Genomic DNA, 103717 nt, shown 5'->3' with positions numbered 1-103717 from the left:
CATGTGCGGCCGATACTACTTTAATTTATGCCAAGTCTGCATGTGTACCAAGATGAAGTTGCATGGGTTGTAACTTGAAGGGCATGATTTTGGCATATCATTTTATATTGACCCTCAAAGTAAATATCTAAGTAGTACCATAGCTGATCTTCTGAAAATGCTTGTGTTATACTAGCACGTTATGCGTTATACTAACAGATTGTACTAACGCAGTGGTTTCACAGACTTGAGACCATGATGCATGCGGATCAAGTTATTCAGAATTTCAAACCTGCATTCTTGTTACAGTGGAACTACGCTTGATCTGAGCACTACAAACCAAAAACGCTATCTACCATATTTATCGGCATATAACATGGACCCTTTTCCCCCTTAAAATCAGGGGAAAATCGTGAGTGCGTGTTCTACACCGATCCCTGCTGTCTAAGGGAAGAGGAGCGAGCGTCGCTGAATTATACAGAGCTGCAATCTCCTGTGTACCCAGCGCTCTATCACGGCCACACCTCCTGGCCCCGCATTGGGCTACTGTTCTGTCTATCATATGAGCAGGGCCAGGAGGCGTGGCTGTAAGTAACGGAGCGCCGGGTACACAGGAGATTGCGGCTCTGTGTAATTCAGCGGCGCTCGCTCCTCTTCTTCCCTCTGAGACAGCAGGAATAATCCAACACTGGCGAGGCTGCAATGATGGGCACTGAACAGGCTGCATTGTTGGTCAATTTAATGGCTGCAGATGGGCACTGAACAGGCTGCATTGATGAGCTGTGACCCTAATTTTGCTTCAAAGTTCTTTATTTAAAATGTAAGGTTTTTTTTTCCTTAAACTTCCCTCCTAAAATTAGGGTGCGTGTTATACACTGATAAATACGGTAATTAATTTTTAATACTTAAAGAAAACTCCCCCATCCATCCATGTCTCAATGGTTTATTTTGTTGAGAAATCACTTTCTCAGAAACAATCCCCTAGCATTTCTGGTCGTGGCCAAGTTAAGTAAGGGCAAATGATTCATGTAGCATTTACTTCCTGGTATCCATCTGCCCTTAGCTCAAGCTTGCAAGCAGCAGAGGGTGTGCTTAGCTTAGAAAGCCCCTACTGAAGAGTCCTGGGATGTATGACATCATTTGCCTAGGCATGGAAACCAGGAAGTAACTGAAAAAAATACAAAAAAGTTTAAAGCAAGTAAATATGATATACTTTACTATGTATTTACTAATGCTAGCAGCATGAGGATGGAAAATAGCCAATGTTGATTGGGAGTGTGAAGTTCCACTTTTAAGGATCACGGTTTCAAAGTAGTGAAGTAAGAGAATTATGCATGATAGCAAAGCAACTAATTTTTTCAGAGGAAAAGGTCGACAGCGGCAGCCTCTACGTTTCTCCTATTACAGGTTTTCTTTAACAGAGGACTGGGTTAAATCATAGAACATTGTGTGTGGGACCCTTAATCTAAGTAGCTGATGTAACTTTAATATTGGTGTCGGCCCTACAGGTAACAGATATAACTGTTGAGAAACCTTTGACGGAAGCCATTCCTGAGAGCCTTGGGGCTGCCATTGCTTGCTTACTTTTGCAATTGCTCGTTTTCAGTCAAGTTTACGCTGCTGCTTCATGTCTAACTTAAGTGCCCAGACTATGGACATTAACCTCCCTGGTGGTATGATTATTTCAGATTTTTGCGTCTCAAAGCGGTACAATTATTTTGCATAGAAATTTGGCGTTTTATATTGTAGGTCTATAATTCTTAGCAATAACACACTTAAATCTGTCCAAACAAGAGTCTAGTAGATATCCCGGGTATGATGAAGTTTGAAACACAAAATCATAAACTATAATATAATAAATAAATATAAATAATTAAAAAAAATAATAATATAATGATAATAAAATAAATTTCCCCACGATTCACTATCGCTCAATTCTGCAAGTGTTCTAATTTACTATCGCTGTTTTCTAGTTGGTCCAAAGCCACTTTTGACGTAAAAGGACGCTTTTTTGTTGCTATGGACAATCTCGAGTTTCCAGGCAGAAAGAACAGTATATATAATATAAAACTGCATGCAGGGCATTGGACAAAGCACTGGGGACAAAAGGGATTGAAATGATTTCATACAGTACTGTAATCTGTAAGATTACAGTACTGTATGTTATGATTTTTTGAATTTGCCGCCAGGCTCCGCCCTCGGGTGTCGCGACGCTCGCAGGGAACAGAGCCTGGCACAGAGAGGCTTCGGGCAGAGGACGGAGCCCGCAGACAGCGTGGGGGGACATCGCAGGATCCTGGGGACAAGGTATGTAACCTGCACCAGGATCCTGAGATGTAATCCAGAGTGTGGCTCGGGGGTTCCCGCTAATGGTGCTGAAATTTAACCCCGAGCCACACTCGGGAATACCGTCAGGGAGGTTAAGGTATATTCTTAAAGCAGAGTTCCAGCCTAAGTCGCAACTATGGCTTTATTAATAGATGTCCCCGCCCCCACTCTTTTTAGATCTATATTTTTTTGTCTTTTTCAGATGTCTTGAAGCTGTACTTCCGTCCTACCTCACCGCAGCGAGGTACGCCATTTCCCCTTTCCCACTGGCTCCTGGGATTGCTGTGTCATCAGTCCTAGGTGTCAGTGGGCATCCCCCACAGCTAGTATTACCTTATTTCAAAACCAGAAATGACACGATGCTTGGTGGTGATAGGTGCCATTTTTTCAAATGGGAATTTTGTATTTTGGCAGTCTATGGCAACCTGGCCGGAATACAGTGGGGCACGCTTCATTCCCACTGCACATGTGTGAGATCGGGAGGTGCATGCTGGATAGCCAGCATACACCTAATCCCGAAAGAGTCCCAGCGGGCTTTAGATGCCCACAGTCAGGATGGCCGTACTCTATATCAGGAGATCAAAGTCAGTCCACAATGCTGCAGAAATAACAAAAAGGCTCTCTATCTGTATGTACTGTGCAGTCATTTATCCTCGTAAAGACCCCGCTTGTCACAGGCGCTTCCATCCTTGCCCTGTCTTCCGGGTTCGCTTTCTCTGGACACATAAATGGGCGGGGGGGGGGCATTTATTACAGAAGAGACTGAAAAGAAAAACCCTGCCTGTCAGCAATTTTTTTTTTAATGTTTAAAGTCTTCTACCCCTGTAAAGATGCACTAGCTGATGTACTAGCCAGACAACTAGCATCAGGAGGCTTGGCAATGGTAGCATCCATGTCTCTTATGGATTGGTTTAAATAGAAATGTTTTTGTCATGTATTATTATGCTTACTAAATGGATAGGATTTTTTAAATATGTAATGTTCACTCTTTAAGCAGAGGGTTGTTTTTAAGGTATTCTTGTGTGCTGTGTCTTTCAGTTAACCTCTTGGGGGTGATTTACTAAAACTGGTGTAGCTGTGCGTAGAAACCAATCGGCTTCCAGGTATTATTGTCAAAGCTTAATTGAACTAACTGAAGTTAGAAGCTGATTGGCTACCATGCACAGCTGCACCAGATTTTGTGTGCACCAGGTATAGTAAATCTCCCCCATAGTGTATATGGCCGATTCACTAAGCCCGAGCAAACATGCAGCACGTGAATTAAGGATTCTAGAGTGTAAAGCCTAGTACACGTGGGCCGAATATTGGGCAGCATCAGCCGGTTCAATAGAAACCGGCCGACATTCGGCCTGTGTGTATGGCAGCCAGTCCAACAGACTGAACGGCTGGCTTCTGTCGAAGCGTCATGGCCGAAAAAGGTCTGCCAGCTCCCAGCTAATGGCTGAGAGTGCTCTGGCGGGGAGGGGTCTGTCCCCCTGTCAGAACAAAATAGCACAGGCAAATCACGACTGTTTCTGTAAAAGTCCAGCTTTGAGCAAAGCTCTAGCATGCGAAGCATTGTGGAGATGTCTAATCTCTATGGTGTTCATAGGCAGCTGTCTGGGGGAAGAATACTGGCGTGGATCTCCATTTCCACTGGAAAATATATATATGAACCATTGTACTTACCAAAATACTTGCAATTGTATAGTTGTAGTCAATATCCTGGGTCTCCTACCTGCTCATCGACAAGTGAATTCGCATTGTCACCCTGGTGGTTGTTCGGTGTCCGGGCAGATGATGCAGGAAGCTGTTGACCTGATCCCAGTAAAAAAAAAAAATCATCTTCCTGGTTATACAGAGGGTGCAGAAAAAAATAGTGAATTTTCAGTAAAATTGTAAAATGTGATTTATGCAGTGCATTTGCTTGGTGTCCCTTATATTTAATTTGTGATAGCTGTCCTTTAAAGTAAATTTGTGAAACCATTTTATGTTTTCGTATCCATCAAGGGACACAAATTCAGATGCAGTCGGTTATACTGCCATTTACAGGATGTTTGGACACTGGCAGGGCTGCGCATGTCAATATAATCCAGACACAGATTGCATGGTACTCATGTGCAGTGCATTTTGGAACAGTAGTGCATGCACTACCTCTTGGTGCAATTCAAATGAATGGGCTGAAAATTGCACTACACTGAGTCGCACAGGAACATGGTCCTGAACCACCCTACAAAGAGAAAACTTGTAAGCCAGCCCCTATATAACCCTTCCTCCCACCCAGCATGTGTCTCTAAGGCCTGCCCTACAGTGTGCATTTCTTTCCTGAAACCAAACAATTCCCCCATCAACACAGATAGTGTTGACGGTTATCCCCGCTGACAAGCAATTGTATTCTCCTGGCAGGGGAAGCTGTCCTTGCGATAGCAGCCTCTAGCAATAATCGCAAGAGAATCTGGGAAGCTGGTTCTACCCAAGCTGATCGATCAAATTGTTACATTCAGATTGCCCATCAACAGTTTGAATCTCAGCCGATTCCTTATGAACCAGCAGAGATTCGTACCATTTACAGCCGGCTTAATTTCATAGTCCTGCAGGACAAAGGATCATTAGTCTTTAATCCTGGGTTATACACAGCTACAGTACCTTCAGGTGACTGTAGGGTATCCCCTATATAACCATTCCCACTAAGGTTTTTTTTGCTATTGTCATTAGGTTGGGTCTACTGAGAGAAGATTACCTCTTTCTGTGAAGATATTTTCTCTAAGTTGATTTTTCGTTCAAGATTCCTGGCTGCATTATAGCCACCAATTTTCTGGATTAGTCAACTCAACTGAGCCTTCTGGGATCATGCCCAGACCCTGTTTGGATGAAGATGCGGGGACAGCCTGTATGTAACTTCAGGGGCTCTCACCTTGGCATATGGTGCATTGCGTTAACTGCAAGGTGCTAAACATGGCTGTGGTCTAACAGTTGTGTAGCCCTATCCTTGATTGGGGGGTGTGTGTTTACCTAATCCCTTCCTTCCTGGAGTGCAAAGATTTTTTGCCACAGTAAGTGCAGGGTTTGCTCCCTTTAATTCTGTCTGAAAGAAATGGGGGGGGAGGTGCGCCTTTAAGTGTAGTATTAAAACAATATTTATTGCACAAGATTAAAAACACAAGATATAAGTGGGAGTCATGGTCGTCATAAGTATGTAGTCCTGGCAGTTCTACTGCGTCCCACAGGCTCCTCGCACAATCCGGGTAGCTGGGAGAGGTTCTGGTGTGATGTTGTACTGAATAGCTGTACATTCAGGAAAACCAGGAAGTAATCAGCTCCATGCTGTCCAGCTTGAACCAGAAGAGGAAATGATGTCACCAGTGGGGGGCGGGAGGAAGGGGTCAGACTGTCTTTGTGGAATGAAAGGCTACGCACTCGGAGCTCACAGCTCCTTCTACTGGCCTGTTCTCTGGAGGAGAGCATCATTAAATACACCGTCCGCAGCCATATAAGTACATAGGGTCAGCAGACCAAAGGCAACGGGATGAAGGAATTTCGGAAAAAATATTAGATTATAATTCCTTCATACTGCTGCCTTTGATCCGCTGACCGTATGTAGTTCTACGGCTGCAGACGTCATGCCCAGGTGGGTGTAAAAGGAGCTGTGAGCTCCAAGCGCATAACCTTTCATTCCACAGAGATAGTCCTGACCCCTTCTGCCCGCCCCCCGCTGGTTACATCATTTCCTCTTCTGGTTCAAGCTGGACAGCATGGAGCTGACTACTTCCTGGTTTTCCTGAATATACAGCTTATTCAGCACAACATCACACCAGAACCTCTCCCAGCTACCCGGATCGTGCGAGGAACCTGTGGGACACAGTAGAACTGCCAAGACTACATACTTATGTAGAGCATGACTCCCACTTATATCTTGTAAGTGTTTTTAATCTTGGTCAATAAATAATATTGTTTTAATACTACACTTAAGTGTGTGTGTGTGTGTGTGCGCTCTGTTTCTTTTATATGTTTTGCAGAGTTGCTGGACACACTCTGAGGATGGCTGCCTCTTTTTAAATCACCCCCTTACCGTGGTTCAACTTTGTTTTTTCCTAAAGACTGACTAATATGTACATTATTACAAACTAAGGGCATTGCCTTCTGGAGCGCCAGATACCCAATTTGCCTCCATTTTTAATTCTGTCTGAGGTTGCTGGCTCTGCTATGTCTAGGCCACATACTAGTACAGGCTACAACAGTTTAGGGTACTTGTACATGGTACAGATGTTTGAACATCAATATTCCTGGATAAAATTACTTGCTATTTTGTGCGTATTTGCGTGCACGTGTATATAAGTAAAAAAAAATATCTAGCTCCCAGATTGGAATTGTAACCACTTTCAAAATAACATTTTATGCGTGTAAAACACTAACCAGCAACTCAGATTTTTGCAACCAACATTATTAGTAATTAGCTCCCAATGCTTGGCCTGTCCAGCCTACTCCCAATTGTCTTCAGAGATGAGGTTGATGCCATGAAAAGCACTCTGCTTACACTATTGTACAATACTAAGCCCAATGTTTGAAGTTCACATTTCAGGCTAACCCACGTAACATCCAGTCCAGTGGGGCCTGGCCTCCAAAACCAGGCTGATTCAGATAGCTGCATATAGAAACCATTTTAGGAGGTACAGCGAAGGAAAGTATTCAGACCCCCTTAAATTTTTCACTCAGTTATATTGCAGCCATTTGCTAAAATCATTTAAAGTGGGGTTCCACCCAAAAAAACAAAACTACATGAAAAATCCTAAAAAAAAAAAAAAAAATACAAAAAAACATTTGGATATATATATATTTTTTTTACTTACCTCTAAATGCCTGTTGCTAGGGGGTCCCTTGTAGTCTGCCTCTTCCAGTGCCTGGACTGGTGACATCACTTCACAGGAAGGGCTTGGCTCTGCTCCCTCCCTCCTGTCAATCATCTGGGACCCATTACAGGTCCCAGGTGACTGAGCGGCCAATCACGACGCCGCATGCGCAGTGGGTGCCAGGCTGTGAAGCCACAGCCTGGCGCCCACAGTTGCAATGCCTGCGCCGCTGAACGGAGGGGGAGACGAGTGGGGCTTCGATCCCCCGCATCACTGGACCCTGGGACAGGTAAGTGTCCAATTAAAAGTCAGCAGCTGCAGTATTTGTAGCTGCTGACTTTTTTTTTTTTGACTGAAACTCCTCTTTAAGTTCATTTTTTCCTCATTAATGTACACACAGCACCCCATATTGACAGTAAAAACACAGAATTGTTGACATTTTTTCAGATTTCTTAAAAAAAAAACAAAAAAAAAACCTGAAATATCACATGGTCCTAAGTATGCAGACCCTTTGCGGTGACACTCATATATTTAACTCAGGTGCTGTCCATTTCTTCTGATCATCCTTGAGATGGTTCTACACCTTCATTTGAGTCCAGCTGTGTTTGATTATACTGATTGGACTTGATTAGGAAAGCCACACACCTGTCTATATAGGACCTTACAGCTCACAGTGCATGTCAGAGCAAATGAGAATCATGAGGTCAAAGGAACTGCCTGAAGAGCTCAGAGACAGAATTGCGGCAAGGCGCAAATCTGGCCAAGGCTACAAAAAAATTCTGCTGCACTTAAGGTTCCTAAGAGCACAGTGGCCTCCATAATCCTTAAATGGAAGACGTTTGGGACGACCAGAACCCTTCTTAGAGCTGGCCGTCCAGCAAAACTGAGCTATCGGGGGAGAAGAGCCTTGGTGAGAGAGGTAAAGAAGAACCCAAAGATCACTGTGGCTGAGCTCCAGAGATGCAGTCGGGAGAAAGTTGTAGAAGGTCAACCATCACTGCAGCCCTCCACCAGTCGGGGCTTTATGGCAGAGTGGCCCAACGGAAGCCTCTCCTCAGTGCAAGACACATGAAAGCCTGCATGGAATTTGCTAAAAAAAAAAAACACCTGAAGGACTCCAAGATGGTGAGAAATAAGATTCTCTGGTCTGATGAGACCAAGATAAAACTTTTTGGCTTTAATTCTAAGCGGTATGTGTGGAGAAAACCCAGGCACCCAGGTGGTGGCAGCATCATGCTGTGGGGGTGTTTTTCAGCTGCAGGGACAGGACAACTGGTTGCAATCGAGGGAAAGATGAATACGGCCAAGAACAGGGATATCCTGGACGAAAACCTTCTCCAGAGTGCTCAGGACCTCAGACCTGGGCCGAAGGTTTAACTTCCAACAAGACAATGACCCTAAGCACACAGCTAAAATAAGGAAGGAGTGGCTTCACAACTCCGTGACTGTTCTTGAATGGCTCAGCCAGAGCCCTGACTTAAACCCAATTGTGCATCTGTGGAGAGACCTAAAAATGGCTGTCCACCAATGTTTACCATCCAACCTGACAGAACTGGAGAGGATCTGCAAGAAGGAATGGCAGAGGATCCCCAAATCCAGGTGTTAAAAACTTGTTGCATCTTTCCCAAAAAGACTCATGGCTGTATTAGATCAAAAGGGTGCTTCTACTAAATACTGAGCAAAGGGTCTGAATACTTAGGACCATGTGATATTTCAGTGCTGTATGTACATTAATGAGGAAAAAAATGAACTTAAATGATTTTAGCAAATGGCTGCAATATAACAAAGAGTGAAAAACTTAAGGGGGTCTGAATACTTTCCGTCCCCACTGTATCTTGAATTAAAAAGTAGTATAGAGGCATGGTGGGAGTAAGACCAGTTTCTACTGGGCTAGCCCACAATTTTTATTTTTTTGCTTTCCAGTGTCCAATCTGTAAATGCGCAGTATACCCAAACAGTCTCTGAATTCCTGTGTCCTTCAATGGCAAAGATAAAAAGAAAAAGCCAGTGATGTAATAAGTGCATGCTGGTATTGGGCACACAGCAAAATATTAAAAACAAAAATCAGCATGACATTTCAGTAACCACCATTTGCAGAAGAGGTCCATACACATATTTCTCTAAGTATAGGCTTAATTTAGACAACCTCTGCCTGTTAGGCAAGGCAAACATGACTCCTACAGCTGGTTATTAGTATGGGAAACTAAAGGAGTAAATTGATGCATGCAATAAGTTGTGCTATTATTAAACAAAAACACATTTTTATTTCCATCACTGCTGGCTGTAGCTCCACCCCCAGGCTGAAGCCTAAATTACAGGCGCTCCTACATGGGAGGTACAGCCAGCACCAAAGCTACCGCCTACTTTGTGTCCCACCCCCATTCCCTTCTATAGGGCATGTTGCTGACTGCAGCAGAACACACAGCTCCCTCGTAGGGGGGCTGATGAGGTACTGGGGAGAGAGACACGCATTTTCATGGATTATTACAGCAGCAGTGACTGACTGCACATGGCATGAAGAGAAGGAAATGAATGGAGCCCAGATCTAAGCAAAAGTCACTGTGATCCATTTGACTGCTTAGTGCACTCAGACAAAAAGACATGTCAGTGTTGGTTCAGCTATGTGATTTATCTGCTGTAAAAATAACATTTGCTCTAGTTCATAAGGGATACACGGGCCCAAGAGATAAAGTAGTTTACAAGGATTGCCATAAACAAACGCCCCCAGGATGCTATGGGTGCCAGTATATTTATTTCAGGGACTTTTATAGCGCAGTCAATTTACACAGCGCTTTACACATACATTGTACAATCACATCAGTCCCCACCCTCAAAGAACTTACACTAAGGTCCCTAACTCACATTCATACATATACTAACAAGGGACCATTTGGTGTGTGGGAGGAAACCGGAGTATCCAGAGGAAACCCGACAACAAATGTTCGATAGGAGCTTGTTGTCTGAAAGTCCGGCCGTGTGTAGGCTCCATCGGACATTTTCTGTCGGAATTTCTGACAAACAAAATTTGAGATCTGGATCTCAAATTTTCCGACAACAAAATCCTTTGTCGGAAATTCCGAGCGTGTGTACACAATTCCGATGCACAAAATTCCACGCATTCTCAGAATCAAGCAGAAGAACTGCACTGGCTATTGAACTTCATTTTTCTCGGCTCATCATACGTCACCGCGTTCTTGATGTTCAGAATTTCCAACAACATTTGTGTGACTGTGTGTATTCAAGACAAGTTTGAGCCAACATCTGTCAGAAAAAAAAATCCAGAATTTTGGTGTCGGAATGTGCGATCGTGTGTACGTGACATTAGGATCAAGTCACATCTATGCATGGTGTTCTTGCCTCAATTTGCGTGGGTTTTTTTTTGCTTTACATTCACTGTATATAGCCGGTTGCTGAGGAGTGGGTGGGGGAAGCCGGTCACCACTTCCTTAACTGATGAGTCATCAGCTGTCACCGGAGTTCCCTGCTGAATGTAAAAAAGATTGGCTGGCTAAAATAAAAAAAATTCAAAGAAAAAAAAATGATGTGGAGTCGTCCCCACGCCGTTTTTTTTTTCTTGAATTTTTTTTTTTTAGCCGGCATTGTCGTTTGTTAAGGACATAGCAACTGGCTATATACAATGAATCTAAAGCAAGAAAAAAAAAAAAAAACACAAATCGTGGCAAAACAGTACTTGCCTTTCGGATGTGGGTCCATCGCACTATATTGCATGCAAAATGCTGAAGGAAAAAAAAGTCCCCGACCCTTTCCAAAAAGGTAGAGGCACAAAACTGCATTTCATGTGAACCTGTTCCATAGAAACCCATGTAAAAAAATATGTCTTGCGTTTCTGCAAAAAGCATGAAAAAAAACGCATTGGTGTGAATAGAGCCTTACACACAGTTTTACCTGGAGTTGGGATTTAACCACCGGAAGATTTTACCCCCTTTATGACCAGGGCATTTATTTTGCTAATTCAGCACTGTGCTACTTCATATGGTACGGTCATGCAAACCCAATATGCAAATTTAATTTATATCATTTGTTTTCTTTTGGTGGTATTTATATAGCAAAAAAAAAAATCCAGTGGTGATTAAATGAAAAAAATACCAAAAATGTTGAAAAAGAAAAAAAATCCCACAACAAAGTTAAAGAAGAATTAACATACCAGTATATAGCTGCCACCAATTTGCAGTATAGTTATTGTGAGTGGGTCGGGCAAGTGGTAAAGAAGTACTAGCACAAATCCCTCAAGTCACTTCAAGCAGGATAATTCACCCAGTATAACATGAAGTGACTTGGATACAGCGATTCTTTGTCAATTAGGAGCTTTTGCATTCTAATGTGAAAGGAGGGCAAAACTTAACATTTAAAACAGCCAATCAGAAAATAATCACATTCATTAAACAGTATTAGATTAATTCAGGCACACAGAAGATAAAGAAGTTCAAGTATATTTTATTTGAGGTGGGAGATGTACCACAATACATTATTGCCAAAAGTTCATCAGTACAAAATGTTTTGCAGCTGGCAAAAAAAGCATAATGGATCTTCTTTTGATTTCACTATAAATTACTTGTACAGTACTCGGTAAATTCAGAACTTCAACTCATTTTTTTCTTGTAGCTAAAATTGAGCCAGTATTAGAAATTCCTGAAGAAGGTAAGGCATGGGTTGTAAGAGGAGGTAGCTGGTGAATCAAGGGATTTCCATTTCTCTCTCAATACCCACATATTTCAGAGCATCAGCTTGACTATATCTAAAACAAAAACAAAAGACAAATTGAATTTACAATTGTAAGAAAACAGACATGCCAAAACTCTGTGACTGAGACAAGAATAAAACTAATATCAAGGTAACTCCAGAATTCCCACCACACAAGTCGGTGCAGAACCTACCAGCCTGCATCCTGTTTTTGTCACCAAAGAGTCTGAATGAGAAGCAAAACAGACATGCTCAGTCTCGGCAAGGAAACCCTTCTCCTTGGGGTATTTACTAGGTTACTAGTCTAGTTAACAGTAAGAACAAAATGCAATAACTATAATAATCCAATTTTTACAACCACAATCTTAATAATGTTCTTCCTTCAGGGGTTCAAACATTCATGGACACAGTATGCTAGTTTTTTTTTCTACATAGCACCACAATGTGCATAAACAATGTCTGTAGTCTCAGATGATTAGGATATTCATGGGAGACCAACACAACAGCCCACCCAAGTACACCAGTTATGGGTGTTCACAATCCGAGTTTGGACCATGCTATCAATCAGAGGTGTACCCATGCAGTGCAAGAGTTAAGGAAAGGTAACTTTATGCATCTGTAGAGCTCTGGATTAGAGTAAACCTGATGCTTTCCCTGCATGGGCAAACCACAGACTCACTTTTAGGCCTCATGTACACTGGACGTTATAAAAACCCCATTAGCTTTGCAGTGAGTTTTTCAACTTTTTTGCAATAGCGTTTTACCGCATTAGCTTTTTTTTTTTTTTTTTTCAATAGATCAAAAACGTTAAACGCTGGTGAGTGAAGTTTTTGAGCGTTAGAGTTTTTACCGCTGAAAATCGTCTCTCAGAACCCACTCGTTTTTTTTTACTGCTCAAAAACGCTGATAACAGCCTATGTGTGCATGGACACATAGGATAACATGATGGAGAGTTTAATGACTGTAGAAAAAAAAAAAAAGTCTACAACCAAAAACATCCAGTGTACATGAGGCCTAAAGATTAGCAGGAGACAGGCGAGTCATCATCAATCATCACTGGTTGTTAGGTTTTGCATTAGCATAAGGCCCCTTTCACAATGGCAGAGTCTGCCAGCCGATCTGCCCGCTCAGCAGGGGATCTCTCCCCTGGACATGGGCACAGCCTGCATTCGGATAGAAACAGACTACCTGTCCATCTCCAACTGACTATCATCCGATCCGAATCTGTCTGTTTTAGCGGACAGGATTGGATCAGATGTCAACGGACACATATTCAATGACATCCGCTGCTCCATAGAAAGCAATGGGTGGTCTGATTGGGTCTGCATGAAAAACTGACAGGTGGACCTGATCGGTCTGTCAGGTGAAAGGGACCTAAAAGAGTACAGTGTTCCATTTACAGTAGTTTCAACGTGTCTGCAGTTACAAGACTGCTTTTTTTGCTTGCAAAAAGATAACCGTTTTAACTATTCTCCAAATGCCATACATACCTATAGTCAAAGAAGAGTTCTTCACCTGTCTGGATTGCTCTTTTTGCAAAAATTCCTATTCTGTGGTCACCGTTCACCATCATTACTGCAACAGAAATAAAAGACTTTCAAATCAGGTAAACCACTTGCACTTGTCAGTACACATTTCTATTCTTCTACAGTGTACCTGCGTTAACGTGTCACTATACCCACATCATAAAAAATATCAGTAAATGTTGAATTACATGCTGTTCATACTCAGTCATGAGATTAGTTCTCTGTATGCTGCAAATAACCTGGTTGATCATGCTGTTCTCTGTCTCCCCCTCCTGTCCATGTCTCCATTGCAGTTAGAAATTTTGCAGAGCAGTGTTGGTAGATAGTGCACATGCTCAGTTTTCAGTGTATTTTCTACCCTGAGTATTTCCTTCCTATCACATCTGAACAGATAATGTGACTATAGAGTCACATGTGGGTGTATACAAAGTGGTAAATGACATACCACTCCTACCCTCCTCCTCCTTCATGTCCACTAACCAGCTAAACACAATGGGGGACGAGAGATTACATCTTGATTGAGGGAGGCTTCACCTCCTTGTTATTCTAAGACACAGGCTGGAGAGTGGAACACAGCCTGTGACTGACAGAATCCACCCACACCATGTTATTGCCAAAAAATAATAAAGATTTTACAATGAAAAGGGAGACAGTACCGTTACAATACAAGAGGGTTAGGAGAGCCCTTGCTCACGAGAGCTTACAATCTAATAGGTGTACTTCTACAACTACAAACAAAATGCAGAAACTTTTCTAAAACATCAATACATATTATTAGGTTCATTTACATTATATGTTTTGTAGAAAAGTTTATTTTTTTTTAGTTTTGGAGTTTGGAATGGCTCAGACCTCTGTCACTTTATTTGTGTTTTCTTAGCCCTTCCTGTCCCAGAAAAGGGTTGTGAAATCTCTAGAAAACCATAGAAATTCTACTCTTGAATAGTTCTCATCAAAATAGGTGATCCCAATGGAAGATTTACCCTTGCTTTTTGTTCTGGTCACAACTATAAAATGTAATGCCCAGTACACACAGTCGGACTTTGTTCGGACATTCCGACATCAAAATCCTAGGATTTTTTCCGACGGATGTTGGCTCAAACTTGTCTTGCATACACACGGTCACACAAAGTTGTCGGAAAATTTCGATCGTTCTAAACGCGGTGACGTAAAACATGTACCTCGGGACTATAAACGGGGCAGTGGCCAATAGCTTTCATCTCTTTATTTATTCTGAGCATGAGTGGCACTTTGTCCGTCGGATTTGTGTACACACGATCGGAATTTCCGACAACGGATTTTGTTGTTGGAAAATTTTATCTCCTGCTCTCCAACTTTGTGTGTCAGAAAATCCGATGGAAAATGTCCGATGGAGCCTACACACAGCCGGAATTTCCGACAACACGCTCCGATCGGACATTTTCCATCGGAAAATCCGACCGTGTGTACGGGGCATAAGAGTTCCCACCACTCTTTCTTGATGACCATTATCACTGAGAATCAAACAGAGGGTGAATCTAGCTAACAGGACCCAGGTAGTAATAAAACTTAAAGGGGTTTTACCCCTCCCTGTTCCATATAAAGCAAATTTTTTGGTTATACATATACTTTAAGTTTGACACATTTAGGACTATAAAAGAATAAACAATTTCCATTTAACGCTGCGGACAATTTGCTTGTATATGGATTTGAGGGAAAACGAGTACGGAGGAGCCACACTCCTGCGTGGCCCTGGTATAGGAAACACATCTCAGCATTGTGCACATAACAGACCCTTCACGACCAACATAATTCACCACATACCTTTTGCATAGCAGTTTGGATTCACAGAATGGTTTGCAAAGCGAATTTTGTTTCCTTTGCGGGTTGCATCAACTACAAAATCTAAAAGAGAAATAAAATGAAGAAGATTGTACAGGTACGTTACTTACATTTCAACATACAGAACATGAAAACATACAAAACAGAAGTTGCTTTGTGACCCACTGGCCAATTTACAACAACACCTCCAAGAGGTTTGCTGAGGCCAAGAGAAGCATGCGAGTAGCTCATTTCTACATAATTATGGCACAACAATATACTGCATTTGGTGAAGATGTTGTGCAGACTCCTGTCACCTCCACCTGAGCAGAATTCAAGTTAACCACATCCCTAATATCACCTGTTCACCACCTATGAACCTGAATCATTTTTACAATTCTGCCATGGACTGGGTTTATTCAGCAATAACTTTGTCATTACCTAAAGTGGTTGGAAACCCTTACATACACCCAGTGAAATAGCAGACCTTAGGTGATACACAGATGAAAGAGGAAGTTACTTCTAAATGTTTTAAATGTAAAATGTGTAAATATAGGTTAAATGTATAAAAATGTTAACAAAAAAAAATAATATTATGGTTTTTTTAAAATAGAAACAAACCAAAAAAAATAGCGCTCGCTCGTCCACACCCTTTTTCCTGGCCTGCTGGGCAGCGTGATCGGATAAGAGTCTGGTATGGATTTTGGGAGAAACCCACGCCTTTTTTTGGTGTTGGGGGTTCCCCTTAAAACCCATGCTAGACCGAAGGATCTGGTATGGTCTTAGAGGGGGAACCCATGCCATTATTTTTTTTTTTTTAATTTCCCCTTTAAGATCATCAGAGCACAAGTCGCATGTCAAAGTCGGATCAGAGACCGCGATCCGACTTCAGTGATATTCAATGGGCTGAAGTAGGATCAATGTCGGACCAAAGTAGTGCAGGGAGCATTTTCAAAGTTGGACCGACTTGTGTCGGACTAGTTAAGAAAGCTCTCATAGGGAAACATTGATTTTCACACGTTATGCGACATGAGCTCCCAATGTTGGAGCGTTTGTCGTACCAGTGTGAACCCGGCCTAAAACTGTTTTGTTTTTTTTTTTAACCAACAGTAGCACTGTGTACACAGCAACTCCGGCTTTGATTAATTAGAGCTGAAAATTGCTGTGTAGTGGGAGAGACTCTCGGCAGCAGGACAAAAAGCCTGAACGTGCTTATACACGTCCTGTGTGATATAATGATGTTTTTTGGGGCGTCTGTAGCATGTCCAAAGTCTTTAATTAAAGGAAAGTGCAAGTCACACTTCTTTCTAAAGAGGAATTGACTATTCCAATTATTCCCTACTGTAGGCAGATCATTTCTAACAGTCTGCTGTCCTGGCAAGCTAAATGCACAGTTGATACCAGAATTAGCTTCTGATCGGCCTCTCCATTTTGTTAGACAAGGTTGGACATTTCCATTGTTATTCTCCATACTGCCATATTCTGAATCAGTCACACGTTTCCTAGTTAGGAGGGGAATAAAATCCAGGTACATCCTAATACAGTAGTAAGTGGCAAGCATTGTTCCACAACCTGGAGACTTAGAAGGTCTTGTCAAGCTTACCATTATTCAAGTTGAAGAGAAAGCTGCACATGTATTTGTCATACACTTTGCCTCTTCGGTCTGCTTCATCCTGAGATATGATCTGTGGAATACAGCATATAGACATGAACACCTAACTGAAAATATACAGTACAACTATATATAGACATTTCTAGTTTAATCCTGTCGGAGTGATGCGCTTCACTAACCTGAATGGTACTAAGACAACTTTTATTATACTGTTAAAAAATAGAATCTTCACATTTTTCAACTTTATTTGTACACCATTTGTGATATATAAAACATTAAAGTGATTGTAAAGTCATTTTTTTTTTTTGAATAACAAACATGTTATACTTACCTGCTCTGTACAGTGGTTTTGCACAGGGCAGCCTCAATCCTCCTCTTCTCAAGTCCATCTACGGCTCTCCTGGCTTCTCCCTCCTGTCGAGTGCCCCCACAACAAGCAGCTTGCTGTTGGGGCACCCAAATCAAGCTGCAGCCATTCAGCCATCCCACCCCCTCTCTCTTCTGATTGGCTAACTGACTTTGATTGACAGCCGCAGGAGCCAATGGTGCCGCTGCTGTGTCTCAACCAATTAGGAGGAAGTCTTGGATGGCCGAGGGACTCAGACATCATTGGACAGAGATGGAGCTCAAGTAAGTATTCGGGGGTGCTGCTACACTCAGAAGACTTTTTATCTTCATGCATAGAATGCATGAAGATAAAAAAAAAAAAACCTTCTGACTTTAAAACTCCTTTAATCCCTTGTCTCCTTGAAGATCAGAAAAGCCATACACTGCATTATCAATTATCACTAACCTGTGTTTGACAAGGTAATAGAGTAATTCACATAATACAAATAACCCGTGATCTCTTCCATATTTCTAGCTCCGTATTCTACTCACTTAGCTTTCGGGTCCTGGGAGAGCCCATCAGCACACATGCCATGAAAATGCTGCACACGGCAGAAGACTGGGTAATTCTCCAGCTTTCCTATTAGTGGTCTTTGCATGTGCTTGCCAAACCCTGCATGTGCACATATACTGGGAACCCCAGCACTTGCGCAGATGTGCCGCAGGGCTCTCAGGATCACAGCCCTGTGGCACATCACCTGCGCACATGCCGGGGGTGGTAAAGTCTCGCCTAGGTGAGCAGAGCACACATGCTGACTCGCAGCACAAGTAAATGCTTAAGGGAAGAAAAAAAAAAAAAAGACCTTCCATTGCTAAGGGGGGGGGGGGGGGGGCAAGCAGGGGAGGACAACTTCCCAACTAGGGCAAAGGTCAGCTTTAAGTATTGCATTCAGAAGCAAAGCTGAAGATTTCAATCTTACTCAGCTGGCTTTACATTTTTCACTTTGTCTACTTATATAATAGCATCAAGTCTGCACATTGCACTCACTAAGGGCCCAATACTGAGTAGCTTTACCTCCTAGCAACCAATGAGCTCTCGCTTTCATCTTTCTTAGTAGAAAATGTCAGAACAAGTGATTTGTTGCTAAGAACTATAAGCTCTTTTAGACCTTCATTTCACACAATATAGGAATCTAATATATGAATAAAGCAGTGTGAATGCACTCCACTAAGGGAAGCAAGCGCCTGACCCACAGCTATTGTGGAAATAGGTAGCTGTAGCAAAGAGAATATATAGCATTTGGTGTAGATTTTTTTCATTTATGCCTAAGACTAAAAAATATAAATCTGCTATTCAGCTCTATTCACAATGCACATAGCTGAAAAAGTCAGAGGTGGACGCACTTTCCTGTCTGCTCATACAAAGCTGTATGGGTTTTTTTGTTAAGACAGATGCTGCAGCTAAATGAAGAGGTAATGCTTGGCTTTAGTAGAGATCCTAACAAGAAGCCCTATTTGACCCCGTGTCCCCAAGTAGTTTTAGGTGAGATATCTGAAAAATACAGCAGCCTAAGTGTTCTTATTATTCATGTGTAAAATTAACATTTTATACAAGTTCTTAAAAAAAAAAAAAATCTTTATGTTTTTAAACATTAAAATAGTTTACAAAAACAATTATAGTTTTGGTTTTAGCTGCTTCACCTTGATGCCAAAAGGGGAGCTTAGCAGGCAAAGCAACCTCATAGTAGAAAAAGACTAGTTTATCTACGGACGTACAAAGGTGAATGGATTCTTTAGAATCTATACATTTTAATAAACAGGCTGTACTTTTAACTGTAAAAGTTTGGATCAACCGTGGCACCATAAAAGTCCTGCTTCTGCTGTAAACAAAGATTCTCTAGAAAGATTTATCCCAAATTAGGGTTGAGCCTCTATACCATACCTATTTAGGCCTGTCTCAGTATACCAGTTACTCATAAACTTCATTTACCTGAAGCTTTTCATTCATCCGATGATTATGCCATTGTGTAGCATACAAAGATCTGCCCTGCCCAGAGCAGCTGATCATCAATTAAACAGAAGGAATAATTAGCCAGTTTAGTTCCACACTATAGGCAAAAGTTGGCTAGAGAGTGGTGCTATATATCTGGGAGGGTGTCAACAGATGTTCTCCCAGAACCCCATCCCCTGGTGAGCACATCGGCATGCTCTGACTGCTGTGTCCTTCAGACACAGCTGATCACAGATTGGGGTAAAGGGCCAATCACAGAGGCCCTTTACCATGTGATCAGCTGTGTCCAATCACAGCGGATCACATATAAACAGATTTGCCAGTTATCGGCAGTCCTTTCCTCACGTGCAGTCTCTGTGTGAGCAAAGGAGTGCCAATAACCGACAAGGCTGTCAGCACTGTTTACACTGATCATTAGCGCAGACTCATCAGCGGCCATCAGCGCAGACTCATCAGCGGCCATCAGCGCAGACTCATCAGCGGCCATCAGCGCAGACTCATCAGCGGCCATCAGCGCAGACTCATCAGCGGCCATCAGCGCAGCCTCATCAGCGAAGAAAAAAATGACTTATTTGCAAAAAAATTTTTTTACAGAAACGAAGAAAAACTTTCTTTTTTGGTAACATTCTTGGTATTTTTTCATTTGTTTAGCAAGAAAAAAAAAAAAAAAAAAAAAAAAAAAACCCACTGGTAATAAATACCACCAAAAGAATTATAAAAAACATAATTTGGGTACAGTGTTGCATGACTGTGCAATTGGCAAGAGGAAAAACGGAGGGGACTTTGGACTTTTTAGGCACAGTGACACCAAGTATATAGCAAAAATAATCATTTCTTGAAAAAACACATAAATAGAACACCAGTTAAAAACCACAAATCATCTAAATACAAAAAGATATTCAATAGAGTTGTTGCTATACAAAAGCCATCTAGATACATGAATAATCGGACATGAGGATAACCATCCAGAGTAGATACAGGTCCGAGAAAGTGGTTGAATAGCAGATGATTAATTCATATCAAAGAGATGCTCAACATGTTGCGCGTGTCTTCACGCTTCTTCAGGAGCAGAAAATGAGTTGTGGCTACCAGGGTAAATAGAGTATAATTAATATATAATCGTCTAGCAGAACAATAAACAAAAATAAGCATAAAAAACAGTGCAGATGGTTTGAGAACCTGTGCTGGTCAGACTGCAGCGGCAAGGGCTAGGTCACCAGAGGGGGCAATGAAAAGTCACCACGGGGGCGTGCAGAACATAGTACTGTACTGTATATGGGAGGTAAATAATAGTAGAAAATTTAGAGCCCATGTAATAGCCGAGTAAAAAACAGAAACAGGACAGCGGAAAAGGGGGGAAGGGTATATATGGTCATATAACGGGACACGCAGTTGTAGGAAAAAGGACGGTACAAGTGAGCTGGGCAAAAAGCACCACACGTGTGGTCCAATAAGGGTATGTAGATTATTAACATAGCCTACAAAAAAATGTATAAATATATTAAATTGAATTAAATATAGGGAGATAGTAAGATAATAGAAAAGAGTAATGGCCTTAAAGCGGGGTTCCACCCAAATTTTGAACATTATCTCTATGCATTCTCTTCCTTGCCTAGATGCTGACATGCTGTGTAAAAAAATTTAAATCGCCGTAATTACCTTTTTTATCTTCTTAGCACTTCCTGGTTTTCCTCCCATGGGAGTAGGCGTGTTTCTAGCCTCTCCCAGACCTCCCACAGTCCCCTGGGAGCTAGTCTCAGGCCTCCCAGCATGCATTGTGCAACAGCGTCATCACAACATCTCGGTGAATGCTGGGAGCACAGCATTCACCGCATCCAGGAAATACATGCTTGTGGGCTTCAAATGCCCACAATGAAGATGGAAACCGCCTTCAGTGAATTTTATAAGTTATTCTTTACAACGAAATCGGACACAGGCGGACTTATTACACAGAACATGTGAGTAGATAATCATGAGAAGAAAAGTTTGTGAATGAACTCCAAAAAAAAAAAAAAACGATAGATAGGTGGACCCCCGCTTTAATATCTCAAATGTAGCATAAACAACTCGCCAATAGCTGGGTTGCTAAGAGAACTATATATAGTAGAAGCAGTTGATCCTAATAAGGCTAATGTTGATGGGCATAATGCGTCAATAACCAAATGGTCCAAAAGTAACTAGGTAGGTGCAAAGGCCAAAATATATAGGAAATAATTCTGGAAGAGAAGCTACATGCGCCTAAAATAAAACACAAAAAGGCGATTGAAGAGACAGTGTGAATAAGTGAAGTGGCCTCTGTACTGATGAGGCCAGTTCCTAAGAGTAGGTAAATCATACCTGGGTAGTGTGGGAGTAGGGCAAGCAGCATGTAGTGCTGTCCGTCTGCGATGTCAGCTAGTGCACAATAACAGGACGTGGTCCTATTTAAGTGCACGACCCGCCCGTAATCAACTAATCGGTGTCGCCGACGTGACGTCATCCGGTCCGGCCGAGAACTTCCATTGCGCATGCGCGCCGCTCAGCTAGGAGCGCCGTCAAAACACAGACGACACACCTGCTGGGAGGAAGGTCGTACACAGCAAGGGATAACACTGGCCAGCAGGGGGAGAGCATAAAGACTCCCACGCTGGCCAGTGTATGCGCCACAGCACCAGATGGAGAGATAGTGTGACGCTGGGCGGGCCGCGTGGTAACTAAGAACTTGCCACCAGATGGCGCCCGTCCAGGCCAAAGCAGATAGATCAGCAGAGGAAAACGAACATTGAAATAATCAGAATAAATTGCAGTTTAGCAGATATGTATAGACCAAATAGACAAACATCAACAGATATTCATGACAGTAGTGCTCGGTGCTTAAGGCTGAAAGCCAAGCTTTGACAGGTAAGTAGACCAGATATAATTATACAAATTCTATATACATATAGGTGGACTTAGATGGCACAGTAGAACTAGAAGAAAAAGAAGACAGGGTAAACATGTGTAAATGAAAATAGGACTGCAATATTTTCTGAGGCAAATCGCCTATACTAAACAGAGACAGACTGTTTCAGAAATAGATTGATTAAAGGAAAGGTTTATAGGACTGAGCCTCATTAATGCCGGGAGCACGGGTGGCATTCAGATGTTCTATCCAAAGTGTCTCGTTTTTAAGTATTTGTTTATCCCAATCGCCACCTCGGGGGTTCTTGGGAATCACTGCAAGAACAATGAAAGAGACCACCGAGGTGTCGAATTTATGGTAAAGGTCCAAATGCCTACTAACTGAAGTGACCATTTTGCCCGCTCCTGAATAATAGATATGATCTTTGATACGAGAACAAAGTTTCCTAATAGTTTTCCCAACATAAAATGCTCTGCATTTGCATGTCATTAAATAGACTACACCCTGGGTTTCGCAGTCAGCATGAAAAGTAGGGGTAAAAGCTTTCCCATTAGGTAGTGTAAAACAAGTGCCTGTGCGAATCCAGGGGCAAAAAGTGCATCTCCCACACCTGGTAATACCATTGGGGTGACGCTGAGCTATAGAGTTGTTAAGATAATGACTCGACGTGAGTTTGTCCAGTAGGGGTCTGGACCTACGGAAAGTGATAGCTGGAGTAGGGGGTGACATATTTAGCCAAAATGGGATCCTCCTGCAGCAAAGACCAGTGTGCTGTTAGGACATCCCGTAATTCAGCGTGATGTTGGGAGAATCTGGTAATATATCTTACAATTTGATTGGAGTTGGGGGTCTTGGTCTGGTATAACAGAGTTACGCGATTGGCGCAAAGCTTTGTTGTATGCGAAGGAGGTATTTACTATAACCCCTTGCCCTTAGCCGGTCAAGGAGTGAATTAGCCTGTAGTTTAAATTCCTCAGTGAAAGTACAGTTTCTACGAAGTCTTAAATATTGTGCATATGGTATGCTGCGGACGAGAGTATATGGGTGAGCACTCTCAGCATGTAAAAGAGTGTTGCCTGCCGTCTCTCTTTTCGGAAGAGCGTAGAGGCCAGGCAACCATTACTGTCTTTAAAAATAGTAAGATCAAGAAAAGTGATTTTAGACCTATCACTAGAGACTGTGAACTTAAGGTTGAAGGAGTTACGATTCAGGATCTCAGTAAAGGTGTTCAAGCTCTCCGCGGTGCCGGACCAAATGATGACTAGGTCATCAATATAACGTAGCCAGCATAATGCCTGGCTCGTATATTGCAATAGATTATCATCCGAGAAAATTATTATTCAGGAGGGGGCAAAATGGTCACTTCAGTTAGTAGGCATTTGGACCTTTACCATAAATTCAACACCTCGGTGGTCTCTTTCATTGCTCTTGCAGTGATTCCCAAGAACCCCCGAGGTGACGATTGGGATAAACAAATACTTAAAAAAGAGACACTTTGGATAGAACGTCTGGATGCCACCCGTGCTCCCGGCATTAATGAGGCTCAGTCCTATAAACCTTTCCTTTAATCAATCTATTTCTGAAACAGTCTGTCTCTGTTTAGTATAGGCGCTTTGCCTCATAAAATATTGCAGTCCTATTTTCATTTACACATGTTTACTCTATGTCTTCTTTTTCTTCTAGTTCTATTGTGCCATCTAAGTCCACCTATATGTATATAGAATTTGTACAATTATATCTGGTCTATTTACCTGTCAAAGCTTGGCTTTCAGCCTTAAGCACCGACCACTACTGTCATGGATATCGGTTGATGTTTATTTGTCTATTTGGTCTATACATATCTGCTAAACTGCAATTTATTCTGATTATTTCAATGTTCGTTTTCCTCTGCTGATCTATCTGCTTTGGCCTGGACGGGCGCCATCTGGTGGCAAGTTCTTAGTTACCATGCGGCCGCCCAGCGTCACACTATCTCTCCATCTGGTGCTGTGGCGCATACACTGGCCAGCGTGGGAGTCTTTATGCTCTCCCCCTGCTGGCCAGTGTTATTCTTTGCTGCGTACGCCCCTCCTCCCAGCAGGTGCGTCGTCTGTGTTTTGACGGAGCTCCTAGCTGAGCGGCGCGCATGCGCAATGGAAGTTCTCGGCCGGCCGGATGACGTCACGTCGGCGACGCCGATTCGTTGATTACGGGCGGGACGTGCACTCAAATAGGACCACGTCCTGTTATTGTGCACTAGCTGACATCACAGATGGACGGCACTACATGCTGCTTGCCCTACTGCCACGCTACCCCTACTCTTAGGAACTGGCCTCATCAGTACAGAGGCCACTTCACTTATTCACACCGCCTCTTCAATCGCCTTTTATTTTAGGTGCATGTAGCTTCCATTCCAGAATTATTTCCTAAATATTTTGGCCTTTGCACCTACCTAGTTACTTTTGGACCATTTGGTTATTGACGCATTATGCCCATCAACATTAGCCTTATTAGGATCAACTGCTTCTACTATATATTTTTCTCTTAGCAACCCAGCTATTGGTGAGTTGTTTATGCTACATTTGAGATATTAAGGCCATTACTCTTTTCTATTATCTTACTATCTCCCTATATTTAATTCAATTTAATATATTTATACATTTTTTTTGTAGGCTATGTTAATAATCTACATACCCTTATTGGACCACACGTGTGGTGCTTTTTGCCCAGCTCACTTGTACCGTCCTTTTTCCTACAACTGCGTGTTCCGTTATATGACCATATATACATTTACCGTAGTAAGTATTTATTTTGCCCTTTCCTACTCCCCCCCTCCCCCCCCCCCCCCCCCGTTTTTCCCTCCTTTCCCTTTGCCCCCCCCCCCCCCCGTCTTTCCACACACCCCTACCCCTTCCCCCCTTTTCCTCTGTCCTGTTTCTGTGTTTTACTCGGCCATTACATGGGCTCTAAATTTTCTACTATTATTTACCTCCCATATACAGTACAGTACTATGTTCTGCATGCCCCCGTGGTGACTTTTCATTGCCCCCTCTGGTGACCTAGCCCTTGCCGCTGCAGTCTGACCAGCACAGGTTCTCAAACCATCTGCACTGTTTTTTATGCTTATTTTTGTTTATTGTTCTGCTAGACGATTATATATTAATTACACTCTATTTACCTTGGTAGCCACAACACATTTTCTGCTCCTGCAGAAGCGTGAAGATACGCGCAACATGTTGAGCATCTCTTTGATATGAATTAATCATCTGCTATCCAGCCACTTTCTCAGACCTGTATCCACTCTAGATAGTTATCCTCATGTCCGAGTTCTCATGTATCTAGATGGCTTTGTATAGCAACAACTCTATTGAATATCTTTTTGTATTTAGATGATTTGTGGTTTTTAACTGGTGTTCTATTTATGTATTTTTTCAATAAATTATTATTTTTGCTATATACTTGGTGTCACTGTGCCTAAAAAGTCCAAAGTCCCCTCCGTTTTTCCTCTAGCCATTTTAGATATAGGACGCGGCACTTTTATATTGATCATGTATCCACAGTACCACTCTGTGCTAGGATACATTTCTATTTGAGGACTGTGCAATTCTCAAAGTGAAATGGAACTGAAAGCTGAAAAGTGGCCTGGGCAGGAAGGGGGTGAAAGTACCAGGCTATTGAAGTGGTTAAACTGACTGCTAAAGGGTAACACAGGCAGTTCTCATTCCAGAAACTTGCAACAAAATCTAAACAAATTACGTACATCCTTTATGTGTACAACTAGTACAATGCTGTGCATTTGTGGATATTTTCTTGGCTTACCTCTCCACAGTATTCAGAGATGAACTCGTTCTTCTGTACAGGGTCTTTGATGAAGATTCCCCAGCCAGCTACATCAGAGGGTGCCAGAAGCAAATGCTAAGAAAATAGAGAAGTCTCTAGTTTATACAGGTTAGTGTTTAAATTTTAATGGATGTATTTAGGTACACGAAAGAGGAGATTTGCTATGGGACATTACAGATGCTAATGCAACACAATACATTGCAGGTCACAGAGTCACCATCATATAAAGGAAAGCAGCTCGCAACAGCAAGACAGACAATCAAATATATGAAAATGGCAAGCATAAGCAGCAGAACCACAAAACTGCACCCGTTGCAAGGCACACATTCAATGGTATTATCATTCTTTGTAAGCCAGGAAAATAATGGAGTACATGAAAAAAGGTTAATGAGACTTGTTCTTACATGGTTATGTCCCAAGACAATTGAAAAAATAAAATGTTCTGAAATGGCCAGCTCACTTTCTGCAATGTTCCTAACGCCAAGGCAGCCATACCGCCCAATCACGTGCATCTATTGCAAGAATTCAAGTGGCCTTACCTAGCACTGGGTCCCTTTGCCAAATGCAGATGAAATAAGGCTTCAGGGCCAAGTGTTATTAGAAGAAGAGGGGAGGCAAACACAGACAGGGTATTTGTTACATTTCTCTAGCCCACAAGCAAGGCAAAATTACCATCAATCATTAGTGGAATCAAACCTTGACCAACTAATGGAGAATCAGGATCTAGTCAGCTCAATCCATGAGCTGCAGAAACATTTAATGGGAATCTGTCATGACAGAAATGTTTGTGTTGCAGCCACACAGTGTTGCAGAATTGGTTTTTAAAGGTTCAAACTCCCAGTCCACCATCCTTCTATTTGTTTTACTGTTTAGTAAGTGGCTGACCTGGAAAAGGACTGCAGGTCACATATCCCAACTTAACTAGGATGCATGTCCCAGGTCAGTAATGTACAAAGCAGTGTGGCAAGGATAACCATTTTAACCCCAGAATCTCAATTCTAAAACATGAAGTCAGCAGCGGCATTTCTATACTGATGGGTTCTCTTTGGGGGACACTATGTGTTGTGGTACTGCTTGTTATTCAAATGTTTTATAAGGTCATCTTATTATGAAACTATTTTCGAAAAAGTAAAAGTAAACGGTCAATGTGGAGCCAATATAATATGAGAGGGTTCATGAACTGCAGGGCAGATCAGATATGTACTTGTCCTCCACAAATCAGGAGAACAGAAGAGGAATTCTGACACTTTTACTCTTATTTACAGCATGTTTGTTCTGATTCAGAAGTAGTAAAGTCAGACGTAGTCAACCAGCTAGCATTCTCAGGAAGCAAGCCACAGCAGCCTCCATACCTCCCTCATGATGGTGTACTTTAACCTCTTCGTGCCGACCACCATACATCCCTATGAGTTCTAAAGGCTGGGAGGCAGGCATTCAGGTCATGTGACCGTTGTGATTGTCTGTCACATGATCGGAAAGTTTGCAAGTATGCATCGGGAGCTTACCGATCCCCCGCCGGCTACCGTGCTGGGAGCGCGCTCTCAGAACAGTAAGTAGTTTACACAGGTCCGCTCGGCCTTAAGGCCTACCCGCTGAGTAGCTGCATATGTGCATGCAGCTGGCATCAAGAGGTTAAGGGCTGCACTAATTTTCTAGGTTGATTTCTCACTTGAAGCATTATACTAGAAGAGATTAGTTACAGATGCCAAATACATTTTAGCTCATTTATTTCCCAGAAGATATGAAATAATTGTTAGCCACTCTAACTGGTGTTTGACTAGAATTAAGTTTGCCATTTTAAATCAGTGCTTGTTAAAATGCTACATCCCTGACTATCATGTAGAGCTTTAGTTATAGTATTTCCTGAATAACTGAGACCGCATACATTTAAATAAACATGCTCCTCCCTGTGGACTAGTAGTGACTTTGGAGCATGCACACCCAGAGCATCACATTCAGAGTCACCTACAAGTGACTATGACAGGCATTGGACTAGATTTGTAAACAAGCTGAACCAGCGAAGAATCAGTGGAACTCTCAGGGGACATCAGTAGCAAGGTAAAAAACATAGGTGTGCAAATTTGCTTGATTAGCTAGGACATACATTAAATGAGCATATGTATGTCCACTTATTCCTTAAATCACCATGAATAATAACGTGAAGCTTGCTTTAGATGAGTAGTAACTTATTGTTCTTCCACTTTAACATTACAGAAACTTAGAAAAACGACTGACCTTTTTGGATCCCCGTTGAATACTGCAGTTCTTGCATGAAACATTTTTGCTATCCCAGTGATCAGCAGCCCCACAGGTGAGACACAAGTCTGGGTCACACTCCCGCACAGCAAGATAACATGGACATTGCTTGGTGTTGCACTGGGCCTTACAGCGACATCCAGGGAACCTGTTTTGGCCTTAATAAATTTTGTACATTAGTGTGGTGAAAGGTGCAAAAAAGCCACAAAATTATAATACCATATACTTTCTATTTACTCTTCCTATATATTTTAGTAAAGAGCTATACAGTCATTGTGTCTATTCCATAGTTCCATTTACACCTCTATGTAAACTTACACTCAGAGCTGCACTGACAGAACTTCTCACAGAAATTCTGTGCAATCACACAGGGACAGGAACCATCACAGGGCTGGCGAGGGTGATCACAAGGCTGGTAATTGTAAACATGATTAGAGGAGCCATCTAAAAGAACATAAAACCAACAGAGAGCTGAAGCCAACACGACCTGAATTAAATCATAGCTATACCACTTTACATGTCATGATCAAGAGTATGTTTGATAAAAAAAAACAAAAAAAAAAAAAAAAACACACATAATGAAAAGGGGAGGAAATGGAACAGACATACTGTCACAATGAGTTGATTTACTAAAACTAGAGTGCGCAAAATATGGTGCAGATGTGCTTGGAAGTCAATCAGCTTCTAACTTCAGCTTATTCAATTAAGTTTTGACAAAAAAAAACAAAAAAAAAAAAAACTGGAAGCCGATTGGCTTCTATGCAGAGCTGCACCAGATTTTGCACTCTCCAGTTTTAGTAAACCAACCCCTGTGTCACTAATAGAACTGAACCCGAGGCAAATCCAAAAAAAAAAACACTAATAATAAACAAATCAAGAGAATGGCAGATCCCATACTCCTTATATGTCAGACTCACTTTTACTGCAGTTAAGATGAGTCAGGTCACCAACCTAGCTGTGATGTCTGGCAGGACAACGCTAAGCTTAATACTGGATGAAAAGTAATGTAAATCCTTAGGCAGGTAAAACAGATCCCATGTATATTCTTCAACTATGCAAGACGATATATACACACAATCAGTTTTTATAGACTACTTATATTTATTAGCCCAAAAGGTTATGAAAAAAGACTTTCGATTTCGCAAGTCAATCATCTCATGATGCAGAAGCTTGTTTAAATTTCATTATTAGTCAACTGAATGCAGAATTAATGTGATTCTGCATAGATTTCACAGATATCTTTAGGATTATATGATTGATCACATTATTAAAATCAGAAATACTATATACATACCTTTTTTTAGCTGTATTTTCCTGCAGTGTGCAGCCCACAGTCTATAAAATATAAAAAATAAAGTAAACTGGGCGCTGTTTTTCCCAACAACTGTAACCACAAAAGCCAGTGAATAAGGGATAAATACATGATAAAATATATACATACATCATAAAATAACATACAGAACAACAGTTCTGTTGAGGAAGAAACAAACTATGCCTGCCAAGTGAATACATTACAAGAATTTCTAGCAAACTGAAATGAAAGGTAATTATTGAAAAAAGTAAAATGTGGCTCGTGCAGTAATGATATACACTAAACTACATTTACCAAAACGTGGAGTTTACCTCTAAGCATTTTTAAATCCCTGGGAAATGTAAAGCTATTCATAGATAATCTGTGAGCTGTAAACCTCAAGCATGTAATCCATGATCATCTCTTCTCTGCCCTCCTCTTTCTGTTCCCCAATTGAAGATCAGCTCATAGTTTGCGAATCCCCCAACCCACTTTTGCTCACTTCCTCTTAGATTCCCCAGAACTTTTTTTGCTCTGCATTAATAGCTTCAGGTAATTTCTGTGGAATATTTAAGCAGGTTAATAAGGTTATCTTCCTGTTAGATGAGAGTGTTTGAGATTGGCAATAGGCCCAGCACTGCAACCAGGGAGATGTAACATGCTTACCCACACCCAGAAGTACTAAGTATTTGCAACAGTTGCTATAAAGGAATGGACTCCTTTTGAAAGGTGTAAGCTCTAAGACTGTAATTTTATTTATTATACTGTAATTCTATCCCAATTACTTAGCGATTCAAGGACTGGGAACATGCATGAAGCTGGGAAGTGAACCTACATACTTGTACCCTCAAAAACAAGCGGCAATAGTAGCTCTGATATTTCTGTCCCTTTGTCTTACAGGTATTAATTTGTTCAGAGGGCCTGGGGTGCCCAAACCAGGTCAGCGGGGATCGTTGGGAAAGTTGATGTCCTAGTTTTGGTATTGGAGGTTATAGCTGGCTAAATCCTTTTGTTGCAGAGCACAATGCAAAGGAAGCGCAGCCTCACTTTCAACATTTTTTACAATTATCTGGTGAAAAGCGCCAGTGAAAATTTAATAATTTAAACTGATTTTTTTTTTTTTTGCTCTTGTTCTAATTTTTTTTTTTTTTTTACATATTTCTGCTTTTTTTCATCTCTTCAATTAAACAAATGAAGCAGACAGAAAAGATACTAATCTAATCTACCCATTCCAAGACAGGTAGCATATCTTTCATTAGAGATCATTTTGAGAACGATGGAAAATTAATTTTAAATATTACACAAACTGCAAGGAGTTTATTAACTGCAAGCAATTTTCTTTTATGGAAAAAGGCGTAGAAGTCCTCTCCCAAGAGCAATCCTAACCCACCATCAATGGTGGGGTAAACTAACAAAAACATATTTTTATCACTGCTATTTCTTGCTCTACATCAATTTAGTTTATTAGCAATTATGGTTTGGCAGCATCTCACGGAACATGAACAGACCAAAACAGATCCCATCCATACATCACAAATTGTACCTGTGCTTCCGCTTCTTCTTCCTGGGTGGTGTGTCCACATCCTCAGCAAGGACCGGAGCTATGATACTTGACTCCTTTACTCTAAACTCGTATACCTGTAAAACATTAAAAGTAAACCACCGATGCCAATACAAAACTTTAATGCTTCCCTTAAGAGTGTTTTTCTAAGTAATAATAATTCACATGATTTTCTACACATGAAGAGTAGCAGTGGGGAACTTTGTGAGAAGTGTAACAGGGCTCCAGACTGAATGATAACTAGCAGGATCATTTTGTTTTAAATCCAACCTTAATTACCAAAGTCAAAGTTGAATGCGATTTTTGAGGGTCTCAGAAATAAAAGCAGCGCGTCATTTAGACCTTATCCTTAAACAAGCACATTTTCAATACAGTAAAAAAAGCTTATAGAGAATGCTTGGTGGTTTATATGTTTTTCTTTATTAGATTAAATACTTAAAAAAAAAAAATCTGTTTTTGTTTGGCAAACATTGAATATATTGCATTTACTATTCTCAGCCAACGTGTGGAGCTCTAGGCTCCAATTTATCAAACAACCCCTAACTATATTTCTGGAAAAGCCTGTTTACAAAGATCTATGGCTGATGTTCAAATTACACACAGAGCTGGGTCACTTTGGAGAGACCAACTCTATAGCATCCTGTTGTGTCTCCAATACTAGATGTCAAATGAAGTCTCTCCAAAGTAGACAGCAACGGCAAACCCCCCTCCCAATACTTACAAATCAAACTGTAAAATAATAATAATTAAAAAAAAACTTGGGTATGCCTTTTAATTTAAAAAAACTAAATTATAGTATACCTAAAGTAGTTGTAACCCTAAAAAATAGAATAAAAAAAAAAGGAAGATCATGTTCCATTAAGGCATAATCTATAGCACAGTGCTTTTGTTGTGTAATTTTTCCCTTCCTATTGTGTAATATACCTGGTTGATCCTGCCTGTCCCTGTGTCCGTGCTGACCACGGTAATTATGGCTGCTGAGCCACGATAACCCTGGTCAGGTTACTTGCCTCTGTCAGCCCGCCACTCTGCTGTGAGAGTCTTTCGTCTCTGCACGGCTCTGCTCCCTGCCTCATAGTGACTTTGCAAACTTTGACCACTTCAGCTGCACTTTTCTTTTTACTTGTCAAACAGCCTTATCTGACACATCATATACAGACTGAAGCTCAATTTCTCTAATCTGCAGATTAATGAAACAGAATAGATACACTCTGATTACTAAAGTTTTCTAAAGGCAGTTGTAAACCCTTACATATAGCCAGTGAAGTGGCTGGCCTCAGGTGATACACAGAGATAAACACACCTGTTTATCTGCAGCCATCTCCTCCTTACTGCCTCCTAAAGCACATATTTTTAGACAGCACTTCCCACACACAAATTTATAGGGAAATATGCATAACTGAGGTTATCAATCACCTTCTGTGTGCTGGGGAAAGGGGGATGGGGGGTGGTCTCCTGGGATTTTCTGGTATCAGATAGACTGTCACAAGTGACTCATGCATGTAGATTGAGACAAGTATACACTATAGAAAGAGATGCCATGTTCATTCTTCATTTCAGAGGTTTACAACCACCTTAACAGTACATACGTTTAAAAAAAAAAAAAAGAAAGAAAAAAAAATACCTGTCGACATGTTTTTGTGCCAATTAACCTGGCAATAGCACAGAAATTGTCATAATAGGTGCCTATGAGGACTCTAAACAGGGATGCTTCTGCTCCACTCCAGTCGACATTCTCAGGGAGCTCATTTGGCTTCATCTTGACAGGCGTTTGGCAACGAGAATTTGCTTCTACAGAAAATAATGCATTGTTGGAATCAATGAATGTGTACACCCAATCACAGATGTTTGCACGTGCCTAAAATGAGCTGTCCCTTAAAAGCAAAAAAACTTACCAGAAGAACTAGAGGTTTCATCTTTCTTTTCCTCCTCTTCCTTGTCATTGCTTTCTCCACCAGTCTCTGTGCCAGCTTCCCTATCGCTATCGGTGTCTTTGGCTTCTGACACATTGACAGTTGGTGTGCTAGGTCTGCTGGTGCTATTTGGAAGTCTGCCTCTTCGGCGACCCCCAGGGCGCTTTGGTGGGGTCTTTATCCTCTCCGCTGTTAGTGCTGCAGCATATTCCTTGGCACCTTCCTAAAAACACAGTCATGCTACATGAGGGGTTGTAAAACACGTGACAAAAATGAAGCTACACTTGAGATGTTTTTAAGAGTAGCTCCAGTCCAATAGGATAACCCCTCTTTTAGATCCTGTCACCAATAAAGTATCATATAGGGGACTTTTTGTCCCCATGTAATGGGAAAAAAAAAAAATGTGTCAGGGACGACTACGTGCAAAATAGTTGATAGCACTACACATTTCATATTGCAGTGCACGCTGAAGTGACAGCAATAATTCTAGGCCCATTTATTCACGGTTAACTCTAAATTGATGACATGTAGGGGGTTTTAAAGGATAAGTTCACCTTTCAAAAAATAATAGAATGCAAATTTTTGATGACCTGAAGAAGGGGTTAATCTCCGAAACATGTAGCCTTATCCCTGCTGTCGGCTTACTTTTCAACAGCTTATTGTGGCTACAGTACTCCGGGACCAGCCCGTGTCTGCTTTTGCCCTGAGATAATGCAGCATTACTGCAACTTCCACCAGACCTTTACATCATCAGCTGGCTGTTGGAATGGTTCCTCCCCTGGATACGGCTTTCCCGGCCATGATTGGCGCTCTCCATCCACCCTGGTGTCACAAACTTATCCCCAGGCTCTACACAAGTGTCCACCCTTGGTTCCCTTGGCTCACTAGGCTGCACAGTAGACACCTTTTTGGAACCCCCAGTCGCGGCCATGTATCTCCAGACTCAGGTACTTCACCATCCAAGTTACCATGGTCCTGCAATACTGTTTGGTTATCCTCTTCTTGGAACTTGTATGCTTCATTACCCAAGGAACACAGATCTCATGTGGGCAGTTGTCCATACGCCTGTTTTTTTGTTTCCCTTTTACCCATTCTGACTAACCTGTGTAAAAAAGGTCTGTACATCTGTCTTTATTTTCCCAAAATGTATCCAGTCCGATCAAATGATCAGCTCCCCTGCCACTGCAGGGGAGAGGTTTGAGCGCTGACAGCGGATGTGCCATTGAAGCCTATAGGTGATGTCACACTCCCAGGCATTACCAGCTGTTGACAGAGCATTCTCTCCTCTCCCCTGCAGCCAGAGCTGGCTGAAACAGGTGAGATCACGTGACCAGACAGGAGCGGCCTGAAACTAGGTAAGTATATACATCTTTCTTACACAGGTAAGCTAGCATTAGAAGGGAGGGAACAAACTGTAGTAGTTATGTTTTACAGTGAATTCCATTTTAATCATTATTCTGGCTCAGTTTTATAATATATACACACAGTGATTATGATAGGGGATGAATGGCTACTGAACATTAAAAATCATTGTCAGATACTCAGTTTTCAAGACCTTAATTATAATTTTACAATGATGCATCTATCTATAGGTTCAGTCATTTACCAACAATTTCTATTCTGATTGTCATGAGACTGCAATACCACACATCTTATGCTAACCATACAAAGCCATAGTCATAAGCAAGCAAAGCAATCAAATTAAAACATAAATTTGCCACAATTGGGCCATGCACTGATTAGCACTACAGAGAACAAAATCTTTATTTGTGAAAAGAAATGCAGCATTCAATGTGTGCACGCCATGTTTTTGCGACAGCATGATCCTGGAAGGCCTCGGTAGCAAGCGCATTGTTTAATAGTGGGCAAATGTATTACCTCCCCATCATTATCACCTAGACATCTGCCCATCTATCACCACCCCAAAATACAGAATTCAAAGAAAACATATGGGACCAATCTTACCAAAAGCTGGTAACAGTTGGGTCCACAGGGCTTTCCATCATTTGCAGCTTCATTATTTTTTCTTTTGTATGTGTTTGGAGTGGCGTGAAAAGCTTAAAGAAACAAGTGAAAAACACAATTGTTACATGATTAAATTAAGGAGTGTTACAAATACAGATTTGCATCAAGTGGCCTTACTTCAACAAAGTGTGCTTAACTTGGTGCACTGCAGCACTATAGCTTACATCATGACAAAATAACTATTACTGAAAAGGTACAAAAGTATATTTTTCTGAATTACACCCCGAGAGCTTAAATATCACGACTGAGAACTTTAACAAATTTTTAAATAAAGAGGTACTTACGATGCAAGAAGCAATCATACTTGAAACATCTCCTACAAAACAAGGTGTGGAATGAATGAAGACTCTGCTCCCTTTGCACAGATTTTGCATTTGGTCCATCAATGTTTGGGGTGCATTCTGGAGGAAGAGCTCCTGGTAGCTGCTGCTCTGTCAATTCTTTGTACCTGGAGAGTGAATACATGGTAAATCTGAAATAAGGATGTTGATAGTGAATTAACAATGCTAAAACAAAAACTATAATTCTAATAGACAGCAGTATCCATAATCTAGGTTGAGGACTTATGTTAAAGTGACTGCCACGCAAAAGTGCCAACAGAAGCGTTACCTGCAACGTAGACCCTAAACACCTTTCTCCTGCAGCCAACACCACTAAATACTGCTCTGAGAAGGGTAAACCTTCTCACAAAGTCTGTCTCCAGGAGTGACAATCTTCTGTGTTCCCAGCAGCTATCCAACCTCTACATTACTAAAGGACACAGTAGCAATGCAAGGTCAGGGAGAGAAACCACTGAGCACAGTAAGGGACACGGGAGATTGAAACTTCCAGAAGCGTCTGTTTCTGAACAGACTGCACAGGACAATTTCTTCTCAGACCAGACCAGCAATTATTGGCTCAGGGAGCTGAAATAGACAAGTGTTTACGGTTTTCTTTGTTATAACTCTAATGCCCCGTACACATAATATACACATAAATAAAGAAAAATGTTCGATGGGAGCTTGTTGTCGGAAATTCCGACCTTGTGTAGGATGCATCGGACACTTTCCATCAGAATTTCCGTCACACAAAATTTGAGATGGGGATCTCAAATTTTTCGATAACAAAATCTGTTGTCGTAAATTCCGATCATGTGTACACAATTCCTACGCATGAAGTTCCACGCATGCTCGGAATCAAGCAGAAGAGCCGCACTGGCTATTGAACCTCCTTTTTCTCAACTTGTCGTACGTGTTGTACGTCACTGCGTTCTTGACGTTCGGAATTTCCGACAAGATTTGTGTGACCATGTGTATGCAAGACAAGTTTGAGTCAACATCCGTTAGAAAAATTCCATGGATTTTGTTGTCGGAATGTCCGATCGTGTGTACGGGGCATTAGACTGGAACTTTCATTTGACTTGCTGCAATGGGTTCTATTACCACCATGGCTGGTACAGCATGGCATTTGTATGACTGAGTGAACCTGCCCTACATGGTGCAGCCTGCCCTACAAAGTTCCGGCGCTGCACAGAAATAGGGAGGTCAGATTTTCCAATGTGGGCATGCTTTCCAATGATTCTAGCGACTACCAAGAATTCCCTCACTTTGGAGGGATTTCCTCTCACTTCTTCTCCCCAATGGGAACCAGATGGCCAAAAATTGACAGGCGTTATGAACCTCCCTTCCTCTATTCAAAATAAAAAAAAAATAGCCTTGGTTCTACTTTAAATTTTGCTCTGTGTACCACTGGGGAGATTCCTCTTCAGTTCCGGTCCCAGAGATAAAACAGAAGTCGAAGAAAATGTCTCCAAGCAGGGAGAATTTCTCTTAGTTGTCCCTGGAGTGCCCCCATTGGAAGATTTCACTCGCCTCTTGTTCTAGGAGAGTGGAGCTTTCCATTATATGTACAAATTATTAGTCCATTAACACCTGATTTTCAGTGGAATTCATAGTGCACTAGGGTTTCATGAGACAAGAATACATGACAAAATCACAAGCACATGTTTACCAGCTACTGACTAAATTATACTAGCCACTATACCACGTCAAAAATTATTTGACACCAATTATGCAGCTTGCTGTGAGCTTTACATATATGGCTGGTCTGTCCTGAATGTGTTTTCACTTCATTTTCATTTAGTGGATTGACAACTCCTCACAGTAAGGGCTAGTTTACACTTGCTTCAAAACATGGCTTTGGACACGCTTTGTTAAAGCTCTCTGAACGCCAGTCAAAGCTCCTGTCACTAAATAAAATAGTTAGCTTACCAGTCCTGTTTACACCTTGCTTTTGCTTGGTGCTTCAATGAGGCTTTGGTGGAGCTTCGATGGGGCTTTGATGAGACTTCGAGCAAGCTTTGCTATAGACTTCTATGGAGGCTTTGAAGCCCCACTAAAGCTACATGGGGTAAAATTTTTGAAGCGCAGCCGAAGCAAAGCAAAAGCAAGGTGTGAACAGGACTGTAAGATAACCATTTTATTTAGTGACAGGGGGTTGACTAGCGTTCAGAGAGCTTTAACAAAGCCTGTCTGAAGCCTTATTTTGAAGCAAGTGTAAACTAACCATTAATGTGTGTTGAAGCTAAAGCAAGTGTAAATGAGCCCTAACTGTCCTTTCAGCGATGGGTGCTCAAAGAGAATGTCACAGATGGTGCCATGCCAGAAACAAATGCAAAATTACCAGCACTCCAAATAGGTGCATTTCACATGTTTATTGTGAAGACAGTGTCACATATGGGATCAGAGACTGATGTTTCAGCGCCTCACATGGACCTTTTCTCAAGGTAACTTAGTCACATAGTCATTTCTAAAGCATAAGCTGTGTTTGCATCTGTCATTGTCTGTAAATGGTTTAAAAAGGCAATTTAACAGTTTAGGCACTTTGTTACTATTGAGTTTGGAACTGAACTTTACTGATCTTTATGTGCTAATGTCAGCAGTTCTGGCAAGAAGTATAAATACTATTTTTAAAACTGCAATGTTTCCTTTTCTGCCATGTTGTGAAGTCCATTAGAGGACTAGCACAGCCAGCATAATACAGTGGATGACAGATGATGCAAAAAGACAAGACATAAGGTAGGCTAATGGGCCAGCAGAGCCTCCAGTATATTCACACTGAATGATCATTAGTAGTACATCCACAATCCAAATATCAGAATCAATATCAGAATATGGCCAAGAGATGCCACCTTAGCTCATTCTTCATAAGTGTCAACAGTCTGGATTGCAATGAATCAGTGAAATGGAAAGCAAAGACAAGTAGGTGAATATGAGTCACATGCCTTCTTCTATCCCCTCAGGGACTCCTATCATAATTCCTAGTTCTGCCCATCTGATGAGACCACTACCAAACCAAATGATAGCATCCCACACCCATGATAACTTATCAGTCATTCAAACAGAATCAGAATAGAAATGATCAACTTTAGCGGAGTTGACCTTTAACATACTCTTGCATTAAATAATTTTGGATAAAATATGTTCCCAAGGTCTATCCTAATATTTAGACACAATACTCTAAAGCATAGATGTAACATGGCCCTATGATGAAATAACATATCTTCATATAAAAGTGAGAATCTAAGCACCGCTACAAAGAAGGCGAAAATACCCTTTCATGTAGCTTATTCACGATATGCATAAAATCATGTACAAAATCATATACATAAAATCATGTTAGGCTTCTAATGGTGGCATCTAAACCATATTATCTGCACTTGTAATTGTTTTAGCCAGAGCTGAAAAAGGAGTAAACAGAAAAAAAAAAAAAAACAAAAAAAAAAAAACAATTTGCAAAAATTATGCAGGTATAGTTTTTCAAAAACAGGCAAATAAAAATGGAAGTATTTGGTGTGAGAAAGAAAAAAAAGAAAACGCAAAATTATAGCCAGTAATGCCACAGGATATTGCCATTTAACCACTTAAGGACCAAGCCTCTTTTTGACACTTGTTGTTTACAAGTTAAAATCTTTTTTTTTTGCTAGAAAATTACTTGGAACCCCCAAACATTGTATTGTTTTTTTTTTTTTTCTAACAACCTACAGAATAAAATGGTGGTTGTTGCAATACTTTGTCACACCGTATTTGGAAAAATTTACTTTTTTTTAATAAAAAAAGTGAACAGTAAAGTTAGCATAATTTTTTTCATATTGTGAAAGATAATGTTATGCCGAGTAAATACCCAACATGTCACGCTTCAAAATTGCGCCTGCTCGTGTAATGGCAACAAACTTTTACCCTTAAAAATTTTCTATAGGCGACGTTTAAAAATTTCTACAGGTTACCAGTTTTGAGTTAGAGGGGGTCTAGGGCTAGAATTATTGCTCTTGCTCTAACGATCGCGGCGATACCTCACATGTGTGGCTTGAACACTGTTTTCATATGCGGGCGCTACTCACGTATGCGTTCGCTTCTGCGCGCAAGCTTGTCGGGACGGGGCGCTTTTTTTTATTATTTATTTTGCTTTTTATTTTGACACTGTCTTTTTTTTTAAATTGGGTCACTTGTAATAGAAAAAAGCATGACAAGACCTCATGACAAACAAAATAAATAAAAAAAAAAAAATCTCCTTTAACCCTTTCACTGCCAGGTCCATATGCCGTACAGACCTAAAAAGTGCCCACAGGTGGCCAAGTCCGTACGCCGTACGGACCTCATATCAGCTTATGGTCACTTCAATGACCATAAGCTTATAATCAGAATTGATCAGCAGACTCCGCTGAACAATTCTATAACTCTGATCAGCGGGTTGTAATCCGCCGATCAGAGTTATTAACCCCTAATGTGATATGCGACGTGGAATGGAATCTCCATCCGTCTGTTTTTAGCAGACTGGATCAGATGCAGGTGGGTGTAAACAGACACATGTCCATTTACATCAGCCTCTCCAGAGAGAACAATGGGTGGTCCGATTGGGCCCGCCTGAAAAACGGACAGGCAGACCCGATCGCTCTGCTTATGTGAAAGGGGCCTAAGGCCTTGTTCACACAGGGCATACACAGCATACCTTTACAGGGATGCACAGGTGTTCCGTGCATCTCTATGCAGGCAGTCCCATTGATGTCATTTGGGATGTAGCACCTGCATGAACAGAGCCGTTTCTCCCAATTTTACATCCATGTAGGTCCGTATGCATGTCCCTGAGCTTGCACTGTCTGGTTTGGGGTGGTGTACCCACTTGGATGTCAGATTGGGAACAGCAGCTATGCCTGTGCAGTCATTGCATCCCAATTGACATAAATGGGACTGCCTGTACGGGGATGCATGGAACACCTGTGCATCACTGTGCGGGTAAACATGCCCCCCCAATGGGCGTACACTTTAGTATGCCACATGTGAACGATGCTTTAGTAGCAATTTAGCAGGAATTTTATGTTGTGTTTATGTACACCATTAATGATTTTAGTGTATTTTTAGCGAAAATATTGGTTTGATAAACATTTGCGCAAATACAGCGGGGTCTAAAAAATCAGTAGTACCTTCTTTTTATCCTAGAGCTCATATGCTTTCAGAAAATATATGGTTTTGGGGGTCTTTCACAAATTCTGAAAGCTGTAAGGGAAAAATGAAAACCTTCAGATTGCTAGAGAAATTTGTATATTTACATTTTTGCGTACGTTCGATCTTCACCATTTTGCAAAAAGGCGTAATGTAAAAATTTAAATTTTTTGTTAATAATTAACTCCATACAGGTTGAGCTTTTATATTTAGTAGGGATTTAGCAGGAATTTTGTAAAATTAGCTGTGTATTTATCTGCGAATTATGATTTTAATGGATTTTTAGTAAAAATACTGTTTTGATAAACATTTGCGCAAATATCGTGGGACCTTAGAAATCAGTAGCACCTTCTTTTTATTCTACTGGTCATGTGCTTTTAGAAAATATATGTTTGGGGGGTCTTTTACAGACTTTGAAAACTATAAGTGAAAAATAAAAGCGCAAAGGAAAAATTGCAAAAATGGTCTGGCCACCTGAGGGTAAAAATGGGAGCACAAGGCCTGGCAACGAAAGGGTTAAGAGCATTGGGCGGAAGTGGCAATTGACGTCGCTTCTGCCAGCCAATGCTATGGAGCCGAGCGGGGGCCATCTTCCCCTCACTCCGCATCCAGACAGTGAGGTGACAGGACGCAATAGTCTCCGCCGCTACTGAGGTCTCCAGTAAGCGGCAGAGACGACCGGAGCGCGGCGGGAGGGGGGTGGGCACCTCTCCCGCCACCGATAAAAGTGATCTTGCGGTGAATCTGCCGCAGAGTCCACTTTTATCCTAAAAAAGAAACGCACACTGTTCCCCAAAAATACTGGGGTTATGGCAGCTAGTGTCAAAGTACCGACGTAAGGGTACGGTGTTTTGCGTGAAGTGGTTAAAGCAGCCCATAATGAACTGCAGAATATTTATTCCATTTATAATCATCTACCAAGACAAAGGGGATACGCTGCAAAAGACAGCCACCTACTTTAAAGCCATGGAAAAATTGTAGCTTCTGTACCATGTGATCACAGTAACTGACTCTCACAACGGTCACATGATTGGGAGACAATCCCGCTGGCTCCTGATCAGAAGCCTTGACCAAGAGCTGCCAGAGACTCAGTGAGTATGCTCTGAGCACACAACTTACTGCCGCCGTGAACGCATATGTAAGGCAGCTGGATGTTAAGTTATACCACCAGATATGTGCATTATGCGCCCATCAAGAACATAACTTTCAAAACCACACAAGAAAAATGCATGATTTGAAATCCGATTGCTTTCTATAGATTAGCTGAAAAAAAATATAGGAGCCAGGAGATCCAATGTGGCAACAATGCTACCGATTTATTTTGTATTTTTTGTAATCCAATTGAAGCACATGTTTTATTGTCCTTCAAAAGTAACTGCTAGTTCCTTTGCAGTCTTCTTAATTCAACATGCATTTGTCTGGTAGTATTACAGCAATTTTCACCTCTGCACTGGTTTTTCTAAAACTAAAAGCCAACTTGTATGTTTTAGAACACGAAAACTCATATATAATAATCCCCTTCCCGCCGATCGTACGCACATCTGCGTACTCGGCTTTCGGGGGTTATACCGGGATGATGCCCGCAGCTGCAGGCATCATCCTGGTACCGTTGTTTAGAGAGGGCGATCGGCTGTTATCCCCCCTCCCGCCGCCGCTCTTACCGGGCCTCCTGTGCGATTGGGAAGCCCGGTGTCCAATCGGCCGCCTTCGGCAGCTGGGGGCGGGCTGGAACGAAGCTGTGGGTGGCTTCGTTCCAGCCTTCTGAATGTAAACGTGGAAGCGACGTCATGACGTCACTTCCCGTTTACTCGGCTGCCAATGACGCCGAATTAAAAAAAATACACAGTATTCAGAATCGCCATTTTCGGCGATCTGAATACTGTGAAGTGCAAAGGAGGGATCGGGGGTCTTTTAGACCCCCGATCCCTCCATAAAGAGTACCTGTCACCACCTATTACTGTCACAAGGGATGTTTACATTCCTTGTGACAGCAATAAAATTAAAAAAAAAAAAAAAAAAAATTTGTTTTTTTTAAACGCAATTGACAAGTATAAAAAAAAAAAATAAATAATTTTTTTTTAAAGCACCCCCGTCCCCGCAAGCTCGCACAGCGAAGAAAACGCATACGGAAGTCGCGCCCGCATATGTAAACGGTGTTCAAATCACACATATGAGATATCGCCGCGATCGTCAGAGCGAGAGCAATAATTCTAGCCCTAGACCTCTGTAACTCTAACCTGGTAACCGTAAAAAAAATTTAAAACGTCGCCTATGGAAATTCATAGGTACCGTAGTTTGTCGCCATTCCACGAGTGCGTGCAATTATAAAGGGTGACATGTTTGGTATCTATTTACTCGGCGTAACATCATCTTTCACATTATACAAAAAAATTGGGGTAACTTTACTGTTTGGATTTTTTAAAATTCATGAAAGTGTCCCTTTTCCAAAAATTTGCGTTTAAAACACCGCTACACAAATACCGTGTGATATAAAATATTGCAACAATCTCCATTTTATTCTCTAGATTCTCTGCTAAAAAAATATATATAATGTTTTGGAACTCTAAGTAATTTTCTAGCAAAAAATACGGATTTTAACTTGTAAACACCACATTTCAAAAATAGGCTTAGTCATGAAAGGGTTAAACTAGAGGATTCCTATTCATTCTATGTCCACAGACTATGGGGATACAATTATGAAGCAATATACACAAGGTCATAACGTGTCGTACTTCTCTTTCAGCTCTTCTGTTGTTCCCTTGTCAGGAAACATGGAAGATATTGCCTCGAAGATTTTATCAGAAGGAAACTTCCGTGGCAGCTGGGTCTCCTTGTCTGGTAGGAAAAGTAAAGTGAGGTTTAACTGCACACATTCAGGATAACAAGGGTAAAAGAAAACACAGTGCTGACCACTCACCATCCATGCTGTCATCCTGATCCTTTTCCTTGTCTTCTCTATCATCGTCCTGATTGTCATCACCATCCTCATCATCTTCATAATCACTGTATTGGCTTAGGGCATTAACCAACTCCACAAATATCTCATCATTAATAAAACCGCACTCTGCAAAAAAAAAACACTACAGATCAATCACTCCAATAAACTGTAGGGACATCAATACAAATAAAAAAAAAAACAATTTGGTATAATTGGGCAGGACTTCTCAGTGTCTATCAGAAAAAACTATATGTAGTTGGCTTCAAAGTTTACTTTAAATGCAGCAAAACATTTGTCACGCAATAAGCTGCCAAAATTTTAATGAAAACGACTGAATAGACAGTTACATGATCCCTCCTTTTGCTGTAGGTAAAAAAATCTATTCATGATCAAAGACACTTTCCAGCATACCGGAATAACTATGAGCCTCAATAAGCACTGAACCTCTGTTTAATTTCCAATTTACGACTGGAATAAAAAAAAAAAAAAAAAAAAGTCACAGAATCAAATTAAGTCATCCATCTTAGGACTTATTTACATTAACACCACTTTATACCACCCCTTTTGAAGAGTGATTCCTGGTGGATCGCTTTTTAGAGGGTGGGATGATACTGCCACCTCCTGAACGCCTTTTTTTATATGAAAAGGGGGATTTTCTTTTTAAACAGTGCACTGCAACCATCACTTAAGTCTATTTTTGCAGCCACCCTCCACCCTTTACCAGGCTTGCCTGTGTAAAGAAGGTTTTAGTGAATACAGTAAAGCCTAATGAGAGCTCCTTGTCAATACTACACAGGATGAATATATAACCAATACATTAGGCCAAGTATAGCAATAAACACAGGAAAAACTGACAACGTGAAATTTTGCTCTGCAGTACTAAAAACAAAATCAGAGCTAGGTTTACTTTTGGCCAACTATATCTCTCAAAACTTTCTGAAATCACACCAGAGTTTAACTGGATACAAGTTCATGTTTAAAGAATCAGTCAAAATAGTGGCAAAACAGCCAGATATACAAGCTGGAATGGTTCCTGTTCCCAGGATTGTCTACAATTGTGACTTGCACATGTGTGTATTTCACAAACACAAAAATAGAAGCATTTCAGCATTTTACATTGCTAAAGTTCCCACCAGCTCAGCCTGACCCATGATCGCTATAGAACAAGAGCTTTGCATAGCTGCCAAGAGATTTGGCTGGAAGAAAACATGACCGCTAACAGCTGCAATTATCAGCCAGCTAGACAAAAGGCTTCAACCAAGGACACAAACATGATAAAAAGGCAACTATTTACCCTTTCCTAACCAAAGAAGCATATAAATTGACCAATAGTGTGGTGAGATATGGCCATGTTCAGCATTTTAAATCATTTTACCAACTAAAGTCTTTTTTAGTTTATGTATGTATGTAGTTTTATCAGCTACGACTGCCAGCAAGTCTATGATGGCTGAATGATGGGAGAATTATTGAGCAATAATACCAACTTATTTCAGGATTTCAGTGTTAATAACAAATTATGCTATGTAGATAAAAAGAAAACGTAGTGCTTTTGTATGGGTTTTCCTTCTTATTGTCAGGACTTAAAGTGGTTGTTACCGCAGTACCATAAAAACCTCCCATCCCCTCTGTAACAAATCGTTATGTGTAGGACTGCAACTAACGATTATTTTCATAATCGATTAGTTGGTCAATTATTGTTTCGTTTAATCGGATAATACCTAAAAAAAAAAAAAAAAAAAAAAAGCGTGGTGTATAATTTATTTAATATGTAAAGTTTAAAATAAAAGGAAATTCATTCTTAAATATCGATATGCAGTGGTAAATGTAAATAACCAACTATATGGTTCCAGAGCAAAATCTTTATTGTCCACTCGGAGAATAACAGAAGAGATATACTGTATATACTATTAGAGGTTGAATCTGGTAAATAGCATCAGACTCAGGGATCAAATGTTTTATTTTTTTTATTTAAATAAAAAGACAGTCTTGTGGATTTTCAAACAGAACTGTAATATATTATGCATGACAGACTCCCTTGTCATAGGCAGGTGGCTTAATAAAAGCTACCGATGCCTGCTGTCACTTATGCTGGCCATACAAAAACAATGTCTTCCTTCAAAATCAACGTTTGTTTTTGACCACTGGGACAGGAAAATTTGAAAGAGCAGAATAGAAAACTTCTTAGTCAAACCGACGCTTCTGGCTTAGTCAAACCGACCCCACCGACGCTTCTGGCTCCTCCTGCCTTCAGAGTGTCCCAATAGCAAGCTGCAAAAGTATAGAATGCCCCTATAGCAAGGTAAAAAAAAATTCTGCATTTAGAACCACTCACTTCCTGCCCAGGACTACATGTCCCATGAGGCATTGCTCCTCACACATTCACAAGTTCTCAGGCACTTAATGACATGTATGGATGATGTACTGAGCTGTATGTGTGCTGCACTGTATACAGGCCAACTAATCAGCTGGCCGATTAATCGATTATGAAAATAGTTGACAACAATTTTCATAATCCATTAGATGTCGACTAATTGTTTCGGCCCTAGTTATGTGCCAATGTGCCTGTGTTATATAAAAAATCTGCCGATCTGTACCTATATCAGAGAGTCTCCTAGCCCTCACATGACTCCTCTGCTCTCTCCTTTGCCCGGCTGACAGCTATAGCGGGCGGGCCAAGCACTGCCGCTGACGTCAGCCACTGAGGAGAGAGAGCGCGGAGGAGTCACGTGAGCGCCGGGAGACGCTCTGATATAGGTACAGATCGGCAGATTTTTTTTATATAACACAAGCACATGGACACACATTGTTATGTTACAGAAGGGATGAGAGGATTTTATTTTAGTTATGATAGCAGCAGGTGGGGAGGGGGCGGACAATGACACAGAGCAGACAGGCAGGCAGGGAGGGAGGGAGAGGGGAGAGGAGGACAGAGAAGGACAGAGCAGGGCTGCGGATGACGGAGGCATGTAAACTGACCACAGTGTCCGGGCTCAGCAGCCATGATAAACCGTGGTCAGTTTACAGGTGGGAGGGTATAGCCAGGCAGGATCAGACAGGTTTTTTAGGTGATAGAAGGAGCCAAATTAAACAGCACAAGCACTGTGCTGTATAACATGCTATAAAGGAAACAGGATCTGGTGCAGTGGTGCATGTTAGTCAATCAGCTTCTAACTTCAGCTTGTTCAATTGAGGTTTGACAAAAAAAAAAAAAAAAAATGGAAGCCGTTTGGTTTCTATGCAGAGCTGCACCAGGTTTTGCACTGTCCAGTTTTAGTAAATCAATCTCACTGTCTTCTGCAACAAAACACACTAGCATGTAAACAGATGCACATGCGCAGCTCAGCTTGCATCGCCAAAAGCAGTGCCATTATACCACACCCACCCAATGAAGGCGGCCAAAGACACACAGAAGATGTCAGTGCCAGCAAGGGATGACTTTGACCCAGAACAAGTAGGCAGTTTGGGAGATCTGGCTTCTCTCGCTGTGGGTGAGTGAATCAGAAAGGAAGTCAGAAGATCATAATGAGTTACAACTTGCATTTTTAGGAGGTCCGCTTACATCTCTCTCAGAAAAAAATTCTAGTAATAAAGAGCTTTGGTACTTTTAGAAAGCAGGATATGGTTTTCAAACAGTGTTGAAATGACTAAGAAAATCCAATCGATAAGTTAACCTAATATCACAGAAGCAGAAAAGTTCTAGCAACTATGAATGCATGTTTACTCAGAGTGCATCAAGCTAATGAACAGCACAGCTTAGGCAGGAACAGACCAGGGAAAGCCCCTATACCAGTGATGGCGAACATCCCAGATGTTTTGGAACTACATTTCCCATGTTGCTCATGCACTCGGCAGTGTAGTTGAGCATCATGGGAAATGTAGTTCCAAAAAATCTGGAGTGCCAAGGTTCGCCATCACTGCCTATACTCTAATGGGAAACATTTCTTCTAGCTCAGACCTGATGAACCAGAACACAGAAAGAAGATTGGGAGCACAATTTAAACTCTTACAAATGCACCTAAAGGAAAAGGTTGGCAACAAAAATAATAGTCACAAAAAGTGAAAACAGATGGATGCATTAGTCTGTGTTTCTCCTCAGCCAACCCATTAAACTCTACATGTCCTGATGTTAGACGAAGCTCAAGCAGGAAAGAAAGAAGCTGAATGGTTGTAAAAAGAGAAACAGATACGCCATCCATGAAGTCTACATTTGTCTACTTTTATTAATATATGCAGGTAACACGTGCAAAGGTATTACAGCCAATAGTATACAGTTTTTTTTTATATTTTAAAGTTGCACTATATATTTATCACAACAGATCAATCTGTGTTTGTAGTGCACGGTCAAACCTTGAAACCATAAATAAGAACATGTTAATAGATTTTTACTCCACACAGGGCCAGATTGACATCTCAGGAGTCTATAGGCAGAGAATTCTGAAGCGCAGACCCCCCCCCGTCAAAAAAAACAAAAAACAAAACATTAAGAGACACCTTTTTTTTTTCTTGATAAAACTACTGTAAAGGTCTAGGGAATGCAAAATTTCAGGGAAAAAGTGGATTTTAGGGAAAAACAAATGCAATAAACTACCCACATTTTTGATAAAATATAAAAGACGAGGCTGCACCAAGTAAATGGATACCCAAAATGCCAAACCTGAAATTTGTGTGCGCCCTTAAAATAGTGACATACTTCAGTACCCCAGATTTTCTATAGACGGCACCTCAAAAGCCCCCTAGCATATATGTGGGGGTAGGGGCCTAAAAAAAAAAAAAAAAAAATTGGGGGTGGGGATTTTATGTGCATCAGTGTAACTATTTTTTGCAAAAAAAAAAAATATATATTTTTTTTTCTTTTTGCTTAACCCCTTCGTGACTAAGGGTAAAACAAATATTAATGCCTAAGCCCAATTTTGCAACGTTGACATGTGTTAATAAAAACCGTACACATCACAACTACTTTGTTCGTCCAGGTGGATTATACACCTTGGTTTTTTTTCAGGACAAATAGGCCTTTTTATTTGGTGGTAAATGGTAATAGATAACTCCTGATTTTTTTTTTTAAATAATCAGGAAATAATAATAATAATAATAATAATAATAATACAGGAAAACTGGACCAAAGTAGTAAAAAAACAAAAACAAAAACAAAAAATATTATTTCTTGCTACTACCATAACCTTCCACCAAAGAATGACCCAAAATAAATTCTCCTGCTGCTTACGATCGCAGTGATACAACATATGTGTATGTTAGTTGTTGTATGTACACATAGTACAGCCCAGAAACAATAGTGTGCACTGTGCTTTTTTTTTTTTTATCCTACCTTAAAAAAAAAAAAAAAAAACACCGATACCAATTAAAAAAAAAAAAAAAAAAAAAAAAAAAAAATCCTGTCCAAAAATACTGACCCTGACCCAAACACTTACCCTAGTGTCAAACCTTGATCTAGGCATTTTGTTATTTTTATACATACGCCCCCCCCCCCATCTCTGCAAGGACAGAGAAAGATTAAATGTATCTGCCTCGTATATTCACAGACACAGAAAACACAGTGCGGTCTCTGTACTGGGAGTATGCCATTCTTGGCTATGCTAGCCGGAGAAAGTGACAGGGTGATCCGGAAGGACAGGGTGATCCTGAAGTGACGTCATACACATCACTTTCAGGTCACAACAAGAAGGGGAGAAAAGCAGATGTGTGTCCAGTGTTCTAATCCCCCCCCCCCCATGCAAGCAGAGCCCGTAATAAATGGCAGGGGCACACGCGGGGTGGAAGAAATCGGGTGGCAGCACAGCCACCTGAATTATTCCACCTGATAGGCACACAGTCCTTGCGCATGAACCACCCACTGTCAGGTCTGTAGAACATGCATACCTGGCAGTGAGGGGGTTAAAGAAAAAACACACACGGGCGCCCCTCTAGCAAAGAGCGCCTGTAGGCACATGCCTACAGTGCCTAACGGGAAATCCAGCCCTGACTCCACAAGTATATAATGAGTTTGAGAAAATTAGAAATTCTAGAGAAATGCTTAAATAATGCATTACATGTTAACTAAACCCATAAGATCTTAGTCAACTATAAAGGTACTGGAGATTTTAGTCAACTAAAATATGTCTAAAACTAAAATAGCATTTTAGTCAAAAGACAGACTAAAACTAAATTAAAATTTGATGTCCGAACTAACACTGGATACCAGCAATGCATCCCTGAAAAGAAACACAGATTAATGTTAATGGAGCGTCTCATCATACCCCTGTCACCATGGACCTTTCCATCATAGTTTTTGATCAGTTCTTCTATAAATGTCCCATCTTGGTCCAGCACCTCATCTCCCATGTAAGGAATGTTATGTAGGACAGTTTCATCTTCTACCTAGAATAGAAAAAAAAACCCACAAACATACAACTGAAAAAACATAAAACTGGTTTTAAATCTGCTGTTTAAATACAAGGTAAGTACTTGGAACACAGCAGTTATCTACCAACTTGAACTTTGAAGGAAGTCACTAGAAGGTCTCAACTACCAGCACCAGTCCTGAACAGGTCTGGCAGTGTGCATGTCAGAGGGAACTAATCTTGCTATAATGTACCTTACATAACAATATGTTTAAATCAGGGGTGTCCAACCCTATGACCTTCCTGAGCCACATTGAAAGATGAATTATCCTGGGCCACACATAAAATACACTAACAATAAGGATAGCTGATAAGCAGATAATATACATATCTAAAGTAATAAAATTTCATTTTTTGTAATCATTCTTATTAAGAGGGCAACATAAAACTAGTGCGATATTTGACACCGTTTTTGATAAATCAACACATCAGTATCTGGTTGGGTGGATGTAGTAGCAATTCTCCAAGTGCTCATCAGATATTTAGGTTCTAATTTTGCTGTCGTGTGTTTCATCCTTGAAAATAGTTGCTCACAATTATAGGTGCTGCCAAGAACCGATAACATGAATAAGGTACGATTGGGAAGAGTGGGAGATTTATCTTTGGGAAGATAAAACTTATGAAAGTCCAATAAAGAGACACAATTACATTTTTCTTCAGCTGCACATGTTAGCCAAGTGTAAATGCATTTTTACAAAAAAATTCTTAAAAAAACCCATTTTAAGCAGAGAACGGGCTAAAATCTGCTCTCTGCTGACATCACAGATTTTTGTCCAGGCACCGAGCCATCAGGACAAAGTCTGGATCCAAGTGCCTGAACTGACACCCGTCTCAGCCTCTTAGCAAGCCGCTGAGAGCCCGAGACGGCCCGCTCCGCCCCCTCCACAGCTCAGCGCTCCAATGAATGTGGACGGAGATGAGCAGAAAGATGTGACAGTCTGCAGCACTGCTCACAGAGCTGTGAAAACTGAGCGATCGGCGGTGTATGATCACTCGGTTTTCAGTGTAGAGGCACAAGGGGACTGATGCTGCATACACCTAGGTAAGTATGAATGGGGGGCACAGACAGCAATAAAAACTGACAGGTGTTGTAATCCCTTTCCACTCTATTCAAAACCAAAATACAAGTTTTGCCTTTAGTTATACTTTAAAGAACTGTCAATATAATCGCAATCCAAAATTACTTACCATAAAATTCTGTTGAAGGGGAGACCAGGAGTACATAATAGGCACAGAGGCTACAGCATTGAGGGTTTTCAGTGGGATAACTTGTTTAGGGAAGTCAAAATCACAAGTCACAGAGCACTAAAGGGAAAAAAAAAATAGATAAACATTCTGCATCTATGGGAGGGGAAATCTATCCAACTGAGAAGCAATAAAAAAACCTTTTCATGTAGGCTGCAACAAAAACATGACAAGTTCTGGCCTTTATTCCATCTATCATAAAAAAATATCGGGAGTTGAGCTTTTAGACCCCATTCACACAGGGGCAACACGACTTGCCGGTCGCCTCAGCGAGGCGACCTGCAAACGAATGGCCAGGCGACTTGCAAAACGACTTCTGCATAGAAGTCTATGCAAGTCGCCCCAAGTCGCCCCCGAAGTCGTACAGGAACCTTTTTCTAAGTCGGAGCGACTTGCGTCGCTCCCCTTAGAACGGCTCCATAGTACAGAACGGGAGGCGACTTGTCAGGCGACTAGGTCGCCTGACAAGTCGTCCCTGTGTGAATGGGGTCTTAAGGTAATTAGAAAATGATAAGAATTAGACCCCACTAAGATCACATTAGCACACATCTCATTAGAAGGATATGATCAGTGCAGGTCTTCATATCAGCTGTGATAAAATGTTTGATCTCTGTCATTAAGAGACAAGAAATGAAATCTAAACTCCAGACAAACAGGCAAATATACAGATGAAATACATATATGGAAACTTTTTTTTTATTTTCCAAAAGATTAGAATTTTTTCCCCATCCAGCTGAGATTTCCATAGCTCTGCCAAACCACACACCCCTGTTTGGCAAGGTGAGGGGGAGAGGTGTAGAGACACATGGGGCTCCAATTTTTCTCTGCTGCAGTTCAGTAAAGCAGGCCATAAACAAGTCGAAAAATAAACAAAATTTGTGTCCATTGTCAAATCGTTTGTTTTTCACATGCTGAGTTTTATTTAGAAAATAAATAAAAACAATTAAATGGCACAATCGTATGAGCTATTTTTGTTTTTCGGTCGATAGAACCTTCATTTTTTTTGACAGGTCTATGACTTGCTTAACACTTTAGGTCTCCTCGACACAACCCTGTGACTAGGCAGAATAAGAAGTAGTAGACTGATGAGCTCATCTCGCTGCACTCTCCTCCAATCAGCATGTCCTATGCACTGCAGCACAAATGACTGGCTCCTTATGCTGCTTTCCCACAGCCCCCAGTCTAAGCTCTGCTGTACAGGGACTGCACAAGGCTGATACCAGGTCAAATTAAGAAGATATTTAATGCTGTTTGATTCATTTAAAGGAGAAGTAGGGCCAAGGCTCTTTTGGGCCTACTTATCTTGCGGGTCACAGGAGTGCACTTAGTCCTGCATTCCTGTGACCCATATTGAGCCGACAGACGACTAAAGTCTGTCAGCTGAAGTCAATCAGCCGCTCAAGACTCTGGAGGGATCCGGACTTTATGTTCAGATCCACCCAGACTCCTGACCAGCACATGGCTTGGCCTCCCAGCTTCCTGTAAGCCTGAGCCAGCTGCTCCCACCCCCTCAATAGCTCAAAGCTCCAGTGAGGGGCAAAGCACAAAGCTCACTGAAGACAGAACTGAGCGATCAGCAGTTTTCAGCTGCAGCATCAGGTCAGGGCGATGTGGCATCCACTTAGGTGAGTATGTAGGTTTGTTTTTTTAATCCCATACTTTCCTTTTAAGGATGTATTAATACAGAGCATATATTATATATACGCACACATAAAAAATAAAAAGTCTACACACCCCTGTTAAAATGTCAGGTTTCTGTAATGTAAAAAAAAAAAAAAAAAAAAGAGACAAAGCTAAATCATTTCAGAATTAGGCAATCACATTTAAACTCATGTTAAATAGGAGTCAGTACACACCCGCCATCATTTAAAGTGCCTCTGATTAACCCCAAATAAAGTTCAGCTGTTCTAGTAGGTCTTTCCTGACATTTTCTTAGTCACATCCTACAGCAAAAGCCATGGTCCGCAGAGAGCTTCCAAAGCATTAGAGGGATCTCATTGTTAAAAGGTATCAGTCAGGAGAAGGGCACAAAAGAATTTCCAAGGCATTAGATATACCATGGAACACAGTGAAGACAGTCATCTTTAAGTGGAGAAAATATGGCACAACAGTGACATTACGAAGAACTGGATGTCCCTCCAAAATTGATGAAAAGACTAAAAGAAAACTGGTCAGGGAGACTTCCAAGAGGCCTACAGCAACATTAAAGGAGCTGCAGGAATATCTGGCAAGTACTGGCTGTGTGGTACATGTGACAACAATCTCCCGTATTTTTCATATATCTGGGCTATGGGGTAGAGTGGCAAGACAGAAAACTTTTCTTAAGAAAAATATCCAAGCCCGGCTAAAATTTAGCAAAAACACATCTAAAGTCTCCCAAAAGCGTGTGGGAAAATGTGTTAAAGTCTGATGAAACCAAGGTTGAACTTTTTGGCCATAATTCCAAAAGATATGTTTGGCACACGAACAACGCTACACATCACCAAAAGAACACCATACCCACCGTGAAGCATGTTGGTGGTAGCATCATGCTTTGGGGCGGTTTTCTTCAGCCAAAACAGGGGCCTTGGTCAAGGTAGAGTGAATTATGAACAGTTCCATATACCAGTCATCATTGGCACAAAACCTTCAGGCTTCTGTTAGTAAGCTGAACATGAAGAGGAACTTCATCTGTCAGCATGACAACGACCCAAAGCATACATCCAAATCAACAAAGGAATGGCTTCACCAGAAGAAGATTAAAGTTTTGGAATGGCCCAGCCAGAGCCCAGAGCTGAATCCGATTGAAGTTCTGTGGGGTGATCTGAAGAGGGCTGTGCACAGGAGATGCACATACATACAGTTCAACTTTTTAAAGAAAATTCTACCTCATTAAAAAAGAAAAAAAAAAAAAAGGAAGTAGGATAGCAGGTGGCATATCTTTTTATACTATATAGAAAAGAGCATAAGTAATTAATGACATGATCTTTGCTCACTAAAATATGTATGAATAGCATGTGTGTATGAGGACGTTCTCTTTATTACACGATCCTCAGCCATAAAAAACTATTTGCTTAGTGGATATTGCACCAGCCCCCTAACTATAGGCTCGGCAAGACTTTCCCTAAAAACGAATGTGAAACTGGGTAAAATTTTGCAGTAAGCGCAGTCAAACTGTCATTTAACATTGACTTTATCTACATCAAAGCTGTAGTCATCCCTGGCACTTACAGGGCATTGTCAGATTAAGGGCACAAACACATCTAACTTATAAAAATGCCCAACTGGTAATGCTACAATATGAATATGGAAGATTGCATAAACAGAACACTGAAGAATTGCTTTTTTTTTTTTTAAACGTTGTTGTGTCTGTTTTTACACACCGTCCCTGTTTTGAATAAAAGTGCTGCTGAAATCAGTTGTGCATTTTAAAGTAGTCTCGGTATAAAAACATATACAGGGAAGTCTAAGAAAATGTTTTGTTCTTATATACCTGTCCAACATCTATATCTAGGAATCTAGGATCCCCCCCCCCCCTTTTTTTTTTCAAAGAGTTATGCCGGTTTAAAAGTTTAGTCAGAAAAAAACATCAATCAGCAGAAGGGACATTTCTTATGCCGCGTACACACGGTCGGACTTTTCGTCTACAAAAGTCCAACGGACGCCGACGGACTAAAGCTGGCTGGTAATCCGATCGTGTGTGGGCTTCTCCGGACTTTCAGCAGACTTTTTCAGCCTCAAATCCGACGGACTTTAGATTTGAAACATGCTTCAAATCTTTACGTCGTAACTACGACGGACCCCGAAATCCGCTCGTCTGTGTGCTAGTCCGACGGACAAAAACCCATGCTAGGGCAGCTATTGGCTACTGGCTATGAACTTCCTTATTTTAGTCCGGTGTACGTCATCACGTACGAATCCGTCGGACTTTTGTGTGGTCGTGTGTAGGCAAGTTCGTTCGTTAGAAAGTCTACTGCAAGTCCGCCGAAAGTCCGCCGGAAGTCTGTCGGACAGGCTGTCGGACTTTTGTAGACGAAAAGTCCGACCGTGTGTACGCGGCATTACAGTCAGTGGGATGTGTCCTTTGAGCTGCTGTCTCCATTATCACAGAAATTCTTTTATGTTGAAGATTCTTAAAGTGATATTAAATCCTAAGTTTTTTTAAGCACTTTCAGCAAATGATTTAATCACTTACGAAGTATGCGGCTTCTATATATCTTTTAACTACTTGAAGACCAGGCTTTTTCTGGCATTTTTTGTTTTTTGCTAGAAAATTACTTATAACCCCCAAACATTATACATATTTTTTCTGCAGAGAGCCTAGGGAATAAAATGGCAATTGTTAAGCCACGATGACGTCACTCCTTCGCATGCGCCCTCGGTTCCGGTGCAGTGCTCTGAAGATCCCGCACAGTATGCCGAGGCTTCGGAGCACATGCGCCGTGACGTCACCGGCTGCATCCAATGTGAATATCTCCAAAACGTTGCCCGTGTAGGAGATATTTATCTTGCATAAAAATAAGCCTTATTATAGGCTTACCTTTAGCTAAAAATCACAAAGTGGACTTCAGTACCGCTTTAAAACTAAATTAAAAAAAAAAAAAAAAAAAATTCTGTAATTCTTCCCAATGAAGCATTTACATAATCTGTGCACCCCTCTTTACTGCAAAAGAAACAATGTTGACCATAGGAAGTGGCTTTGTGGCACACTGAGAAAAGGAGAAGCCAGGAGCGCTGGCAGGGGACCCTAGAAGAGAAGGATCGGGGCTGCTCTGGGCAAAACCTTTGCACAGAGCTGGTAAGTATAACATTCTTATTATTTAAAAAAATAAAAATAAATTAGCACTTGAATAAATGGACTATTCCCATACTGCAGAAAAGGGTGTTTTGCATCTATACTGTTGCAATTCTGATAACTGCATAGTACAACCCAGGAGTCTATTTGAACAGTAAATTATAAATTATTATAAATCATTCAACACCAACATTTTCCTTTAGTACAACCACCTTTATTGCTGCAAAGACTAAAACAAGAACAAAATGATTAAAAACATTAAAAAATACTATTGTGAGAAGTATCACAATAGGGGGCTAAGTAATATCAATGTGTAAACACAAACCTCTCTTGTTCCTCGAAGAGAGCTGACTGAGGTCATAATGTGCACAGGCTGAATTCTTCTTTGCTTCCATTCCTGGTTTAAAATTTCAGTTCGCTCCAGAATTTTTTGCCGATTTGAATTAAACATACTCTGTAAAACAGAATGGTTGAAAATGAATAAGCAGCACCAGACAAATAGCAATAACATCTTATTTTTATAAGCCTTACAGATGTTTCAGAACAACTCTTATTTTAGAAAAAAATGCATAAAGCTAAGATGATGGGCAAGTGTAGTACTAAACCACCAGTTTGTTAGAAATCTGAAAGAAATTCTGAATGGTTGCTAAGAGTTTAGACTCTTTCCTTATTAAATAAGACATGCACATTTCATACACCTACAAAAAAATAAAAAAACAGAACCCATCAACTTTTCTAAAACTTTTAAATAGACCTACTGGGTGACATCAGGAAAAAAGAATTTAAGCAAACAACTGCAGATTCCTACTTTTTCTATTCTAAAGAAAATTATGCAAGCCTTGCTAGAACTACTAACCAGAAGAGTCTCCCTTCAATAATCGCCCAAACATCAGTGTATTGACAGTAATAGGCTACAGCACCACCATCCCTTAACTTATGTAAGAGGTTTACAAAACATCAAATTATTTTACAGGTTCTGGTAAGCCTGTAACGTAAGCAGGTAATGAAATATTTTTTTATTATTTCAAAAAAGACACACTAGTACAGATTGCATCGATGACACTGGTATCACAGAACACCCAAAATGCTCTGCGACAGTGGCGGTGCGTCCATAAGGGCGCCACCTCCTCTCTCCAGCCACCCCCTCTATCAGCAATAGATTCATGCAATGCATGAATCTATCCATGGCCACCACTGCAACCTCCTATTCAGGCGCCTGAATTACAGCGCCGGGGGGTGTTTTTTAAGCACCTGATTAGAGCCATAGGTTCTAATAGGCGTCAAAAACGTTAAACAGCGAGCGCCATTCCTGGCGCTCACAGTTCACCCAGCTGTGTTAGGAAAGCGAATATTCATTTGCTTTTCTAACACTGAACCGCCTCTCCGGAAATCAGATGCTCGGGTCCGTTACCATCACCTTTGGCTGAAACGACAGGCGCTGTGATTGGATGGGAGAAAACATCAAGAACATTAAGGACACCGCCTGCCCCACCGAGACAGGGTAAGTGCCAGGCAGACGGCAGGGGGGGCAGTGGCTGAGTTCGATGGGCACAGTGGCTGCGTTCGATGGGCACAGTGAGGCTGAAATTAATGGATTTATTTTTAGAAATTTTTTGTTTACGACCCCCCAAGAATTTTGAGCACCAGCCGCCACTGCTCTGCAATACTAGTGCTCTTCCCAAAAAACTCTATCCAAAATGAAAAAGTTGTGCCTTTTGATTTACTTAAAGCATTATAGCAATCACAAACTCAAATGTCCCTGTTCCTTAAAACCTGGGCTCCAACAGCCAAGCTGGTAACGTCAGCAACCAAGATGCAGGATGGCAAACTGGCCATTGGGACAGAAGATTCTGAATATCTGCCAGTGCCCAAGAAGCATCTGTAATAATTCTACCAGTTCAGCATACCACATTCACCTGGGCCAGGTCAGGAGCAATAAAGGATCTTAGGTTTAAGGGGAGGAAATGCACAGATCAAGGTGTGTTAATCTCATAGAGCCACCAGAGTATCCACTGCTTCTACCAAGGGAATCATGTACCTGGATGCAAACCTTTTCAGCGTCCCCCCATCTGCAACACAGGTCCTGGAACACCTCTAAGTGTAAGGATCACTCACTCAAAATAAAGGCGCTGCTGGCTAAATGGCTGAAGAAATTTGCTTACCAACCGGTCTGGAATGTACATAGCTGACAAGGCTGGAACATGAATTTCGCCCTGGGACAGGGTCCAGTTTACCCCTTTGGCCACAGTGACACTTCTGGTTCCTCCCTAATGGTCAATATATGCCACCTCCGTGATGTTGTGCAACTGATATCATTTTGATGATCCTCCAACAGGTTGGTGCAATGCTCAAGGGAAGCCAATTAACCCAAGCTTCGGGATGCTTATCAGGAAACCAGGTAGCTCCGATTACTAATCCTCTTGCACTGACAAGGTGCCCAGGACACATCCTCAGCCCGTCAGGTTGGCCTCTAGTGCTAAAATTTTCCAAAAGATAGGAATAAAGAAATTCCGTGAGTCAAAAGCCAGATTCTGAGCCACCAAAAGCCAGGAATAGCGAGGTCCTTGGTGTCAATCTATTTGAGCTGTCCAGAGAGACAGGACTTTCTTGTCCCACAATGACAGAATGTTGATATGCAAATGTCTGGAATGAAATTGGGTGAACTGTCTCAAATGAGACCATCATCCAAGACTCTTGTGTAGAACCAGAGCGTTAGACAATGAAGAGTTTGAACCTGAAACCTTTCACTGGAAGGAAAGCTCTGGCCTGAGACCTGTCCCAGACTAGAACCAGATACTCCAAGCAAAGAGGTGTCCAGGGGAAGCTGTGAGGACAAGGATTGTAAGGTCATTCTCTATTTAGGTCCACAGTTTGGTGGAGCTGATGTGAAACCAGTCCAAAAGTCTAGTAAGGCTCCATGAAGACCCATTACACTTTTGGAACCCCATTAGGGACATCTGTATTTTGTAAAAGCAAAGGTTACAAACATATTGCTATATACAGTGCCTTGAAAAAGTATTTACACCCCTTGACGTTTTCCACATTTTGTCATGTTGCAACCAAAAACGGAAATATATTTTATTGGGATTTTATGTGATAGACCAACACAAAGTGGCACAGAATTGTGAAGTTACAAATAAATATCTGAAAAGGGTGGCGTGCATTTGTATTCAGCCCCCTTTGCTCTGATACCCCTAACTAAAATCTAGTGGAACCAATTGCCTTTAGAAGTCACTTAATTAGTAAACAGAGTCCACCTGTATGTAATTTGTTCTCAGTATGAATACAGCGTTTCTGTGAAGCCTTCAGAGGTTTGTTAGAGAACCTTTGAACGAACAGCATCCTGAAGGCTAAGGAACACACTAGACAGGTTAGGGATACAGTTGTGAAGAAGTTTAGAGCAGGGTTATAAAAAACCATATCCCAAGCTTTGAACATCTCACAGAGCACTGTTCAATCCATCACCAAAAAAATGGAAAGAGTATGGTACAACTGCAAACCTACCAAGACATGGCTGTCCACCTAAACTGACAAGCCAGGCTAGGAGAGCATTAATCAGAGAATCTGCCAAGATGCCTATGGTAACTCTGGAGGAGCTGCAAAGATCCACAGCTCAGGTGGGAGAATCTATCCACAGGACAACTATTCGTCCTACACTCCACAAATCTGGCCTTTATGGAAGAGTGGCAAGAAGAAAGCAACTGTTGAAAGAAAGCCATAGGAAGTCCTGTGTCCAGTTTCCGAGAAGCAATGTGGGTGACACAGCAAACATGTGGAAGAAGGTGCTCTGGTCAAATGAGACCAAAATTTAACTTTTTTGGCCAAAAAGCAAAATGCTATGTGTGGCAGAAAACTTATGCCGCGTACACACGAGTGGAATGTCCGACAGAAAAAGTCTGATGGAAGCTTTTCATCGTCTATTCCAATCGTGTGTATGCCTCATCAGACTTTTTTTTTTAATTCTGACGGACCTAGAAATGGAACATGTTCTAAATATTTCCGACGGAACCAATTCCTATTAGAAAATATGCTCGTCCATATGCTGTTCCGACGGACCAAAAACGACGCATGCTCTAAAGCAAGTACGAGACGGAAGCTATTGGCTACTGCACTTCCTTTTTCTAGCCCCGTCGTACATGTTGTACGTCATCGCGTTCTGGACGGTCTTGCTTTGGTGCGACCGTGTGTAGGCAAGACCGCTTGAGCGGAATTCCGTCGGAGAAACCTTCGGAGTTTATTCCGAAGGCAAAACCGGTCATGTGTAGAGGGCATAGCACTGTACCTAACCCTGAACACACCATTCCACCATTCACCATGTTGTGGGGATGCTTTTCTTCAGCAGGGACAGGGAAGCTGGTCAGAGTTGATGGGAAGATGGATGGAGCCAAATACAGGGCAATCTTAGAAGAAAACCTGTTAGAGTCTGCAAAAGATTTGAGACTGGGGCAGAGGGTCACCTTGTAGCAGGACAACGACCGTAAACATACAGCCAGCTACAATGGAATGGTTTAAAATCAAAGCATATTCATGTGTTAGAATGGCTCAGTCAAAGTCCAGACCTAAATCCAAATGAGAATTTGTAACAAGACATGAAAATAGCTGTTCACAGACGCTCTCCATCCAATCTGACAGAGCTTGAGTGATTTTGCAAAAAAGAATGGGCAAAAATGTCACTCTCTAGATGTGCAAAGCTGGTAGAGACATACCCCAAAAAAAACAAAAAAAAAACATTTATCATTTTCCTTCCACTTCAAAATGATGTGCCACTTTGTGTTGGTCTATCACATAAAATTCCAATAAAATACATTTATTTTTTTGGTTGTAACATGACAAAATGTGGAAAATTTCAAGGAGGTATGAATACTTCTTCAAGGCACTGTAAAAAAAAAATAATAATATTGGTGTGAATTTAATGCACAGTCGAAGTCAGGTAGAAAATGAACCCACTGGAACTATAAACCAGCTCAAATTCTTATCTAATCACAGTTGCGGTTCACATTTAGTTTAAATGCATTCGTAGGAGCTTAGAAAAACTACCTCTGACGTGGGTTACAATAACAAGGTCAATAAACACTATGTCGTAATGTAATTTTATACATCTCCCAGCACTGGATCTATTCCACTTTTATGTATGTACCTTTACTTCATCCGCTCGTCTAAACCGCTTGAGCTGCCGCAAGCGCATGTACTCTGACTTCACCCGCTTCCTCCAGCATACTGGTCCCTTCTCAGATTTCTTACCCGTCTGGCCCATGATTATCCTACAGAGATAAAAAAAAAAAAACACACAATATATTTAGGACATCAGATTTCCAAAGTTATACAACAACATTAGTAGCAATATCAGATGCCCATATGATTTAGCACATCTGAAAGCCACATGTAGATGGCTGGGTTCTCAAAACATATATTTTTCCATTTTGCTGGATTGCCAATAGATTGTAATGCAGACCTAATCATTAGGGAAGTACACCTACAGCCTTGTTTAACAGAGATTGTGTTCTCAATTCCAAATTATAAATGAAACTTTGTACAGCACCCAATCCAAATTCACATTGCAGAAGTCACAAACCAATGGCTTATGGATTAGTAGCAATTTAGCATATGCCATTTTGCTGACTGACCCATTCATTTGTTCTACCTTTAGGGTCTCTTCCCATTACTGTTTCGGTAATACACTAAACGGGTGTTGGTGCACTTGCACTGTGTTGCAATTCATTTTGATGTGCCCCCCCCCCCCCCCCCACGCAGGGGAACGCACTATTGTGCGCAGTGATCTGCTGCATTAAGAAAATACTACAGGTACATTTTCGATCCTCCCTGGTGCTATGGTAACTCAAATGAATTGGTTACCTTAAAAGTACAAATAAGGCCCCTTTCACACTACTGCAACTTCAAAGTCGTGCGATTTTGCCGCGATTTCAGGGAATACCTGAGTAACTGGCATCAAAGTCAGACCAAAGTAGTGCAGGGACTACTTTGAAGACGGAACGACTTGAAGTCGTACTAATATGAATGGTTGTCATTGGAAATCATGGGAAACGACTTGTCAAGCTACTTTGCAGTCCCAAATCGTGGGACAAGTTGTACAAGTGTGAAAGGGACAACTTTTTTTTTTCTCTAGTTTTTGACAGAGTAGAGATAGATTACACCATTTTATTGCTGTCTGTGCCCAGTTAGGGAGATTCACTCTCTCTATTTGTCCTGTTTATCATTACCAATAAAAGTAAAAAGAAAAACCCACATTTTGGGTTGTTCCCAGAAAAGTAATAGAGGGGAAATCTTCCAAAGAGGACACTAGTTCTCGTGACCTGGGCGTCCCCAAGGGATTCCCTCTTACTCCCTGTTTTGGCTAAGGGACAGAAGTGAAGGAAAACCTCCCCAATGGGACACAGATGGCAACAAATAAACTTACAGAGGTTATAACCCTTCCCTACTGTATCCAAAAATGGGAAAAAAAGTTCTGTCTAAAGTTCTACTTTTCTAATGGAACAACAATAACACAAGCCTCAAGATGCTGTGGTTACCAACCATATCTTTCCTGTATATAATCCTAACTTTAAAAAAGAATGTATAACAATGTATTTATTTTCAAGATAAATCTATAGAAAAGATTGTTCATCTTCAAATCTTGTTCATTTTGATTTATAACTTTTGAACCATGTGAATCCTGATGTGCACTTTAATTCGCAGTTATATTGTAAGGATCACTTGCTTTACTATCTATCTATCCATCCATCCATCCATCCATATATATAGATATATATATATATATGCCATGCTATTACCTACTGTGTTCTCACATTTGTTAATTTTCTCATCTTTTTGATATCTTTATTTCATTATCAGACAAAAAAACAGCTTGTTTCTAATCAGACCCTGAAGAAGGAATTTATTACTCATACCTGTATTCCGAAACATGTTGGGACTTCTATGTACACACACTCCATTTGACCTCCTACCATGAGATCAACTGTGTGTTTTGGCATTTAGCTGTTATGCAACTATACAGTCTGACTAATTTTTTTTTAGGTTTACATACCCTATGTACCTACTTTACTACTGTTTTGTATTCAATACATTTTATATATTTTTATATGCTCGTTACTCCCTTTTCTGGTTACCATCCTTTGCCCATAAAATCCCCCGGGGCACCCCCTTTTGCAATTTTCTCTCTTATACTGGGATGTGGCGAAGGTTTCCAGCATTATACCTATAGGTGGTTTTCTTTTATCTATACCTTTTCTATACAGTAAAAGAGCAGTTTTGTTAAGCAAATTTCATGAGTTACATATATTTTGAAGCACAGAATGAGATCTGAAAAAGAACATTGATCAAAATTAGAGAACACTTTCAGATACCTCCAAGTAATTGGTGTTAATCTGGTACCTTGTGCTAATTTCTTTTAATTATCTGACAAACCCGATTTAACTTTCCAGTTTTCACTGACTTTGCAAGATGGTGAGCCATTCTAGTGACTGAAACCCTCCGGCAGCAGGTTCTCCAGATGAAGGCCAAAGGGATGACCCTTTCAGCCATAGCAAGAGAAGTTTGTCGTTCCAAATCTATGATTTCTAGAATATTGCATCTTTACAAACATTACAAACTCATTCAAGTCCCCCAAGAAGGCTGGTCGTCCACAAAAGACAAATGCAAGAGAGGACAGGATAATGCAGAGAGCCTCAATGGGCAATCGGTTCAACACTGCAGCCGTTATTGCTCGCCAGTTCAGTGCTGAACAGAGTAAGAATCTGTCTTGTCATACAATGTCTTGCCATTTACGAGAATTTGGACTGAAAGCCCACTCTGCAGTGACCAAACCTCTGAATATGGGAATTCTTCCCATTGAGTCATTGTATTTGGACAGTAGGGAGTATTTCCCGCCGTCAAAATACACTGATCAGTGCTGCTGGGCTATAGCCCACTGATCGGGAAAAACCTGACCGACTTTTGTACAACCAGACTGCCCATATATGTATCAAAATTCGGCTGGTCCCTGTTAAATCAACCAAATTTCGCACACCTGATAATAGGCCTAATGAGAAGTAGCCTTAAGTTACTAGTTTTTAGCATTATAGGAATCACAGACTCGGAAATGTCCGTTTCTCAAAACCTGGGCTTCAAAACCCCACAACTATGAAACAGGATGGAAATTGGTCCTTAAAGGGGTTGTAAAGGTATTTTTTTTTTTTTTTTTAAAATAACAAACATGTTATACTTACCTTCACTGTGCAGCTCGTTCTGCACAGAGTGGCCCCGAACCTGGTCTTCTGGGGTCCCTCGGCGGCTGTTTCAGCTCCTCCCCGCAAGCATTAACCACCTTAATGCGAGCTCCCTCGCATGGTGGTGAGTGCTTGCGGGCGCGCTCCCGTGATACAGCCGGCAGCTATAGCCGCTCGCTGTATCACTCGGCCCCGCCCCCCGGCGCGTCGCGTCATCGGATGTGATTGACAGCAGCGCGAGCCAATGGCTGCGCTGCTTTCAATCCATCCACTGCAGCCAATCAGCGACCAGGCTGAGCTGCAATGAAGATGACGAGAACGAGCAGCGAAGATTCGAGGCGTCAGGTAAGTAAAACGGGGGGGCTGGGGGCGACGGTATTGTCAAAAGTTTTTTCACCTTAATGCATAGAATGCATTAAGGTGAAAACATTTTTACCTTTACAACCCCTTTAAAACCAAAAATCCTGAAAAACTGAAAGAGCCCATGGAGCATGCATTGGCATAAATAACCCTGTCTGTAATGTCCTGGCAGATGTTCATTATCAATTGTAACTAGATTTAAACAGTCTGTCCTAACAAAGGGTTAGGGTTTAGGGGCTGGGCTTTTTGCGTTGTAGGTTAATTAGGACCGATCTGGAACAGACTAAGGCCGGCAACAGACGGTTCGAATCTCAGCCAGACCAACAGGAACAGGTCGAGATTCGAACCATGTATGGGCAGGCTGATTGTATCCAAGCTGATCGATCAATCAACTTGGGTAAAACCAGCCTGTCAGATTTTTCATGAGATTACTGCCAGCGGCTTCCCCTGGGAGGACACAATAGCTCACCGGAAGGGATACCCCCCATCAACACTGACCCATGGTTGCAGGAAGCAAAATCACAATGTCTATGGCCAGCTTAATATTGTTCAAAAAACTTGCAGTCAGCCATGTCACCTCCAACTAAAAAATATCTAAAAGTTATATATTTAAAAAGAGAAAAAAAAAAGCATGCCGTGTGAATAAAAACACAAACATATAGTGGGGTTTTCTTAAATGTGACTGCAAAAATGGAAAATGCGCTTTAAGACTTCCTGTGTACCCTAATGGACGAGAATTTGTTTAATGGACCATACATTTCCTGCACTGAGAACATTCAGTTAGCATGAGGGTTGAAGAATTAATGCAAAGAGGGCCATCGGGAGAGATGTCCCCTTTTGTGCCGGTAGCACTGCATCAAAAGCTACCTGCTCCAGGCCCTCAGCACCTGAAGACAACACATCGTAGTTTACGGTGAACAACACTTCCAAGATAAGATACCAAGTAAATAGGTGTTTATCCAGAAAAAAAGGGTTTTCCAAGTAGCTTTTTTTTCCTTTTTTCTTCTTATTTTATATTATGAAACAATGTACAGAGAAGAGTCAAGGCACTTATGTGCATATGACCTTCAGCAAAAACACTTCTCAATACACATTTTTTTTTACACAGAATATGCGACAGTTAAAAATGATGTTCAGACAATGGACAATGAGTATTTTTTATCATGTTACCAGGAAAATTTGCTGTTGTCAAGCAACAGTAAAGTGCACAGATTTCACAGCCATTTCATAATTAAATGTTATCCATCATTTAAAAAAAAAAAAAAAAAAAAACAAAAACAGATGAGGGTTTCATACATTTCTTTCATGGATACCTTTGCAAATATAGCACAAATGACACACCTGCTTTTCAACCTGCTCAACCAAATCATGTGCTGGTAACTAGCAAAGCCACGGGTTTGTACCCTTTTCAAAATATAAGTATGATGGCCTATCCTAACATCGAGGACAATATACTGCTACCAAAATGATGCCATTTATCAAAGTTCCCAGGCTGAGGACGTGTGATATACTGTTAGTGCCTCTATCAACATGCTTTTTTTGAGTGGAGTTTCCTCTACTCTACTTCCAGTGGGCAATAAAACCCAGCAGACCCAATGCAAGTCCCATCTTACACTGTGGTAGAGACTCAGGGGGATCTAAATACAGTGACCTCACCATACTTCAGTCCATTGACACTTTTTTCCATCCTTTGACTGAAGATCTGTACTTTTGTAAGGACCAACAGCTGCAAAATAAGTCTGCAGGAGTCAGAGCTGATCATGGTTGCAATGCTTTCCAGGCTCCAATGTGAAAAAAAATAATAAAATTTACTTTTTTAAATTGAAATTGGTGCATTTATTTATTTTTGAAAAGGTTGGACTTAGCCTTTGGGTTTTACAATGAGAATAGGTGTTGGGGAGGGTTTACATCTGCGGCTTGAAAGATTACAGGTGCCGAAAGCCCCCACTCAAATGTGCTGCAACAGGCTTCAGGTAGAGAAAAGCTATGTACAGCTTCAACGCAATATGGTTCTGTCTCTTCCATACAAAATGGCACAGTCCAATCAACATTATTACTTTCAGAATTTTAAGCTCCAATTAAAAGGCCATGAATTACGAGAAAAAAGGATCATGCAAAGCTTCTAACCTTTTGCACATCTTATTTGATTCACAGAAAAAAAATGTAAATAGGTCTTCTGTTTCCCACTCAAGTAGCGTGTGTCCTGGTTATTTTTGGAACTATGTTCCCTGGCATTACTATAATTTTAGGTTCTCAGTGTCCTATTTTAAAAGCATTACCTTAAACCAAGATTATAAAATGCTTTCAGATAAACATTTACCTTTAAAGTGAACCGGAACTCAAAAAAAAATAATAAAGATCTGTGCTCTCTTAGGGAGAACACCTACTGTGCTGCTCACCGTTTCCTTGCTGGAGAGGAAGCTGTACCTTAGGGACCTGCAGTACAAAATCTCCCTGCTTCATTCATGCTTTCTCTACCTCCGCTACTGCTTTCTGAATATTCCCTATCAATCAGAGAAGATCACCTGTCATTAAGGGGCACTTATATTTGGGAAGCACAAGCCTGCCTCAATCAAGCTGGCCACCTCCACACAGAGATGCAGAACACGGCATGGCAAGTCAGTATGGCATAAAAGATCAAGTGCTGGGAGCCTATAGGCAATAATGGGGACTAGTTATTTACCTTCAGCATCTTTAGAGCACAGCTTTCACAGTTTATATATTTTAAAAAGCACACATTAAAGTGTTTGTTAAACTAAAAAAAATAAAAAATAAAGATCCTGTTCCTTTAAAGCATGTTATACAGCACAGAGCTTGTGCTGTGTCATTTAGCCCCCTGTAACACCTGAAATACCTGGCTGATCCTGACAGTTTCTGCCCTCCCCAGACCTGACCACGGTGTATCATGGCTGCTGAGCCCTGGAACCATGGTCAGTTTACATACCTCCATCATCCGCTCTCTCCTGTGTCCTCCTCTGTCCTCTCCCCTCTCTGCCTGTCAGCTCCGTGTCCGTGCCCGCTCCCTCCGCTCAACTTACTGATACATTTTTACACTATCCTCTCTGTTTATTTATGTAAAGTGCCCCTGTGTCTGTGCCTTATAAAAAAAATGCGGCCCGCTGCCTATCTCCTCCTCCCATCCTGACATCAGCGGGGGATCCTCTGCCCCGTCCGCTACAGCTTTCAGGCCGAGAGAGGTGGTGAGTGATGTAAGCACTGATTGGCTCTCTGTAAACAGGTATATACTGCATTATTTTTTATAAGGCACAGCCACAGGGGCACTTTACATAAATAAACAGAGAGGCTAGTGTAATTTCCATTGGTGGGTTAACAACCACTTTAAGTCATAGAAATTGATATATATAGTCAGACAGTATTCCATCAACCTCCTTTATCTTATCTCCACTATCTTACTACAGTGATTGTGTAGGGCAGGGGTCTCCAAACTTCCTAAACAAAGGGCCAATTTACTGCTTTTCAGACTTTAGGTTGACCGAACTGTGGCCAGCGAGAATAGAAAATACCCCAGCATCAATGGGATTCTACAATGTCTGAAGCTTGGTGGTCAGTGGAATATAAGAAAAAGGTGGTCAGTAAGAGGAATAATGCCCCATCATTGATAATAGTGGCAAGAACAGGACACCATCATTGGGGTCAGTGGAAGGAATAGTGCCCCATCATTGGTGTCAATAGAAGGAATAGTGCCTCAAGGGCTGGAAAAAAAGGCAAGCAGAGGGCCAAATTTGGTCCTTGGGCCGCAGTTTGGGGACCACTGGTGTAGGGTGTCAAAATATGAATGCTTGGTTTAATAGGTACCGGTGTTTGACCTCATTGTCCTATAACCAACCGGACCTAGTAAGGAACAGTCCCCAATCCGGAGATTGTAGAGATATTAGTGCACTTGAAACTGCACAGTTTAAGTACGATCTGTGATCTTTTTTTCAAATTTCCACCAACGGTTACATTTTCAGGACAAGTTTTCTGGGCGTTCCATTCTTCTCAGTCAAAGCAAGACCGATACACAAAGGTTTAGCAAAACGTTAAGAAAGGAGTCTGCAATGACAACAATCTGGGGGAATCCTAGAGATTGTTGTCTTTGCAGTTTTTTTTCTAAAATCTTGCTAAACCTTTGTGTATCAGTACTGCTTAGAACAGTACTGTAAGCTCGTCTTGAAAATGTAACCAAGTGCAAAATTTTAAAAAATAAGATCGTTGACTGCAGTCTTGTGATGAACAGCATGGCTGTTGCTCAACTATTCAAGCTTAAGGCACTGGAAGGCTGGGAGAAGCATTTAAACAAAAAGAAAAGGGGTATTTTAAGTTAATTCCAAGTGAAAATATCTATTTACTTTTCAAATTACACCATCACTACACAGCTAATTTCAGCCTAGGTTCACACTAGTGTGGTGCAGGGAAACGCATGTGATTTGGGCATGAATCGCACTGCATTCCTGTTCAAATCAAATGCAATTTTTTGCAGCGTGATTAAAGCATATTCATTTTGTATGGCTCAAATCGCACTGCACCAGCAAAAAAAAAAAAAAAAAAAAAGGTACATGCGCCATTATTTTGCTGCACTGGAATTGGATCCAGTACTGTGTTTTGCAAACCGTTTTTGGGTTGTCGTTCTCTTAACATTGACACCTGCAGCGGTTCACATGAATGGAGTGCAATTGTGATGTGGTGCTGGAAACGCACAGGATTCACTTCGTTTGCGGCATCACATAGATGTGAGCAGACTAAATAAAGCATTTATCATATCAAAGCTCAATATATCCACATTTCCCAGAAACCGAGAAAAACACCCAAATGGTTTAGAGCACAATTCAACAACAAGAAAATCCAAACTAATACAGCTACTAAGGGGTAAGAACTTTTAGTTGCATGTATTATAAAAGACTCCCATGAGCTTTTCAGATAAAATCAAGGTAACGCTCACGAAAACCACGTAGTTTCTCCTTTCCCACACGATCAGCCTTGAAATTCCACGATAATATGTTCGTGCGAGTTTTATTCTTCAATGTCCTTTAAAAGATATGTGATGCCTACACATTTTTGTAGTAGAAAAACCTATATCTTTTTATTAATATTAATTATTAATACTGTATTATGTTAATTGGTATGCGTTTTACTCCACATGCACACTGGTCTCTTTTGCATCCATTTGCAATGTCTGATGATGACCCAAAAAAAAAGTTAATAGTTATTCAACTAGCATAGCAGGACTAAATGCTTAAAGTGGTTCTAAAGCCTCAAGGTTTTTTACCTTTATGCATTAAAAGACCGTCTCTGCTGCAGGATCCCCCCCCCTTACTTGCCTGAACCCGATCCGACCCAGGGATGTGCACGAGACCAGCGACTCTCGCCACTGTCTCCCTCCTCATTGGGCAGATTGATAGCAATGGCTCCCGCTTTCCATTGGGGAACTTGAAGAGGAGGGGCCGGCGGGGGGACCCCAGAAAAGGAGGATCAGGGCTGCTCTGTGCAAAACCATTGCACAGAGCAGGTAAGTACCGTATATACTCGAGTATAAGTCGAGATTTTCAGCCCTTTGTTTTGGGCTGAAAGTGCCCCCCTCGACTTATACTCGAGTCACCGCCATCTGTCTGCATGATCAGCGTGTCATGCAGACAGACGGCGGACAGCGTGTGATATTACCATTCGGCGGCCATTCACTGTTCAAAAGCTGTTCCTCTTCAGTGATAGGCAGAACACTCCATTTCCCAGCAGTCAGTGTACAGCCTATCACGGACATTCTCTCATCTTCGTCCGTGGTATGAGGATGAGAGAATGTCCGTGATAGGCTGACCGCTGGGAAATGGAGTGTTCTGCCTATCATGGACAAGGAAGAGGCGCGGCTTTTGAACAGTAGAATGGCCGCCGAATGGTAATATCACATGCTGATCGGTGCAGAGCGGCACACGGAGGATGCAGATCGCCACAGGGACACATGCACACATACACAGGGACAAATGCACAGGACACAAGTAGGTGACACATACACAGGGACACGTGCACAGGACACAAGTAGGTGACACATACACAGGGACACAAGTAGGTGACACATACACAGGGACACAAGTAGGTGACACATACACAGGGACACAAGTAGGTGACACATACACAGGGACACAAGTAGGTGACACATGCACAGGACACAGGTAGGTGACACATGCACACATACACAGGGACACATGCACAGGACACAGGGAGGTGACACATGCACACATACACATGGATACATGCACAGGACACAAGTAGGTGACACATACACAGGGACACATGCACAGGACACAAGTAGGTGACACATGTACACATACACAGGGACACATGCACACATACACAGGGACACATGCACAGGACACAGGGACACATGCACAGGACACAGGGAGGTGACACATGCACACATACACATGCACAGGACACAAGTAGGTGACACATACACACATACACAGGGACACATGCACAGGACACAAGTAGGTGACACATGCACACATACACAGGGACACATGCACAGGACACAAGTAGGTGACACATACACACATGCACAGGACACAAGTAGGTGACACACGCACACATACACAGGGACACATGCACAGTTAGGTGACACATACACAGGGACACATGCACCGGACAAAGGGAGGTATACAGCTGCAGATGGGCGTTGTTGACCCTCTTTTTCCACTTACAGTAGCTGCTACATTTCTCACCCTTGTCTTATACTCAGGTCAATAAGTTTTTCCCAGTTTTTTGTGGTAAATTAGGGCCTCGACTTATACTCGAATCGACCTATACTCGGGTATATACGGTATACCATTTTGTTTACATTTTTAATTAAAAAAATAACGAAGGTTTAATGTTACTTTAAGTTCACCTTATCACGTACATACTAGGGCTGGTGGCCCAACAGAAGGCAAATACACAGGTGACTTTTACATAAAGGGTCAATATTTACATGTAACTGATGCCTACATCTGAGTCTGATCATTTTAACATGCAGTTTTTACTGAAGGTAGCTTCTGCTTATTTTTTATATGCTCGGTTTCAATTGTCCAGGTTTGTAATAGTTTTATTTCAGGACTAGGAAATGTGACCACTTTGACATAGAAGTCTTGCATTATACAAATTGTACTTTGAATATTAGGGGTGAAGTCTTGCATTATACAAATTGTACTTTGAATATTAGGGGTTCATGCTCACTGCAGCTCCAAAAAAACCCCAAAAAACTGCATTTGACCTTTTTTTTCTTCTACCTCTAAATGCCCCCCCCCCCATGTTTGCCTATGTGTCCATACACACATAGGCGATTTTCTCGTGCCAAGAGAAAAGGCGTACAGAAGAGCCCAGTGTGCATGAGGCACAAGGCCGAGCATATATTGTACCACATTCTGTTGTGCTAACTTTGCAGATCGTAACAAAATATCTAGCAAAGGAACCTAGAATACCGAACGAGACACAATCACTGCATTATGCCCTCCCCATCAACCAATATTTTGTTCAGAGCACTAAGTACATCTGTAAATTCATAGAACTCTGCAATGCAATCTAAATTGCCCCCAGGCAAATGAACTCACAGAACAGCCTTCATTAAAAAGATGAAACCATTGTGAGGTGCGGCAGTTGTATACGAAAGGTTTGCAGATGCGTAGCTAATATATTCTATACAATCATTTGTGGAAAAGTGAAAAATTCTGGTAGCAAATATCCAATATTGCTTCACGTGGCTAATGAATTTAAAAAAATGATAGCACTTAAATGTAAATGAACTGGAGAGCCTGTAAATTGTAACAACTCTATGACCCCAAGCAACTGCATCCAAATAGAATGATCTACTAACCGTAGTGAGGTGCAGAAGTATAGGCCACACATCAGAACAATGTACAATGACTGAACGCAGAACTCCACGATATACACAACTAATCCTAAAAGTGCTCCCTCCCCTCTCCTAAACTACGCTAACAGTTGCAAGAAAGATAAATGCTTACCTATTTTTAGCCCACTCCGGTCTGGTCACGCGATCCAGATTCCCTGTGGCAGCCAATGGCAGCTGCAGGGGAGAGGAGGGAGCGCCAACAACAAATGAGCCATAGCCACCTATGGGTGACGTCACCGCTCCCAGCCGTTGTCAAGCACTTTCTCCTCTCCTATGCAGCCGCGCCGGCTAACACAGGAGATCATGAGACCAGACCTACCTAAAAATAAGTAGATATACAGATCTTTCTTACACAAGTTGGTCATCATAGGTGTTAGAGAGAGAGGGGAAATTTTTAAGATTAAGTTTATAATGGAATTCTACTTTAAAGTGGTTGTAAACCTCTAAACTGAACAAAATATATCCTCAAATCAGTGTTAATTTTGTCGACTAAACCGACTAAAACATTTTAGTCGACTAAATGAATACTATTTTAGGCGACTAAAACTAAAACAAACAATTGAGATGACTAAAATACTACTAAAACTAAAATGGCATTTAAGTCAAAAGACTAATGCCCTGTACACACGATAGGATTTTCCAATGGAAAATGTGTGATAGGACCTTGTTGTCGGAAATTCCGACCGTGTGTAGGCTCCATCACACATTTTCCACAGGAATTTCCGACACGCAAAGTTTGAGAGCTTGCTATAACATTTTCCGACAACAAAATCCGTTGTCGGAATTTCCAATCGTGTGTACACAAATCCAACGGACAAAGTGCCACGCATGCTCGGAATAAATTAAGAGACGAAAGCTATTGGCTACTGCCCCATTTATAGTCCCGACGTACGTGTTTTACGTCACCGCGTTTAGAACGATCAGATTTTCCGACAACTTTGTGAGATCGTGTGTATGCAAGACAAGTTTGAGCCAACATCCGTCGGAAAAAATCCTAGGATTTTGTTGTCGGAATGTCTGATCAATGTCCGACCGTGTGTACAGGGCATAAGACTAAAACTAAATTGAAATTTGACTTCAAAATTAACACTGGTCTGTAGTGCATGTTCATACCTCAACACCTTAAATAATATATGAGATTTTTCACTCCAGCAGTATATAATGAGTTTGGAAATTGTAAAGAAATGTTAACTAATGCATTACAGTTGAAAGTGGTTGTAAACCCTTGTTTACAACTTTATGTTATAGGTAAGCCTATATTAAGGCTTACCTGTAGCCAACAAGGATATCTCCTAAACCTGCACGGTTTAGGAGATATCCCTGTATTAGCATGTGACGACGTCATGCGGCACATGCGCACTTAAGACAACTGAAGCAATGGCGCTATATGCCGTCGCTTCAGGTGTACTGTGCCGTTCCTGCGCGCAGTGACGTCATCGTGGCTCCGGCTAATCCAGCTTACCTCAGATCGAAGCCCCCGCATCGGTCCACGTCTCCCCCTCCGACCACCGACATGTTGTCCCGGAGTGACTTCTGGGTATCGCGGCTCCAGCTAATCACAGCGCCGGAGCTGCGATACCCAGAAGTCACTCCGGGACAACATGTCGGCAGTCAGAGGGGGAGACGTGGACCGATGCGGGGGTATCGATCTGAGGTAAGTAATACATAATTAGCTAGTATGCTATGCATGCTAGCTAATTATGCCTTTGTCTTGCAGGTTTTTTTGCTGAGGGTTTACTTCCTCTTGAATTACACCCATTAGATGTTAGATGACTAAAATGAGTTTTAGTCATCTAAAATGTATTGGAGATTTTAGTCGATTAAAACGTAGGACATTTTAGTCGACTAAAATGTACTGGAGATTTAGTCGACTAAATATGACTAAAACTAAAACAATTGCAGAAAACGAAAATTAAAATGCCATTTTAGCCCTAAGACTAAAACTAAATTGAAATTTGCTGCCAAAATTAACACTGCCTCACATACCGTGTAATTGCCCCAATATATAACACCTAGTGTTTTCCCAGGCCCCAGACAATCCATGATCTGTCCCCTCCTCTTGAACACAGCAGGTGATTAACAGCCTCAGACGTGCATGTTTCCCTATGAGACTGTAGGGGTGTGTCCATTCCCTCCACCCAGGTGTCAGATTACACTCAACTCTCTGCTCTGGGCTGTGCAATGTGTGTGTGATGAGATCCCCCACCTTAGAAACTAACAAATATCATCTGATCTGTGTACTTTGCAATGCTATACTGTATAGGAAAGACGGGTGCAGATAAACAGGTATAGCTTATGTGGGGGGATTTGGTTCATCATTTATCACCTGAGGCCAGTCATATTACACTAGTGTATAGCCAGTTTAATAGTGGAAGCTGCCAGAAGTCACCCTCCCAAAAAAACCCACCAGGGAGCAAGGTCCAGCTTTTCAGCTGTCCTGAGAAAGGAAGCTGCCAGAAGTTGTTCCGAGTGTTTTGGGAGTGGTTTCCTGACGGACTGAGCCATCTCTCATGTATGCCGTCCTGGAAGATGACTTGGGAAACAAATTTTACAAACACACACACACACACACGTTGATTTACTTAAACTGGAGAGTGCAAAACCTGGTACAGCTCTGCACAGAAACCAACCAGCCGATTTATTATTTCTATACATAGCTGCACCAGATTTTGCTCTCTCCAGTTTTAGTAAATCAGCTCCACAGTATAACTGCAAAAACTGCACAAAATATGTTCACTGCATGTTCCTTTTTTGGATATAATAAAATGTTATATCACAGTAAAAGGAACACCTCCCAGTATAGAACCATTTTAGTATTTATTTTGTAGAGTGCTCTAGAGAGTCTAGCTAACAGGAGACCAATTACATGTAATTGTATCCATGTAGGTTCTATTTATAGGCCCCTCAATATAATCAACAGCTGCCTTTCATTCAGGGGTCCCCACAGAATTGTCAATCCATTCTTCAGCCCACAACTGTGCATCCCTACCTGCATTATATTTAAATACTTCTTATAAATGATCTGGTTCAGCACCAGAGTTTAGGCTCCATTTACCCTTGTGCGATTTGTCATGTGACTTTGAACAGCCATTCTTTTCAATGGCACCCATTCAGATCTGTGCAACTTAAAGTCGCGGCGATTTTGAAAAAGCGTCTGCCCTACTTTGCAGCAACTTTTTATGGGGCTTAGGTCCATTGAGTGTAACATCGTAATCAAAGTCGCACTGGAAATTGTGCGACTTTGGAGTCACGCTAGTGTGAATGGAGCCTTGCGCGTCAAATGGAACCATGATAATACTGAGAAGTGTTCCCTCTGGCAGGAATACTGTAAGTATTGCAAAGCGTGCTGGGGAATCTACCAAATTAGGAATAGACAGCAGTGGAAAAAAAACCCCCTTATATGATCTAACCCTTCCCCACATTTTACATTTCAAAATCTGTCAGTGAAGTAGGGAGGCTGCCACTGTCAACCTTCCTAACCATCTGACTAATTCTACAACCATGAGGCAAGGACCTCTAATTTTGTGATCTGCATATGTGTTCCAGCTCAGTGAGTCAGACAACAGAAGCCAGTATAATTACCTTTCATTTATATATTGTAAAGCTGGCTATACAGCCATAGATTTCTAACAGATTACTCCATCCATGCTAACAGTGCAGATGGATGAATTTTACTCTTTAGCTATTGTATTCTGACAGCCAGTGCTGCCCGCTGTCAGAATACTTGAACAGTACCTGTAATGCAGTTGCTGTTCAGCCAACAACTTTTCTTAGTAACCATCTGAAATTCACTCAGTGTATGGCCAGCTTATGGCCCCTGTTACAAAGGCTGTCCAATTGGGTCCACCTGTCAGTTTTTCAGGTGGACCTGATCGGATCATCCAGTCTCTTCTATGGAGCGGCAGGTGTCAGCAGGCACATGTCCACTGACACCCACCACCATCTGATTCGATCCGGTCTGCCAAAAACAAATGGATGGTGGTCCTATTCCATATCCGCCCGGTGGATCAGATAGCAAAGGACAGACAGTCGGTTTCCATCTGATTGCCCCATAGAGGAGAGTGGTACTTTGTCCCTGTTGTTTTGCATAGCGGAGTGGACACAGACCTGTTACCCGCCTGTTCAGCAGAGAGATCCCCCGCTGGGCAAGTGGATTCGGCTTCGCCCATGTGAAAGGGCCCTATAACTAACCCTGGTCAACAGAACAGTGGGAAATAGTGGAAAATTTCCCCTCACTACCTACTCTGACGACAACTCTAAAGCTAAAAGAACACAATAAGTTGCAGTGGGTTCTTCCTTCATCCACAACTCTTAGCCTTCATGGAGGACTCTGTTGAATGGAAAAAAAAGTCTGTGTATGACAGGCTTCACATTTTGCATTTCTTTTTTCACTTTCTGTCCTAGTGATAATGGTCACCAAGACAAAAGTCAGTTTTTCTGGCAGACCCGATTGGACACTCGTCTCCTTTATGGAGTGGTGGGTGTCAACGGATATTGTGTTCAAGGACACCCACCAACATCCGGTCCAAAAACAGTAGGTTGGGGATCCGTCCTCCATCCGTCTTGCAGATCAAATGGAAACGGACAGGCAGTCCGTTTATATCCAACCACCCATAGAGAACAGCGGGCTGTGTCTGTGTCCTCTCTACATAAGCGGAGTGGACACAGACCATCCAGCGGGTATTAATGGACATATTCCCCGCTTGATCCCTCTTGAGCCTACATAAAACTAGAAAAAACAAAAAATTGTCTGCAATATCAACTGAGAGAGATTGGTTAGCAAACCTTGATGCATAGCAACCATGTCACTCCTATAACACATTTTCTTGATAAAAGCACTATAGGCATCCAATACTTACTCTGACCTTCTCAGTCCCACCTGCCAAACTGCCACAAGCTCCCAAAACTAGGCAAATCTTGGGCAACCAGCCCCTTCGATACAGAGCACTGTATTAGGAGAATGCCCCACACACAACACTTAAATCAGAGCTCCAGTGGAAGTTTGCAGTATGTAGTTTATGTATGCTGTACAACTTAAGGTTTATTTGCTTTGTACAAGTTTCACAATGTGAAATCTGTACAATGTTCAGGGCTGAATCTCCTCCATTGCTGGAGCCTGTAGGCATACCATCCAAATAATACATCTTACTTTTTATGTACAGAACAGTTTCCTTGTTTTCCCAGCACAAACATGGCTTAAAAAATTGCTCCTACTGAAGATAAATAAAAAAGTATAGCCAATAAATATACAGGGAAAAGCTACCCATAGGCACATGTCAATTGTGCCTAATGGTTTATTCCAAAGAAACCAAAACAAAAAAATAATAATAAATACAGATCAACATATGTACTCTCCTAGATGTAGTGTAACCTGATGCCCGATGCGTTTCTAGTATTCTGATACCTTCATCAGGGGCTGAGAGTCAGTAATTTAACATATGTGTTAGTTCTAGTAGAATGATTCCATATTTGAGAAGCACCAACAGCAAATAAGTCCCAATAAACCTGTAAGGTACCGACACACAGGGGGGCACGCCACACACCGAAATCTGACAGCTACAGGACACGTCTATCTAGGAACGCTCGGATATTATCCGCTTGTCACTCAGCCCATATTCCAGGCCTGTATGACAGCTTGTCCTATGCTTTCTCCATTAATCTCTATTGATGCTTCAGACATAGTGCAATTGGGATTCGGTCATTGCGGTCTGGCGTCCACCTTACAGGTTTATTGGGACTTATTTGCTCTTGGTGCTTCTCAAATGTGGAATCATTCTACTAGAACTAACACATATGTTAAATTACCGACTCTCAGTCCCTGATGAAGGTATCAGAATACTGGAAACGCGTCGGGCATCAGGGTACACTACTCTTAGGACAGTACATATGTTGATCTGTACCTGTATTTATTTATTTATTTTTTTGTATTGGTTTCTTTGTGATGTATTTTATACATTTATGCAATGTGTAGACGACACTTGTCTTTTTTATTCTGATCATTAAAGATATTTTTTTATCATTGAGTTGGTGGTCTGTCAAAGTCCGATTCAGGGGGTATCCTCTTGTTCTATAACACTAGGGATGGGACCACCACACTCTACATTTGGCATGGTGGAAGTCTCTTTTCTCTCTAATGGTTTATCCTGCCCTGATAATGTTATAAGTGCACTAGATGCTATTCTAGACAGCACATTTTTTTTTTCTTTTTCTGGTGAGTTACCATTTCCTATTTTAAAAAATGGAATCCACTTTCTACAAATATACATGATAAATCCGCAAAATTGTTTTTTTTGTGCTTTAAATTCTGTATTTTAAACCAGTTTTCCTAAGAAAGATAAAACAAGAAAAAAAAATACAAAAATGACACGTCCATTACAAGCAGTTCTGAATACATTGTCTCTGGAAATGGAGCAACCACAACAGTCTCTCGCACGTATTACCCGTGAGGTATTACACTGCCTACATTGATAATCTGTCAAAAATATAACCTTCATTGGTGACATCAATGCACACATCTCTCTCAATACACCAAGGGCGCAGACAAAACACTCCATGAGAACTTGCTTTTGTCAGCAATTTGTATCCTAAGTAACAATGGTAATTGAGATGAGCACGATAATATCATGATATAAAGCTCTGCCACTTTCCTGTAGAAGACATTTAATAAAATATGCAACGATGTAAAAGCAATTCCACAACCACAAATTCAGGATATGGGGTGCTGGACCAGGAAGGTCCGCTGCGGATGAGCATTGTACAATAGCAGCAAACACATCACTAACTCAAGACTCCTGCTTTACAGAACAGCTACTCCAACACAGTCACAAGATACATACAATGGTGGATACAGAAAAAGCCATTCAAAAAGTTACATTTGTCCCTGATATTTGAATACTAGGGTGCGAGGTGAATGGTGTGCTTACAGAATATACTTTAAAAAAGGTAACGTTCTTTTCACTTATGACTAATACATGTAACATGCCTTTGGAAAAATGAACGCAAAGCTCACCATACACATAACAATCTTTGTACAATTTTAGTTCTACCAAAACTCTGTATCCAGTCAGGTAGCCCCTTGCACTTCAAATACTCATCTGTGAAGCGAGTCCATCATTCTCCTCATGTGACCCACTGCTCAGGTGTCACAGTTTGGGTCTTGTACCACCACCTTGGTTGGCTGCTTCTTCAGGTTCAGAGCGCTTACCCGCGATAACGTGCGCCAGCCCCTTCCACCAACCATGTGTCCTACTCCTGCAGCCTACTGGCATTTGTCCTGTCAGTATCCCAGAAGGCTTTGGGAGCAGGGGTGAGTGTGGAACTGGGGTTAAAAATAAAAGGTGAATAAAAGTAAGGCAAAATAATTTTTTTTTTTTTTTTTAACGGTCAGCGTGATTAGTACCGTTGTTGGAACAGTAAAACGGTACCCCTAGTAGAGCTGCACGATTCTTGCTAAAATGAGAATCACAATTTTTTTGCTTAGCAGATAAATCACGATTCTCTCACAATTCTCGCAGTGTAACATCATCTTTCACATTAAAATAAAAAAAACTGGGCTAACTTTACGTTTTTTTAAAATTAATTGAAGTGTATTTTTTCCCAAAAAATTGCGTTTGAAAGACCGCTGGGCAAATACAGTGTAACATAAAATATTGCAGCAATTGACATTTTATTCCCTAGGGTCTCTGCTAAAATATATATAATGTTTGGGGGTTCCAAGTAATTTTCTAGCAAAAAATGTGGATTTTAACTTAAGAAACAAGTGTCAGAAAAAGATTTAGACTTTCAGTGGCTAAACTTCCTGCTTTTTCACGTTGTTAAAAACTCGGCAGACTGCCTGGATTTTTTTTTTCATACAGAAGTTTATCCCTTTGATCTAAGAAGGAAGAGTAAGGTCCCTTTCACACTGAGGCGCTTGTAAACTGCCAGTAAAACACTGAGCTCTTTTGAAGAGCTTTTCAGGCACTTTTGAAGAGCTTTCCATTCATTTCAATGGAGAGGGGTGTTTTTTCACCGCCCTGCCAGTGCACTGCCCCAGTGTGAAAGCATTCATTGATTTTAATGGAAATAGACTTTCATGAGCTTTTCAGGCACTTTTTCAGGCGATGCAATGACAGCCCACAAGACTAGTGGCTGTCATTGCAATACAAGGTAATAAATGTCCACTGTAGAGCAGGGAGGGAGAAAAATAGTAAGGGCAGGGTGGATAAAAATCAATGATTATTTTGATTTTTATTAAATTGTGTTTAATAAAATGCTTTTGGAGTAAAAATCTAAAAAAAAAAAAAAAAAAAATTATTTAGGATACATTAATAATTTAGTTTATCCAGCATGAAATGGAGCTTAGTTGTGTGGCATGAGGCTGTATATTCTGCAATATTTACATTTTTGGTAAACTCATTTGATGAATCCAAACTCTGCAAGCTGAGATAACATGTGCTGCATTGATGCATTCACACAATTTTACAGTAACCATGAGATAAAACAAGGTTCAGGAATACTCCTTTATCCCATTATTTTGCAAATCTATGAACACTACAAACTGTATGATTGAATCGGTTCTCAGATCGCTGTTTTACTAACCTGACAGCTTATTCTAAATAGGAAACCTTCATTTTGTTTGCAAATATTAAAGATTCTAACATCCAGCATGAATGAGTCCTTACATTTAAAAGGACCTGTCATTTCAGATCCATCATGGCAGCGCCTGTTACAGACATCCACTGACCTTCTGCTGCCGCGTCACCAGCCGTCCCACTAAAGTGACTGGGACTGTCGTTGAGTCGACAGCGGGTCAGAGAGGACAGTTGCTCTTTAAAAATTATGATTTAAATCGAGCCTTTTTACTAGCGATTTAAATCAAATCCACCCTGAGTAAGGGGTTACATTTTTAAGCAAACAGCTGCACAAAGTATGTCATTAAAAAAAAAAAAACGACACTTCGGCTTTTTATAGAAATGCAGAAGCATACAAGGGTCTACCTGAAATTTTATTTTAAGCTCTGTATGGACTTCTGTGGTTCTCAGAAATCCTATCTACAAACTAAAAAAAAAAAAAAAGTGTTACCTGGTTGAAATTTGAAATTCTTTTGGCAGCTTTAGAAAATTATAGCTGGGTGCAGATTTTAATGGCAATGCATTATTTTTTACATACATTTGTCCTTTTTTAAAATAGCAGAAAAAAAAAAAGAAATGTGTCGTAACTTGTAGGTTGCATGGATATGCATTCTTTAGAAATATAAAATTACCAAATACATAGTGTGTGTGTAATTATATATATATATATATTTTTTTTTTTTTTTTTTTCCCTAGGTAAAGGAAAATACAATTCATTTCAAGAATCTGTAAACAACTGAACACAATAGTACTACTGCCTAGCAACAGCACATTTATACTTGAGAAATAAGCAATGCAGACAGAAGCAATTTAAATGAATGTTAAAGAAGTGCAAAGGTTGTGGTAAACACTACAGTACTATACTTCATGCTTTTGCAGTTCGCACTGCATTGTGTACTGAAGTAAAGAAAAAAAAAATTAAACCTTGGTTTCCAGAAAATGGTGAAGGGACCGTCCCAAGAAGGAAACAGAAACTATTAGGGGAGTAAAGAAAGGGTACAGGCTGCGTATGTTCATGAAGCTTGAAGCCCTAGATTTTAACATTTATTCACCATGCATGGCTCATTTAGTAAGGCTCTGTACAAATCTAGGCGTTGCAATTTTACAGGTGTTTTTCTGGTGTTTTTGCAGAATTTTGCAGTGTTTTTATACAGGTGTTTTCAAGGATAAAAGGTCACCAATGTAAAAGCAGTAAAACGCCTGTAATCTGCCAAAAAAAAAAAAAAAAAAGCTCATGTACTTTTTGGAGCAACGGGCGTTTTGCTTTAGGTGACAGGACGCCCAGATGTGAACAGGGGTCATTGAAATGAATGGGATTTGTCTTGTTGGGCGTTTTTAGAGCTGAGGCTTAGAGCAGAAAAACGCCTAGGTGTGAACAGAGCCTAAAACCTCGTACACATGATTGGATTTTCTGCAGACAAAACGTCAGACTTTTGTCCGAAGGGCGTTGGCCAGGAACCTGTCTTGCATACAAATGGCACACAATTGTCGGCCAACAAACACGAACGTAGTGACGTACTACGTGGCTTTTCAGCTCTTTAGCGTCACCCTTTGGGCACCTTCTGCTAATGTTGTGTTTGATGAGCACTGATTCTGACCATGCTTGTTTGTACTTTGGACTTTTGTCTGACAGACTTGAGTACACACGATCGGAAAATCTGACAACAGACATTTGTCTGCAGGAAATTTATAAGCCTGCCATCCAACATTTATCCGTGGAAAATCCGACAACAATTGTCCAATGGAGCGTACAAACAGTCGGATTTTAGGCCAACAGTCTGTCAACACACAATTCCCGTGGGAAAATCTGATCGTGTGTACGAGGCTTAAGGATTTGTCTTGTTGGGCGTTTAGAGCCGAGGCTTACAGCAGAAAAACGCCCAAAAACGTCTAGGTGTAAAGAGAGCCTTAGGCCCCTTTCACACTTACACGACTTGTCCCACGATTTTGTACTGCAAAATCGCATGACAAGTCATTATCCATGATTTTCAATCACTACCATTCATATTGGCAGGACTTTAAATCGTGCCGACTTCAAAGTAGTCCCTGCACGATTTCAGTAAGACTTTGTAACCACAAGCTGAGGGTCAAAGCATTTGTAAACCCCAACCCTGTAAACTCCTTACAAAGTAGTACTGATCCCAAATCGCGGCAAAATCACGCAAAACTGCGGTAAAATCATGGCAAAATCGCACAAGTGTGAAAGGGGTCTAAGGCTGGGTTCACACTGATACTACATGAGTTATACGACTATCGTCCTACTTTGCTCTGCAAAATCAGTCCTACATCCATCCGACTTAAAAGAACAGGTCACTACTTTGATCCAACTTTGTGATAGTCTGATTTGTCCTTTGACCAATCAAAACAATCCCAGTGTGACATAAATTCCTTTTACTGCTGCTGTACTCACCATGTCAGATGTCAAAACTCGGATGGTTAGGACAAGGATCCTACTTTGATCTGACTTCAATGATAGTCCATTTTTAGTAAAGCAACCCCTGTGTTGCATATTTAGGCACAAAAATCAGTACCTGTCAAAACTAGGTGCCCCCTCCCGGAAAAAAATGGCATGCCAAATGTGGCATGTCAGGGGGTCAGGAATCCTTAAAAGCGGAAGTTCCACTTTTGGGTGGAATTCTGCTTTAACAGAGGGAATATACTTCCCTTTTCAGTAGGCCATGTGTTGAAGTACGGCTAAATTACTTTTCCTCAGACTGCAGCAGATATTCTACAATTGTGGGTGTGTAGAATATCTGCTCCCCTGCCACATGCTGTAGTTCCTCCCGCTAACTTGTAGGTCACTACAGAATGTACAAGTCATCGGGAGGAACCAGGGGGGTATTGAACCCACCCAAAGGATCCAATACTTGATGCATCCTAGGAGAAGCAAAGTGGCAGTGTTTCCTTTTATACAGGGTCACTTCACGGAGATTCACTCTCAGTTCTATCCTGGTAGCCTCTGTCACTGGATCAGACAGGGGGAAGCAATCTAAAATTCAGGAATTTCACCAACACATGAGTAAAGTGAAATCCTTTCAACTGAAACGATTGATCTGGTGATAAAATATCTACAGGAAAGGGCAACTATTCCCAGAGGGTAAACAGTAAGAAAAACCTCCCAGAGGTCTTATAGTGGTTGCAAAGGCAGAAGTTTTCTATGCATTAGGATAAAAAGCTTTCTGTGTGCAGCAGCCGCCCTCAACCCCCCTAATACTTACGTGAGCCCCAACTTGATCCATCAATGTTGCATGAGAGACAGCAGCAAAGTGCCATTGGCTCCCGCTGCTTTCAAAGTCAGTGAGCCAAAGAGGAGAGAGAGGGGGCGGGCTGGCCCACGGCTCTGTGTCTGAATAGACACAGGGAGCTGCAGCTCAGCTCGAATGCCCCCATAGCAAGCTGCTTGATGTGGGGGCACTGAACAGAAGGGAGGGGCCAGGAGCGCCGAAGCGGGACCTAAGAAGGAGGATCTGGGCTGCTCTGCGCTAAACCACTACCCAGAACAGGCAAGTATGACATGTTTGTTATTTTTACCAAACAACTTTAACAGGACTCTCATCAAAATCAGAAAATTGTGTTTTTTCTGAAGTTACATATTAAAGTAAATAATCTTACCAATGAATGTTAACATGTTATACACCTTGTTTCTATGTATAGCCTGTAATTTTATGTGCATGGGAATTGCCATGTGTGTTATTTGAATAGGTACCACTTCCTGCTTAGTGCTACTGCATTATGCCTGTCATTGCTCCCCTCTCTTATTCTTAAAACAAAAGGCTCTGTAAAACATTAAGGCTCCATGCACACTGGCTTAAAAAAAAAAAAAAAAAAAAAAAAAAAATCGCTGCTTTTACAGGAGTTTTGTGTTCTTTCTGTAGAAGCAGCTCAATGTTATCCTGTGTGTCCATGCAAATTAGGACGTTAAGAGGCATATTTTGAGTTTAATATTTAGAGGCAAGAAAAAAAAACCCTTCTGGTTGCGTTTCTGATTGGAGCTTGGAGGCAGCAAAAAAACTTAAAACTCTCCTAAACTTTGTACAAAAATGCTCTATACGAGTGTTTTTTTCTCCCAAGAGAACAGAAACCTAACTAGTCTTAAAACTGTTCCATTCTCCCTCCTAACCCCTATGCTGACTAACCAGTGAAAGAAAGGTTTGAAAATATATTATATATATATATATATATATATATATATATATATATATTATATTATACACACACACACTACACATTTTTTAGGCCACTCCAGTCACATGATCTCCCCTTGTCAGCCAGCAGCAGCTGCATGGGAGAGGAGAGAGTGCTCAACAGCTGGGAATGCCTGGGTGCAGTGATGTCACCCATAGGTTCCCATGGGCCATCCATTGTTTGTGCTCCCACCTCTCCCCTACAGCCTCTATTAACTGACACAGGGGAGATCACATGACTGTAGTAGGCTGGAAAAAGGTATAATAAAGTATATACAGCTTTCCTACACAAGCTAGTCAGCATAGATGTTAGGTGCGGTGAAGGTGCATTTTTTTTTAAAACTAGTCAGGTTTAGCCTGTAATTCTAATTTTTTTTTTTTTTTTTTTTTTTACAGTTAGCAAACATTTGGCTAGGATGAACACACAGGGTTGCTAAAAAAAGGGAAGGACAGGCCATATATTGACAAAACAAAGTAAATTTAAAGCAAAACTAAACCCAGGAACGAGAATGTAATATAGTGCAGATTGCCAGTCCCTAGAGGTGGCAGCTGCATTCGTTTCCATTTTGTAGGCCAAGAACGTTTTAGCAAGCACAGAAAATTCCTGCTTATCTTGCAAAAGCAATCTTGTCTTGTGTAACTACTAATCCCACCTCCCCCATGTAACAGAGATGAACAACAAAGATGTGTTTAAAGTCTTTCAAAATTGTAAGCTCCTTGAGGGCAGGGACTCATGTGAATGTACAATATATACACATGCACACAGTATATATCTCAAGCACTGCATAAATTGACAGTGCTATACAAGTACCTGTAATAAAAGTAAATAAACATGGGGGGGGGGGGGGGGTTATCATAGCTGCTTCCATAGAAATACTGGAGGACCGTGTAGCTACCCAGAGACAGAAAAAGGTTGATTTACTGAAATTGGAGAGTGCAAAGTGTCATGTTTCCCAGGTGTATTGGGTGAAAATAACAGAAAAAAAGGCCATTTCACTTGGGGCAGATCGGGTATTCTCAGCAGGGGATCTGCCCGCTTATGCAGAGTCAACACAGCCCGCTATGCTCCGCGGGCAGTCGCATGTAAATAGACCTGTTGTCCGATTACACCTGACTGCCCTCCGATCTGATAGGGCCAGACGGAGAGGAACGAATCCCTTTCCGATTGTTTTTGCCAGATTGATTGGATTGGCCATAGAAAAGAATGTAAGGTCAGTTTGGGTTCACCTGAAAAATGGACAGGCAGACCAGATTGGATGGCTAATGTGAACGGGGCCTAAAGAGAATGAATGCAGACACGACAACTAACCTCTTTGTCTCTGTATTTAAATATACTGTACTTTAAGCCTCTTTGCATCCACAGTGCCTACCAAGCCCCACAACCTGCCTAAGCAAATAGTGACTGTGAACTGAATGGCTGATAGATGATTACTGCACTTATCATTTAAGCATACTTATCTAAAGAATTAAGCTCTTCTCTTTCTTGAATGTAAGCTTTAACTTCATAATACTAGAACAAAGAGCGTTACAAGATAAACAAACACCATCATGTATTATGCACTGAAAATTCAAATGTAAGCACAATATAATGCTCGGCTCTGATAACGGTCACATGATTTTTCTGTTCTGTTTACAGAGTGAGACAATTGGCCAGTTAGTCCGACATCCTGTCCAGAATGGTCCTTTCCAATTCCCGGGCTGAAGATTGTTGCTGAATACATCCACAGCTGCAGGGATCACTACGTTCATATGCAATGCTTGGCTTCCGACATTGTAATATGACCTTTACAAGCTACTGTTCACACCTATTTTAAGTTAATTAAGCTGGAGGAACTCCAGTACTTGTCTGGTGGAAAACTACCTTCTTTGTTACCTTAAGGCTGGGTTCACACTGGTCCGACAAACGCTCCGACATTGGGAGCTCATGTCGCATGACGTGTGAAATTTAATGTTTCCCTATGGGAGCCGTCCTAACTGGTCCGACACAAGTCGTTCCGACTTTAGAAATGCTCCCTGTACTACTTTGGTCCGACTTTGATCCTACTTCAGCCTATTGACTATCATTGAAGTCGGATCAAAGTCGGATTGCCGTCTTGCATGATCCGACTTTGGCACGCGACTTGTGCTCAGATGTTCTTGAGGGGGAACTCCGCGCCAAATTTTAAATAAAAAACCGGCATGGGTTCCCCCTCCAAGAGCATACCAGGCCCTTGGGTCTGGTATGGATCTTGAGGGGAACCCCCTACGCCGATAAAAGCGGCGTGGGGGTCCCCCCCAATCCATACCAGACCCTTATCCGAGCAAGCAGCCCGGCCGGACAGGAATGGGGGTGGGGACGAGCGAGCGCCCCCCCCCCTCCTGAACCGTACCAGGCCGCATGCCCTCAACATGGGGGGTTGGTGCTTTGGGGGAGGGGGCGCGCTGCGGCCCCCCACCCCAAAGCACCTTGTCCCCATGTTGATGAGGACAAGGGCCTCTTCCCGACAACCCTGGCCGTTGGTTGTCGGGGTCTGCGGGCGGGGGCTTATCGGAATCCGGGAGCCCCCTTTAATAAGGGAGCCCCCAGATCCCGGCCCCCCACCCTATGTGAATGAGTATGGGGTACAGCGTACCCCTACCCATTCACCTAGGAAAAGTGTCAATTTAAAAAAAAACACTACACAGATTTTTAAAGCATTTTATTAGACAGCTCCGGGGGTCTTCTTCCGACTTCGGGGGTCTCTCCGGTTCTTCTCCACGCTCTCCGGATCTTCTGCCGGGCTCCTCCGCTCTCTTCTGCTCTTTTGCCGCTCTTTTGCTAAAGCGGAGGAGCCCGGTCTTCAATCTTCTGCCTTCTGCCCTCTTCTCCTGATGTTGACACGACGCTCTCTGGGGCTAGAATGCTCTCTGTGCGCTCTGCTCTGACTTATATAGGCGGTGACCCCGCCCCCTTATGCCGTCACAGTCCCTGGGCATGCTGGGACTGTGACGTTTTAGGGGGCGTGGTCATCACCCGATGACCACGCCCCCTAAAACGTCACAGTCCCAGCATGCCCAGGGACTGTGACGGCATAAGGGGGCGGGGTCACCGCCTATATAAGTCAGAGCAGAGCGCACAGAGAGCATTCTAGCCCCAGAGAGCGTCGTGTCAACATCAGGAGAAGAGGGCAGAAGGCAGAAGGCAGAAGGCAGAAGGCAGAAGGCAGAAGATTGAAGACCGGGCTCCTCCGCTTTAGCAAAAGAGCGGCAAAAGAGCAGAAGAGAGCGGAGGAGCCCGGCAGAAGATCCGGAGAGCGTGGAGAAGAACCGGAGAGACCCCCGAAGTCGGAAGAAGACCCCCGGAGCTGTCTAATAAAATGCTTTAAAAATCTGTGTAGTGTTTTTTTTTTAAATTGACACTTTTTTCCTAGGTGAATGGGTAGGGGTACGCTGTACCCCATACTCATTCACATAGGGTGGGGGGCCGGGATCTGGGGGCTCCCTTATTAAAGGGGGCTCCCGGATTCCGATAAGCCCCCCGCCCGCAGACCCCGACAACCAACGGCCAGGGTTGTCGGGAAGAGGCCCTTGTCCTCATCGACATGGGGACAAGGTGCTTTGGGGTGGGGGGGCCGCAGCGCGCCCCCCTCCCCCAAGGCACCACCCCCCATGTTGAGGGCATGCGGCCTGGTACGGTTCAGGAGGGGGGGGGGGCGCTCGCTCGTCCCCACCCCCATTCCTGTCCGGCCGGGCTGCGTGCTCGGATAAGGGTCTGGTATGGATTGGGGGCGACCCCCCACGCCGTTTTTTCGGCGTAGGGGGTTCCCCTCAAGGTCCATACCAGACCCAAGGGCCTGGTATGCCTCTGGAGGGGGAACCCATGCCGGTTTTTTATTTAAAATTTGGCGCGGAGTTCCCCCCTAAAGATTCATACCAAACACAGTGCCGGCATTGGCGGGGATCCAAGTCGGATCCCCGTTCATTGAAAGTCGGACACATGCCGACTTCATGTCGCAGGGCAAAGTCGGATCCAAAGTAGGACGGCTGTCGTGTCGCACCAGTGTGAACCCAGCCTAAAGCAGAGTTCCGCCAATTTTTTTTTTTTTTTTTAAGTCAGCAGCTACAAATACTGCAGCTGCTGACTTTTAAAATATGGACACTTACCTGTCCAAAGCGCCCGCGATGTCAGCACCTGAAGCCAATCTGTCCCTCGGCTCTCGGGTGCTGCCGCCGCCATCTTCATAAGGGAATCAGGAAGTGAAGCCTTGAGACTTCACTTCCCGGTTCTCTACTGCGCATGTGCGACTCGCGCTGCGAATTCCCACTGGTCCCTGCTGTCTCCTGTGACCCGTGTGTCTCCCAGAAGACAGCGGGGGGAGTGGCGTAGATACCTGCAGGTATCTATGCCCGGAAATGGGAGCATTATTAGACAGGTATTTGCTCCCCCCTGAAAGGTGCCAAATGTGCCCCTGGGAGACAGCAGTCCACCGTGTGCAGTGGACTACTGTCTCCCAGGGGCACGTTTTTTGCTTCTCTACTGAAATCCTGGTTAAACAGCTATATGCTGCCGGGCTCTGTGTGGCCACCGGCGCTGCTCATGCCTAATTAAAGATCTGTACATGGTGGATGCCTTTTGGCCCCTTTTGCCTCTTTCAGACCAGGACGATAAATTTTCATCTGCAGTTCATGGGAGCTGGTGGGGCAGACCCAGTTGGTGGAGTATGTGGTCCATTGGACCTGTGGCGGTCCCTGCGCCATGCTCGGCCTGACACACGTGAATGGACATGCACACTTGATGTCATGGTGACATCACACACCGCAATGAGTGGTGCTCAAGATGTGGCACATAAGAGGAGGGGGACTGAGGGCACGCAGTGCAGGGACATACTCACAAGGTGTGGAAGGGGGTTAACCTGCACTCCCCCCTTCCCTATATTCACCTTGTGGTCTAGAGATGGAGGACAGCCCTGGGGATAATCTTAGTGTAGGTAAGTAGGCTGATTTTTCAATGTTCCGCTATGATAAAGTCAAAAGGGTTTTTTTTTTTTTTTTTTTGCCTTCTGTGTCCCTGTTAGGGCCAGTTCACACCATAGAAACTCAGTTCGGATGCGCTCCAGATGCTTTTTTGTATGCGCGTTTTTGATGCGTTCCAGATGCAGTCTAGTACATTTCCCCTCCCTTTTTTTCCTTAACCTTAAGAACATGGGTGTTTCAGTGCGTTTTTGATGCAGTCCAGTGCATTTGCCCCCCCCCCCCTCTTTTTCCTTAACCTTAAATAAGAACATGGGTGTTCCAGTGCGTTTTTGATGCGTTCCAGTGCGTCTTTGATTCAGTCCAGTGCATTTCCACCCCCTTTTTTTCCTTAACCTTAAAGAACATGGGTGTTAAAGTGCATTTTTGGTGCGTTCCCAATGCTTTTTACAGCGTTCCAGTACAGTCCAGTGCAGGAAAAATGCAACGTGTTCTACTCTTTTTTCTGGAACTGGAAGCACTGGTGTGAACTATGCCATTGAAAACCATACAACCTACTTTCTATGCGTTTTTGATGCAGAAAAAAAAAAACACACTGGTGTGAACTGGCCCTTAGAGAGATTCACCTTCTCTACTCCTCCTGTTTATCATGGTCACCGAAAGTAAAAGAAAATCCCACATTTTGAGTTGATCCCAGAACAGAAATAGTGCAGATATCCTCTAATGGGGACAAAATAAAAAGTTGCATTTAGTTCTACTAGTATACATGATCATTTGGGGCGACTGGCTACAACTCTGTAACTATATAAGTGAATATCTAGTATAACATCTAAGAAACCTGGAGTAATGCCCTGGCCACTTTTCCTTGTGCCTTTTATGACATTATGCCAAGCAGATGCGTAAGCTTGAACGCCTATATCCTCTCGTGGTTGTTTGTACATGGGTTTAATGATCTTACACTTTCCCTAGAAGGTAATATTTAAAAAAACACTAATTGGATGAAATGTAAATATCACTTTTGGTATTACTCAAAATTACAGCAATAGTATATTAGGCACCATATGGGAGACTGGCATGTTATATGTACATTACAGGTGGATCATGTATTGGGGTAAACAGTGAGACTTGATTACCTTCAAAGGAAATTTGATGTTAAGTAATCCCTTTCTGTAAAGAATGTGGAACTTTTATGGAACTTATGTATTTTCTCGATATATAGGGCTATTTATAGAATGACTATGACTAAGTTTCAATTTCCATAAAAGCATTTGACATAACTTGGTCTTTCAAGTTTACATGAAGAATGGAGGGCACTATTTGGATAATTTATTCACCTGAAGGTGGGAGAGACTACCATAACATTACTAGTTACATTGTATTTAAGGGTGTATTATAGGAGATACAAACACCAATTGTGTAGTTTATGTATTTTCTTTAAACTTTTTTTAGTTGCATACCGCAGTCACTGGGTAGTTAACTGAACCATGTTTAATGGCAAACCCTGAGGGGAATGGACAGGCTACCAAAATGATCAGTTGTCTCAAGGTACAACGACTGGAGGTCAGAAAATGTATGTAGGAAACCATGAGACCAGGTGAGATTGTATATAATGTACATTGATTGCATAATTAATTACTGAACCAAAACCAGGATGGATAAAAATCTATGATTTAAAAAAAAATATTTATATATATATATATATATATATATATATATATATATATACATACACACACACACACATATTATGTATATTACACACACACACACAGTTGTATGCAAAAGTTTATGAACCCCTGACAATTTCCATGATTGTCATTTATAAATATTTGGGTGTTTGGATCAGCAATTTCATTTTGATCTATCAAATAACTGAAGGACACAGTAATATTTCTGTAGTGAAATGAGGTTTATTGGATTAACAGAAAATGCGCAATATGCATCAAAACGAAATTAGACAGGTGCATAAATTTGGGCACCCCAACAGAAAAATCACATCAATATTTAGTCTCCTTTAGCAGAAATAGCCTCTAGACCAGTGGTTCTCAACCTGGGGGTCGGGACCCCCTCAGGGGACAAATGATGATTTGCCAGGGGTCACCGAATCCTGAGCCGTTTCTGAAGCCCGCCCTGCTCTCTCAGGCTTTTTGCAGCCGACCAGCAGGGCTGTCCCTGAAGCCTGTGGCCGCCCAGCTGAGCTGTTCCTGGCACCCGCAGCCGCCCACTCGGCCTCTTAGCAGCCATCCATTCAGTTCACGGCATGGCTGGGGGGCAGAGACTGGAGGTCAGCTGACTGGTGAGGAATGTGAAGTGGGAGGAGCTGGAGGAGACCCTATCTCCTGATTTTGGCATAGGTGTCACTGCTGTGAGACACCAAAAAGTCTGAGACACAGTGAAGCCGGAGACACAGTAACACTACCTGTGATTATAGTTGCCATTAAAAGTCCCCACTACAGTTCTCAGATCAGCAGATGACCTTAATCAAGAGCACCTAAGTTGGCTGATCAGAACTCCCCCCAGCATTGCCACTCATCCCATTCCCCCTACCCCCACTAAGGAGTAAGAGAAGGAATAAAAATAGAGAATACATGGAACGGAGTGGAAAAGAGGGGGAGGAACAAAGAAAAAAGGGAGAGAAAGAATAAGAGAAAGAACAATAAAGATGGCTAGAGAGAGGGATGGGGAAAAAGCAGGAAATTGGGATAGAGAGAGATAAAAGGGAAAGAAAGGAAAACAAAGAGAGAGAGTGGTACATCGTGAAATGTACCATAAGGGGTTTCAATATTGTACGAGTGGAAGGGACTCAGGGAGCGCTAAATGTCCGTGGGTTAAGGGCGCAAATTACATGTCTTGCCTTGGGTGCTGACAACCCATGCTACGAAAATAATTTTACTGTTAGGAGACCCCACAACCTGGGAAATTTTATCAAGGGGTCACAGCACTAGAAAGGTTGAGAACCACTGCTCTAGACACTTCCTATAGCCTGTAATGAGTGTCTGGATTCTGGATGAATGTATTTTGGACCATTCCTCCTTACAAAACATCTCCAGTTCAGTTAGATTTGATGGTTGCCAAGCATGGACAGGCCGCTTCAAATCACCCCACAGATGTTCAATGATATTCAGGTCTGGGGACTGGAATGGTCATTCCAGAACATTGTACTTGTTCCTCTACATAAATGCCCGAGTAGATTTTGAGCAGTGTTTTGGGTCGTTGTCTTGTTGAAATATCCAGCCCCGGCATAACTTCAACTTTGTGACTGATCCCTCAACATTATTCTTAAGAATCTGCTGATATTGAGTGGAATCCATGCAACCCTCAACTTTAACCAGAATCCCAGTACCGGTGTTCTGCCGAGAAAGTTCCACTCGGCGGATAAGGACCCCCCCTACTGCGCAGGCGCTGCGCAGTAGGATCCGGCGGAAATAGCCGAAGATAAATAGGGGAAAATCAGCTGTACACGGCGCCTGTAAGAGGGCCGCTCGCCACGCTTTGGGCACGGCCTCGCTTGGCTCGGCTTTTAGATTCCCCCTCTAGGTCCACTTGGATGGTGGGGAAGGAACCTGGACCCAGGGCGCAGGCGCCGTGTACAGCTGATTGTGGATTTTGTCGCTCGGCTATCTCCGGCGGCTGCTGGTAGCTGGTACTGCGCAGGCGCTGCGCCTGCGCAGTACAGGGGGGGGAAACTTATCCGCCGAGGGAACTTTCTCGGCAAGACACCGGCACTGGCCCCACAGCATGATGGAACCTCCACCAAATTTTACTGTGGGTAGCAAGTGGTTTTTCTTGGAATGCTGTGTTCTTTTGTCACCATGCATAACTCCCCTTGTTATGACCAAATAACTCAATCTTTGTTTCATCAGTGCACAGCACCTTATTCCAAAATGAAGCTGGCTTGTCCAAATGTGCGTTTGCATACCTCAAGCGACTCTGTTCGTGACATGTGTGCAGAAAAGGCTTCTTTCGCAGCACTCTCTCATACAGCTTCTCCCTGTGCAAAGTGTGCTGAATTGTTGAAGGATACAAAGTGACACCATCTGCAGCAAGTTGATGTTGTAGGTCTTTTGGAGGTGGTCCGTGGGCTGTTTTTGACCGTTCTCACCATCCTTCGCCTTTTGCCTCTCCAATATTTTATGGGGCCTGCCACTTCTGGCCTTAACAAGAGCTGTGCCTGTGGTCTTCCATTTCCTCACAGTGGACACTGACAGCTTATATCTCTGCGATAACTTTTTGTAGCCTTCCCCTAAACCATAATGGAGAACAATCTTTGTTTTCAGGTCATTTGAGAGTTGTTTTGTTGCCACTCTTCAGAGGAGAGTCAAAGAGAACTTGCAATTGGCCACCTCAAATACCTTTTCTCATGATTGGATGCACCTGTCTATGAAGTTCAAGGCTTTATGAGCTCACCAAACCAATTGTGTGTTCCAATTAATCAGTTCTAAGTAGTTACAGGTATTCAAATCAACAAAATGACAAGGGTGCCCAAATTTATGCACCCGTCTAATTTTGTTTTGATGCATATTGCGCATTTTCTGTTAATGCAATAAACCTCATTTCACTACTGAAATATTACTGTGTCCTTCAGTTATTTGACATTTCAAAATGAAATTGCTGATCCAAACACCCAAATATTTATAAATGACAATCATGGAAACTGTCAGGGGTTCCTAAACTTTTGCATACAACTGTGTGTGTGTAAATAATTGTTTTGTTTTTTTTTAATTTAAATCTGTTTTTTTATCAAATTTATTTTAATAAAATGCTTTTGGAGTAAAAATCTATCTAAAGATGGTTTTCTATTTAAGATACATAAATAATTTAGTTTATTAAGCACGAAATATAACTTAGTTATGTAGCATGAGACTGTATATTCTGCAATAGTTACATTATTGGTAAACTCATTCAATGAATCCAAGCTCCGCAAGCTGAGATAACGTGCACTGCATTGATGCATTCACACAATTCTACATACACCACAAACTGTATGATTTACTTGGTTCTGATGTCACTGTTTAACTAACCTGACAGCTTATTATTCTAAATAGGAAATTTTGTGTGCAAACATTAAAGATTCTAAGCTAACTACCAGAAAGAATGAGTCCTTACGGTTAAAGAGCACCTGTCATTTCAGATCCATCACGGCAGAGCCCGTTAGCAGGCATCCACTCACCTGCTGCTGCCACTTCCCTCACCTTGTTGTATCACAAGCTGTCCCATTAAAATGACTGAGACTGTCGGTGAGTCAACAGCGGGTCAGAGAAGGAGCCACTGCTGGGACAGAGATGACAGTTGCTCTTTAAAAATTATGATTTAAATCAAGCTTTTTTTTATTAGTGATTTAAATCGCAATTTAAATCAGATCCACCCTGACCAGAACCCACAGGCGTCTGTTGAAAACCAAGCGTCAAATTCTCTTTCTGCTGGTGCCTCTACAATCCACATGCAGGGTATATTTTTCACCATCCATACTCCAGTACAGTTTATAGCAAAGGAAGAAGTATAATAATAGGGAAACATGTATATGTAAAGCCTTGCGGTAACTTTGTTTTATTTTTATGTTTGATGTAGAAGTAACCCCAAATACACTCCTGAAGAATTTGAATTTATTTCTGAGAAACATTTAGAGAACTGTCTATTTCACCATCACATTAGCACAATTGAAATTTATACCATCAATATACTAAGGATTGCAAAAAAAAAATGCATATCTATGAGCAGTGTGGTATAATAACTGCTCATTACATATGGCATGGGGTGCTTTCCTGTATAGTGGTGTATACTGACTGTGCTTTACTATTCCTCTCTCAACGTTAATCTATGAATCAGCTCAGATTTACTGAAAGTGACAGATTTTATTTATTTATTTTTTTTACTAAGCAAGTGTTAAAGGAAAGGCAGAAGAGGTAGAATGTGCATACGTAATACAACAATGACATTGTGGTACACAAAGTTTGCCAAGAAGGAAAAATCATAAGTGGCTTTCAGGAAAATACTGCACTTTTTGGAGTAAGTCAGAAATAATTTGGGGGAAAATGCTGCAATAACTCAAAATATATATTCACTAAAAACACACCAGTTTATGTTTAAGGTTAAGTTCACCCTTAAGGGGGGGAAAAAAATTACACATATGTTTTTGCAGGTAAAAGAAATGTGCATTTATTTTTTACAGGACCCTGCAAAGTATTGCATGCACAATCAGTGGATCGTGGGTGCAATGTCAGGCTCCAGCAAACTCTTCCTACAGTTTTCTGTGCCAGTTCACGGTATGAGATTACATGTGATTCGCACCACACTGCAAATCACATGCGATGTCCGTGCGATGCGATTTCAGCCAGATTGTATGGCTAAATTCGCATCACATTCAGACCAGACTCGCATAGGACCTTTTTTTGGTCCACACCGGAATCCGATTCATATCTGAACTGTCAGTTTGCAGTGTGATAAGCGAGCTGAAATGGGGGTGTCATTAACATTGTATTGACACTCCCCGCAGTTCACATATGGCAGTGTGAACTGCCTTGCGAGTCAGTGTGATGTGGGAACCCGCAGTGGATTTGCAGTGTTCCTGCATCACACAAGTGTGAATCAGCACTCTGCCTGTACCCCAGTTTCAGTGATGGGAGAATTATCAATGGACTACGAGTTCACCGATTATCTGCATCTGTACTCAGTTGAGAACTACAAGTCGGTCTGCTGGACATCTCTGTGAATGAATGACACAGGTGAGGACCTGCACCTATCTTAAAAGTGACAGTGACTGTGGGGGAGGGGAGAGGAACCTTCACACAGTCGCTGGTGTGGGTGGGAGGCAGGCTCAGGTGTGAGTTGCTCAGTAACACGTCACACCCAAAATGTAGGTGTAACATGGAGTTTACCTTTAGAAGAACAATGTTCAGTAAAAACTGTGCCACTTAAATGAAAGGTTGCTTACAGGGTCACAGGCAACTTTTGGGACAGAAACCCAAAAATATTCCTAAAAATGGGAGTTTACAGAACTAGTAAAAACATTCACATACATGTTATATTTCAGACCTAAGAATTTTAAATAAAGCTCTGATTTTGAAGGAAATATTTCCTACATACAACTTACTTCCTGTTCAGCGCTGAAGGACAAGAATCTCTCATCAGCCTGACATCTAAAAGTATAAAGCCACTTCTCCCATCTGCACAACAAATGTCAATAAAATGTAAGCTGTGTTGAAACATGGAGCACTTTCACATAAAGCTGCATGATCAGTTGCTGCCTTGTGTAAACTAACTCACACCATTTTCTTTCCTTCTACCGCAGGTTGAAGAAAAGAAATTTGCTCAATTCCCCCATTAAGACTGATCTGTTGATAGGGGAATGCCTCCCACTGAGCTACTGTATTCAGACAGCGTCAGGTCTCCCCGCCATCAGAATATAATGATCGCTGCTGCAGGCTATAGCCAGAGACAGTGATCGTACCAAAAAAACACAACAGGCTGGTCAATAGATTGACTTCAGTACAGCCAGGCTGCAAATAGATTAATTACATTTCTGCTGAACTTTAATCCATCTATAGCCGGCTTTAAAATGGTAATAAATAATAAAAAATCTTAAAAGTGGAACTTCCACTTATCTGATTCCTCCCCCCTCAGGTGCCACATTTGTGACCTTTCGGGAGGGTTAACGGGTACCTATTTTTTACAGGTTCCCTGTCCCCACTTATAGACCGGGCCACAGCGAATTACATCAGCAGCTTGGCCCCCCCTCCTATTCTTCTGCCAGGCCAGTGAGAGAGCACATGCACAGTAGAGACCCAACCATGAAGCCGAAAGGCTACACTGCCGGGTTCCCTTAACCACAATGGCTGCGGCGGCACCCGACCATTCAATGTAAACATCAGCTGCGGTGCCAACATCGCTGGACTCCAGGACAGGTAAGTGTTCTAATGTTAAAAGTCAGCAGCTATAGCATGTGTAGCTGCTGATTTTTAAAGGGGCGGACGGAACTCCGCTTTAAAAAAAAAAAATCTTCTCATTAAAGAATCAAACCTAAAGACCAAATTTCCCTATGAAGGGTGACTTTAAAACCTTCCTATTAATATGCTGAATGTGGACACTTTAGAGCTTTATTAAAATGCATCTGTAGTCAATCACAAAGGAAGTCAAACAGGGTTGCAGGAAAGAGAGGATTTAATTATGTATACAAAATATCTGACAAAGCTACCAAAACTACAAATAGCTCAGAACACTGCAAAGAAGAAAGTATCGCCGCTACTCCTGACCAGCCCAGGTGAGAAATCAATAATGAGGGGCCTCAGTCTGCACACACCCCGATGCATTTTGCCCTACCCCTGGGGGGGATTTGTCATAACCTGCCCTATAACTAAGCCCTGGAGGGTGGGGAGAAATCCATCAGGACGTGTGGTTTGGGAAGACATGGCTCCTTATCGTTTCCTCACCCAGACTGGTTGTAGTAGCGGCGATATATCATCTTTACATTTACTAGCCTTCTGGATTGGTATCAGGACAAACCTGCGCCCCATGCTTTGGGACACAGGGATATGCGGTCACCTCAACTTTAATCAGCAACAAAAATATAATAGATTGCAGCTCAGTACAGGCACCGTGCCATGCAACATGTCTGCATTTTAGCACAGCTCTATACTGCCTTGCAGTGTGAATGGGACACAGTGGACAATTGTTTTCTGTGTCCTTGCGTTGACAGGCATTTTGCCATGTAATAAAACATGTCACAGCACTATTGTGCGAGTTCACCCTTAGTGAGATCGTAAAACTTTTTCAGTAAGCTTCTGTGTGTTAAAAAGGTTGATAAAAAGTGCATCAAATCAGTAAATGTAGTTTAGTTAAACAATTAACCTCTTCCCACCAGCCATATGTATGCAGCCTCTCAGCGGGTGGGCTTTAATGCAGAGAATCCACTATGTGGCCCTATGTAAAAAACCTTCTTGTGCCAAAAGCATGCGCCCTACACACTCCCAGCAGTTACTGACAGGCACCAGAAAGCTCCCGATGCATACTTGAGATCTGGAGGTTTGTGGTCAAAGGGCCGCTGTGACAGCCAGTCACATGATCAGAATGCCTGCCAGCATTTAGAACCTCCTAAAGAGCTGGGAGGCAGTTAAATAGATTTGATTCCGGCAACTGTGCTTAAGCCCCTGTGCACATCGGCACGATTCGACATGCGATTTGACAGGTCAAACCAGGGCCTATCGCCAGCAATATGAGCGTCCCAATCGGAGCAGCACCAATTTCCAAAAGTAGTTACTGCACTACTTCTGGCGACTTTGGGGGGCGATTTTAATAGACATCTGTGCATGAAATCACACAGATGTCTTTGAAGTCAAATTAACTTTTTTTTTAAACCTAAAGCGCCAAGTACACTAGTGTTTTGTTTTTTTTAGCTCCTAGAAGCTGTTAGTGGCTTTTTTTTAAGCTTCTAGAAGCTAGTGTTATCTTATGTGTCCATACACACTACTTCCAGCTAGGGGTGCACCAAATGGGTTTTTGGTGCCAAAACCGATACCGAAAAATACACTAGACCGAAAACAACTGATACCAAAACCTTATTTTTAAAAAAATATTTTTATACAGGAGATGGTCAGAGACTGGGGACATGGCACAGGAGATGGTCAGAGACTGCGGACATGGTACAGAAGATCAATGCAGCCTCACCAGGGCACGTCAGATGCAGCCAGCCAGCGTCCCCAGTGCAGCCAGCCAAGGGGAAGAGAGCCGCCACTGCCTGGTTGATTAGAGTGCCAGGAACATAACAGCTTTCATTTCAATAGCTGTGTGTTTCCTGCCGCGCGCCGTCACATATAGCCCCTCCTCCTCTTTCCCTGGGCACTTTGATAGATCCTGCGATGGGTGATCTGTCTATCAAAGTTCCCCGGACAAGGGGGGGCTTTATGTGATGGCACGCGGCAGGGAACACCGCTATTGAAATGAAAGCCGTTATGTTCCTGGCACTCTAATCAACCAGGCGGCGGCTCTCCTCACTCTTCTGTGCTATAGGACACCCCCGTAATAGGCAGCACCAGGGGTGGGGGGCCCAGGCCCTGCCCCATTTTCGGCCATTTTTCTCTTTTCGCAAATTGCCGAAAAGGCCATTTTCGGTGGCCGAAATTTCGGTGCAGCCCTACTTCAAGCTATTAGCATTTTTTGAGTGTCAGCATCCAAAAGAAAAAAAAGAAAAAAATAGTTTTTGTAGAATCTCCTAATGGCGTTTGAGCTTTTTTTTTTTTAATCCCTTTTACTGCAAAAATGCCAAAAAAACAAAAAAACAAAACGCTAAGGCTTAAAACACTACTACAAAAGCTATTGCCAGCATTTTTTATCCAGCATTAGTTTAGCTTAAAAAAATAAAAACGCTACCATGCAAGGAGCCCAAATCTGTGGGTTTTAGTCCCGCTTTATGATTTTCTGCTGCTCTGGGCTTCAGTAAAATGGCAGCCTCCAGCAAGAAGAAATAGGAGCAATGCTGGAGGCAATTAACAGCACATACTCATTTTGGTAGCATCATTATTAATGTGGAATGTGTGTTCCTTGCTAAAGATCATTATTTTTTTTTTTTTTTTTAAATCAAGTTATGGGTAAAGTTCTGCTTTAAATTAACTTTAAAGTGGTTGTAAACCCTTACAGAACAATTTAACCTACAGGTAAGCCTGTAGGTGCAAGAAATATCTCCTTAACCTACACGGTTAAGGAGATATTTTCCTAAAAACGGGCACCGATGTCTACGACGCATGTGCACCGTAAACAACGGCGCAGGCGCACTGAGCGTGCTGTTAGTTAAGGCGATCATGCCGTCACTGACGGCTCCCAGGCCGGAGTGACGTCATCGCTGCTCTGGCCAGTCACAGCGCCAGAGCAGCGATACCCGGAAGTCACTCCGGGTATCATGGCGGAGGAGGTGAACTAAAAAGGCAAAACGTGTTTTTTCCCCACCATTAGAGTAAAGCTGGATACACACTATAAAACTTGCTGTCCAATTTCCTTTAGATTTACCAAAACCATGTAGTGCAAGGGCCTGCCTGATTGCATACAAATTGAAACTGTGAAGGTTTGACCTCATAATATGGTTTTGGTAAATCTAAAGAAAAAAAAAAAACTAAAGAAAATTGGATAGTGTGTATCAAGCGGTGTACCAGACAAATTTTTTTTTTTTTTTAAAGTCAGCAGCTGCAAACACTGTAGCTGCTGACTTTTAATAAGGACACTTACCTGTCCAGGGACCCCCCCACCCCCCTGAGGCCGATCCGTCCATCAGATCGGGTGCAGGCGCCGCCATTCCAACTAAGGGAACCCAGCAGTGGAGCCTTGCAGCTTCACTGCCAGTTTCCGCATGCGCTGTGCTTTGTGAATGGCCAGCTTGTCTTCTGGGGGACACACATGTCCCAGAAGACAACGGGGGGGGGGGGGGGGCTTGCCGCAGAAGAGGATGTGACGTCCTCGGCCATGGCTCGGCTGGATCGGAAGTACTCTTCCAAAAAAGGTAAGTTAGAAAGTACTTTTTTTTTTTTTTTTTTTTAAATATCGAAAAACAAGGAGGTGGTCTTTTGTTTAAGACCACCTCTCAAAATTGGGTGCAACTCCGCTTTAAGGTTATAAGCAGTCCCCGTCACATGAGATTTCCTTCACTTCCTGTCCTATAGTCAAAACAGGAAGAGGAAATCCCTCCACAGTGAGGAGGAAAGGAAAGGTTGGGTGAATGTCTCTAATGGGGACACAGACAACACAAACCTGACAGACGTTCTAACCCCTCTCCATTCTATCCAAAACTAAAGAAAGAGTAAAAACAAAGTTTTCCCTGTGGAGAGAAGCGCCCCTTCCCGGTGTTGGTCGGTAGGGGGAGCTCTGTTCCCCGGTCAGTCAGTGGGGTTGGTTGAGGATGTCCCTCATGTCCCCCCAGCACAGCTGTCCCAGGGATGAATGAAGTTGTCCCCCGGAACCCATGTGTCCCGGTCAGGTTCCCCCTCCTGAGCCCGGAAAGTTGGGTGATGTGGGACTCACCTGTCCCCAGACTGACCCTATCCCCGGAGCCCCCCTCCCCTCTCTGGTGTCCGGAGCCCCTCCTCCTCCCTGGCTAGGGGCGGCCCCTTTGTCCTCGCCTGCACTCACACAGGGCCCATACAACAGCAAGTAGAACAAGCAGATAAGGGAGTCAGTCGTCAATTACCGTACGTACGGTTCCCGCCTCCTCCGGTGCTTCTCTTCCCCGGGCTCTCCACCTTCCCCCCAGTGAATGTCTATGCCGGCCGAGCTCACTCAGCAGCGCCGGGTCCCGGGCGCCAAACTAACCTCCCTGATCCTCCTTCTCCCCGCCCACCCCTTTTCCCCCGGCTCCAGCCACGCCCACACCGGCGCCTCGGCTCTGGCGTCTCATTGGTCGCTCCGGCGGTGCCCGAAGACTCGGCGCCCAATGGCAGAGCAGAGAGGGAAATGAAGCCGGCGCCAGCGATCCCCCCTCATGTAGTCGTGCACTCTCCGGCTTCTTTGTTCTGCTTTTCCTGTCTCGGGTACGTCGGGGGCGCGCACCGCCTCCCGTCCACCCGGCTTTTCCCTCAAACTTTACTCGTCCCTCTCCGCTCACCTCACAATAAACCCACTAAGTACCGTGACACCGAACTGAGCGCTGTACAATGAGTGAGACACCGGCGGAGGGGGCTCACTTATCGCGGCTCACAGACAGCTCGTGTCCGCTCAGTAGCACGCCGTTTCGCGCGGTCCCCGGAAAGGCGGGAGAAGGGAATGGGCGGTTTTCATTTGAATTTAGTTGTCCCTGGACGTTGGCCGCGTTAACGGTCGGTATGTGTAGTAGAGTGGGCGGGCTTGTTGGCGGTCACATGACGTGCACGCGTTCGTGACGTGTCCCCGCCGCTGCCGGCCAATAGAGAAGGCGGGAGAGCTGAGCTATATTTCCTGTGTGTGTGGAGAGCTCCGCTTCATTCACAAGTCCGCTCTACACGGGGAACTAGTCCTGAGACGTCCATACACCAAGGAATACAACGGCGACCTCTATATACACAAGGGGAAAGCTAAAGTCTGGTTTAAAAATGAGTTCTAGTCAGGTAGGAAAACTTAAAGGGTAAGTTCACCTTTATCGAAAATCTGTAAGGTGACCTTACACTGGACCCCCTCCCCATCGCAAATCTCCCTCTCTAACACATTGTAAAGCCGCTTTACCGGTCCAGAGATCAGAAATTCCCCGCAGCTTAGTCTCCTAAATGTACCTCGTAAAAGGTACGGATAGGAGGCATTCTGATTGGGTGGCGCCGACTGATCAGAGCCTGCGTAGCCTGTCCTGTCAGCGCTGGAGAAGAGGAGAGAAAGCTGCAAAATCCCCGGACTGGTAAAGTGGCTATACGATGTGTCGTTGGGGTGTTCAGAAAGCCATCCCATCAGAAAATGCAACCTTAGTGACGTCCCGCCTCGGCCATCTTGGTACACCCTGCACTCGGCTACACTAAGCCTACAGTCTGAAGTCGCCACGCAGACATCTTTTTACACCCATCGGAGTCTTGCGTTTCACACTTATTTTTACCAGTAAGCTGAGCTATTATAGTAAAATACAGTATTTAGAAGTCAGTGACACTGTTTGATGTGGAATTTATAAAAGCAGCAGCGTTCTGTCAGATTAGCAAACCTGTGAGATCAGCAGGCTCGCTGATGCTTTTAACCCCTTCCCGCCGACCGAACGCACATATGCGTACTCGGCTTTCCGGGGTTATACCGGGATGATGCCCGCAGCTGCAGGCATCATCCCGGTACCGTTGTTTTCAGCGGGCGATCGGCTACCCGAGTATAACAACCGATGCGGCTAAAAGCCGCTCGTCTGTTATACCGGAGGAGCGGGAGGGGACATCCC

The 103717-nt window shown here is 42.1% G+C and overlaps 1 protein-coding gene across 6 annotated transcripts; it reads right to left on the bottom strand.

The window, feature by feature from the left end:
- Nucleotides 1-11572: 11572 nt before the first annotated feature.
- EZH2 (enhancer of zeste 2 polycomb repressive complex 2 subunit) lies at nucleotides 11573-102647 on the bottom strand. Of its 6 annotated transcripts, none has more exons than XM_073630442.1 (20): nucleotides 102443-102647; nucleotides 60820-60943; nucleotides 56008-56136; nucleotides 50852-50968; nucleotides 49520-49640; nucleotides 43248-43394; nucleotides 43063-43165; nucleotides 35138-35325; nucleotides 34794-34885; nucleotides 32811-33051; nucleotides 32540-32706; nucleotides 30898-30992; nucleotides 29358-29398; nucleotides 28382-28507; nucleotides 28043-28221; nucleotides 25787-25882; nucleotides 16761-16842; nucleotides 15161-15241; nucleotides 13325-13409; nucleotides 11573-11889 (listed from the first exon to the last, which is right to left on the bottom strand). In XM_073630442.1, exons 2-20 carry the CDS (start codon nucleotides 60934-60936, stop codon nucleotides 11829-11831), a joined length of 2268 nt encoding a protein of 755 aa, XP_073486543.1. In that variant the 5' UTR covers nucleotides 60937-60943; nucleotides 102443-102647; the 3' UTR covers nucleotides 11573-11828. The 6 variants fall into 6 exon arrangements, with proteins under 6 accessions (XP_073486543.1, XP_073486539.1, XP_073486545.1 ...); XM_073630438.1 differs by lacking the exon at nucleotides 102443-102647 and adding an exon at nucleotides 102029-102203; XM_073630444.1 differs by lacking the exon at nucleotides 102443-102647 and adding an exon at nucleotides 102029-102202 and having other exon boundaries at nucleotides 35138-35301.
- Between the last annotated feature and the right edge of the window lie 1070 nt (nucleotides 102648-103717).

Source organism: Aquarana catesbeiana, linkage group LG05 (assembly GCF_042186555.1).
Source record: "Aquarana catesbeiana isolate 2022-GZ linkage group LG05, ASM4218655v1, whole genome shotgun sequence".
In the NCBI taxonomy this organism is placed as follows: Eukaryota; Metazoa; Chordata; class Amphibia; order Anura; family Ranidae; genus Aquarana; species Aquarana catesbeiana.
This window is presented reverse-complemented; position numbering and strand designations above follow the sequence as displayed.

Bases quoted from the DNA above. Each gene is read 5' to 3' on its own strand.
- EZH2 (XM_073630442.1), bottom strand. From the start codon at position 60,936: ATGGGCCAGACGGGTAAGAAATCTGAGAAGGGACCAGTATGCTGGAGG. The intron at 35,326-43,062 runs GTACGACACGTT...TCCTTATTTCAG, and splicing joins ACAGAAGAGCTGAAAGAGAA to ATTTACCATGTATTCACTCT. The intron at 29,399-30,897 runs GTACAATTTGTG...TATATTTTATAG, and splicing joins AAGAAGAAGCGGAAGCACAG to ACTGTGGGCTGCACACTGCA.